Below are 118,304 nucleotides of genomic sequence, written 5' to 3'. Positions count from 1 at the left end.
TTGGTGCACAGCCAGCACATCTTGGCACAGTGTTACACCGTCCGGGTTATCTGGATACTTTCCACTAACACCAGCCTGTCAGAACTCCAGAGATGGGAACTTGCCCTTCAGTATATCCTCTCTTCCCATTACCCACCAGGCCTCAACCTCTGCTAATTTCAAGTTGCCGCCACTCATACCTCACCTATCATTCAACAACATCTTTGCCTCTGTACTTCTGCCTCGACTGACATCTCTGCCCAAACTCTTTGCCTTTACAAATGTCTGCTTGTGTCTGTATATGTGCAGATGGATATGTGTGTGTGTGTGTGCGAGTGTATACCTGTCCCTTTTTCCCCTAAGGTAATTCTTTCCACTCCCGGGATTGGAATGACTCCTTATCCTCTGCCTTAAAACCCACATCCTTTCATCTTTCACTCTCCTTCCCTCTTTCCTGATGAAGCAACCATTGGTTGCAAAAGCTTGAATTTTGTGAATGTGTTTGGGTTTGTTTGTGTGTCTATCAACATGCCAACGCTTTCGTTTGGTAAGTTACATCATCTTTGTTTTTAGATATATTTTTCCCACGTGGAATGTTTCCCTCTATTATATTCTAGATTAGATTAGATTAATACTAGTTCCATGGATCATGAATACGACATTTCGTAATGATGTGGAACGTGTCGAATTTTCTAATACATGACATAATTGGGTTAATTTAACAACATACTTAAGTTAATATAACAACTTTATTTTTTTGTGTTTTTTGTTTTTCTTTATTTTTATTTTTATTTTTTTTCTTAATTTATATCTAAAAATTCCTCTATGGAGTAGAAGGAGTTGTCATTCAGAAATTCTTTTAATTTCTTCTTAAATACTTGTTGTTTATCTGTCAGACTTTTGATACTATTTGGTAAGTGACCAAAGACTTTAGTGCCAGTTTAATTCACCCCTTTCTGTGCCAAAGTTAGATTTAATCTTGAATAGTGAAGATCATCCTTTCTCCTAGTATTGTAGTTATGAACACTGCTATTACTTTTGGATTGGGTTTGGTTGTTAATAACAAATTTCATAAGAGAGTATATATACTGAGAAGCTACTGTGAATATCCCTGGATCCTTAAATAAATGTCTGCAGGATGATCTTGGGTGGACTCCAGCTATTATTCTGTTTACACACTTTTGTGCAATAAATACTTTATTCCTCAGTGATGAATTACCCCAAAGTATGATGCCATATGAAAGCAATGAGTGAAAATAGGCGTAGTAAGCTAATTTGCTAAGATGTTTATCACCAAAATTTGCAATGACCCTTATTGCATAGGTAGTTGAACTCAAACGTTTCAGCAGATCATCAATGTGTTTCTTCCAATTTAATCTCTCATCAATGGACACACCTAAAAATTTGGAATATTCTACCTTAGCTATATGCTTCTGATTAAGGTCTATATTTATTAATGGCGTCATACCATTCCCTGTACGGAACTATATGTGCTGTGTCTTTCTTTATCATATGTTACTAGACTTAGGATTTACCTCAGCATTCTTTCAAAAATGTTGAGCTGCCCTGTACCAGCCATCTTCCTTGACCACATTTTTGCTCAACTGGTTGGAAAATAATGTTATGTACATTGATCTTAGTCCAGAGTGTGAACTACCTGGATCCTAGTGTACATCATAGGCCAAAAAAGCACTTGCATTCTTCTAAATTTTCTTTTATAATAAGGTATATGTCACTGTGTAGGGTAAAACATTTTCATAGGTACTTAAATTTATTCATTTATTTAAATGTCAATCTGACTGCAGATAGTTAGAGTTGCCTTGCGCAGACATTGCTATCGACAAGTATTAGGTGTTGCTTTTTCACTGATCTGTAAACACACTTTTACCACCTATTGCATGATGAGTTTTACCACGTTTCTCATCTCATCCTTGCTGTGGCTCAGCAATGCAGTATCATATCTGTAGGCTCAGTAATTATGATGACCACTGAGGACAACACCAACCCACTTTCATCAATCTGCCTGTCTGATGACCAGTTCTAGATGTCTTTGAACAATACAGAATAGATTTTATAACAGCTGTCTACATTTCTTTGTGAAACTGCTATCATCAAACCTGCTCATTATCCATATTTTCAGATTATCACAATAATATTTCTTCATATTGAAGAGCCAAGATTAATGCGTAGGCTGGTGATAGTGTGTAGCATACAAAAATTTTATGTAATCTTGTGGAAATTTCTCTCTCTTACAGAGGAAAAGCTTCTAAATATTACCCTTTTGATGATGAATTCTGAGACACCACAGAAGATGTACCTGAACAGAAAAAATTCTGCAAAGAAACTACAAAGTGCTACAGATTTATTTTTATGTTATTTTACTGTTAACCTTTCTGTAGCAGGCACCATGTGCCACACAACTGTGATATTTTTGTAAATATACTACTTCAAGCAAGCTGATGATATGTTATCTCATTATAAAAATGGTCAGGTGGCATATTTCACTTTTTAGTGGTATTACAGAAAATTGTAAGTCAACTGGGACAAATGAAGACAACTGTCAATGATGCGGAAAAGGTATAGATTGCCTCTAGACTGGTTTTTATAAGATTATCTACAAATCAGAAATAAAACTAGTTTTTAATGTGATTTAATTCTCTTAAAATCTGATGATGAACTTTCAGTCTATTGCTTATTACTTTTTGACCTGATAATAGAACATCATTGTGTGGGATATGTCACTGGGAAAATCAGCAGCATTATTTGTTTTGCCTCCATGGTTCATGTCTTCAACTGCATTTACATTATAAAAGTCACATTAAATTCAAGATTCAGGGTACTTTTTCTTATACTGAATATTCATCAGATTCCACTGACAGAAGAAGCACATGTTTTAGTAATTTTTTTCATGAAACTTTATGCATTTTTGAAATTTACTTCATTTCTATGAGGGTGATATACACTGTAGGGGCTAGAATAATATTTTATATGTTTTATTGTGTAAACTGGTTCTTGGAATTAGTAGTAGATCATTAATCACATACATGGATTTTTTTGGTTTCATGACATGTACAATTTTACACTTCTCTACATTAAGTGTTTGTTCCTATAGCTTGCATAAATCCCATACGCAATAGAAGTACCATAAAAATTTCTCTGTGGTTAAATAATAATATGGTATTCTTGAGATGTATTATGAATTGTAATTTATTTTAAAAGGACTGTAATGAATCACTAGACACTAGCTACTCAGAAATTGCAGCAGTGTATCCAGAAGGAATGAAATAACAGTCAAATGGCTACAGCATTATCATTTAGATAACGTTTACTTGGTAACTCTCAGCTTAATATGTCAGCAACAGCAACAGTGGTCACAATACAGACTTTCATACTACTGTAGACCTTGGGTGTGAAACTAGCAGTCCACAGGCTGTCTGTGGTATGTGATGAATATTTTTGCAGCCCAGTCCTGCAATTGCCAAAATGCTGTGCAGTGTGTTAACAGCAAAGTGGCTGACTGCCAAAGGAGATTGTGAAGATTGGAGGAAATGAGATAGATGCCCACAAAGGATGCCATGGGGTGAGTAGTAGTACAAAGGATGGCAGGTAGGGGAGGGAGGGGGGAAGGGAGGAGGACAAGCTATACCTGTATCAAAGAATGTAGACTCCTTAACCTGTGCTTCTTCCTTCCACTGAAGTCATGCACAGAGGTAAAAACTGCTTAATTGTTGTTCACAATAGAAACTGAAATCATATTATGTATTGACTTGTGTAATAAAGAGCATACCTGCAACAACTATGAACATTTGTGGTTAGAAAAGGAAACAGTAGAAAACAGAATTAAGTACAACACAGCAGGCAACAGTGATTACCTCATACAGTACATCAGCTAGATAAAATTGACTAAAACAAAAACCAAATGACTAGTCAAAGCTTCTAACTTTAGCAGTTTAAGACTAACAAACTGATAAATCCACTTACAGTGAAGAGCATGTACACACTTTTGATATACACTCAGATTTGCATATATGTAATAGAACTAATACTTTCAAAATTTACCAGCCACATTATGCTATTTATTGAGAATTTATTATGTGTGATACCTTAATCTTCCTTCCTTTCTTTGTCCTCTTACACTGATATTCATTGGTTTTCATCCTCCAAGATCATTAAACATTCCTGAGGCTTCTTCTTCAGCTCTTAGGAAATAAAAATCAGGACACAAACATGACTGCAAGATTTATCCTTTATGGTTGATATGATAAAAATACTTGCATAATTTAAATCTGAAACTGCAAGGAAAAGATCAGATAATTACAAATGTGATGATGTTAAGGCATTGAAAGATAAACTAGTTCTTTGGGAAAAAGTACCTGAAAAATGAATATTTCATCTGCCTTTTGACATGCCATATGAACACATTCAGATCAAGTAAAATATATCATCTCATAACCAAACAGAAACAATTGTACAGTTCTAAGTCTGGAACTAAATTTGAAATAAATTTTGCCAGTTTCACAATATTTGGAAATAAGTGTTGCTTGTCTTCTTACAGTTTTTCAATAGATGATAAAGCAGTGCCTTGTTCATATGCAGATGGTGGTAACTGAGGTACTGTATGATTCAGGTTTGAGGACAAGATTCAGTGAAGTTTGTGAGCCTGGATTTCACCAATATTTCTATACCAATTTTGAATGTACCTCAAAATTAGCATAACCCTATTTACAAGAACAAACTAGTGGGAGCTGTTATTTATAATCAATTAAGTCTCCTATCAGACCAGAATTACTGACATTAATTCTGTGTCAGTTCTGAAAGTAGTCACTACAAACAGAACCTTCCTTGATGCTGAAAAGGTGACACCAGAGTTTTCTTGCAACACAAACTTATACTTGGTTTTTTTTGGCCAATGTTAGCCACAGAGTTTAAGAGTTGCTGTAGAGTAAGCTGTTTCCTTCAAAGTGTCAATAAAATCAAAGTGATGTTCACATTATCCAGATGAAGGTTATATTGGACGAATAATGAAGTTATTGACAGTAGGACTCAGATGAGCAGGGAAGAGGGTGATGTCATTTTCTCATTATGAACAAGTAAAATATTATCGCAACACTAGCAGCTGTGTGGTTCCATGCTGGGTATGTTCACTTGCTTCCCCCTTCAGCATCAAATTCTGAGTTTTATTTGCATTATTGTAATATTATTATTGCTGATCTACACACTTTCACTGCTGACTTAAGACGTTCAGTATGAATGCAAGCTTCCACTGTTGTTAAACGTTCCCAGGAGTGCAACCCCATCATCTTGTTGTTTCCTAATTTAGTATATCAATTGCTGTAAATGTGGCCACTGTAGAGTTATTTTTATGTTCTGTAAATAATTGTTCTTTATGTTAACTTTATTTTTCTTTTCAAAACAAATGAAATTTTGAAAGGCACAGAGTAAGTGATATAGAGGTCAGCAGTTTTGCCTGTGGAGTGTGATAGTGGTTCTCTAACAAAACAGGAAGTTTTCAATTAATAATTTTGAATCTAAGATATCGTGTTTTTGTGAATATCTGTACAACAAGACCAACAGCTAGTGACTCCAGTGTGATCTAAACAAGAAAGAAATTTGATGGCAGATAGAGTGAGCAGTAATATCCAAGACAATGATACAAAAATTGAAGTGGACAATGTTAGTGTGAAATTTCCTCCATTATGAACTGAAAAGCCTGATATATGGTTTTGTCAAGCTGAAGCACAATCTACAATTGTGCGAATACTGACTGAAGCAACCAAATTCAATTGTTTGTTAGCACAGTTAGAGCCCCGATTTGTCGATAATACATGGGATCATGTAAACAGTAATAAAAGTAACAAATATTCATTAGCAGAAGAAGGACTATTAAGGAAAGTAAAGAATGTCAAATTAAGAAATTAATTAGAGAATTAGAAATTGGTGATGTGAAACCCAGTCAACTGCTTCAGAAAATGAGTCATGGAGGAATGAACATTTCAGATAACATTTTAAAGACACTCTGGCTAGACAAACTTCTTGGTAGTGTTAGAAATAATTTAATAATCTCTGAAGAAAATGTGGACAGATGTGTGATTCTTCTGTATCATGAAACATGTTCTGGTAGGGATCGAAAAGCTGGAAATTGAAGTTTGAAAATCCAGATCGAGTTAGCGGCAGTATCAATTGCAGTGAAGTTCTCGTAGCAGAGGCTGCAGCAAACCGTGATACGATAGTTCAGGCAAGTAGTGCTATTATTTTCGTTATGGATCAAAATGCAGACCTAGGAAGTGTGTCCAATCTTGCCAATGGAATACTGAGGGAAATTCAGATCAGCAGACACAATAGTGACTGAGTGTTCTACCACAACAATTATACCATGCCACCAATATCAATTGTTTGTGAGAGGGTTATGTTTTCTGGTTGAGAGTGATGTTGATGTTTGCATTATAGCAGCATGTTTCAAAGATAAGGTTAAAGAAGCAGACTGCAAACTTTATGCTGCCAAAAGATCTGACATTAAAACGTATGGATCAAAGTTATCAAATCTTGATTGAGGTTTAAAATGCAGATTTGAGTGGCCTTTCATAGTAGCTAACACAACAAAAGGTATGATCAGCACAGACTCTCATGATCAGTTTTGCTTACTGATAGACCTGAAAAGAAAATTATTAGTTGACAGCAATACTCCGTTACATGTGGTTGCGCTACAATGTGTAGCTGATTTGTCTGAATCCATCAGTTGACTTCATGCTAACTGTACATCCTCTGAACTACTTAAAAAATTTCCTGACCAGACAAAATCCATTCTTATGCTGGGAGAAGTTAAGCATGATGTTGGACACTATATTGCAACCAGCAGTGGCCTGTCAGTGTACTGAAAAGCCCACAGGTTAAATCCACATAAACTAAAGTTCAGTAAACAAGAATTCCTGTTCATAATGGATCAAGATACAATTCACCCACCTAAATCCCAGTGGATTAGTCCGCTGCACACAGTAGAAAAGTTGGATGGTTAATGGCATGTTTGTGGAGACTACCGACATCTTAATGACTGGACCCTTCCTAATCACTATCCAATTTCTCACATGAATGATGTAAATTCCATCCCTGTAGGCAAGAAAATATTTTCTAAAATCAATCTCCCCAAAGCATATTACCAAATTCCACTGGCTGAAGTGATACAGAAAAGAGTGCTTTGATCATACCTTTTGAACTTCATGAATTCAGTTTCATTCCATTTGCCTCAGGAATGCACCCAGTACCTTTCGGAAATTTATTAATGACCTTATGAGAGATTTCAAGTTCTGTTTTTCACATTTAGATGACACAGGCTACCGATAGCCTCCACCTTTCCAAAATAACATACTCATCGTTTAACTATCCTGTTTGAATGATTGAACAAATTTGGTTTGAGGGTTGATATTGGAAAATCCATGTTTGGAATAAGAAAATAATTTTTTAGATCATGTGATTACTCCAGAGGGTACCAAACCACACCCAGAACGTGTACAAGAGATGACTAATTTCAAACTTCCACGAACTGTGTCAGCATTATGTCATTTCCTTACCATACTGAATTTTTACTGAAGGCATTTGGAACATGCTGCAGAGCATCAAGAAGAAATATGGAAACCAAATGGTTACTAATATGAAAAGTTCTCAACATTCCAGAAGAAATATTCAACATACAATAGGGAACTCCTCAACAAGTACATGGTGATATGTATCTTAAGCACCTCCTTGAAGATGTTCATTTGCAGTATGTACTGACCATGATCCTTTAACACATGCTTTTAAACAATGAAATGATAAAGCAACATCTATGTAAATGCATCACCTTCAATTCTTATCATAATTTGTGACAGATATCATACACATTTCTGGAAAAGAAAGTAGTGTGACTGACAACTTATCCAGACCAGAAGAAGCAGTATTAATTGATTACAAGAAGATAGCCGATACTCAAAAGAGTGATGAAGAACTCAGCATGAAACTAGTGGTGGAAGGTTATTATAGTTGATGAATCAGTAAGTAACATTCATCCTTAAATTCCTGAACAATTTAGATATTCTGTTGTGGCACATCCTGGTATTAAGTCTGCTGTGAAATTAGTCATGTGCAGATTTATTTGACCAACATGAAGCAAAGCAACTTCTATGTAAATGCATCACCTACAATTCATATCATAATCTGTGACAGATATCATAAACATTTCTGGAAAAGAAAGTAGTGTGGCTGGTAACTTATCCAGACCAGAAGAAGCAGTATTAATTGATTACAAGAAGATAGCAGATACTCAAAAGTGTTATGAAGAACTCAGGAAACTTCTCTCTAGCACTCATACCTCATTGAAATTGAAACAACATGAAACTAGTGGTGGAAGGTTATTATAGTGTGATGTATCAGTAAGTAACATTCGTCCTTATATTCCTGAACAATTTAGATATTCTGTTGTGGCACATCCTGGTATTAAGTCTTCTGTGAAATTAGTCATGTGCAGATTTATTTGATCAAACATGAAATGAGGTATCCAAAACTGGGCAAAATCATGCATAGCATGCCAAATAATGAATTGACTAGACATACTAAACCTGCTATTGGCCAGTTTCCAGTCACAGATACGTGATTTAAGATGATACACATCACACTAATTGGCCCCCTGCCTCCCCCAGATGAATTCATATGCTGTTTAATGTGCATCGATCAGTTCAATAACATGACAGAAGTCATTCCAATATGTGATGTTCAAGCAGAAACTGTGGCACAAGAATTTTATAACTTCTGGATCATTAGCTTTGGAGCATCTAACCAAATAATGACTGACCAAGGAACATAGTACCAGTCACAGCTGTTCCATACATTAGCTAAGATTTGTGTTCTAAGGTAACTCAGACTCTGCCATAGCACCCACAATCAAATCGGGAAATAAAAATATTCCATTGAACATTGAAGGTAGCAATCAGAGCACATTGTAAAAATAAATGGAGTGATGTAATTCCAACAATTCTCCTAGGACTGCGTTACTGTGTGAGAGAAGAAAATAACTCAATGGCTGTGGAAATGCTGTATGGCACAACTCTAACAAAGCCTGGTGATTTCATTGTAAGGTCAGAAAAGAAATTAGAAGTAGGTCTACCAGCATTCACTTCTCAGTTACGCTAACATATGTATAAACTACACCCTTTAGAATCTTCCCACTAGGTAAAGGAAACACCATTTCTAAGTAACGACCTGTATAATACAACTCATGTATTAGTGACAAATGAAAAAGTGAAAGCCAAACTAGTGCCTCCCTTTGAATGCCCCTATTAAGTCCTGGAGCGAAAAATTAAGGATGTGCCAACGAACCTCTCACTTGAGAGATTGAAGCTTGTCTATAACCTTGTAACTGAAACACTAGTGGTCTACATGATAATCTATAGAGCACTTCACCGGAGAATGGGTTACCCACGCCTCCAACAGTCTCATGAAAGAAAGTTAGCATATTTGGTTGAGTTGTGAAATTCCTTGAAAAATTCAAGTAACTGACTTACAAACTCAGGGGGGGATGTAGAATTACATTTATGTTCATAACCTACAGTTTTGTAAATAACTGTTTTTTGTGTTAACTTTATTTTTCTTTTCAAAACATATGACATTTTGAAATGCACAGAGTAAGAAAACAGTGCAGTTGTTCTGTTGTTGGAATGTGATATTGGTCCCGTAACAAAAAGGAAGTATCCAAATAATAATTTTGTGATTAATTGTACAAGCAACAGCCACCACATACCATTACGCAAAACAGCGTAATTCTTCCCAGCACATGTTAACCAAGAGGGCATTTGGGTTAGTGCTGCAAAAATTGTGATACATTTTCTGAGCCAATTGCTAAAATAACAGAAAAATGTGTAGAATTATGACATCACAAAATAAAACCAAGTGTTACTACCTGCTTTGGAGCTCTTACTGATTTGAAGACACAAAGAATGAACCCAATGAACACTGTAAAAGCATTTGTGACAAAAGACTGTGATAAAGATATTAGAAGAGAAATAGAGAGAAGGAGGTAAACCAAAAGCACATCATCTTCATGTCACATATGCAATGCATTAGTGGATACGTGGAAAGAGTTCTCTACTGAATGGGCATCAAACTGATCTACTGAAGTGGTAACAAAACCAGGCAAGTGATCGACTCCACTGAGGATGCTGTCAACAAGGCGTACATTCCATGTGCCTGTGAAGTTAGCTGTGAGTTGTACGCTTCCATTCCCTCTCACCTGAATTTCAGTAAATATTAGTGATTACATATTTAATTAAAGGCAATCAGAAGTTATTTAGTTGTGATGACTAACTCAAATAGAGATGAACAAGGGAAGGTTGAGAACTGTTTGTTTGTTGTTGTGGTCTTCAGTCCAGAGACTGGTTTGAGGCAGCTCTCCATGCTACTCTATCCTGTGCAAGCTTCTTCGTCTCCCAGTACCTACTGCAACCTACATCCTTCTGAATCTGTTTACTGTATTCAGCTCTTGGTCTCCCTCTGCGATTTTTACCCTCCATGCTGCCCTCTAATACTAAATTGGTGATCCCTATTTGAAAACACCACTCCTCCAATCATTCTAAAAGCACCTGTGCCCATTGAAACTGTACCATTGGAAGAAATACAGACAGTGTTGTCAAAATACTCCTTCAAACCTAATGGAACAGCTGAAGTGAAGACTTCATATGCAGCAGCACCTGTATGTTAATCAACACAAACAGGTCTTTTATACAAAAGCAAGACAGCACCAGGAGTTACAACTCAAGTGGGGAACATTAGTCCACTGCCACCTTGTGAAGCAGCAGCATTTAAAGAGGAAGAACAGTCATCAGTAGCAGAAACAGCAACACCAACCCCCACAGGATCAAGTGTACAAGCTGACAGTGTAGAAACCTCGCCAACAGGAGATCCACCCTCTATGGCAAAAAGGAGCACAGTAGTGACTGCAGCTGCTCCACATAGGATGTGCCTGAGATCAAGAAAGTCCTCAGCTGCAAATGGGGATTTTTTATGGTACTGGGGCAGAAGGGGGAAGGTTCCAATCGGAATGTAAGTAATGTAGTTAATAACAACAAATGTGGGTGTTACCAGCACAACAGCTCCCTCTTCCCTGCAGAAAACTGTTCCTGTAATACTGGTACGTCAAAAGAAATAAAACTCAGTTCCAACAGTGGCAGCACCACAACCAATCATGTAATTAAAAATAAGCTCAAAATTTTTCACCAAAATATTCAAAGCCTGCTCTGTAAGTTAGACCAATTTATTGTAAACATTGATGAACCAACAGGTGCAAATTGTGCTCATATTCTCTGTCTGACAGAACACCATGTCACTTTTGGCATCGAAATGCTCAATATACCAAACTATGTTTTAGCTACCTCATTTTGTAGAAAGCATATGTGCAAAGGTGGGGCAGTTATTTATGTGAAAAACAGCATGTCCTTTAATACAATAGATGAAGAGAAATATTGTGTAGAGAAAGACTTTGAGGCATGTGTCACATAAATAGTAGAAGCTAACAAGAAACTGGTAATCGTAGCAGTATACAGGGCTCCATCTGGTAATTTTAAAGTATTCATGAAACAATTAGATCTTGTGCTGTTGTATCTCACAAAAAATAGGGACATTATAGTGACTGGAGATTTTATTATAGATTTCCTAGAAAGCTCATCTTCTAAGACAGAGTTTGGAAATTTAATGCATACCTACAACCTTGTCTCCACTGTCAGTTTTCCCACAAGAACTACTGCCACTTCCAGCACTCTAATAGACAATATCTTTGTAGATATGGTAAAACTAATTACATCAAAGTTGAAAAAGTCATAAATGGTCTCTCTGATCATGATGGGCAAATACTCACAATTGACAACTTTAATACAAATCAGAACAAAGCTAGAGCACAATGGAAAACCATTAGAACCATTAATGAGGAAAATATCAAAAGATTCAAATTATGCATTTGGGACACTGATTGGAGGTATGTTTATCTTGCAAATGATGTTAATACAAAATATAATTTATTCACTGATGAATTATCAGGTATATTTGAAAATGTCTTTCCCAAAAAGGTCTGTAGACTACAGAACAGGCAATCAAGCAAAAAACCATGGCTCACCAAGGGCATAAAAATATCATGCCAGAGAAAAAGAGAACTGTATATAATATCCAGACAATCCAATAATTCCCTCCAGATGAAATATTATAGGACATACTGCAAAATCTTAAATAAAGTCATTAAAAAATCTAAAAGTATGTGCATACAATCTGAAATTAACTGTTCAAACAATAAAATCAGAACGATTTGGAATGTAATAAAGAGGGAAACAGGTACTGTGTCATCTGACAATGAAAAAACTGCTGTCCTAAAAATTAACAATTTGGAAATAACTGATGTAAACAGATAGCAACACAATTAACAACCACTTTCTAAGAGTCACCTCTCAAATAGGTTGCAGTGGTGACCTAAAGGAAGCTGCAGATATTCTGAAACTTAACATCCCACAATGTTTTAATAATATAAATGTAACACCCATAACTGTTAATGAAATAAAAAAAATAATTCACCCATTGAAAAGTAAAGGACCTTCAGGTATAGATAACATCTCTAGTAAACTGTTGAAAGCCTGCAGTAATGATGTAAGTGTAGTACTTGCTCACATTTGCAACACGTCTCTTTATGAGGGAGTTGTTCCAGAGAGAATGAAATATGCCATTGCGAGACCTCTTTTCAAGTCTGGCGAAGCTACAGATGTCGAAAAATTATCATCCTGTCTCTATCTTAACAACATTTTCAAAGGTTCTTGAAAAGGCAGTGTATAACAGGATTGTGGCACATCTTGATAAACTTAATATTATTAACCACAGACAGTTTGGTTTTCAAAAAGGGGTTTCCACAGAGTGTGCCATATATTCACTAATAAATGATGTCTTGGAGTCTATTAATAGCAAGAAGTCACCAGTTGGTGTCTTCTGTGATATTTCCAAGGCCTTTGATTGTGTAAACCACAAGATACTCTTGGAGAAGGCCTATCATTACGGAATCAAAGGGCCTATAGGTAACTGGCTAAAATCATATCTTGAAGACAGGAAACAAAAGGTGGTTCTAAATGGCTGCAACAAAGGATCGTCTAATCTAGTGGATTCTGAATGGCGCAAAATTCAGCATGGAGTTCCCCAGGGATCTGTCCTTGGACCCTTGCTGTTTTTAATATATGTTAATGATTTACCCCTGTCCATTAGTAAAAATTGTGAATTCACAACGTTTGCTGATGATACAAGCATTGTCGTAGATGGTAAGTCTACTGCTGATCTGGAGACTGATGTTAATGATATACTCAGAAAAGTTACAGTTTGGTTTTCAATTAATTCTCTTTCAGTTAATATTTAAAAAAAAAAAAACTAATTTTATACAGTTCCACACAAAAAATAAAACTCTAGAAAATATAGTAATTGCTCATGACAACAAGGTGCAATCCACTAAATTCCTGGGGGATCACATTGACAGTAGGTTCAACTGGGAACAGCATGTGTCCCTTACTCTAAAAAGGCTTTCATCACCAACTTTTGCTCTAAGTATCATTTTGGGGACATCAACATTTTAATATCAGCTTACTTTGGGTACTTTCACTCATTAATGAGTTACGGCATAATATTCTGGGGTAATTCACCAGCCTCAATAAAAATCTTAACTGCTCAGAAGAGAGCAGTCAGAATCGTGTGGAGTTCCTCCACGAACCTCATGTAGAAAACTTTTTACACAGTTAGGTATTCTGACCACAACATGTCAGTATATACAGGGTGCTACAAAAAGGTACGGCCAAACTTTCAGGAAACATTCCTCACACACAAAGAAAGAAAATACGTTATGTGGACATGTGTCCGGAAACACTTACTTTCCATGTTAGAGCTCATTTTATTACTTATCTTCAAATCACATTAATCATGGAATGGAAACACACAGCAACAGAACGTGCCAGCGTGACTTCAAACACTTTGTTACAGGAAATGTTCAAAATTTCCTCCGTTAGTGAGGATACATGCATCCACCCTCCGTCGCATGGAATCCCTGATGCGCTGATGCAGCCCTGGAGAATGGCGTATTGTATCACAGCTGTCCACAATACAAGCACGAAGAGTCTCTACATTTAGTACTGGGGTTGCGTAGACAAGAGCTTTCAAATGCCCCCATAAATGAAAGTCAAGAGGGTTGAGGTCAGGAGAGCGTGGAGGCCATGGAATTGATCCACCTTTACCAATCCATCGGTCACCGAATCTGTTGTTGAGAAGCGTACGAACACTTCGTCTGAAATGTGCAGGAGCTCCATCGTGTATGAACCACATGTTGTGTCGTACTTGTAAAGGCACATGTTCTAGCAGCACAGGTAGAGTATACCGTATGAAATCATGGCGGTGAATTGAGGAAGTACAGTACATACTGATGAAACTAAAATGATCTCTAACATGGAAATTAAGCGTTTCCGGACACATGTTCACATAACATCTTTTCTTTATTTGTGTGTGAGGAATATTTCCTGAAAGTTTGGCCGTATCTTTTTGTATCACCCTGTATACTCTCTGATGAATGTAGTTAATAAAGACTATGCTCAGTACGAAACAAATTGTTCATACCATAACTACAATACTAGAGGTAAAGATGATCTACATGTTGAACTAAAAAATTTAACACTTGTACAGAAGGGAGTAAAGTATGCTGCTATAAAGACTTTTAATGCATTGCCTAATTACATTAAATGCACAAGAGAAAATGAAACGCTGTTCAAAGGTATGTTAAAAAAATACCTGCTTGACCATCCACTGTACTCGTTAGATGAATTCTTTTCCAGAAGTAATGCCCTCCCTTAATAATAGATGTATTTAGTCTCTTATTTATTAGATGGACAATACAATATTGTGTTAATGTTATAGTGTTAATGTTATAGTTATAATGTTATATTGAGAATTGCTATACTAGTTAAATGACAGCTTGTAAATGAGAAAAAGTGATACTTATTAATATCTATATCATTGTATTATATTACTATTCTGTAGCATTAATTGTATTTGTACAATTGTATTGACACGTTCCATATCCAGGTGAATCACTCGCACATACGGATCTATGGAATACGCATACCAAACAAACAAACAAACCTCAGAACATGCCCTACCAACCCGATCCCTTCTTCTAGTCAAGTTATGCCACAAGCTCCTCTTCTCCCCAATTCTATTCAATACCTCCTCATTAGTTGTGTGATCTATCTATCTAATCTTCAGCATTCTTCTGTAGCACCACATTTCGAAAGCTTCTATTCTCTTCTTGTCTAAACTATTTATCGTCCATGTTTCACTTACATACATGGCTACACTCAATGCAAATACTTTGAGAAATGCCTTCCTGACGCTTAAATCTATACTCGATGTTAACAAATTTGTCTTCTTCAGAAATGCTTTCCTTGCCATTGCCAGTCTACATTTTATATCATCTCTACTTCGACCATCATTAGTTATTTTGCTCCCCAAATAGCAATACTCATTGACTACTTTAAGCATCTCATTTCCTAATCTAATTCCCGCAGCATCACCCGATTTAATTCGACTACATTCCATTATTCTCGTTTTGCTTTTGTTGATGTTCATCTTATATCCTCCTTTCAAGACACTGTCCATTCCGTTCAGCAGGTCTTCCAGATCCTTTGCTGTCTCTGACAGAATTACAATGTCATTGGCGATCCTCGAAGTTTTTACTTCTTCTCCATGGATTTTAATTCCCACTCCGAATGTTTCTTTTGTTTCCTTTACTGCTTGCTCAATATACAGATTGAGAAACATCGGGGATAGGCTATAACCCTGTCTCACTCCCTTCCCAAACACTGCTTCCCTTTCATGTCCCTCGACTCTTAAAACTGCCATCTGGTTTCTGTTCAAATTGTAAATAGCCTTTCGCTCCCTGTATTTTACGCCTGCCACCTTCAGAATTTGAAAGAGCGTATTCCAGTCAACATGGTCAAAACCTTTCTGTAAGTCTACAAATGCTAGAAAAGTAGGTTTGCCTTTCCTTAGTCTATTTTCTAAGATAAGTCACAGGGTCAGTATTGCCTCACGTGTTCCACCATTTCTATGGAATCCAAACTGATCTTCCGTGAGGTCGACTTCTACCAGTTTTTCCATTCGTCTGTAAAGAATTCGTGTTAGTATTTTGCAGCAGTGGCTTATTAAACTGATACTTCGGTAATTTTCTCATCTGTCAACACCTGCTTTCTTTGGGATTGGAATCGTCTGTTTAATATCAATCCATGTACCTTTCTGGCATTTGCTCGTGTCACTACTTTTGCAATACTGTCTGAACTCTAGTTCAGATGGAGTCCCCCCCCCCCCCCCCCCCCCCCAAATAATTTAAGAAAATTATTAGTTATATTTTGCTTTGTAAAATCACAAAATTATGTTGGAATTTTTTATTTTCCTTGTTTGACGATAGTTACCTTTTAAAATACATTCAGTAATGAGTTAAAGCAAATAATTATGACAGTAGTAACCAGGTTAACTGAAAACGAGTGGTGTGAATCATGACTGTGTTACGGTCCAGCGCTGCGGCCGCTGCAACATCAAAAGGACTGGAGCAGAACAGCCTGGAACCCTCCGCTTCGCGTCGCTTTGGCGCTTCGAGACATTAAGACGCCGTGGCTATATAAGGCCCACCCTGCTGTCCCAGTCATTCAGTGTGGATAGTTTCGTTCAGTGCATGCTGCAGACGTGTTTAGTGTTCCGACTTTAATGTCTAGTGGACTATTTTATATGACTATATGTTATTCGTTTACTTTAGTCTCTTAGTGTATTGCGAATTAAGTTTGCAATGGATAAATCTGTTACCAAAAAGGTGCGCTTGGAAGCTGATGATGCTGCAAGTCAACATCCAACAAGTATTGTGTCGTCAATTGCTTCGTCGTCTTCAGGAGAGAACCATTCACAGCCGAAACCTGGACAATCCGGTAAGGGTAGATCATTTCAGAAGTCTTGGTTGATCAAATATACATGGCTAGAATATGAAGCATCTACCGAAAAAGTTTTTTGCAAAACCTGCAAAGAGGCAGATGCTAAAAATCTATTACAATTTTCTTCAAAAAAAAGAAGTTGCATTTACTTCTGTAGGGTTTTCTAACTAGAAAAAGGCTTTGGAAAAATTTCATCTTCATGAAAATACGTTTACGCATAAAAAAGGTGTTATGAAACTATATTCTATCACTAACTGAAGTGTGGCCTCCCAATTGAATGGACAGTTAGATACTGATATGAAGATAGAGCGTTTAGCTCTTGGGACAGTTTTTACTACCATGCAATTTCTATGCCGGCAAGGATTAGCAATTAGAGGTCACGAAGATGCAAACTCAAATTTTTTCAGTTGTTGGAACTCCGAAAGAAAGACATACCTGAGTTTAAAAATTGGTGAGGGCGTTTGGGGTCTAAGTGGACGTCCCACGATATTCAAAACGTGATCATTGATCTACTAGGAAAGTCTGTGTTGAGAAAGGTATTGGCTTCAATCAAGAAGACTGAACATTTTTCTATTATGGTTGACGAAACAAGTGATTCTTCAATTCACGAACAAGTGTCATTTTGTATTCGTACTGTCGATGGTTCCTTAATCATCAACGATGACTTTATCGGCTTATACGAGACCTCCAACACTGAATCACAAACTCTGTTTAGTATTTTAAAAGACATTTTTGATCGCCTTGATTTGACAATGGATACCTTAAGAGGACAGTGCTATGATGGTGTCTCGAATATGAGAGGTAAGTTCAAAGGACTAAAAAAGCATTTTATGTGCACTGCACTGCTCACAGTTAAGACTTGGCAGTTGTAGACAGTCTCTGCCACCTTATGTCTATGAGGGATATTATGGCTTTAGCCAAGGACTTAATAAACACCGTAAGGGAATCCAACAAAAAGATGGGACTTTTCAGAAGCATACGCTGTGAGAGCGCCAATGACCTATCTGGTCTACGACCCCTTTGCCCAATTCGATGGACTATCTGAGCTTCTAGTATCTTGAGAATATTGAAAAACTTTGAAGACCTTCTAGAGTTTTTTGAAACATTTTCTGCAGAGGACAAAGCAGCGGCAAGCTACAAAAGTGCAGGCTACCTTGAGTCAAGACTTATTTCTTTTTATGTCTTTATTGCCATGCAATGAACCCAGTAGAGGATGTCAATGAAAAAATTCAATGCCCTCTTTTAAGTGTTTCTGATCTGGAAAAATATATGAGGACTTGATTTGTATATTGAATGGAAGGCTTGATAGTTTTGAACACTTTTGGGAATTGTGTTTAAATGAAAAACCTTCACAAGTTGATAATCCTTCGCCTCCTTGGAATCTAAGTATACCAAAGAAATATTAAAACAACGAAGCCAGTTCACCGCACACTTTCAAAACTCCAAAGGAATACTACAAAGCTATTTACATTGAAGTTTGTGAAACGGTGCAATCTTGCATTACTGAGCGGTTTGCTTCAACTGGACTCACACAGGTCATTGTAGTTGAACAAGAGTGCTTGCTTTTAGTAAACAGAGGTGAAACAAATCTGGAAAAATCAACTGCGTTTTTCAAAAATGACCTAGGCATTCAGAGACTGCGCTTACACTTGAATATGTTAGCCGATATCGCTAATAAAAAAAATAGGTCTTAAAAACATACGTGATGTGTGAAAGTACATTACACAAGAGCTTGCAGTTGGAGAAATGTTATGTGAAGTAGTGAAGTGCATTAAACTTGTCCAAGTAGTTCCAACCACGACAGCAACAGCAGAACGGTAATTTAACGCCCTTAGACGCCTGAAGTCATATCTCCGATCAACAATGAGACAGAAGTGATTGAAAAACTTGACTGTTCTTCATGCCCACGAGGATGTTTTGGATGAATTGGATATCTGACCAGTCATCAGTAATCCAGTCAGACGGTCAACATTTGCACCTTTCTAAAGCCCTAATAATGGCATTTAGAGCACTATTGAAAATATTTATAAGACAGAGGATGAAATACATACATAATGTTAAATTTTCAGTTTCGAAATGTTAGTACTAGTTTAGTACTGTATTACTATAGTACTGTATTAGTTATTTTCAAATACTTAAATATTTTTGGGGTGTAAGACTTTTTGACTGAAAGTATTAGGCGTACTGTATTAACTTTAAAACTGTATTAAAGCATTAACTTCACAACTTGACTCGCGACTACAGCCCTTCCATCCGGCAGTGCATGCATGCCACCAGTGGTCCCGGTGTGTTTCGCACTGCACGGACCTGGTTGCTCGTCCGTCCCGAACCGAACTGCTGACTCACACGACCCGGAAGCACTACAATATCACTCCGAAGATAGTACCACCGTTACTAGATATCGATAACCGCCGCTGCTGCCACTAGCGGACAGACAGTGCTTGCAAACGGAGTGGCGCCAATGAACACAAGAAGAAGACGACAATCGTAACTATATCAACTAAACGATGCCAACCTAGCAACGGCACCAACGCGAGTTGCAGCACGGTTCATCAATGGTCCACGTCTGCCCCTTACGCAAGCGGTTCTTTGGCTTCACATTGATTTATGCAGTTGCTGGACGTCGTTTTGAGGAATGTTGTGCCAAATTCTGTCCAATTTGCGTGTTAGATCACAAAATCCGGCGACCTTACTGGCCAAGCACGAGAACAAACAGCAGAAACTCTCACCGTGTGCAGGCGGGCAGTATCTAGAATATCGCCAACTTACCGTTGTTCTGTATGTTCTGTAAGGGTGCCACGGATGACAACCAAAAGGGTACTGCTATGAAAAGAAATGGAAGCCCAGACCACTAATCCTGGTTGTCTGGCCGTATGGCAGGATACCCGTGGGATACTGTCAGGTTGGTATCCCACCGCTGCCTCCAGACACGTCTTCGACCTGGGTTCACATTGATGGGAGTAGAATTGTCTTCAGCTGAGTCCCGCTTCGAACTGATCCCGGATGACCAGCGAAGACATGTTTGAAGGCGCCCAAACAGCAGTGGAATACCAAACTCTCTCTCACCCGCAGTACGGCACGACAACCATTCTTTCATGAAATGTGTTCGCAGTTACGACTGTGGACAACCATCAGCTGTATAATGGAATGACGACAACGAAAATTTGTGCCGAACTGGAACTCAAACCTGGATTTCCCGTTTATCGCGACCGGCTGCCTTACGATCTGGCTATCCGAGTATGACACGCTGCCATACCCAGACTTCGTCAACCATGTGTCTACAGCCTGTACTCGCACATCCATTATGTGTATTCCTGTATAAGGGAGATATTTTACTTGAAAGTCGCTTGCCTGGTGATTGCTGATAAACACGATATTGCAGTGTCTGTTTTATTCCGAATTACGATGCAATGTTACTCAGTTTGTGAGGCTCTTTCTCTTGAACAAACCATGCGGTTTTACTGAAATTATAATCTTTTTTTGTCTGTACATGTACCTCACATCTACCGATTTCTGTCCCATTCGGATAATTTCTTCGCAGTGCGTCTTTTTTTTTCCTGAAGGGTGTATTTGCAACAGCTTTTCTCTCTTTCCGTCAGTTTGAATTTGATTCACCTTCCCGTGAACGGCGAAACCCAAAGAATTGAAGAGACCCAGTCCTATTAAATTATTGTTTTATATATTATTACCACTACGAATTTTTCGTAAATTGTTTATAGTCAACATCTATTGAGGTCTGTCCCGTTACTAGAATCTCCTGATCGCTGTGAGTGATCAGCGAACATTTAAAGCCTGTTAACTTTGACGATTCTACTTTTTGGTACGCCTATAGGTTACGACTGAAATAGACGACTCCTTGAAAAGTGTTCAACATTTTCTTAACACGAAGAGTCACAGACAACGATTTGTTATTGATAAAAAAGGTGGCACTGATGTGAAGTTTTGTCCGTGAAAGTTTTTGAATTTGCACATGTTAGTAATGAACATTACTTGTATGTTAATTAGTAAGCACTACCGTATGCTTTAGTGTCTGACTTTTTTGTCGGTATTGCCTCTTTTTGCACATCTTAGTCCTACGTCCATTCTTTTCACAGTATTTATAACGTGAGTTCCTATAGAAACAATTGCCTCTTTTGTGGTTTACGCTACAGCGTGATCAAGATTGTAATTTCGCATTTTCAAACTTCTTGACTGACTGTTACAGAAAAGTGACGTGCGCGGTTTGAGTTTTTCGATTCTGACCGTTTTGGTCGCTTAGCCGTGTTGTGTGTTGTCGCGCAGTGAATACGTCAACGTTTTCGGAATATAATGCTTCCTTAAAAACATGTGTTGTTAGTTCCTATGCCCAGATCAATGGCAAAGACCCTTGTGAAGACGGGTTTGTCAGACTAAGCAGGTCCTTCTTTAATATATCGTCGGGGGAGTTCATGATAAACTTCTCGCAAATTAGCGAATCTGCAAGAGATTTCTTACATTGGCCATTATCAAAATCAAATTAGCGTTCGCTACTCAAGTCCTGTACTTGAGTAATCCAAGCTCCGATTTCGCTTCTTGAAGCTTGTGAAAAATAAACTAACGCTAAATCACAGTAAGATTCAGTTTTTACGGTTTCTAACGCACAATTCAACAAAACCCGACGTTTTAATTTCACACGGTAGTCATACGGTTAGTGAAACTGAACACTTCAAATTTCTAGGTGTTTAGGTAGATAGTAAACTGTTGTGGAAAGCCCATGTTCAGGATCTTGTTCAAAGACTTAATGTTGCAATTTTTGTTATTAAAACGGTATCTAAAGTAAGTGATACCTCGACATGAAAAGTATTCTACTTTGCTTATTCTCTTGTGATGTATGGTATTATATTTTGGGGTAACTCTTCCGATTCTCAAATCATATTTTTGGCTCCGAAACGGGCCGTTCGGATAATAAGTGATGCAAGTTCACGAACGTCTCGTCGACCCCTGTTCATTAGTATGGTTATTGGCCTCTCAATATATATATATATATATATATATATATATATATATATATATATATATATATACTGACGTTTCTTGTTAACAATATCAGCTTATTCCAAAGAAATAGCAGCTTTCACTTAGTTAATAGTAGGCAGAAATCCAATCTGCATTTGGATCGCATTTGCTTGACTCTTGTGCAGCTAGGCGCTCAGAATAGTGCTGCATTCATTTTTCAATAAGCTACCACAAGAATTAAAAAATCTTTGGCGTAATCTGCGTGCTTTCAAATCAAAACTGAAGAGTTTCCTCATGGGTCACTCCTATTCTGTTGAGGATTTACATGAAAAATTAAGCTGATCCCTATGTTATATTGTTGATTGCGTTTACTCAAACTTATGGCTCGAATTTTTGGGTTCATAAACATTTCATTTTATGTGTTATTACTTTTATGTTGTAATTTCATTTACTGACACGGGATATGACCTTGGAGATTTGCTCCTCAGTTTGGTCCTACGGAACTAGACTTATTAATAAAATAAAATAAGACAGGGCAATTGGTAGTGAATGGGTATGAACGACTTACAGTGTTGGACTAGACTATTAGCTGTGAGTTACAGTTAGGGCAGCTTGTGTAAGTTTGAGGTGAACTGTATATTTAAAAAAGGACGAATATGTCGGCATACCAAATTTTTTGGGAACGTTTTTAAAGGTAGTGAGGAAAGTAGAGTGAGGCAGCTGGTATCCCACTTTTCAGTCAGACAGGAATATAATCGTATTTTTGTGCTCCGGTAGGAGTATTTATCCGCTGAGATTTGTTACTCGATACTACATCAAGTGCAGCATGTAAAGATGACTGAACGATTTCTAATCTAAACTCTCTCCTTGTGCTGAGCGTGTACTGAAGTTGGGTGTGTTATCTGTTCCTATCTTGTTCCCTCCCTGCTCCTTTCACATCTCTCGAATCCGCTACAAGTGGAGGGCATAGTTTCGCAGCTATCAGCTGTTCTTGGTCAGTCACGACTCAGCAGTTCCGCCGCAGCCAGCCATGCCTCCGCTCGCACCCACTGTTAAGCTCAACAACGGGAGGGACATACCGGCCCTCGGTCTCGGCACATGGCAGGTAAACGTATACGGGAAAGTGTTCTGAAAGTATTAGAAAAATCGTAACTGTGTTTGCTGTACAGCTAGGTGTTCCTCTTAAAACTCGTCAAGCACCTTTCTTTATGTGTTTTTCGAGACATTTTCAATTATGTACTGCTATTCTGTACCCCATTAGAGATGTAAAAAAAATTATTTGTTCTGCTTGTAAACAAGTTGTAAAGTTCAAGCTTCAAGGCTGATGTTATACAGGGTGGCGCACGAAATGTGTTACCATTTTGTTTTTGAATATAAACTTTATCGTCAATACAATCTGAAAGGAACATATACTATAATGAAGAGCCGTCCATGGAGATTTGTTCTAACTCAGCACATGCTCAATATGTCCACCATTTCGTTTCCTAACTTCCTTCAAACGAACACTGAAGTTAGTGATTACCCTACGGCACATGTCTTCCGTAATTTCACTGCAAGCTTGAAGAATAAGTCTTCTGAGCTCCATTAAATGACGTGGACGTTTCGGGAAAATATTTTCCTTTAGGTACCCCCAAAGAAAAAGAGTCACATGGATTGAGGTTTGGACTAGGGGGGGGGGGGGGGCGGGAGGGAGGGGCAATTTTGTCCGTCATTGAAGCGACCTGGAAACCTGAGTGAAATGATCCACATGTCGAAATGCTCGTGTAAAAACTCCAACACAGTGTTTGCAGTATGTGGCCTTGCTCCATCTTGCATGTACCACTGCGTGTTGAAGGGCAAGGCAGTAGCAAGAAGCTGTGGAATGAAGCTGTTGCGAAGCATGCTCAAATAACGCTCGCTGTTCACAGTTTCTTCAAAGAAAAAGGGTCCAATAAGTCCGTGACTGGAAATTGCTGCCCACACTGTAATCCTCGGAGCATAATGTTGTCGTTCATGAAGCACTTGTGGGTTTTCAGTGGCCCAAAAGCGTACATTTTGTTTGTTAACCACGCCGTCTAAATGAAAATGCGCCTCGTCTGAAAACCAAACGTTGTTGAGAGTTTCTTCCCTATCCTCCGCCCACTGAGCAAACGGTAGTCTCTGCTGCTTGTGTTCTTCAGTGAGCTTCTGTGCACAGGTCATCTTGTATGGGTACATATGGAGGTCACTTTTAAGAATGCGTTGAACGGAGCGTCTGGATATTCGCAGTTGCACTGCTGCCTTTCTACACGATTTCCCGGGACTTCTCAGTACAGCAACTCGTACCGCTTCAAACAGGCTTAGGCCGATGTCGCTTCCTTTCCAATATTGTTCCCTCCTGTACAAATTTATCGTACAACCTGTGGATGGTCTTCTTGCAAGGGACCCATCGTGTGTTAAACTGTTGTCGAAAACGCCTCTGAGACACAACAAGGCTTTTCGTTGCATGAAAAAGTAACACAATTGCCGATCGTTGATGTGTCGTTAGTCTTCCATTGTCAGCCATTGCTGCTTACTAGTCTCCTAGCGGCAGTATCGTGAATTACACGTCATTTCGTAACTCATTTGTTTTCCCAAGCTCTGCTGGTAATGCTGTAGAGATCCCAGCGGGATATCTAATGTGCGACGTAAATTGTGAAAGAAACAATTGGTAACACATTTCGTGCGCCATCCAGTACTTAACTGAAACGTATATCTTGACTGTGACAGCACAACAGGACGAACAATCATGTTTCCAGCAGTGAGTGACAAAGGCAGATTACAATAACTGGAGGTTGCTCTATCAGCTTGCGTCCGCCAAGCCTCTCTGCAGCGGCCAGCCTCCCGTGTCTCGGTTTGCGGGGCGGGTAGGTTTTGCAGCACAGTTCAGGTTTTATTGAGTAGTTCCTGTGTAAGCTGAGTGTAGTGAGAATGCTAACTATTGCAGAGAGAGCGCTTTTAGTGGAAGAGGTTTTCCGTGTAGGAGGAATCCTTACGGAGCATGAGAGGCAGCAGTTTAAAGTGCGTTTTCCTGCTCGAGGTGTCTACATCGTGACACTATACGTGATTTAAATTGCAAATTCCAGACGACAGGTTTAGTTCATAATGCATCACGAAATGGTAGACCCACAATTTTAACAGAACGGAATCATGACGACTTTTTGGACATCATGTTGTGGAGTCCAACAATGTTAGCGAGGAGATTGTCGCAAGAGGTCAAAGACTCTCGTACGACAGCACTTAAGGCCGTAACCAAAGACCTGGGGGTGTATCGATATAAAAATACATCTGTGCAACAGTTGCATTGTACGTACCGTGCGAAATGAATAGCCTGTTGCGAATGGTTTCAGCGATTTGTTAACCAACACGGAGTTGGTGTTTGAGATCGCACGTTTTTCATTAATGAAGCTTGGTTTCTCTTGTCTGGCTGCATTAATTCCCAAAATTCACGAATTTGTTCATCTGAAAATGCACACGCCTTAAGAGAAATGCCATTGCACTCAGGAAAAATCGGAGTGTGGGTTGCCATAACGCGAGCGCGAATTATAGGGCCGATCTTTTTTCGATACTACTGTCACTTCCGATGTCTATTGCTCCCAGATAATTTATCCATTTATTACCCTGCTGAATGAAAGTGAAGACTGTCATTCATTTTTCCAACAAGACAACCCTACTGCTCATACAGCACACCAGTTCCCGCGGCTGTTAAATGAAATCTTAGAAGACAGAGTAACTGTGAAAAGTCTCTGGCCCCTACGCTACCGAATCTCCGCCCGACTATTTCCTTTGGGGTGCGGCTAAAACATCTGCGTATCAAAGTAATGCAAAGACAGTAGATGAACAATAGACAATTGATTATCAGCATTCATTTACACTTGAAACATTGGTAAAGGGGTTCGCAAATGAATGTAAACGTGTAGAAAGAGGAAAACATTTCCAGCACCTGTTGTAATATTGGTGAGTACAGTCTATTTAATTGCAATTAATATAATTAATGAATTTCATTCTTTTTAACTGTAAGAATGTGGGACCCCATCTCCCAGCATAATTACAGCCACCACCAGTCAGTCCCGGGACATGGTTAACAAAATAGGGTGATACTAACACTGTTGGAGGAACACCATGGACGGATGACTGGATGGAGGCTATAGCACCAAGAAATCCTTATCTGTACAGCGACAGAGACGCCGCTCCAAAACAAATTCTGGCGCCGGGGTGTCGAGTCGTAAGTAGGGCACACACAATCGTCATATTGTCGTACCTCCAGCGGGTGACGAGGCCGAAGCGACGTCGCAGCCCACCTACCCCACTCGCAACACAGAAGGTGATAGCGTGGGGTTTTCAAACTGACACCGAGGCTGGACCACGCGCAGAGGTGGTGTCGATGAAGCAGTGAGATTTACTGATTAGCCTTCTGTCACTACTACGAGACTCCAGCCACCCTGTGAATGCCGGCTGGATACGAAGCTTTTCTCTCCCCACACACAGTCCAACAGACCGTCAACGTAAGCGTGGAAAAAATGCTGGCCACGAAATGAACTGATATAGTAATGTGTGACAGAAATTTCACTTGAAGATACTCACCTCATGGACTGGCCGGCGAGGTCTTGGGATATGAATCCTATCGGCTATTTACTGTAGTATATATCCAGATTTGGATCACAATGCTTTTTTGTAATCACGGTATTAATTTCGATCGGTAATGACCATCTTGAGACCTAGAACATATAAGAACCTGGGGGTAGCCTAATTTACAAAACACTCCAGACTATACAATTGTAAAGCAGTAGACAACTATAAAAGAGTTCACATGATTTCTAAGAAGTACATTTCAAAGAAATATATAAAAACCTAGTTCACATTGGGAAATGTAGAAAATAAAACGGAAATGATTGTTCGTATAATAAATTGAAGGGGAAAGGAGGCTTTAATAAAACAAACACGTATTTTATAAGATTACATAGTCTCTGTACACAATCGAAACAATTTAATTACAGAAAGAGTTGCAGCTCGCTGATGAAAGTATTATCAAAAGTGGACAATGCGCACATGCAACATGCCTGCCAGACGGGAGCTATCAATAAACCACAACAAAAAGAGAACAATGGGATAAAAACGACATTGCATCACTGCCACACGTCATCAACACAACAACCATAATTATAAAGTATCAAATGTTAGAACAGTGATATGCAGGAAGCATATTCTAAAAAGATATAGTACCATAGATGCTACATCAGGAATCCCACGCTACTGTACGGTATAACTCTGTTCATGGCATTACAAATGCTTGGCTCGTAAATAAAACAAATGTTTTAGTGAACAGGCAATGCTCGTGCATTTCACTTGCTAATCAAGAGTGGATAAATGGGTCACAGAAAAGCAGTGGACGACATAAAACACATTACCGCGAAACAGTATTAGCTGTTCTTGTGGGCATGAATAGTTTTTTTTAATATCGAGGAAGTTCAACAAGTTCGTGTGCTATGCACAATATCTTTGTACACAGCAATCAGTTTTAAAATATACACAGAAAAAAAAGAGGCGAAAGAAGGGAAAAAAGAGAAAAACTCTCCAGCTTGATAAATACAACCAAAAAATTCATTTATCGAATGTAGATACTATGCATCCACAAAAAGGGAGTCTCCAAAAGCGATTTTTCAAAAATAAAATAAAATAAAATATTAAAACGTCATTAGACATGACCTACCGCCCATGTCTGAGATTCACTCGCAGATGCACTCTGCGCCGCTCTCCACAGAAATGGGATACGCCAGTATGACACATTTGGAGAACGAACATCTCATCTATGAAAATCAACAAGGATTCTGCTGACTGCAATCTTTCCGAACTTAGTTCGCTCTGTTCGTTCATGACAGGTAAACCACCATAGACGACGACATCCAGGTTGATGCTCTGTTCCTTGACTCTCGAAGGCCATTCGATGCTGTTCCGTGCTTTCGCTTAGTGAACAAAATACGAGCTTCTTCAGTATCGAGAGAGATTTGTGACAGGTTTCAGGGCTTACTTGGAGATCGAAAACACGGCGTTCTTACCAGGTGCAGAAGTGTGAAACCGGAATTTCTCTATAGATGGCGCTAGCCGTCAGTTTATTGTCCGTGAGACCACGTCTGCAGCGACATTTGTTTCCTGTAACGGCTGACGACGAATGTCAGCACACAGCAACCCAAGTTCCATACATCGGTCTTTGTTTAAAACCAGTAAACATGTCGAGTTTTGTGCCTACGAGCTACGATTTGGGAACAGCATTGGTTTTCTGTTATCATTTGAAGGAAACTGTTGCAGAATGGCATTTAATGCTTATCGTACCTTTCGCCGAATATGCTCTTGGGGAAACACAGTGTTTCGAATGGTTCGAGAAATTCAAAATTGATTATTTTGACGTGAGAAACGATGAGCGCGGGAAACCACCGAAAAAGTTCGAAGACAACAAATTGCAGGCCTTGTTGGATGAAGATGATACTCAAACTCAACACGAACTCGCGGAACAACAACTGAATGTGAATGTAACGCAGAAAGCCGTTTCTCTTCGGCTGAAAGCTATGGGAAAGGTGCAGAAAGTGGGAAAATGGGTTCCGCATGCACCGAATGAAACACAGCAAGCATATCGAAAGACTACTTGTGAAATGCTGCTCGCCAGATACAAAAGGAGGTCGTTTCTCCATCAAATAGTAACAGGTGACGAAAAATGGATATATTTTGAGACTCCTAAGCGTCGTAAATCATGGGTGAATCCAGGCAAACCATCGACATCCCCTGCAAGACCAAACCACTGTGGAAAGAAGACCATGTTCTGTGTTTGGTGGGATCAGAAGGGTGTCATCTATTATGAGCTGCTAAAACCTGGTGAAACCGTTAACACTGATCGGTACCAACAGCAAATGATAGATTTAAATCAAACATTACGTGAAAAACGACCGGAATATGGAAAAAGGCAACAGAAAGTCACATTTCTCCATGATAACGTCCCATCACACACAGAAAAACGGGTCAGGGAAACGATCGAGACGTTCAGTTGGGAATACTAGGCTATGCGGCTTATTCTTCAGAGTATCATCTGTTTGCATCACTGGGACACGCTCTCGCTGAACAGCGCTTCGGTTCGAATGAAAATGTACGAAAATGGTTCGCTGACTGGTTCGCTTCAAAAGAAGAACTGCTTTTTTGGCGTGGCATTCATAGCCTGTCGGAGAGGTGGGAGAAATGGGTAAACAGCAATGGAGATTATTTTGAATAAAATATTGTTTATAAGTTTCAAACCACAGACGTGTAATTATTGCAACCAAATTCCGGTTTCATACTTCTACACCTGGTAAAGGTACGAAATAGACAGGCGCAGGGGACCTCAAGAGTCTGTTGCATGGCCACTACTGTTTACAGTACAAGCCTAGTGTAAATGAATTGTTCGTTTTCAGAGTTCTATATTTTCTGAAGTAGTTCATGTATAAATATAATTGATGCATGAATAGAGCTGTAAAATCGCCGAAATTTTATTGAGTCTACCACTTGACGTTACGGGTGTAGTGCCTTGACAAAACGGTGACAAAAAAAGAAAAGAGTTTTTGGGCGTTGGAATATGCGAGATGCTTATCTGTTAGACCAGTGTAGCCTGCATTCAGAGGGAATTACGGAAAAGAACTGTCAAGCAAACAGAGGATTGTGCATTTGTATCGACAGTTTAAGGTCAATGGTTGTCTCTGTAAACAGAAAAGTACCGGTTGACCAAGTGTGCGAATGCAACCGTGGAAAGCCCGAGGACGTACGCAGTCTAAACAAATCAACTGCCAGCGCAAGCCACGAACTTGGAATACCGCAGCGTTCTGTGTGGGAGATTTTGCGACGGCGGCTACATTTCCAACCGTACTGTTTGCAGCTCGTGCAACAATTAAAACCGCAGTATTATGGCCGGCGCATTCAATTTTGCATAACAATGCAGAAGCACTTGAGGATGAACATTTTGCCTCGAAGCTGATAGTAGGTGATGGCGAAATCTTCCATTTATCTGGAAAGGGCAATAGCCACAACATGAAAGTGTGGGGAACCGAAAATCCTCATAAAATTGTGGCGTATGAACGAGATTCGCCGGAGCTTAATGTTTTCAGAGCAGTATCACAGACGAAGCTGTGTGGTTATTTTCACAACTTCATTGCTGATTCCGAAAACTTCATCTTCCAACAACACATGGAACATCCTTGTTGGAGCATCTTTGTCCGTACTGCCTAAAAGACAAACTTCCACATCGCTGGATTGTCCGTAGTGGTGAGGATGTGTGTTCCCATAGTCCTCCAGGTCGGATGACCTAACTCCTTGTGACTTTTCCTTTTAGGGGTACATAAAGGACCATGTTTATGTACCTCCACTATCAAGAACACGAACAGCTCAGAAAACTCGCCAGAGGTACTGTGATGATCACTAACAGAATGTTGCTGCGTAAGACATGGAACGAAGTTGATTACCGTCAAATGACCATTTGGACATTTGCAGAGTGCTGTATACGAGAATGAGATTTTCTCTCTGCAGCGGAGTGTGCTCTGATATGAAACTTCCTGGCAGATTAAAACTGTGTGCCGGACCGAGACTCGAATTCGGGACCTTTGCAGGACCCTGCAAGGTTCGTAGGAGAGCTGCTGTAAAGTTTGGAAGGTAGGAGGCGAGGTACTGGCAGAAGTGAAGCTGAGAGGACGGGGCGTGAGTCGTTCTTGGGTAGCCTGCGAAAGGCAAAGGTCCCGAGTTCGTGTCTCGGTCCGGCACACAGTTTTAATCTGCCAGGAAGTTTCATATCAGGGCACACTACGCTGCAGAGTGAAAATCTCATTCTGGAAACATCTCCCAGGGTGTGGCTAAGCCATGTCTGCGCAATATCCTTTCTTTCAGGAGTACTAGTTCTGCAAGGTTCGCAGGAGAGCTTCTGTAAAGTTTGGAAGGTAGGAAACGAGGTACTGGCAGAAGTAAAGCTGTGAGGACGGGGCGTGAGTCGTACTTCGGTAGCTCAGTTGGTAGAGCACTTGACCGCGAAAGGCAAAGGTCCCGAGTTTGATTCTTGGCCCAGCACACAGTTTTAATCTGCAGTATACAAATTTGGTGAGTTTACGATTCTATTATTCTATCAATCCTATTTGTACAAGAAACACTTTGAAAACCACAGAGCCCTGAAAACGAGTAAATAATTTATACACTAAGGAAAAAAGGCAACACTAAAAAAATGTTAATGTATTAATGTAGAGTAATGAAATTTCGGGAATACACTTGTCTAGGCAACACATTTAGGTGAATAACACTGCAAGGTCACAGGTTAATGTAAATGCGTGATAAGCCATTGCATATGTGAAATTCTGGTACATTAATAACTGGTGTAACAGCCAGAATGTTAATTACAAGCTTGCAGAAGTGCATGCACTGTTTGTACGGGTGTCAGATGTCTGCCTTTTGCACTGGTCGATCAATACAGGGATGGTTATTGCTGTTTGTGGATGACACTGGAATTGCCATCCGTCCCATTGTACTCGCCTGGAAACAGATCTGGTAATCGTGCAGGCCAAAGCAACATGTCAACACTGTGTAGAGCCTGTTGGATTACAACACCGGTAGCGCTATCTTGTTGGAAAATACCCCATGGAATGCTGTTTGTGAATCGCAACACAACAGTTCGAATCATCAGACTGACATGCAAATTTGCAGTCAGGGTGCATGGGATAACCATGAGAAAGCTCCTGCTGTCACACAAAATCTCATCCCAGACGATCACTCCAGATATAGGTACAGTGTGTCTAGCGTACACACAGGTTGGTTGCAGGACCTCAGCTGGCCTCCTTTGAACCAAGACACGGCGATCACTGGCACCGAAGCAGAACCAGCTTTCATCAGAAAACACAACAGATCTCCACCATGCCCTCCAATGAGCTCTCGCTTGACTCTACTGAAGCCGCAAATGGCGGTGGTTTGGAGACAGTGGAACTCACGCTACAGAACTTCTGGCTCGGCTTGGTGCTATTCTTGGAGTAACTGATTTGTAACAGTTCGTTGTGTCACTGTGGCGCCAGCTGCTGCTCAAATTGCTACTGCAGGTGCAGTACGATGCGACAGAGACATACCCCAAAATGGTGGTCTTTCCTTTCAATAGTGCCACGTGGCCGCCTGGAGGGCCATCTTCTTGCGAACGCACATTCTCGTTGCCATCACTGCTAGTAATCATTTACAGTGCCTATATTCCTGACAGGTGTTTATGCACTATCACAGAGGGAACATCCAGCTTCTCGCAACCTTATTACACGACCCCTTTCAGACCGTTGTGTTGTTAATGGCGTCGTGTCACCTTAAAGGCAACTAACGCTCACGACTGTTATAACGTGTATTTGAATCACACCTGATTTAAATCCTCATAGTGGCGCTACCCTTATGCGACATGCGCGAAATTGGAATAAACATCATCTCTCAGATGCAGTAACACTCCTACCAACTTTCTTTTACGCCGCATACTTCCTTCTCGGTGTTGCGATTTTTTTCCTTCAGTCTAGTAGTCCTATTGTATAAATGGTTTAATGGTCAATATGTGACGCAGACAATGTTCTTCTCTGGAGGAACGGTATAACAAGGGAAGACTTGCAGAGAAGCACGACTGGTGCAGGCAATGACAGGTAACCTAGAATGTGAATTAATGTAAGGTATTTCTCATAAATAGGCGAAGAGATCCATAACTGTTCGATTACACTATTACCGATAAATTACTGGAAACAAATGCAACATACCCGGGACTAACCACAAGGAGCGATCTAAAACGAAATGACCACATATAATACGATGTCACGAAAATCACATGAAAGGAATATTACTTTACAAGAATCTTAATCCTCGCGCAGCAGCTCCAATTATTATCACTTCAGAGCAGTGCGTTGCAGATTTGCTACTACTTTGTTTTGCTAGGTACAAACCTAGGCTACAGCTACAAAGCGAAAGTGATCATAAAAACAGTTTAATATAAAGATCGACCTATAACATTTAGTAGTCTCTGAACTGATACAAAAATTATTTTAGGCCTTTAAATAACAGAAATGTACCGTTATTTCGAAATTGGACAACAGTCTTTAAACACACATCAAAAAAAGTTTTGTATCACCCCAGTTCCCAGAACTCCTGAAGATAGATGTTGACTGTGGATATTGTATCACAGGCCTTCAAATAAAAGCTGTTAAGAGATGTCACTAAACCCGCCCAAAGATGTAAACGACTATGCATCAGCAGCTCCTATTAGACGTAAGGGATCCGACAGTCATTCCACCACGAAGAAAGTACACGGCTCGTGCTGTCTGTACTTCAACCATGCCTAGACGGCCAATACCGCGGTTCGATTGCGTCCTCATTGCTATTTTGTGCGAGGAAGAGTTCTCAACAAGGGAAGTGTCCAGGCGTCTCGGAGTGAATCAAAGCGATGTTGTTGGCATATGGGAGAGATACATGTCGATGACATGCCTCGCTCAGGCCGCTCGAGGGCTACTACTGCAGTGGATGACCGCTACCTACGGATTATGGCTCGGAGGAACCCTGACAGCAACGCCACCATGTTGAATAATGCTTTTCGTGCATCCAAAGGACGTCATGTTACGACTCAAACTGTGCGCAATAGGCTGCATGATGCGCAACTTCACTCCCGACTTCCATGGCGAAGTCCAACTTTGCAACAACCACGACACCATGCAGCGCGGTACAGATGGGCCCAACAACACGCCGAATGGGCCGCTCAGGATTGGCATGACGTTCTCTTCACCGATGAGTGTCGCATATACCTTCAAACAGGCAATCGTCGGAGACGTGTTTGGAGGCAGCCCGGTCAGGCTGAACGCCTTACACACACTGTCCAGCGAGTGCAGCAAGTTGGAGGTTCCCTGATGTTTTGGGATGGCATTATGTGGGGCCGACGTACGCCGCTAGTGGTCATGGAAGGCGCCGTAACGGCTGTACAATATGTGAATGCCATCCTCCGGCCGATAGTGCAATCATATCGGCAACATATTGACAAGGCATTCGTCTTCACGAACGACAATTCGCGCCCCCATCATCCAAATCTTGTGAATAACTTCCTTCAGGATATCGACATCGCTCGACTAGAGTGGCTATCATGTTCTCCGGACAAGAACCCTATCTAACATGCCTGGGATAGATTGAAAAGGGCTGTTTATGGACGACGTGATCCACCAACCACACTCTGAGGGATCTACGCCGACTCGCCGTTGAGGAGTGGGACAATCTGGACCAACAGTGCCTTGATGAACTTGTGGATAGTATGCCACGACGAATACAGGCATGCATCAGTGCAAGAGGACGTACTACTGGGTATTAGAGGTACCGGCGAGTACAACAATCTGCACCACCACCTCTGAAGGTCTCGCTGTGTGGTGGTACAAAATGCAATGTGTGGTTTCCATGACCAATGAAAAGAGCGGAATTGATGTTTATATTGATCTCTATTCCAATTTCCTGTATAGGTTCCGGAACTCTCGGAACCGAGGTGATACAAAACTTCTCTTGATATGTGTATATGAGGTATGTAAGCGAATTTAAAAACACAGTAAAACAGAAAATAATTGAAGGTCATACATCTAAATCTACATGGGTACTCTGCAAATCACGCTTAAATGCCTGGCAGAGGGTTCATCGAACCACCTTTACAATAATTCTCTATCATTCACCTCTCGAACAGCCCGCAGAAAGAATGAACACCTTTATCTTTCTGTGCGAGCTCTGATTCCCCTTAGTATATGTGATGGTCGTTTCTCCCTATGTACGTTATCCCAGATCCTGTATCGTGTCTGTGGCACTCTCTCCCCTATTTCTCGATGCTATAAATGATACTGCCCTTTTTTGAACTTTCTCATTGTACACCGTTAACCCTATCTGGTGAGGGTTCCACACTGCACTGAGGACGAACAAGCGTAGTGCAGGAAGTGTCTTTAATAGAGCTAATGGATCTTCTAAGCGTCCTTCTAATAAAACGTAGTCTTTGGTTCGCCTTCCCCACAACATTTTCTGTGTGTGCTTTCCAATAAAAGTTGTTCGTAATTGCAATTCCTAGGTATTTAGTTGAATTTACGTCCTTTCGCTTTGAGTGTTTTATCGTGTAACGGAAATTTAACGGATTTCTTTTAGCACTCATATGGATGATCTCATACTTTTCATTACTTAGGTCAATTCCCAATTTTCACACCATACAGATATCTTTTCTAAATCATTTCTCAATTGCTTTTGATCTTCCGATGACGTTACTAGACGATAAATGACAGCATCATCTGCAGACAGCCTAAGACGGCTGCTCAGGTTATCTCCTAAATCCTTTATAAAGATAAGGGACAGCAGAGGGAATGTAACACTTCCTTGGGGAACGTCGGAAATGAACTTCTGTTTTACTCGACAACTTTCCGTCAGTTACTACGATCTGTGACCTTTCTGACAGGAAATTACGAATCCAGTTGCATAACTGAGACGATATTCAATAAGCATGCAGTTTGATTACAAGGTGCTTGTGAGGAAGGGTGTCAAAAGCCTTCGAAAATCTAGAAATACGAAATTAATTTGAAATCTCTTAACTACAGCACTTAACACTTCGTGCAAATGAGAGCTAGTTGTGTTTCACAAGAACGATGCTTTCTAAAACCGCGTTGACTAGGTGTCAATGGACCGTTCTCTTCGAGGCAATTCATAATGTTCGAACACAATAAATGCTCCAAAATCCTGCTGCTTATCGATTAATGATATGGGCCTGTAGTTTAATGGATTAATCCTATTTTCTTTCTTGAATACTGGTGTGACCTGTGCAACTTTTCCAACCCTTGGGTACGGATCTTCGTCGAGATAGTGGCTGATACGATTGTTAAGTACGGAGCTATTGCACAGCATACTCTGAAAGGAATCTAACTGCTATACAATCTGGACTGAAAGACTTGCTTTTATTAAGCTGCTTAATTTAAGCTGCTTCACTACTCCGAGGATACCTTCTTCTAAGTCACTCATGTTGGCAGCTGTTCTCGATTCGAATTCTGGAACATTTACTTCGCTTTCTTTGGGGAAGGAATTTCGGAAGACTGTGTTTAGTAACTGTGCTTCAGCAGCACTCTCGTCGACAGTATTTCCATTGGTATCGTCCAGAGAAGGCATTGACTGTGCCTTGCCGTTAGCATATTGTACATACGACCAGCATCTCTTTGGATTTTCGCCGGGTTTCGAGATAAAGTTTCGTTTCGGAAACTATTACAAGCATCTCGCGTTGAAGGCTAAACTAAATTTCGTGCTTCTGTAAAAGATGGCCAATATTGGGGATTTTGCGTTCGTTTGAATTTCGCTTTGTTCGTTTTTTCTGCAACAGTGTTCTGACCTGATTTGTGTACCACGGCTCATCAGCTCCGTCGTTCGTTAATTTATTTGATGTAAATATCCCAATTGCTATCGATGCTATATCTCTGAACTCATGTTACATATGGTCTACAATTACACTGTTAATTTGTTAGTAGACTGTCTATCAGGAAGGCATCAGGCGAAATTTTATTTGCTTTTTCGAATAGATGTATTTTTCATTTATTTGTGATGGATTTCTGAGTTATGGTATTTAGTCTCGCTACTACAACCATGTGTTCACTAATAGGTCAAGTTTATTTTCACAATCGTTTACTATTCGAGTAGGCTCATGAACTAACTGTTCGAAATAATTTTCGGAGAATGTGTTTAGCACAATTCTGGATGATGGTATATGCGTACCTCCGGATTTAAAAGCGTATTTTCGCCAACATATCGAGGGTAAATTGAAGTCACCACCAACCACAATCATATGAATCGGGCACGTGTTTGAAATTAGACTAAAGTTTTCTTAGAAAATTTCAGTAATTGTATCATTTGAGTTGGGAGGACGGTAAAAGGATCCAATTATTACTTAATTCCGCTTTCCAAGAATAGCCTCTACCTATACTAACTCACAGGAGCCATGTACTTCAATCTCGCTACAAGTCAAACTACCTCTAATAGCTACAAACATGTTACCGCCAACTACATTTAGCCTATTCTATCTGAACACCGTTAGGTCCTTCGCAAAAATTTCAGCTGAACTTATCTCTGGTTTTAGCCAGCTTTCAGTGCCCACAACGATTTGTGCATCAGTGCTTGAAGCTTGGTACTTTCCCAACACTGCTACGACAGTTTATAACTGTTATACCGATGGTTCCTAGCTCTACGTTCTTCCTGTGTTAGACCTGCACCCTTTGAGACTGCAGCCCTTTTTTGTTTTCCTAAGATTGTCTATACTAAAAAAACTGCCCAGTCCACGCCATAAAGACCTGTGTAGACGCCTCCTGCGAGTAATGGACTCCTGACCTATTTAGCGAAGCACAAATCCCCACCACCCTAAGGCGCAAGTAGAGGAGTCTGCAGCCTACACGGTCGCAGCACGGATCAAGCCTTTGATTCAGACTCTCAACTTGGCTCTGTACCAGGGGTCTGCAGTCGGTCCTGTCGACTACGCTGCAAATGGTGAGCTCTGGTTTCATCTCATAAGCAAGAATAGCAGCCTTTACCACTTCTGATATCCGCTCGAAACCAGTGAGAATCTCTTCTGATCCAAAGTGGCTCACATCATTGGTACTGATGTAAGCCAGCACATGCAGTTGGATGCACCCTGTGCTCTTCATGCCATCCAGAACGACTCATTCCATGCCTGGAATGATTCCACCTGATATGCACACAGAGTGCTCAATGGCATTATGTCCCTCATTGGCAGCCATGTCCCTCAAGGGCTACATAACGCGCCTAACACTGAAACTTCCAACTACCAATAATCCCACCCTCTGTGACTGTCCGGATCTTGCAGGCTGGGAGGTTTCCTCCAAAACTGGACAAGTGACTGCATCTGGCTGATGGATAGACTCAGCCACAGACAGAACTTGGGACCTGTATGACAGACTAAATAGGGAGGCCTTATGTTCGGCGTCCCAGGAAGTCTTTCACTGCTGGCCACACCTTGGAACAGCCTCCCACTCGACCACAGGTGAGGGCTCAACCTCAGTGCAAGCAGTAACTGGACTGACCACCAGTGCTTACTGATCAGCAGACTCGTATGTCATACTGGACATCCGTTGGAGCACCATGGCTGGCCCACAACAGTGATTCCCACCCACTACAGCCTCAAGCTGTGAAAACGAAACCAACACAGCCTGGAGGTGAGAGCAAAGTGTCACTAAGCTCGCATCTGCACACAGAAATTCCAGTCCCATTCAAAGACAATGGAAAACTACAATAATACATAACGATATAACATTTACTAATAAGAAAAACAGAATTATTATAATTTTCATTGGTCTGATATATGGGAGGAAAATCATCTTATCCATTTAAATTGGTTCTTAGCTCTTCCACAGATCGCACATCTTCCTCTCTTCCTTACTGACGAAGCTTCTTGTAGTTCTTCGTCTTGCAGCTTAACTTCGTCGAAAATGCCGTCGCCTCTACCGGCAGTGACACAATAGTTAATCTAATAATCAGGCATGGTTTCAGCATCAGAAGAGCCAAATTCTTCAAAGATGTTCTTCTATTGGTTCAAATGGCTCTGAGCACTATGGGACTCAACTGCTGTGGTCATAAGTCCCCTAGAACTTAGAACTACTTAAACCTAACTAACCTAAGGACAGCACACAACACCCAGCCATCACGAGGCAGAGTTCTTCTATTGACTGGTTCATTTTGGTGATCGGCTCTGTAAATTGTGAAGGCGTTTATTGCTGCTATGATGTGTAATGCATAAAACAAAGCCAATGGCAGCCTACTTGTCACATAACTGGTCTGTTGTGTCTACTCCTCCTTTCGTCATATTGTATTCTAAAATCATCGTCGGCTTCCCCGTCTCTTCATCCACAACACGTTCATCATGCATCGTTGAAAGTATCAACAGAGATTTGTTCTTTTTAGGAACGTGCGAGACAAGAGTTAGGGCTTTTTGAGAAGCGAAATGTTAGACACATCTGCACGTTCTTTGTGTGGTAGAAATTGTATAGATACAAAAATGTTCCAATGTGTGTGAAATCCTATGGGACTTAACTGCTAAGGTCATCAGTCCCTAAGCTTACACACTACTTAACTTAAATTATCCTAAGGACAAACATACACACACATGCCCGAGGGAGGACTCGAACCACCACCGGGACCAGCCGCACAGTCCATGACTGCAGTGCCCTAGACCGCTCGGCTAATCCCGCGCGGCGGTATAGATACTTCGTTCATATTTTTACATGGTGTACCAATAGTAGTGACGTCTCTTTGTAGCAGAGATAATGCTAATGGGTAATCGGTGTACCAGTTATCAAAAGTCAGATTTCTGTTCGACACTGAATTGGGCTCTATCAGTGTGTTTACAACATCAGTAGGCTTATTTGATAGGCGGGAAGGCCCATCTGGTTGTTTCCCCACAGTAAACTTCTAAACTGGAAGTAAAGAAAATTTTAGCATAGAGTACAAATTTTCATGCCATACTTGGAATGTAAGACGCGAAGCAGTGTCTGCCTCGAAACGTATCTAGCTTTTCATCAATTGCACCAACGTATTTGCTAGGGTTGTAGTTGCTTCGACAATTTTGTGTAAATAAATCAAGGATTTTTCTTATGGGTGCTAAATTTTTTTTATCATCGAACCTTACGGAGCTCAAAATTTGTAAAAATCTTCCATAATTCATAATTGCTTGTAAAATCTGTATTCCCATCTCATCTGAGGTCCACAGTTCCCACACATTTGTATGATTTCATTTCTTCGTTGCTGCCAAATAGAGTAAACTAAGGAGAGCTGTCATTTCCTATTTCGTTTCTTCTCTATAGTTCTTAACTCTTCCATGATTTGTATCAGCTTTCTTCTGTGTTGTACCGGGTGAATCGCCTAAAACGTGCTCCGCAAATATTGCGGAAATTGAAAGTGCTAATGATGTGCGTTTTCCACAGAATGGATTGGTAGTCGGGAGCCCGTATTGTTAGCCAATAAACATACTGTAATAATATTTGGAAAGTGTATTTTTTGTGCAGATATACATATTTTTAAATGGAACCGTACTTATTGACATTAACAAACTAGAAGTTGGGTAAATTAGAATATCTGTGGTGTTCGGTGCAGGATTCTAGTGCGAGTCGTTTACGAGATACCGTATTTTGTCTAGGCGCTACAGTCTGGAACCGCGCGACCGCTACGTCGCAGGTTCGAATTCTGCCTCGGGCATGGATGTGTGTGATGTCCTTAGGTTAGTTAGGTTTAAGTAGTTCTAAGTTCTAGGGGACTGATGACCTCAGAAGTTAAGTCCCATAGTGCTCAGAGCGATTTGAACCATACCGTATTTTGAAAAGTTTCCACACCTGCACATGTTTGTGACATTCAACCTGCATAGTTGCAAGGTATGATGTTGTTTTGCTTACTTACATTGGGCTTATGTGTTCCTTGAATGCACTGTGACTTGCTACTCAGTTAGTGTGTGTGATAGTCCAAGCAGTAGCTCGTGAGTGGACGACGGGATTTACCAATGCAGAAAAAGTCACCATGATCACGATGTATAGGAAGTGTAGGAAGAAGGCAGTTCGTTCTCGTATGCTGCAAGATATCACATCTCGGCAATTGTTTATCAACCTCTCAACCCATAGTGCACTAAGTACTACAGCGTGTTTTCACGAATTGTTTCCGAGACTTTGGATTAGTCACAGAGGACCTATACCATGGTCGGCCCATTCCCCGGATTTGACGCCTGTAGACTTTTTTCTGTGGGGAAATCTGATAGACGCTGTCTACAAGGACACATCAAATACACCCAATGATATGCATCGGCGTATTACTGCAGCAGTCGTTCCATAACAGAGTGGAAGCGTGTATTGCCACTGCGAGTGGCCATTTTGAACACAATCTGTGATGGTCAGTTGTCTCGTTACTGGTCAGAATCCACATAAATAGTGTGCGTACTTGTGTTGTTCGTGTGCTACCACAGGTATTTTACAAGTGGGCGTGCTGGAACTTTTCAAAATACGATATTCCGTAAATGACTCACACTGGAATCCTGCAACTAACACCATTGACATTGTAAGTTACGGTACTTTTAGTTTGTTAACTACTGCATTGTTTCATTTGGAGGTTCCTGATCACCAGTCATTGCGTCAATGACCTGTGTTAAACTTTAATCTCTCTGCACTCTCTCGTGAATTTTCACACCAAAATACACTTTATAAGTATTATTGCAGTTTATTTATTGGCTAACAATATGGGCCCCTCACTACCATCCATTCTGTGAAAGCCGCACATCAATAGCACTTTTAATTTCCACAATATTTGGGGTGCAACTTTTAGGTGATTCACCCTATATTTAAGTTAGTACATGTAATTACTTCATCAATCATATTGTCATCTGTCCTTCATAAGAGAGCATGCGTCTCAGACCTCACACCCCTTGCGTTCCATTCTGGACCAAGGAAGATTTTTATGTTACTCTTTTTTAGTGGTTTGGCTTGATGCTCGTGTGGAGTTTTACTCCACAGTAGTGCGATCTTTTCCCCATATAAAGATTGGCATGGTCTTCTACATCAGATTCACTGCCATTGAAATCCTGCTCAGGATCAGAATTATCAATTACGTCACTATGAATTATAATTTCCTCTTCGTCATCTGATGTGGAGCCCAGACATATGCTCATGCAGCATTTGGTGATTTATCGTTTTATAACTTTGTAGTTTTATGTAATTTTCTTTAATGTATGTAGCCCTCTGATCAGACTTTGTATTTGACTTGTAGGTCTAAAGATGACCACAGGCCTGGTCGAAACCGGTTACCAGAATAAATGAATTTGTGATAAGACTGATTTTAATAGTAACTATTAGTAATAACATTGATCACTGTATGCTCCCACGATGTATTCAAAAGTAATAAATTTCACTAAAATCTTCATTAGTTGTCGGAAGCAGTTTTTCAATTTACTCATCTGTTAGACCTGTACCATTAGTTTGAAACCTGAAGATGAAATTTCGCATTGTGTAAGAAACTTAATCGAGAGTTAAACTCATCTTTACGAAATAAAGTTAATTTTTGGAGCATCCTATAATATAATTAAATTTTTGCACGATAGGGAATCACTAAATAGAGCCACAACATCTATTTTCAAGGAAAACTAGACGTGAAATAAAACTGTTTGACTCTACTTACATGAAAGACAGCGTGGTGAAAATCTGCACCAATGACGCACTTTCTAATAAAACTTTATTTAGATAGACATAGATATGCGCTAGAAAGTCAGAAACTTCACTGATAACTTTATTAAAGCTTAACTGAGGAATAGCTACAGTGGAAATACATCTCCATTATTGTGACAACAATTAAGAAACTGGTAGCACATTTGCATATTTGCACCAGCGCTGCCGCTCGAGGGTTAAAAGAAGTGTAATTCCAAATAAGTGGCTTGCAACATAACTCGTTCGAACGATTCTTGTGTACAGCTCATCAGTGTGGAACCCCTATCGCGTTGATCTAATAAATAGAGCGAAAGAGAGAGAGAGAGAGAGAGAGAGAAAGGGAGAGAGAAAAGAGCCAAAGAAGAGCGGCACGTTTCGTTACGGGATCGTTTAGGACGCGTCAGCACGTAACGTCAGCAAAATCCATTAGAAGACCCTACATGAGAGGTATTTTGTACCACAGGGATGCTTAATGTTGAGATTACTAGCGCGTATGTTCCAAGAAGAGTCGGGTAACATACTACTTCCACCCGCATAGGTTTCGCGAAATGATCACGACGTGAATATCAGAGATATTAGAGCTCTCATCCTGGCCTACTGACAGTCGATGCTCACACTCAACATTTGCGACTGTTAATAGAAAGGGGAAAATGATAGTTGTAGCAGAAGCATTCTGCGTCACACGCTGTGAGGTGACTTTCGGATTATAAATGTAGAAGTAGATATGACTTTTGACAGCCACAGGAAGTGGCCGCCTGGTCACAACGAACCATATGGAACTTCAAAGAGTAATCATACACTGTTTGATCAAAAGTATGACCCCTATTAGTGGACATCAATGGTGGTGTATCCACCCTTCACCTTCAGGACTGCTTGAACTTTGCTGGGGACTTATTTAGTGAGGTATTTGAATGTCTGTGAAGAAATGGCAGCCCATACTTCCTCAAGAATCGAACCCAGAGAAGGTTGTGAAGACGGACACTAGGGTCTGGAGTGAAGTAGACGTTCCAATTTATCCCAAATGTGTTCCATTGGGTCTAGGTCGGGGCTCTGGGCAGGTTAGTCCATTTCAGGGCTCTTACTGTCTACAAACCATTGCCTCACCTATACTTATTTATGACAGGGAGCATTGTCATTCACATACAATTAGTTATCGCCTCCGAAATTGGAAGACGGTAGGAAATTAATAAGAGGGGACCTGGAAAGAACCAGAGGTTGCTGAGAGTTTCAGAGAGGGCATTAGGGAACAATTGGGCAACGGTTGACTAGAACAGGGGAAAGGATTACAGTAGAAGATGCATGGGCAGCTTTAAGAGATGAAATACTGAAGGCAGGAGAGGAAAGGATTACAGCAGAAGCCAAATGGGTAGCTTTAAGAGGCAGTAGGGGATCAAATAGATGTAAAGACAAGACCAGGTAGAAGTTCTTAGATAACGCAAGAGATATTGAATTTAATCGATGAAAGGAGAAAATAGAAAAATGCAGCAAATTTCGCAGGCGAAAGGGTATACAGACGTTTAGAAAATGAGATTGACAGGAAATGCAAAATGGCTAAGCAGGAATGGCTAGAGGACAAATGGGAGGATTCAGAAGCGTATTTTACAAGAGAAAAGATGAATACCGCCTACAGGAAAATTAAAGAGGCCTTTGGAGAAAAGAGAAGTAGCTGTTTAAATAGCAAGAGCTCAGATGGAGAACCAGTCCTAAACAAATAAATGAAAGCTTAAAGGTGGAAGGAGTATATAAGGGAGTATATGGTCTATACAATAATCTTGAAGGCAATATTATAGAATACTTTCTTTGAAATTCTGAAGGCAGCAGGGGCAAAATACAGTGAGAGAAAAGCTGTTTACAACTTGTACGGAAACCAGATGGCAGTTACAGGGGTCTAGGGGATGAAAGAGAAACAGTGGTTGAGAAGGGAGTAAGACAGGATTTTAGCCTATCCCCATGTTATTCAACCTGTACATTGAACAAGCAGCAAAGGACACCAAAGAAAAATTTGGAGTAGGAACTTAAGTTCAGGGAAAAGAAACAAAAACTTAAAGGCTTGCCGATGACATTGCAATTCTCACAGAGACAGCAAAGGACATGGAAGAGCAGTTGAATGGAACGGACATCTTCTTGAAAGGAAGATATAAGATGAACATCAGAAAAATCAAAACAAGGATAATGGAAGGTAGTCGAATTAAATCAGGTGATGATAAGGGAATTAGATGAGGAAACGAGACACTTGAAGTAATAGATGAGTTTTGACATTTGGGCAGGAAAATAACTGATAATGGCCGAAGTAGAGTGGATATAAAATGCACAGACAGGCAATGGCAAGAAAAGCTCTTCCGAAGAAGAGAAATTTGTTAACATCGAGTGTAGATTTAAGTGTAAGAAAGTCTGTTCTGAAAGTATTTGTGTGGAGTGTAGCCTTCTATGGGAGTGAAACATGGACGTCAAACAGTTTATACAGAAAGAGAATAGAAACTTTCGAAATGTGGTGCTACAGAGCAATGTTGAAGATTAGATGGGTAGATCACTTAAGTAATGAGGGGGTACTGAACACAACTGAGGGATGAGAAACTTGTGACACAATTTGTCCAATAGAAGGGCCCATTCTAACAAATGAATGGATCACCAGTTGAGTATTATAGGGAAGTGCGGGGGGTAAAAATGGTGGGGGAAGACCAGGAGATGAATAGTGTGAACAGATTCGGAAGGCTGCAGACTGCGGTAGTTATTCGGAGATTAAGAGGCTCGGCCAGGATAGAGTTGCATGGAGAGCAGTCTTCGGACTGAAGACCCCAACAACAACAACAACAACAACAACAACAACAACATAGTCTCCGAACTGCTCCTCTACCGTAATACACAACACTCCAAAAGGTGTTCATATTCTTCCGCATTTAGCGTTTCGTTAAGCGCAATAAAAAGACCGCAGCGTAATCATGAAAAACGTCAACATACCGAAAGATTTCACTCTCTTTTCTACAACCACTCTCTGAAAAAATGGTTCAAATGGCTCCAAGCACTATGGGACTTAACATCTGAGGTCATCTGTCCCCTAGACTTAGAACTTCTTAAACCTAACTAACCTAAGGACATCACGCGTATCAATGCCCGAGGCAGGATTCGAAACTGCGACCGTAGCAGCAGCGTGGTTCATGACTGAAGCTCCTAGAACCGCTGGGCCACAACGGCCGGCCACTCTCTGCAGTTCTCAAAGGTCCACTTCCGTCAGCACATAATGTCTGCCTGGTCTCTGTTTAGTGGTGGTTGTTCCCTCGCGTTTCCATTTCACAGTTATATGAACAGTAGACTTGGGCAGCTTTAGAATGGTTGAAACATCCCTGATGGATTTGTTACTCAGATGACATCTAACGACTAGTCCACGTTCGAAGTCACTCAGCTCTGCCGGCCGCGGTGGCCGAGCGGTTCTAGGCGCTTCAGTCCGAAACCGCGAGACTGCTACGGTCGCAGGTTCGAATTCTGCACTCAGCTCTCCTAAACGCTATTACTGCTTCTCTACTGGCTCTAACTCCGCCATCTTCTATACTGGCGTGTCCGCCTCTCGTGACATCTAGTGATCAATTCCACATTACATGGCAGTGCCCGAGTACTTTTAATCAGTGTATCTCGGAATAACTGTTTCATAGGTGTGTAATTTTCTTCAGTTTTGATAACACGAAAAAACTCTTCTGTTTTATCTGTTTTTTAATTACTCGCTTTGAACACTGTTCAGTGCTACATGTCTTGCGACATAAACTTTACCTTAGTCTTTAGCCTTTCCCAGAAACTTTCTTATGAAATGTGTTTTTATGTTGGTTATGGTATCCCGATTCCTCTGCTTCCTGTTTCGGTGAAAGCAGCTTGCATTATACACTAAAGTGGCAAAAGTCATAGCTGTGCTATGCGCAAACAAGGTATAAAAGGGCAATGCATTGGGGGTGCTGTCATTTGTACTTTAGGTGATTCATGAGAAATGGTTTCCGACACGATTATGGCCGCATGGCGGAAATTAACAGACTTTGAACGCGGAATAGTAGTAGGAGCTAGGCGGATGGAACATTTCATTTCGGAAATCGTTAGGGAATTCAAAATTTCGAGATCCACAATGTCACGATTGCGCCGAGAAAACCAAATTTCCGGCATTAAAAAAAAAAGAAAAAGAAAAAAAAGGCTCTAACCGCTATGGGACTTAACATCTGAGGTCATCAGTCCCCTAGACTTAGAACTACTTAAACCTAACTAACTTGAGGATATCACACACATCCATGCCCGAGGCAGGATTCGAACCTGCGAGCGTAACGGCCGCGCAGTTCCAGACTGAAGCGCCTAGAACCGCAAGGCCACAGCAGCCGGCTCCGTCATTTCCTCTTATCACAGAGAATGCAGTGGCCGATGGTCTTCACTTGACGACTAAGAAAGCAATGTTTGCATAGAGTTTTCAGTGCTAACGCAGAAGCAACACTGCGTTATATAACGGCAGAAATCAATGCGGGACGTATCGGTTAGGACAGAGATTGGGGAATTTGACGTTATCGGGCTTGGCAGCAGACGACCGATGCAAGTGCCTTTGCTAACAGCGCCATATCACTTGCAGCGACTGGGCGATATCTACTGGACCCTAAACGACGTGAAAACCGTGGCCCGGTCAGATGAACCCCGATTTAAAATGGTGGGAGCTGATGGTAGGGTTAGAGTGTGGCGCAGACCTCACAAAGCCTTGGACTCAAGTTGTCCACTGTGCGAGCTGGTGGTGCTTCCATAACAATGTGATCTGTGTTTATATGGAATGGACTGGGTCCTCTGGTCCAACTGGACCGATCGTTGACTGTAAATGGTTATGTTCGGCTACTTGGAGACCATTTGCCGTCATTCATGCACTTCATGTTCCCAAACAACGACGGAATTTTTATGGATGACAATGTGTCATGTCACTAGGCCACAGTTGCTCGCTACTGGTTTGAAGAACATTCTGGAGAACTCGAGAGAACGATATGGTCATCCAGATTGTCCGAGATGAATCTCATCAAACATCTATGGGACATAAACGAGTGGTCAGTTCGTGCACAAAATCCTGCACTTGCAACACTTCACAAGTATTGACAGCAATAGAAGGAGCGTGGCTCAATATTTCTGCAGGGGACTTCCAACAGCTTGTTGAACCCATACCACTTCGAGTTGCTGCACTCGCCGTGCAGAAGGAAGTCTGACATGGTATTAGAAGTTATCTTACGACTTTTGTCACCTTAGCACTGCTTATTTCGAGGATCCGAATTTCGGTATGTCACTGAGCCCATTTCTGTACCGAGCGAGGTGGCGCAGTGGTTAGCACACTGGACTCGCATTCGGGAGGACGACGGTTCAATTCCGTCTCCAGCCATCCTGATTTAGATTTTCCGTGATTTCCCTAAATCGTTTCAGACAAATGCCGGGATGATTCCTTTGACAGGGCACGGCCGATTTCCTTCCCAATCCTTCCCTAACCGGAGCTTGCGCTTCGTCTCTAATGACCTCGTTGTCCACGGGACGTTAAACACTAACCACCACCACCACCACCATTTCTGTAAAAGAAGTGTCAGCGTGTTTCATTGGCATGTGATGCTCCTATTTCAATTCCCGGTACTGTCGCCGATTTTTCCTCGCTGGAAGTACTGGAAAGTGTTGCACTCAGTCTTGAGACCACTTAGGGAACTAAGTGGTTGAAACGGAACCCCTCCGAGGTTCAGAAAGCTGACGTCGGTCGGGAGGGTGGTATTGTGACCATAATCCGTTCTATACTGCATCAGAATGATGCCGTTGCCACAGAATAATATGGTCGGCATCGCCTTGTTTCCAAAGGCCGATCGCAGAGTAAGTCAGTTATCACATGTCACTGAAATGTCACTTTCTGCACCATCTGAGCTTCCTGATATCTTTAATGTCGAATTTGATAGTACTTCTCGTTTTGATAAGATTGCACTCGCTGATGACGTATCTCACTGTCGGGTAATGCTCGTAGGGAGAATGTTATTGCCTGATAAAGATACCGAAGTGTGCCACGAGAAGAAGAGCCTGTAGGAACAGTTAACTGGTAGCGTACAACAATATAACAAAATTCATTCCCAAAAGTAATGATCACAAGAGCAAATGAACAGTATAGTGTCGCCGAGGAGAGGGCCTGTAATGAGCTAGGTACACGACAGTGTTCTGTTAGTACAATGTTGAAACAATATCGTTCGGAAACCTCAACATTCTAGTTACAAAAATAAACAAAGGCGTATTCAGTGACGGGCACCCCTCACCCTCTCCCCCCCCCCCCTCCCACTCCTCCCACACCATCCCAATTAGAAAAGAAAAAATCTTTTGTAACTGAACTTACATTCTGCCCGGTCAGACATTAACACTCTGAAAAAACTGAAAACATGTAATGGACGTTGACAACTAGCAAGCGTACCCGCAGCCATTTGATGTGAAATCTAAAAACCATTTCGTCATCCACCGCGAAACTAACACGATTTCTCTTCTTCCCATCCGCCCACTCCACTACGTCACCAACAGCTCAGAAAGCAAAATACGTCGTAGCGATAAGCCTCCAAGCACCTTGCCTCAATGTTATACATAAAAAAAAATTATGAAATCCTGATCAGAACTGTAATGAACTGGTGAACTGTAAGAAAAGTCCTACATTCAAACTCAACAAAAAGGTGTTTCAAATTCTTAAAGAACATATATACTCAATAGTAAAAGAACACTTAGAATCACAGCAGAGTTTACAAAACATGTCCAAAACATAAAATTCCTGATAGAGGCACAGCTGTTTCATTTGACATACAAAAACTTTATTCTTCCGTATCAACAGATATCACATTGCAGGCAATTAATGCCATCATACAAGAACACAAAAAAATGCGTTCCACTCACGTTATTGAACTAATGAACCTACTGCAATTTACACAGTCACACATCTATTTCAGATTCAACAACAAACTCTTCAAGCAAACAAATGACTTGCCAATGAAATCAAACCTGTCTGGATTGCTAGCTGCAATTTTTATAACCAACTTAAAAGACAAGATTCTGAATTTCAACCACCACAACCTCAAAAACATTAATTACTACTACTGATTTGTACATGGCACCATCATTTTCATCAGTGGCACAGAAGAGGATATCAATGATTTAAACCAATTGTCCAACAGCTTCCATGAAAATATGAAGTTCATAGCTGAGCATCAAGTAGATGATAGAAACTTTTTAGACCTGACCAGTAGAATGAATAATATACATCAATCCGAAATTTATCAGAAACCCGCAACATGACACTTTACCATCCACAACACTTCCTGACACCCAACAACCCAGAAAATGGCGGAATTCTGGCATTTGGTCAACAGAGCAGTTAAACTGTCACTTTGATGTTGAATACAAACCAATTATAAAGGAGCTCCACAGTAGGCACACTGAAACAGTCAATAGTAGCACAACAATCACATCATAAAAAAATACTCAGAAAATAAGGTAATCTACACAATTCTCTCTCTGGGTATTTGTTCCCCAATTTGAAGAAATGACTGGCGGGACAAAGATTTTATTCAAAGGAGGAGGCGACTACAGCAACTAATAGCTATTTTGCAGACTTGGACAATTATTCGGAAGGGATCAACAAATTAGAACAGCGTTGGACGAAGTGTATAAGTCTAAAAGGAGACTATGTCGAAAAATAAAAATGGTTTACCCCAAACACATAAGTAGTTTTTATTTTTGCACGGACTTTTCAAACGCCCCTAGTAGAATATCGTCGACGTACTGCTGCGGTATAAGACTGCCGCGGATGGCTACCAAAGGGGACCTGCTATGAATAGAAATGGGACGCATACGATAAATGCTGGTTGTCGGGCTTTACGGAGGGTGACAGACTGGTTGATATCCCACCACTGCCCACGGTGTCTCCAGAGGCCAGACACGTGTTCTACCTGTAATGTCGTCGACTGGAGTAGAGTTATTTTCAGTTATGTGCTGCTTCCAACTGAGCCCTGATGAACAGCGATGATATCTGGAAACGACTTGGACACTAGCGAGATACCAACCTGAATGACACGTACCACACTGCCCGAAAACCAGGAATGATGGTCTGGGAAGCCATTTTTTTCATAGCAGGACCCATTTGGTTATCATTCGAAGCACCTTATTTCACAGCAATACGTCAACGATATTCTGCGCCACGTTTTGTTGCCCTTGACGGTAAGCCATCCTGGCTTGCACTTCAGCAAGATAATGCCAGTCCGCATAGGATGAAAGTTTCTACAGCTTGTCTTCGTACTTGCCAACCCTAATTTGGTCAGCAAAGTAGCCGGATCTCTCCTCAATTGAGCATTATGAGCAGGACCCCCCAACCAACTGCGGTTTTTGACGATCTAACGCGCCAGTTGGACAGAATCTGGCACGATATTCCTCAGAAGGACATCAAGCAACTGCATCAATTAGTGCCGAACCGAAGAACCGACTGGGAAGGGGCAGAGGTGAGCCATTGCGTTATTGACTAATTCAGTTGGTGATCCTCTTTATCTTGGATATATCATACAATTCTTCTGAAATTATAATCATTTATTTGTCTTTACATATACACATCATGTACATCACATCTACTGATTTCCGTTCCATTCTGATAATTACTTCGTGGTGTGCCGTTTTTTTCGGAGTGTATCTTTTTAGTCCTGTAATTAGTGAACTCGGGGTTTGCGAGAAAATTTCAGCAGTATGAGCCTTTTTCCAACAGAGAATTGGTTCCTCGTCGGCATTGTGTTTATAGGGAGCATTTTGTTCAAAGAAATGTCGGAGTAAAGTAGTTCATTCGAGGGTGAGTCAAATGAAAACCTTAAATTTGTAATAACAAATCGAAATTTCGCGCCTTTATCCTGTAAGTTGGTAAGCGTGCAGAATGGCCTGTAAGCGGCAGCATAGTGCAGATGCACACATACCGTCGCAGTATCAGTATAAAGATGGCCGCCCCACTTCCGACTTGCACCAGGGAAGAACAGCGTTCTGTTATTCGGTTTTTGCGTAGTGAAGGTGTGAAACCTATTGAAATTCATCGACGAATGAAGGTTCAGTACGGTGATGCATGTTTGCCATAGCAGCAAGTCTACGAATGGTGTAGGAAGTTCGCAAATGGTGTGACTTTAGTGGAAGATGCTCCTCGTCCAGGTCAGGCACAACGATTTGTGACTCCACAGAACACTGCAGCAGTTGAAGCCATAGTGAAAGAAAATCGCCGAGTGACACTGAATGACATTGCAGCATGTTTACAGATTAGTCATGGGTCAGTACACCACATTGTGCATGATGTGCTCCAAGTTCATAAAGTGTCTGGGAGATGGGTGCCACGGCAGCTGACTCCTGAAATGAGAGAACGACGTGTTGATGCTTGTGAAGAACTTCTTTGGCGCTTTGAATGAGAAGGTGATGGCTTCCTTGCAAGAATCGTTACCTGGGGACGAAACTCGGTTTCACTTCCACCAGCCGGAAACGAAGAGAGCGAGCATTCCTCAACACCAAAACCAAAGAAGTTTCGAACAGAACCATCAGCAGGGAAGGTTATGCTGACACTCTTTTGGGGCGAAAAAGGGGTCATTTTGGAGCATTATATGTCTAGAGGGACCACTGTCACCAGTGCATCATACACAGATCTCCTAAAAAATCATCTGTGGCCTGCAATCAAATCAAAGCGATGTGGATTTCTGTCAGCAGGTGTCCTTTTGCAACATGACACTGCAAGGCCCCACACTGCCCATACAACAGTTGCAACAATCACAGACCTGCATTCTGAGTCTCTTCCTCATCCACCAGACTCACCAGACCTTGCCCCAAGTGATTTCCAAATGTTTGGACCACTCAAAGACGCAACGGGAGGAAAGAAGTTCCGTTCAGATGAAGAGGTACGCCACGCGGTGCATGAGTGGTTGCGTGGACTACCAAAAGAATTTTTTTCTAAAGGAATTTATGCACTTTGTATGCGCTGGAGGACTTGCATTGAGCGTGGGGGAGATTATGTTGAAAAGTGACACAGCTTTGTACCACTTCTGCTCAATAAATAATATTTAAAAATATATTTAAGGTTTTCATTTGACTCACCCTCGCACAACAAGACAGACGCCAAACTGTATTGAACGTGTCTGCACGTCGAGAAACATAGCTTCTGACCTCTCGTATCTGTCCATCCTACAGAAACATCTAATGAGGAGCAAAGATCCGAAGCTGATACTAAAAAAACCCAAGTTGTGGGGATTTGAGGATGGCCCCAAGTAATATGTGAGAGAGTAGTAAAAAGTGACTCGCATCATAATTAATAGGTGAACGTTACAATTTTTTTATGTTACAGGCAACTCCAGGAGAAGTCAGGGAGGCAGTTAAACACGCAATCGACGCCGGTTATCGCCATATCGACACCGCTGCTGTGTACCGCAACGAGTCAGAAGTGGGCGAAGCACTGCAGGAGAAATTTAAGGAAGGGGCAGTCAAGCGGGAAGAGGTGTTTGTCACCAGCAAGGTAATGAATAAAAACATATAATGTGAGATACAGGCATGCATCTAGAATTCGATATTGGGGTTGCGGGGGTCTAGTAGTCCACAGTTCGTTACAACCCTCCCCCCTCCTCCACTAGGCTCAAAAAGAATCTAGCTGTCAGCAATACAATAAAACATGCAAAATGTTTTCATATAGTAATAATGTGTTTACATAAAAACTTAACAAAAAATGGTTCAAATGGCTCTGAGCACTATGGGACTTAACATCTGTGGTCATCAGTCCCCTAGAACTTAGAACTACTTAAACCTAACTAACCTAAGGACATCACACACATCCATGCCCGAGGCAGGATTCGAACCTGCGACCGTAGCAGTCGCGCGGTTCCGGACTGCGCGCCTAGAAAAAACTTAACAGAGTGCGTACAATATTACTTAGGCTATGACTGCGGTAAGGGTGCAGTAGCGGAGGAGGGGGGGGGGGGGGACAACACTAATGGCGGAAGCTCCCTAACGGAAGGGACAGCTGAAGCCAGGGGTGTCCAATCCTTAGCTCACCTGGGCCACATAAGGAAGAATACTAGTATTTTTGGGCTGCCTACACTGCACTTAACTCTAAAAATAAATGCTGAGAAAAATAAAAGGGAAAAAGGAAAATAAAGGACAGTTGGAGGTGTATTTAATTAACTCACATCATCGTGTAGTGGGAGTTTCAAATTGAAGATATTCAGTTTATCATCGTTGCTGTTGTGGTCTTCAGTCCTGAGACTGTTTTGCTGCAGCTCTCCATGCTACTCTATCCTGTGCAAGCTTCTTCATCTCCCAGTACGTTCTGCAGGCTACATCCTTCTGAATCTGCTTAGTGTATTCGTCTCTTGGTCTCCCTCTACGATTTTACCCTCCACGCTGCCCTCCAGTACTAAATTGGTGACTCCTTGATGCCTCAGAATATGTCCTACCAAGCTATCCCTTCTTCCAGTCAAGTTGTGCCACAAATTTCTCTTCTCTCCAATTCTGTTCAATACCTCCTCATTAGTTATGTGATCTACCCACCTAATCTTCAGCATTCTTCTGTAGCACCACATTTTGAAAGCTTTTATTCTCTTATTGTCCGAACTATTTATCGTCCATGTTTCACTTCCATACATGGCTGGCTACACTCCATACAAATATTTTCAGAAACGACTTCCTGAGACTTACAATCTATACTCGATGTTAACAAATTTCTCTTCTTCAGAAACGCTTTCCTTGCCATTGCCAGTCTACATTTTATATCCAGTCTACTTCGACCATCATCAGTTATTTAGCTCCCCAAATAGCAAAACTCCTTTACTACTTTGTCTCATTCCCTAATCTAATTCCCTCAGCATCACCCGACTTAATTCGACTACATTCCATTATCCTCGTTTTGCTTTTGTTGATGTTCAGTTTATCATAACTTTACATAAATAGAATTTTTTTTCGATTGTGTGACAGACGGCACTGATCCTTGCTTCGGGCTGCATGCGGCCCGCTGGCGGCCGGTTGGATACCCTTCGCTTAAGCCTTCACACAGACGCCATGAAGCACAACTTCTGCTATTGCTAGGGAGTATGAAAACGATGACATTAACAGGTCATGCCAGTACGACAAATTATTTGGCAAGTCAACCGTTTATTATTAAAAACACAGTGGGTACAGTATTACACTGAAATTGGAACACAGGAAACGATTTATTTTCGCCTGTCCTGTACACCTTTCTTCTTTCTCTTGTTGCCATGTTAAAATTATTTTATTTTCCCAAAACACAATGGCGTTTACACTATCTCACCTCACTAACATGCTAATGCAGCTGCAACTGCGACAGAATCTATAAACAGTCTATGATTAATCAAACAACTGACGACTAAGCACGGTCAACAGCTTATGAAAAGATCGTTCTGTGGTAAAAACGAGACTGTGATTCCTTCACTTAGGTTGTTACAAACCTATAATAATGCTAATTTCACCAGCTAGGCGGTACAGTCTGGAGCCGAGCGGCCGCTACGGTCGCAGGTTCGAATCCTGCCTCAGGCATGGATGTGTGTGATGTCCTTAGGTTAGTTAGGTTTAAGTAGTTCTAAGTTCTAGGCGACTGATGACCTCAGAAGTTAAGTCGCATAGTGCTCAGAGACATTTTTTTCACCAGCTGTCGATATCCCAAAACACAGAGGAGTTTCCAATATTTCACCTCACTAACATGCTAATGCAGCTGCAACTGCGACAGAATCTAGAAACAGTCTACTGTTGATCAAACAACTGACGATAAGTACGGTCAACAGCTTATGAAAAGATTTTTCTGTGGTAAATATGAGACTGTAATTCCTTCACTTAGGTTGTTACAAACCTATAATAATGCTAATTTCACCACCTATCGATAGCCCTTAACATAATTACATATTTTCATTGAAAAAAATCTGTAATCACTTGTATATCGCAGTAGATAAGGAAGTTTAGCAGGTTAGCTGTATGGCAAAATATTCTCCATTTTGCACGCTGTCATTTTCCAAAAATTCCTTTCGGTATCTCGGACTGTTTATGAGATGCGAGGGACGTTATGAATATCTCACTTCCACTCGAACGTTTGCCACACGATCGAAAGTGAGTGCACTACATACAGTCAATTTTCTTGAGATTGTAGACAGATAGAGGAGCACTGATGTGACAAAAGTCGTGGGATAGGTAGATGCACATGTACAGACAGCGGTCGTACCGCGTGCACGAGGTATAAAAGGGCAGTGCATTGACAGAACTGTCATTTGTAATTGGGTGATTCTTGTGGAAAGGTTTCCGACGTGATTGTGGCCGTACGACGGGTATTAACAGATTTTGAATGCGGAATGGTAGTTGGAGCTAGACACGTGGGACATTTCAGTTCGAAAGTCGTTAGGAAATCCAATATTCCGAGATCCAGTGTGTCAAGAGTGTGCTGGGAACACCACATTTCCGGCATTACTTCTCACAACGGACAACACAGTGGCCGACGGCCTTCACTTAACGACGGAGAATGGCAGCGTTTGGATAGAATTGTCAGTACTAACAGGCAAGCAAAATTGCGTGAAAAAACAGCAGAAAACGATGTGGGACACATGAGGATTGTATCCGTTAGGACAGTGCGGCGAAATTTGGCGTTCATGGACTACGGCAGCAGACGACCGACGAAAGTGCCTTTGATAAAAGCACGACATCGCCTGCAGCACATCTCCTGAGATCATGACCATATCAGTTGGACCCTAGACAGCTGGCAAACAGTGGCCTGGTCACATGAGTCCCAATTTCAGTTGGTAAGAAGAGCTTAAGGTACGGTTTAAGTGTGGCCCAGACCCCACGAAGCCATTAACCCAAGCAGCCAAAGAGACACTGTGCAAGCTTCCGATAGCTCCATAATGGTGTGGGCTGTGTTTGCATGGAATGGAGTTGTTCTTCTGGATGTTTGGCCTCTTGGAGACCATTTACAGCCGTTTACAGATGTCATCCCCCCAAACAATGATGGAATTTTTGTGGATGATAATACACCATATCACCAAGCCACAGGTGTTCGTGATTTGTTTGAGGGACATTCTGGACAATTTGAGTTAAGGGTTTGGCCACCTAGGTCACCCAACATCGAACATTTCTGGAACATTATCAAGAAGTCAGTTTGTGCGCAAAATCCTGAGCTGAGACTCTTTCGTAATTATGGATAGCTACACAGGCAACATGGCTCAGTATTTCTGCAGGGGCCTTCCAACAACTTGTTGAGTACGTGCTATGTTAAGCTGATCCACTACGCCGGGTGAAAGAACTTTTGTCACTTCAGTGTAGATCTCGTTTTAAGTTTAAAGAAAAATTGAATATCTTAGCGCTTTTTCGTGTACAGAAATATATGATCTAAAATGTATCAAACACTAACTCATAGCGACCACTATTTTTCATTGCAAACTATTCGAATTTCGCACAGTATCTTACTTAATATAAAAATATCATAATAACTAGGCATAACCATTAATGAAGTGGTAAGTAGTTCATCATGAAGCTGACAAACCAAACAAGGCTATGAGATATCTGAGAATCACATTGTTACTGAATATTTTCTTTACAATCGTTTGAGATAGGTTGCAGTGTAGCCGGCATGTGCGCATCTCTGTTCCCGCACTGTAGCCAAGACGGAAGAGAATGTTTCATTCATAAGTGAGAGAAGTCCAGAGTTCAATAGGTGACAGGTAACAGAGACAGGCAAAGGTCCCCCCCCTTCCCCCCTACCCTCCCCCAAACAGAGGGGTGGACTCACACTGCACTGAGGACAAAAATGCATTTCTGTGCTCAGGCCAAGTAATATTGCACGAACTCTACATCACTTTAGTATATTCTCCAAGAAATTGTAATAAAGAGAAATGCAGAATTTGTCTAAAAATTTGAGAGGTGCCACACAGTTCATTTAAGAGCCGTAATAAAAAGAAACTCTCACTACTTTGAAAGCATCAAAATTTACCCAGTATAAAGTCAAAGGATGCATTCACCATCATCAGCATTTCACTTAGTTGTGAACACAGGTCTTCAGACTAATGCTACACAATCGTGCAAATGAGGAAATCCAGTTTCTTGCAGTCACCTCCTTCTACACTACTGGCCATTAAAATTGCTACACCAAGAAGAAGTGCAGATGATAAACGCGTATTCATTGGACAAATATGTTATACTTGAACTGACATGTGATTACATTTTCACGCAATTTGGGTGCATAGACCCTGAGAAATCAGTACCCAGAACAACCAACTCTGGTCGTAATAACGGCCTTGCTATGCCTGGGAATTGAGTCAAACAGAGCTTGGATGGCGTGTACAGGTACAGCTGCCCATGCAGCTTCAACACGATACCACAGTTCATCAAGAGCAGTGTCTGGCGTATTGTGACGAGCCACTTGCTCGGCCACCATTGACCAGACGTTTTCAGTTGGTGAGACATCTGGAGAATGGGCTGGTCAGGGCAGCAATCGAACGTTTTTTGTATCCAGAAAGGCCCGTACAGGACCTGCAACATGCGGTCGTGCATTATCCTGTTGAAATGTAGGGTTTCGCAGGGATCGGATGAAGGGTAGAGCCACGGATCGAAACACGTCTGGAATGTAACGTCCACTGTTCAAAGTGCCGTCAATGCGAACAAGATGTGACCGAGACGTGTAACCAGTGGCACCCCATACCATCACGCCGGGTGATACGCCAGTATGGTGATGACGAATACGCGCTTCCAGTGTGCGTTCACCGCGATGTCGCCAAACACGGATGCGACCATGATTATGCTGTAAACAGAACCTGGATTCATCCGAAAAAATAACGTGTTGCCATTCGCGCACCTAGATTCATCGTTTAGATTAGATTAGATTTACTTTCATTCCAATTGATCCGTAGTGAGGAGGTCCTCCAGGATGTGGAACATGTCAGAAAAACAACAATACATGACAACTGTTTACAACTAAAACAAAGAAGCTAATGTACCATTCCACAGGTCCCAAGTGGAATGATCGTCATTTTTTAATGAACACTAAGAGTCATTTTACAAATACTAATGCACTGAATTTAAAATAAAAAAGTTTTTTATTTATTTATAGGGTAATAAAGATGTAATACAACTACTGAAATACTTATTTACACTGAACACATTACTGCAGAGAAATGGTGCAGAAGTTAGATTATACTTACACACACACACACAGACACCATCGCAGGCGCTCCTGTCTGTGATGCAGCATCAAGGGTAACAGCAGCCGTGGTTGGCTCAAATGGCTCTGAGCACTATGGGACTTAACATCTATGGTCATCAGTCCCCTAGAACTTAGAACTACTTAAACCTAACTAATCTAAGGACATCACACAACACCCAGTCATCACGAGGCAGAGAAAATCCCTGACCCCGCCGGGAATCGAACCCGGGAACCCGGGCGTGGGAAGCGAGAACGCTACCGCGCAGCCATGGTCTCCGAGCTGATAGTCCATGCTGCTGCAAACATTGTCGAACTGTTCGTGCAGATGGTTGTTGTCTTGCAAATGTCCCCATCTGCAGCCTCAGGGATCGAGACGTGGCTGCACGATCCGTTACAGCCATGCGGATAAGATGCCTGTCATCTCGACTGCTAGTGATACGAGGCCATTGGGATCCAGCACGGCGGTCCGTATTACCCTCCTGAACCCACCGATTCCATATTCTGCTAACAGTCATTGGATCTTGACCAACGCAAGCAGCAATGTTGCGATACGATAAACCGAAATCGCGATAGGCTACAATCCGACTTTTATCAAAGTCGGAAACGTGATGGTACGCATTTCTCCTACTTACACGAGGCATCACAACAACATTTCACCAGGCAACGCCGGCCAACTGCTGTTTGTGTACGAGAAATTGGTTGGAAACTTTTCTCATGTCCGCATGTTGCAGGTGTCGCCACCGGCGCCAACCTTGTGTGAATGTTCTGAAAAGATAATCATTTGCATACCACAGCATCTTCTTCCTGTCGGTTAAATTTCGTGTCTGTAGCATATCATCTTCGTGCTGTAACGATTTTAATGGCCAGTAGTGTCTTACCGTTAGTTTCTACTTATTGTGGAGCTCTTTACCTTTCTCTCGTGCCTTACTCAACTTCTTGTTGTTTGCTGATTTTAGTGTGTACACAATATTACTTGTACATATGGAATGGTGGGGGTGGGGAAATAGCAGTGGTGGGAGCTCTGCTATGAACGGCCACTGTGCAGTAAAGGAAGTGGAGTTTGACAGCTAAAGCCTATGCACAGACACGTGTTTTGCATAATTTGTACACTACATCTAGTTAGTTCACAAATGATTGTAACTATAGGTTACATCAGTACGACCAATAATTGAACAAACACATACGCTCAAACTCAAAGGTTTCTCACTAGAGTACCAAAAATGAAATAGTCACATGAACAAAAGTTCAACCAGAGCAAAACAATCTGACCATGCACTGTTAGACGAAAATCTAATAAAACAAAAATGGGCCAGTACAGTGGTCACTGTCACTTCCTGCAATACTGACAATGTAAAATAAACAATATGTATGATCTGTATATTACGCATCAGTCCACTGACAACCCGATCATTGCCTAAATATAAAATTTTCTGCTCCTTCTTCCTGAAGTAGTGAAATCTTGGGAAGTAATCTTTCAATCTTCCATGTGTTTGTCACAGTTTATAAAAATACACCCGATAGGATTTGCCTATTTAGAATCTAACTTTGAAGAAATTACACACAATTATAGCTTTCAGCCATTAAGGCTGCAATAGACACACATACACACACATATACACACACTCACGCAAACACAACTTGCACACACGTCTGCAGTCCCAGACAACGGAAACCATATAATTGTGTGAATCTTATTGTCGTGCCTTTGCAACTCAGCATCTCGACTATATGGTGAGTAGCAACTTTCGTTCTCTAATATTGTTAAATTTCATCCTGGATTTTCCATTGTTTGATTTGTACAATATATGTTAGTTTTATTTAATAATTTACGAGGTATGATTTTAAGTAAGCCGTTTTGAGATTAAAAAAAGACGTGTTAAGATATCCCAATATTTTATTTTTACCTGAAAGCCTGTACCTTAATCTACTTTTCTACATAATTTCCGTCAATATTGAGGCACTTGTCATAACGTTTTACCAGTTTTTGAATACCTTCCTCATAGAAGTCTGCCCCCTGACTTGTTAACCACTGCACATCACGACTGTTTTGGCTTCGTCATCGTCTTGAAGACGCTGACTGCCCAGGTGTTTCTTCAAGTGCGGGAACAGATGCTAGTCACTGGGCGCAAGATCGGGGCTGTGCGGAGGATGATCTAGTTCTAGAGTTTCCCATCTTAAAGATGTGATGAGATCTTTGATTTGATTTGCCACATGCGGACGAGCATTGTCTTGCAGCAAAACGATGCCCTTGCTCAACTTCCATGGACTGTTGCTTTGATTCTGGTGTGAAGTAGGCCACCCATGTTTCATCGCCCGTAACAATTTGGCTTAAGAAATCATCACCGTCGTTGTGGTACCGCTCAAGGAAAGTTAATGCACTGTCTAAACGTTTGGTTTTGTGCACATCTGTCAAGATTTTCGGTACCTAAAGTTCGTTTTGTGCACATCTGTCAAGATTTTCAGTACCCAAAGTGCGCACAATTTTCGGTAATTCTAGTGCTCGGTCACAATGCCATACAAAACACTGCGAGAAACATTAGGAAAGTCATCCCGCAAGGAGGAAATTGTAAAGTGTCTGTTTTCTCTCACCTTGTTGTACACTTCTTGCACCAAACTTTTATTAACGACCGAAGGACGCCCACTCCGTTGTTCATCACGCACATTTGTGCGGCCATCTTTAAATGCTCTCACCCACTTTCTTACAATTCCATCACCTACAATGTTTTCTCCGTAAACTGCACAGATCTCATGATGAATATCGATCGCCTTTAGCACTAAGAAATCTTATAACAGCCCGTACTTCACAGTCGGCGGGCCTCACGATTATCGGAGGCATCTTAAACACTCAGTACACAACGTAAACAAGAATCAGAATGTAATGGCGTCAGTGCGTAGATTAAGGAACAGGCTTTCATGTAGAAATAAAATTATTGAGATATCTTAGCACGTCTTTATTTAATTTCAAAACGGCACTTACTTAAAAAAATACGCATCGCATTTACACTGGCCAATCAGGCTGGACCAAGTCTTACATAGGACGAGACATTTCATGTGTTTTAAATGTAGACTGAAGGGCATTGTCATCCACAAGAGGGAGGAAGTTGGAGGTAGGAATAGGGGGCACTTGCTCCCCCCCCCCCCCCCCCCCCCCCCCCCCCCTCCGGGTGTTTGGATACAGACTTTTTATTCACTACAGACTTCTCATAAACTTCTACAAGTGATTTCCTGTTATTTCACTAAACCTCTCAAAGCTATCATGGCAATTTTAGAGTCATGTTGAAATGTAAAGAAAAGTATTTCATCTGTATCCTTACTGATTTACTGCTGTGCATGAGTTAAAGCACTCAGCTGAATGTTTGTGTGCCAAGTTCTGCCAGTGGTTTCTGAGTGAAGTGGAATCTGGATTTCTGGATCCTCAGTTTTCATTTCTTCAGATGAGGCCTCATTCAGCCTGTCAGGATATACAAATTCACAGAACATGTGCCATTATGCATCAGAAAAATCCTAGCAGTACTTCCAAAATTGGTGTTTGGCACGCACTGTTTTGTGCTCTCATCATAACGCTATTCTTTCATTCGACTGATAATGTTAACTATAGTATATCCAGGAACTCTTTAACCCTATGTTACTCAACTCTCAAAAGATGAGTGACTGTGTAGATATTTTCAGCAAGGCAAAGCAATGGCACACACTACAGCACACACTACAGTCTGTTGTTTCTGATGACAAGATTGTCAAAACCTTATCATGAGTGCATGATGTGTTTGGAGAGGACAGGACAATTAACAGAGGTGGTGCAGTCTCCTGACCACTTTTACCAACTGATCTCTCTCCCTGTGATTTTGGCCTGTGAGGCATATTGAAATGTTAGGTATACTCAAATATTACTTACACATTGGAAAAGCTGCAGCAGAACATTGAAAACCCATCTAGGAGTTTGTGAAATTGAGCACAGCACTGATGTCAGTGATGGCCAGTCAAGCATCTTGTCTGATGTTCATTAACAAAGACCAATCCTGCATCAGTCTTATAGTGAATGTTTTATGGACCAGTTTTCTTTGCATACTCTGTATACTATAATGTCTGTGCTAGAAAGTGAAGACTTAAGAAGAGACTAAAGATAGAAAATAATTAGAGACGAAGGAGGAGAGGAAAGGAGAAAGAAGAACATGAGGCCAGCAATTAAAAACCAGGAAATGCAGATTATGTTGTACAGGAACTCTTATTCAAGAAAAGACTAAGGTATCATTATTTTGAGATATACTAGTAATCCAATAGATTTAATAGTAGTAGTAATTACTGTTTGCGATTATAACAGTTTGTGATGATTCACACAGTGGCAAAATTATAATAGCACCTAAGATGTTTAAAACATTCTCCACTTTTGAGCCATATCAGATCAGAATGAAAACTCCAGTTTTCGACATATACCTCCTAGTGCTTCATCAGAAACAACATACTGTTGTGGTTGTGTTGTGGGGGCATTTTTTAGCTCATAGATGGCTTGTGATTGGTCGGCATGGATCATCACCTATTGTGCTTCTTTGTCTCTGCAGCATTACATCTACCAAAATATGTAGGTTTTTTGGAATACTAGGCATAAGACCTGTTTTCCAGTCACCTAAGAAGTTAAAAGAGCTGCTGGAATTAATGAAAGACTCAGTCTCAGGGTAATTGTGTAGACCACCAATGTCACATTAAAAATAATTAATTTGGGATAATGACAGTTGGCAAGCACAGTATCACAAGTAAACACAGAATAATGTTTGACGAAAATAAAATCTTGTCCCAGCCTATTCATACTGAGATTCTGTTATTAAGAGGCTGCATAAATCAGAATAAGTGAGAATAATTTCAGCCAGCACAGTGGCAATACTCTTAGTTGTGCATGGTAGGGAGCTCTTAACTCTGAAAAGAAACAAAGAAATTCTTCAAATTGCTCCTTTTAGAGCAGTGGCACCACTAGTGCAGGCATTCACAAAATCTTTGGCAGCATGATGTGATGATCATATACATCAACCAATCATGAGCTGTATATGGGCAGTTAAACATCAACATAACAGTACCAATGACAGTCAGTTTGTCCTGAAAAATACAATGGAAATGACTGTCATAAATTCAAGTCTTTATTTGAAGAGGAAGAACACTTTGAATGTTTTATACAAGGTTTTCGCAACTAGAAACTTCATTTTCTTAACACCAAAAGCTGTGAATGGAAATATTATACAGTGTGATTCCATGACAATGGTAAATATATCAATTTGAGGTAAGGGACCCTTGTCTGGAAATGATGGGGTAAAGGTTATAAATAAAAACTGTTGTGACTACCTCTGACAGTGGTTTGGTTCTACTGCAATCTCCTTCCTTTTTACATTTTGAAAGGAGGTAGTATAGACCAAAATAAGAAAACAAATATTCAGGAAACACAGGCTCTAAAGTCCTTAAGAGCTATGAGCACTTTTTTCAGTAGAAGAGATGTGTTTCAGTGTAGTAAAGATAAACAAGTGCTCACTTTAGAGCCCATGTTTACTTAACATATTTTTCTTGTTTTCATCTATGCTACGCCTTCCCAAAATCTGGAATGCAAGGAGCCTGCAGTAGAAGAGGTTCACAGTGAGAGGTATACGAACAATTTTCACTTGCACCTTTCAGCTCATTTGCTTTAGGACTAGGATCCAATACCTCAAATTGATGCATTTACTCTTCTCTGTTACTCTCAATGTTTGTAACATCATTACAGAATCATCCTGGGCATCAGTGTACCTTTCTCATTGAAGCCATCAACTGTCATATTTTTCCAGCTTAAAAAGTGAACTGCAGCCTTGTGGATAAAATCAGAATTTAGCTCTTCCTGGCAGTAAAAACAATTTTTTTGTTCTTAATACAGAATTGAAGATACATCATTGGGTGTCAAAGTTTGGTTTTCCATGCTTATTCCAACTTTCAACCTGTTATTAACATAACAGTATTTTTATCTTTGCACATGTATATTGAGTATTAGTAGGATGGAGACATTAAGTTCCATGGAGAACTATCACTTTAACTTCCTTTTCATCTGTGAGATTATTTTAATATTACAGTTACAACACTCCACTTCACAAACACTCATTGCAGTCTTATACATGCTACATGCAGCCTCTATGAAGCTGTATCAAAAAGAAACCAAACTTATATTTTTAAACCTTTTTATTTACGTTTCAGGTACAGCCCTTCAATCTCCACTTGCACTAATACACTTGCACCTCTAATATTTTATTTCATTTTTCAAAAGATTATTTAAATTCACCTTTTGTGATGCTTGACAGAGCCTCCATTATTTTTTTCTTCATCTCAGCAGGATCAGCAAAACATACTCCTTTCACATCTCTTTCCATTCTATGAAACAAAAATGTCACACGGAGCAAGGCCAGAGGAGTATGGGTCTGTGAGGAACAGGCGTCATACCGTTTTTGGTAAAGAATGATTGTACAGATAGGGCTGTATGAGCAGTGATATTGTCATGGTGGAAAAATCACTCACCCGACTGCCACAAATCAGGCTCCTTCTGCCACACATTGTTGCCTATCTTTTCAAAACTTCCAAGTAGAAAGCCTGGTTAACTGTCTGAGTCTGTGGAACAAACTCTGAATATACAATTCCTCTCACATCTAAAAAATGAATCAGCACTGTCTTAATGTTTGATTCACCTGACAAGCTTTCATGGGGTGAGGTGAACTTGAAGTCTTCCATTGGCTTTGCTGTTGCTTAGGTTCTGGGTTGTAAGCATAGCACCTAGTTTTGTGGCCAACGATAATTTCTGAAAAAAAGTTTGGATCATTTTGGGATTCTTTTTTCAAAGCACAGTATGCTTCCATGAGACCTTTTTTTGTTCAGCATTCAGCAGTCGTGGCATGAATTTGGCAACCACCCATTTCATTCCCAAATAGTCTGTCACCGTTTGCTGCAGTGAGCTCAAAATCACTCCTGACAGCTCTAAAATTTCTTCAATGTCTGTTGTTGATCTTCACAGATGACTGCATGAATGTTTTCAACATTTTCATGTGTTTGGGCCATGGAAGGATGACTAGTACGAGGTTTGCCATCAATTCACATTCCACAATTTTTGGAATGGGAATACAATTCAGACAGTTGAATTTTCCCAACAGTCTCATCCTTGCACTTCAGTTTTTACATTTCAAGAGTTTCTGTTCCACTTTTTCTGATCAAAAATCAGAATTTTACCATCTCATGCTGTTCGTACAAATTAGCCATTGCAAAAACAACAATCACATGAAATAGTTGTCACTATAATCCCTGTTAAACTAGTTCTGACCTTCTTCAGTAAAGACACTTAGCCAACTGATTCTGGAATGTTCATTTTATGTGCTCCTAGTGGCAGAATGCACTACTAAAAAAACTCTGCCCATCAAAAAATTAGTTTAGTTTCCTTGGGTATCCCCTTGTAGAGTTTACATGCTAGGCTGAAATCAATCTCAGCATTGAGGTCTACCCACCAAGTATGCATCATCATTTCCACTAGCAGAAACTTGAAATTGAGTGTTTGGTTTCCTGCACAGTAGTCTTATGTGGATTCTAGTGAGTTATTACCTGGCGATGGCCTTATAAGTTAAATACTGGGTTGTGTCAGTAGTAAGCAAATGTTAGCGCAATAAATATTAATGCAATTTGTTTGCTTTTCATACATAAATATGAAATTGTTCTTCCTAGATGTGATGAGAGTATTCATCACTGTTATATAAAATTCTGTTATGATTGCTACAACATAAGGCTCACAATTACCAAATACCCGATATAACCAAAAGTCATCAGAAACCACAGTTGATTGGGTACCATCTCGTTTTTTGAGTACACAGTCATATTGAATTTTTGAAATGTTGTCAGCTATGACTGTACTGTTTGATTTATTCACAACTGCAATTTTTGCTTTCCAGTCTTTGTCAAGTGGTAATGAAGTGTCTCAGCTAATATCAAAATGGCCACTTATTTTGACATGTACCAAAACATTTCATTACCTCTTGAGAATGGCTCAAAGGGAAAATTGCAGTTATTAAGAAATAAAGTAGAACAGTGAAATGCAACAAGATCATGTAATTAAAAAAATGAATGTTAGTGAGTGACTGACTGTACATCCTAGAGTATGAAACTGCAAGCACAGTGCATCAACACTATAATATTGTCCATCAGAATGAATCAAAGGAGAGGACAGAGAGAGTTTGACTGAAGTGGTGGCACAGTGGTTAGCATACTAGACTTGCATTCAGGAGGATGATACTTCAAACCCATGTCCAGCCATTCAGATTTAGGTTTTCCATGATTTCTCTAAATAGCGTGAGGCAAATACTGGTATGGTGTCTCTGAAAGCATGTGCCCAACTTCCTTGCCTAATCCAATGGGACCAATGATCTCGCTGTTTGGTTCCCTCCCTAAATCAACCAACCAACCAACTGAAGGGATCCACAAGTCTTAAGTCTGAACATCCAGTCAGGGATTTCACAGAAATAAATGTGTCCATGTACACTATTAACATTGTTAATGTGAACTGGAAGCATCAAGAAGGTACATATGCCAAATGTAACTCCAATACGCCTAAAGAAACTACTGAACTTTACAACAGAATGTTCAAATTAATTGACTGATACACTTGTCTTGCGAAGATTTCTGTTGCAGCACACATACATCAAGAGAAGTCTGTGGCAAAGCTAGTCAACAATATATAACAAGACTTTTAGATTGGTTGTTATACTGTTTAGAGATCATTGAGCACAAGAATGAAAGCTTACAGAATGAGATTTTCACTCTACAATGGGGTGTGTGCTGATATGAAACTTCCTGGCAGATTGAAACTATGTGCCAGACCAAGACTCAAACTTGGACCTTTGCCTTTCACGGGCAAGTGTTCTGCCATCTGAGCTACCCAATCTGCCAGGAAGTTTCATATCAGCCCCCACTCCATTGCTGAATGAAAATCTCATACTGGAAACATCTCCCAGGCTGTGGCAAAGCCATGTCTCTGCAATATCCTTTCTTCCAGGAGTGCTAGTTCTGCAAGGTTTGTAGGAGAGCTTCTGTGAAGTTAGGAAGGTAGGAGAGGAGGTACTGACAGAAGTAAATCCATGAGGACAGAGTGTGAGCCATGCTGGGGTAGCTCAGATGGTGGAACACATGCCCATGAAAGGTGAAGGTACCAAGTTCAAGTTTCAGTGTGGCACACAGTTTTAATCTGCCAGGAAGTTTCAATGAAAGCTTGACTTAACCAAACATCTTTGAGATTAATTGGAGTATCTGTGCTAGTACTTTGATCATAGATTGAGCTACATCCAGTGATCATACCTCAGGAAGAATGAAGACAAGTTACATTTTTAACATATCAGAGATGAGTGGAAATATATGTGTGAACGTTTAAAGTGTCAAAAAGAGGCCCAACCCACTGTTAGCTGTATGTATACAACCTTTGAAAAGGGCAACAGTAGGTGTGCTGTTACAGAAGGGCTCAAAGAGAATTTCCTGTATTGTGAATTTTGTCTGGCACAAAGTGTAGTGCCACTGGACAGTTCTAGGGTGCTTCCTGTGAAATCATAGCTAATGAGAGTCAAAACAATGGGTAAGAAAACTCATTTTGCATATATCTGTGCAAGATATTTATATGACAGATTAGTAAGATAACTTCTGGAATTCCTAAAGTCAGATATTTGCCAATAGAGCAATGCCTGTGCAAACCTTTCTGCCCTCGATTCTGTGCAGTCTAATGAAATAGCTTTTGTCTTTCCTGTGAATGTGTTTTTTCTTTTAGTTTTTCAAGGGCTACACTTTATTTTTTGAATGTTCTGTTTTTAACTGTAGAGATAAATATTCTTTTATCTGTATATGACTTTAATGATATTGACTCTTCATTCACCATGTTCTGTAGATCCCATAAAGATGAAGAGTCTTCAGGGATATAGAACGAGTCAAAGTCTGCAGCAACAGAAGACAAGGAAATTAATGAAAATTATCTTTTTACTGGATTAATGATAAACTATCACTATACTGGTTAATGGTATTCATTCTTATGTGATTTAAATTTAACTGAGTAACTCTTTATCTGGCAACTTTATAACAAACACTGCAACTTTTCAATACTTGGATCCAGCTATCTAGATAACTTTTAGAAAGAGTTGCTAATGAGGCATATTTTTGACTATCTTTTGAATTCATAGGTATTCTGTGATTCCTGCTTTATATAAGATGACGCTTGAATGTCACCTCACCCAAGTACAAAACTTCAATAGGAACCCTGTACAAAGAAACAAAGCCCCCGGAAAATTATTTTTGTATCTTGTTTTGTGACTGTGTAAATCATATTCTAACTGAAAATGATTTTTATCAGCAATAAAAACCAATTAGGAGTAAATGTAATGAATGTGAGTGTAAGAATTCCAAGATCCTTAAAGAGGCTCCTGGAAGATGTCCCCAGTACCTCAGTTCCTACCTTCCAAACTTCACAGAAGTTCTCCTGCGTACCTTACGGGACAAACACTCCTGTAAGAAACATATCCAGTAGAACATCTGTGAGGTTTGGGAGGTAGGAGAGGGGCTACTATCATACATAAAGGTGTGAGGCTGGGTCGTGGGTTATGCTTAGGTAGCTCAGTTGGTAGACGACTTGCCTGTGAAAGGTGAAGTCCCCACGTTAAAGACCCAGGATGGCAAGCAATTTTAATCTGTCAGGAAGTTCCAGTATTTGTGTATTTGAAATACATTTCAGTCATTAATATTACATTGTTGATACTCATACCTGGAGTTTCCATTGTCTGATTAATATTACATGAGTTTTTATATTGTTTTCAATATAGTAATATTATTTTATTTATGAAACATGATATTTACTTCCAGGTTTTAAGTTTAGTGCTTTTTAAAATTATTGTGGATTTGTTTTCTGATGAAAGCCTTGACTACTGCAATTCACCTGACGTAGTCATAATGCACAAAGTGAATGTTCAGAAAATTTATTGGTTAGTTTCCCAAACAATTGAAAAATGCCATGTAGATGACTGATTTCTGCGACAGAAATACATAGAAACTAAAATTATTATTCCAGTTGTGGAACACTTGTCATAGACCAGAACTGGTTGTGCCAACATGTAAGAAGACACTAGCAGATCTTAAACTGGATTATATTGACCTCTATCTTGTTCATTGGCCATTTGCATATAAGGTGAGTCAACTATTGATGCAATACCTAACCAAATATTATAATTAAGAACACTGACTAATATATATATATATATATATATATATAGTCTGTAGTCAGTTGTAAGCAGATGCATGCTATATGTCATGACAACTTCGTCAAAGTATGAAATTAAAATTTCTTTTAGGTAAATGAGCAAATTTTTTTGACATTACTTCTTATATGTGAGAGTGACTAAAATTGGTAATTGTTGCTACATAGTGATTAAAAAAATAGGGCTACCTCTGTTCAAATTGTATCCTTTGGCTCATTCATAATGTACTGTAGATTCCGTCAAGGAGGAGAAACTTTAGGGATGGAGAAGTTACACACTAATACACTGGACAGTTATCATAAACTGTAGTAACATTTTGAAACTGCTGGAAACTATTTGTGACTGACCAATATAAATTAAACACAGGAGTGATATTACTCTGAACAAAGTAGATGTCTTCTTAGTCTTCAAATAGTTGCTGTTTACCTCACATTGTTAGCTCAACTTTCCTATTTCTCAATGACTTAGCATGATGCTCACTGAATCCAGCACAGAAACATTACATTCAACAGCAGAAAGTTCTATGAAAATAGTTTCACAGGGCTTAACCAAAAACAAACTCATTGTAAAAGGCATGTGTCAACTTCCATTTAGTTCTATCTTCTAGAAAAATGTCTGTTCAGGGGTGATTAAAAAAAGATCCTCTAGAAAATATAAGTGTGGCAATTTTTCAGTCTATGGATTGAGCAGGACATGAAATAGGATATGCACTTATGTAACTTGTCAAAGAAACTCTTACCCATTTGCTATGGTCTAAGAATATTAAATTCTGTAACAAGCAAAACAACAGTACTGCAGGCATACTATGCACAATTACACTCACTTCTCTGCTATAGATTGTTACCTGCAGACACCCAGCTCTTAGCATAAATGTTTTTAGAATACAAAAAAGAGGTTTAAGAATTTAATTTGTGGTCTTAAAGAAAATTAATAGTGTAAACTTAACTTTATTAAATTTGGTGTTCTGAGTATTTCATGCAATTTTCTTGGGTTTATCAAAGATGCTTGACACAGTTGGCCATATAATTTCACTTTGTAAATTAGAGTTAATATCAAGCAATAAAAGGTGTGGTTTTTCCTAACTTCAAATGTCATAAGCAGTATTTTAAAAGCAAAGGGTTTTTCTGTGCATTCTCTATGTCCCACAGACAGCAGATGTTGCTTCAATTAAAGTGGGGTTAATAATATTGTTAGTCGACAGTGCCAGTTCCACTATGTTGGACAAACTTGGAGGTCAGTCTGCTCTAGGCTTAGAGAAAACCATATAATTTGGAGATTAAAGAAGCCTGATCAATCCAATGCTGAACATTGCCCAATGAAAACCACAAATACATAATAGATGTAGAAGTCCTACACATAGAGGGAGAAGGTGCAAAGCTCACTCAGTTAGAAATTTTAGAAATTAAGGAACGGATGTGTGTATGCCCACATTTATTACTAAAAGAACACACATTCACCCCTTTTAGACAAATTCAACCCTTACTTAGAACAAGAACCTTAGTGACTTCATACACATAACAAAAATTCCATTCTTGTGCATAGCTCTACTCCAATCATATGTTTAGACATAGTAACTGTAAATGTTACTGTAATGAGTTTTGTATTTGTCAAAATGGTTAACGGATGTAACTTTTACAGTTTAAATCAAGAATTGATAGACTAAAAAGTTGAAATGCTCATCTTTAATATTGGACAGGAAGTTCTGGTTGAGAATTATGAATTATTTAGGAATAAAGAAGATGGCTTAATGAAAGGCAGAAGTGTTGCATTGTCATTATGTATGCAAACAAAAGGTACAGAGCTTGGATAGCTTTTGGAATGCACTTCCTCATTCAAGCTTGTAGAAAAAACACGCACACAAACACACACAAACTCACTCACATGTACAGGTCTGTCTCCCTACATTGTGCTCAGTCGACAGCTAAAAAAATTTTTCGAGCTTTTGGGAAAAACATGAACACACTCACTCACATGCACATGCTTGTTTCCTTATGTTGTGCTTAGTCAACTGACAGCTCTTTCCTGGCTTACAGTGAGTGTACTGGGATGAAGTGGGGGTGTGGGGTGGGGTGGGGTGAGAGATGAAAAGAGGCAAGAGCCAGTGAGGGGTTGGGAGGAAGTGTCTAGTGGCTCATGGGGAGCAATGTAGCTGCGAGTGCAGTTAGGGGCGGCAGGTGGCAAACAGATGGGAATGTGAGTTCATAGACTAGGACATGAGATAACAGCACACAACTAGCTGATGTGGGCACACAAATTGGATGGGCATACTGGAGCAGGGAATTTGTGCACACACGTGCACACACACACACACACACACACACACACACACACACACACACACACACACTATTGTGTGGGGAATGGGGAGGCAGTAAGTTACCTTAGGTTTAGGTAGTTGACTGAGTACAGTATAGGGAGGTAAGCATGTGCATGTGAGTGAGTGTGTGTGTGTTTGTATGCTTGTTTTTCTGATAAGCTTGAGAAAGGAAGTCCATTCCAAAAGATAGCCAAGCTCTGTACCTTTTGTTTAGATACCTATTGATGACACTGCACTTCTGCCTTTGGGTGAGTTGTCTCCTGAATAACAAGCTCATCTTTGTTAGACACTTGTCTCTGTGATCAGTTATTTAGTAGAAAATTGCCTGAAACTTAGATCATACAGTAATAATGAAGTTTGTGAAAAAAGGCGAAAAAAGTGTTTAATTCAGTTTATACAATGTACAACATTTCACCAAGAAACCACAGTTGAATCAACTAAAATAACTGTATATACTTCTGGTTGAATAAAAACACAGATCCTATATTAAAAATTAAAGATAATGTATCAGAATGAGCAATATCAAATTCTTGGGGTTAAGTGTAGAATGCAAGTAGAAATGGACAGATCATGTGAGGGTTTTGGCAAACATTATCCATAGTATGTTATGCTCTGCAGATCATTGCACCAGTGTGCAATATTTCATGCCTCAAAGTGAGCTATTTTTCATATATGCATTCAGTCCTCAGTTTTGGGATGACATATTGGGAACAAATGCTGGTAACATACAAACTGTCTTAAAGGGACAGAAAACACATGTATGAAGAATAACAAATGGTAGCAATAGGGCCTGTTTGTACTAATTTATTCAAGAGGCTAGAAATTCTGACTGTCTCAAGTGAATACACCCTCCTCACTACAATGTACATAAGAAGAAATCTTCATTTGTATACTAAAAACAATTAAATACATAATATGAAACTAGATCCAGCCACTACTTATGCCTAAACAGGAAAAACAAGTCAGAAACACTAGAATAGTATGCTATGCGAAGACCTAAAACTGTACAAAAGGCTGCCACAGGAAATTAAAGGTGTAAATGAACCCAATATGCTTCAGAGAAAAGGGCTAATTAGGAATGAAATTAAGTAGGAAAGTCACCCAGGACCAGGACTAACATGGACATAACTGCATGACAGCACAGAAAAAGGGAGATCAGCAGTTAAATGCCAGCATAACATTTCAGAAAACTTGAGATATCAGGGTTGCCACATGTTTTCCTAAGTGTAATTCTCTGGTATTTCCATGATTTCCAGACAAGTTTTAGCATTTTTCCCTGACATATTTTGAGATTTCAAGGGTAAGTTAAGATGTAAGTTGACAATGTATCTGTCTTTGCACCTATGATACAAGAAACAATAGTGTAAACAAGGAAATATCTAAAAATAACTTGCAAGCATATGGCATTTCCTGATGTGAGTAATGACCTTAATACTAACATCAACATCTTTTGTAATGAACTGTTTTTAGATGGAGAAAGCAAGCCTGATGGGATTTGTGACAATATTATGAAAGGGAAGTTGCTACTCACTATATAGCAGAGATGCTGAGTCACAGATATGTACAACAAAAAGATTGTCACAGATAAAGCTTTTGGCCAGTAAGGCCTGCATCAACAGTGGACAAAACACACACACACACACACACACACACACACACACACGCACACGCACACAAACACACACACATGTATATGCAAACACAATTCACACACACAACTGCAGTCTCAGGCAACACTCTGCAGTGTGGAAAGCTTTGTGACAATCTTTTTGTTGTGCCTATCTGCGACTCAGCATCTCCACTATATGGTGAGCAGCAACTTTACTTTTCACAATATTGTTACATTCAATTCTGGATTTTCCCTTGTCTGATGGGATATGCATTTCATTAAGACGACATATTTTATTTCAATAAACAAAACACATATGCTGACAAAAATATTCATTTCCTTGGAATTGCAAGACAGATTTAAAATCCCTTCACTGATTTAAGAAATAACCTCAGAAAAAAGTAGGCCTCTTGAAAGAAGTGTGTAAGACAGGGAAGAATTGTGTACACCAACACTGTAGATGACAGCCAATAAGATGTTGGTTCTACTATGTTTGCTGCTGTTGGTTATTACCCACTGTGTTATATCTAATATTTTACAAGTGTTGTGTGGTTTCTCTTTTAAGAGATATGTGATACATAGCGTACAAACTGCCAGCAACTGACAAAATTTTCTTCTTCTTATTGTCCATACTTTCTAACATAGAAATGAGTTTTAAAGTGCAAAAATTTAATAGAGCAAATAAAATGCCTATAAAACACCACACTGTACAATGTACTTATGGTGAGACAGTCGCAATTCCTGAAATCCATTGCTGGTGGTCTCTGGACTGCTGAGGAGCACTGCGTGGATAAACCATGAAAATCCAGTGCATTATGCCACACACAAACAGACCCGGCCTGTGGGCAGATTGGTGAGACTAGATCCAACGGGCATGGCCTGCTCGTAGTGGGAGCCGAATGGCTTCAGATTGGCAGGCCTGACTCAATACATATACATTCAGAAATGGCCTCTGGTTTTGACCTGTTGGGGAAATCCACTCATGTGGCCAGCTATTCATGAGCATAGACAGCGTGTTGATGAAATGAGAGCGTGGTGATCAGTCCATGCAACAGAAAACTTGATACTCTGAGAATCAATAATAATGAGGGTAGGTAGCAACTCACCATAAAGATGATTGCTGAACCACATACAAGCATGTAGAAAAGTCAATCACACTCTCACAACTAAATTCTCAGCTACAGCTTTTGTCAGAAAATGAAAGCACACACATAATCACTCAGACACAACTCATGCAAGTATGACCCCCGTCTCCAGCCACTGTGTCTACAGTCTCTGAGAATCAGATCCAAACAAATGACCCCTCATGCCTTCCTGCCTCTTGTCGGCAGCTGTTAGGCTAGCTGCAAGAATTGGTGGCAGCACTGACTGCAAGCTGGAGGGGAGTGGTATGAAGGGGAGAAGCAACACGAATGAGGGAGTAGGAAGCAGTGCATGTATTCAGCTGCAACCAGCCAGTGACGATGCATGGCACCTTGATAAACAAACCATTTCATTTACTGAGACAAAATGAGATTTTTCCATTGTTTTTCCCAAATTTCCCTGATTTCCCTGATATGTTTGAAATTTCCTGAAAATTACCTGATTTCCAGAACCTGTGGCAACCCTGGATATTAAAGATTTAGAAAGAGTAATTAACAAATCAATGATAAGGAAAGGGACTCTCCATTCCAGGAAATACATTTGTTTTCTTTCCTGTGATTAAACATGGAAAAAATTTCATCAATGTACTTATTGTCAGAACTGGGTTCAACAATGACTTATTTACATGACAGCCTGCTCTAACAAAGCATAACACAAAAATTATAATAAAGGAAAAAGCCACATGGATTCCCCATGGGTGTAGTTTTCATCTGTATGTATTTAATATACAAGCCACTTTTGTGATTAATTGAGTTGTTTCGAAAATTTCTTAGTTCATAAGTTTTGAATCAATTTCCTACATAACAAATGATATATACTCATTGTATATTGTGGCACTGTTTCTTTCTTTTATCTTTTTGTTTTGTCGGTGTGTGGTGTATGGCAGACAGGCATATGTTAAACACTGAGTTATTCAAACCAAATATAATACGCCTTGCCATTTAACTTTCTTAACCAAATGGTACTGATTTAACAGGAAGGGGATGAATTTTACCCTGCAGAGAATGGCATTGCAATTACTACTGATATTGATTATTTGGATACGTGGAAACAAATGGAAGAATGTGTAAACTTAGGCCTGGCAAAAAGCATTGGTGTATCCAACTTCAATAGCAAGCAACTCAGCAGATTACTTGAAGCAGCTGCTATCAAGCCTGTTATAAATCAGGTAATAGTATCATAGCATCTCTTGCATCTTCTGCACAGTTCCATACAGAAAAAAGATATATTACTTGTTTACAGAAATTGTCCTCTTAGACAATAATTCTTCATGATGGTCAGCAGTCCATCACTGCAAATAATACTTTTGATAACATTGGAGGAATGGATAAAGCTGTGAAAAAATATAATAAATGATTATTTATTCTATTTACACATTTTTTTTACTTTAGGTCACTGTGAAGAATGTGTTACTACTCAACACAATATAGAATTTTCTGAAAAGTAAATAAGATTTGGCTTCCAGGCTTATGCATTGAATTCATTCATGTGTTAATAGAATGCATACTCTGCTTCTGTGTATCTTGTGCTCTGATACATGTTTAAGGAACAAATGAAATAGCATTTGCTTGATAATACTTAGGTTGATTGTTTCTTAGCTTTCAAAATACTTCAGCTTCAGCTTTGATTTTGTTGCTGATACTACAGCAATGCAATAATTAAAACTATCCCCCAGAGCTAATTAAAACTATCCCCCAGAGCTAGATATAATATATGTATGTGTAAAGTTTCTTTTGTTATTTATAACAGATAAGGAATACCACTAGTCAAATTTTCTGTCATGGGAAAAGAGATTATAATAATGGCAGAAGTTTCCCAAATTCAACTACAAGTAATATCAGTAATAGTAACCAAGAAGTTATCAGTTTGGATATGACACATATTGGGACTGAACATATCATCATATTCTGTGAGAAGTTTTCGATTAATTATTATGATTTGTTTGAGAGTTATAAAACAAAGTTACAGAATATTTCTCAGAAACTGGCCAGACTGTAAATAAATTTAATACCTTACATAAACATAGCACATTTGGCCTGAATGTAATACAGATATTTGCCTTTGGATTCCACATGTAACATAATAATTTCTGTCATTTTGTAACCACACTCTCCCCAATAATTCATAAATACAAAAATGTTGTAAATTTGTTTTTAATTTTTGTTGCACAGATTGCTAATCTAGTGCAACTAATATGCATGGGTGAGAATGATAGATCAACGTATTTAAAAATCACTCATCTGTTTGTATATCGATTGTGAAATCTCACTTGTTGCCTAGAGGGTACATCAAGCTGATTTTTTAGAAAAGAACACAGTTAAGATGAAATGTATAGGTACATCCTTTCATGTATTGTCTCCATGCCACATTCACCATTAGTTGTATATTTTCACATTAACTAGGTTACCTTCAAAGTGACTACATATTTTTCCATCCTACAGGATCTAACCAACAAACCATGATATAACCAGATTGACTCAACACAAGGTGTTACAAGAGAATAGTAACTAACATGCATTTTTTAGAAAAACCAAGAACATATAACCTGCTTGTGAATATAAAGAAATATAAAAACTTATCTGCACAACATAGCACTGTATGAGAGCTGAACTGTGTGACTAGCTCCATAGGACTATCCCATGTGGGTTTCTGGGACTTCCTTAACCAAAGACACACATACAAAACAACTGATTTACAAACTGCTTACAAAGACCAAAATGTAAAATGCGATCTGTATTTTGCACAGTTGAAATAGAAACCCATGTGTCTCTGTGGAATGTAAATTAGGAACCAGATTTCTGCCTTGCATGTGATTTTGTTATGTGGGACTGTTGGCATTGCAGTTTTATCTCCGATGATTGAAGGTACCAGTTCAGTCTGCTCTGTGACTCGAGTGTGTTATGTCATGTATCCTTGTATGTATCAAGTTGCTGTAAAATAAAGAGTGTTGTGTACTCTGTACTACTGTATCTTCTATCATTTACTATCACTAAATACTGGAGTTCCACACTGGTGACCCCGAACTTTGAGTGAATGCTAAACTAGTGCAAATTTGTGTCACGACAATGTGTCCATCACACCTTGATTGTGTTATGCCGACAATGAATTTCATTGATCTCTTGCTCTCACTATTAAAAGACACGAACAGTGCTCTGTATGTTACCCAAGTGATTAAAAGGGACAGTGACACTTCTTCACATTGCAGCCTCATTGCAAATTGCAGGTGCACAACAACGCAATGCAACTGACAATCTGCCTCTTGACTTTGTTACAGACTCTACTAGTGTAATATGCCTAGAGGGTAAATCAAGCTGATTTTTTAGAAAATTTTTACCCCTGCAGTCTCTCAAAACTTTCATGACCTGGACTATTGAGCCATACTGACCACGTCACAGCTGTTATTGCATGTACCAGACATGTGTCTGCCCGATACACATTCTGTCTCATCCCTGCCCCCAACATTCTGTCCGTCCTCTAATCCATGCAGCTGCCTGCATTACCAGCCACCATCCACTTGCAGTTCTACCTGTGATGTGTGGCCATATTCCAACCACAATATCAAACCAAACAATTGACTGCTTCATAGCTCAATCTACCATCATTTGATAGATAACCAACACCTGTGGTTTGCGTTCATTGAAAGCATATTCACCACCAACACTAGACAACATGAACTACTTCACTGTGTATGGATAAGTATGGGACCACCAAAACAACGCTGTAGTGAGGCCTCTGCTGTATTCCTGATGAGCAGCTACATCACATACTTTACAACAAACATTTACAGGATGGGACCTTCTCAAATTGTGGCAGTGTTCTTCACAGTAAATTAGACCTGTGCATCAAGCTTCATAAGGCACTGTGGATGATGTGGATCGTCATGCTCCCATCCCAGGTGCAGATGACTTTACTTGCCACTAGTAACCAGTCTCCCAATGACTACCTTTCCCTGGCTAACCGTACTTTCACCATTTATTGATATAGGTACAGCATCAACAAAGCTCCTAACAGTGGTATAGATATGCATGCTCCACTGCCATGTGTGTGACCTCTTGCAGCCACCAACAGTCACCGAGCACTCCCAGCCCCACCAACTCTGACATCACAGCAGCCATCACCTCCCGTGTTTACAAAACAAATTTAGCTCCAGATGTCACTCTTGATACATCAGCAGCCACGCACATGCTGTCTTGCCACTGTTGGTACCATGGTCACTTTGGCGCATCTCAGTCATCAACCTTGTGATTATCCAATCTGGCCTCATAGCCTGCGGGAGTCTCCCCAAGCTGTGGATGATGTGTATGCTGCCTTGACACACACAAAGTCACCACCTGCGCACCAGCTTCTTATGCCACTCTGAACAACAGTCTGTAGATCCTTGACCACATCAGAGGATTATATTTCCTGGTTGGCACCAGATTGCAGGTCAGCACAGCACCTCACATGGCTATGTTGGCAGCTTTGCACCTTTTCTTGATAGCTGCTAATGGTTCTACTATCACTGTTAGGGATGTACAGATATAGACTCTAGACATTGGCTTTGCTTTGCACCTTTTCTTGATAGCTGCTAATGGTTCTACTATCACTGTTAGGGATGTACAGATATAGACTCTAGACATTGGCTTTGCTACGCCCTTCATGTGGTCATTCATCATCACAGATGTTATGGGAGTGGTCCTGGGGCCTTTCACCCTGTTCCCTTACAGCATGCAAACAAACTCACCTACATGCCTCCTGACTGGACTGCTGACAGTACATGTATCCTGGCTGCCTCACTGCCCTAACGTGCCAATGCTGATGGCAATGCCCCGTCACCCTCAGCTGTGCTGTGCCCGTGCAATGGTACATACAACAGTGTGTGGATTGTGCTGATTGCTTCCTGCATGTCTATCCCCAGTATATGGACACGCAAAAGACGCTCACTCACATCTGACAGGACAATGCATTTCTAAGTGTCTACATCCAAACAGCACAGGTAGAACTCACATAGGCTCGCTACACCCTTGAGCACCTCTGTTCCTGATCTATCATCTAAACTTGTGGACCTGCACCTATCACGTGATACCTCAAGTTGTCTGACACAGTGGTTCCCACCTCACTGTTTACCCAGGTCAGTTTATTGCCTGCCATTTATTCCATCCCCACCCCTTCGCTATTTGCTGTCATCCACAGTGTGCTCACACTACCACTACTCACCTTCCCCACCCCCATGCATGTACAAGAGGATGCCTGCTGCGCTGAATCCATGCCTATGCACTATCTACCCACCTCTCTGCACCTGGCAGAAGAATCTCACCCACACTGAGTCCATGCCTGCGCAATACGCCACTGCCCAGCTGCATCCAGCACTGCCTGCCATGCTGTGACAGAACCTGCTCAGCTCACTGACTGTGCTGCACATGCACTGCACTGGCCTTGCTTGGGCAGTCCAGCTTCAGTCTGCAGCTACCATCTGATGCCGCCCCCTTTTGGGCTGAGCCAGTACTTGCATGTGATGCTGTCTGACACACAATGCCTGAACCTCTGCAGCTCACTGATCACATCATGCATGCGCAAGTCTTGCTTGGGCAACCTGATTCCAGCTGACAGCTGATGTCTGAGATCATTTCTGCTGCTTGGGACTCCCACCTCCATGCAGTCCATGCTGACAAATTCTCAACCAATGGCTCTACCCTGTATGATCTTTTTATCTTGTCAGCCATCAACAATGGCATGGTGCACCACATTAACATTACACTCAGCCCAATGGTTAGTCAGATGGTGAAGGCAGTCGTGGATGAGTTGTTACAAGCAGCCATTGTTTGTCCATCAGACAGCAACTGGGCCTCACCCATCTGCCTCCTCCCTAAGAAGAATGGCTCAGCCAGACTTTGTGGGGCTATTGTGCCTTGAATGCTTGCACCATCATGGACAACTAACTGGTCTGTAATATCCAAGACTCCACACACTATCTTGCCAGTCCTAAAGTGTTCAGTCCTATACAAAGATGACATTCACAAGACTGCCATAACCACATCTTAAATTGTTTGAGTTCCGTCTTGTGCCTTACAGACTAAAAAATGCTGCACAATCCTGGCAATGCTTTATAAATAGCCTGATTTTAAAATTTTCTTTTTATTATGCATATTTGGATGATATCCTCATTTTTTCATCAAACATGGCCTCACACTCTGCCCACCTTGAACAAGTTCTCAGCTCTCTCAAAACTAATGGTGTAGTGATCAACACTGACTAATGTCAACTCCATCAGGTGCAAGTCATCTTCATGATCCACATCGTTAATGCTTCTGGCATCCACCCAACTCCAGAGTGCACAGAGCTGATTCATAACCTACCACCAACATCTGACTACCACGAAATGTTCCCTCAGGACTGTTTGTTTCTATCGCCGTCACTTTTCCATGTCACCACCATGCATGTAACCTTAACACAGGCCCTCAAGGCAAAGATACAGTCACAGGAAGCTCACATGGATCAAGGACATGCAATGTGCCTTTCAAGTGATCATGGACAATCTGGTTCAGTCAATTCCAGAATCTCCCATGTCCACCACTATTGACACTAGAGATTTAGCAATAGGAGCCATTCTTCAGCAAGAGGTCAATGGCTCCAATCAACCCTTGTGGTTCTTCTGCCATAAGCTGACCAAGGCACAGTGCACGTGGTTGGCTTACAACCAAGAGCTACTGCCCCTTTATGAGGCAGTATTTCATAGAAGATATTGAAGAAGACCTCCTTGTCATTTAAATGGACCAAAGGCCCTACCTGATGCCTTTCATAGCCCACCTAAGGATGAGTGCCACCGCCATTACTATCAGCTCAAATACATTGTGCAATTCATAATGGAAGTCCATCATGTGAGAGGTGCAGATGATGTGCTCACTGACTACTAGTTGCACATCGGCACCATCTTGGTCATGATTGATTCTGACAAGCCCACACAGGCTCAGCAGGATGACCCTCAGCTTCAGGACTTCCTGAATGATGCCTCCTTCACCCTTATCATAGAGCCAAAGTTTATCCCCAGTTCAACAAGCCTTGTCCTCTGCAACACATCCCATGGATCCACATGCCAATTTGCCCCACATGAATTGCACAGAATTATTTTCAATCTGTTTCACAACCTTGCCAATCCTGGTTTGAGACCTACTACTCACCTTATAACTCTGAAATATGTTTAGCTCCATATTAAGTGAGACTATTAGTTATGGACAGGGGCTTGTGTACTGTGTCAGTGATGTAAAACCAACCGGCACACTCACCCCCCACTAGGTACCTTACAGGATTGTTTTCAACACATTCATGTGGATCTGGTTGGTTCCTTTGGAGCATCTGACAACTACTGCTACCTCTTCTCCATTGTTGACAGGGTAACACACTGTGGAGAAGCTACCCCCATCCAAGACATACTGCTGAAACAGTTTCCAAAGCTCTTGTGTATACCTGAATCATGCATTTTGGCTGCCCTGTCTCAATAACCAGGGGCAAGGTAGGCAAACAGACTCCTTGAAGTTTGCTGAACTCTGTAAACTATGTGACATTACTTGTTACTGAACCACCACCTACCACCCTCAAGCTAATGGGCTTGTCGACAGGTGCCGTCTCAATCTAAGGGTCGTTCTTATGTGCCATGGGGGTGGCTGGTCTGACCCACTGTCATGGTTGCTGCTCAGTATCTGCACAGTGCATAAACAAGACGTCAGTGCCTCACTAGCTGTGATTTTACATGGTGAGTCACTATCTCCCCCATGCACTTTTGTCTCTTCTGACCACCCACCTACACCAACCTTGCTTCCTGCCTTGGTTAACAGCATCTGGCATCACTCTGCCAACCTTAATGTTCCCCCAGCCTCCACCCTCCCCTGATATCCCTTGATAACATTGTGCTGTGTGACAATGCTGTCCACACTGTACTCAGCCCACATTCTCAGACCCATGTACAGTTCTCCAACATGGCCCCAACACTTCTTATAGTCTCCTTAATGACAAGCCAGTCACAGTCTCCATCAACTGACCAATATCTCATTGACGAGCCACCTGATACAGACTCTACCATCATGGTGGCTCCCCTCCCCCCCACCCCCCTCACTACCCCTATCCTTCTTCCCCTTGCGACTCTGTCTTTTCAGGCTCTACTCAGTGTCTGCTGCTTCTGCCTGGAGAAGCTTAGCCTCGTGGTTACAGACAACGAGCTGGTAGTTACAGGGATCCCCGCTGATAGCATGGACTCACCTGAGATCACAGTACATCATTTCCGGGAAGTTCTCATGTACCTGACAATGTCAGCCCTACAACTCTGCAGCTCATTTCACCAATAACGGCCACCGGGCCATCACCACTGTTTGCCTGCCCTCTCCGAGTAGTGAGTTCCTCAAGGACTAACCTGACACACATACACACAGCAGCAGATATGTCTTCCCCACCTCCCCTTTCCAAGCTCACCTGTGTGGTCTGCACCATTCAAGCACCTGCCAATTTCTGTAACTATCATATCTACACCCTGCACCAACCTTTCCAACATTTTGCCCTCCCACCTGGTCATCACCTAGACACCATGCTTTTCACTACTGGGGAGGGGAAGAGTGGGGCTCTGTGGAAATGTTAGCATTGCCAGAGAAAATGACTTGGAATCTTATTTGTGACACTTGGCAGTAGCAGCTCAGTTTGCTCTGTAACTCGAGTGTGTTATGTCATGTATCCCTGTATGTATCGAGTTTCTATTAAATAAAGTGTGATGTGAACTCCACATCACAGTGTCATCTACCATTCACTATCACTACATGGCCAAGTTCCACACTTAGTTATTATTTGAGTGACTTACAAGATGGCAAATTATGGTGCTTTTGAAAATCATATCTGTTCTGGTTTATTTTTTCTATAGCAGATTGTCAGGATTACTATTTTCCTGGGATTTCATGTTTTCAAATTTTAATGTAAAAAACATTCTTCTTAAAAAGATAAAAAACAAGAACTGATAGAAATTGCAGTGGCCTTAAAGTACTTTATTGTATTTAGTTCTTCTCCAAAAACCATGTATCACATATTTTCAAACTAATTCTTCACAAGAAAAAATTGTCTCAAAGAAGTCATGTTGTTTAAAGAGCTCAAATCTTGGTTCATTAAAATTTGACATTGAAATATTGAGTACTTGAAATGTCTATAATCATTCTACTTTCATTGTTACAGATTGAATGCCATCCTTATCTGAACCAGAAGAAGTTGATAGAGTTTTGCAAGCAGAGGGATATAGTAGTAACAGCCTACAGCCCTCTTGCCAATCCATCTATGACAATGCCAGGAGGGGGGTTACCTCTTTTGCAAAATCCAAAGCTGAAACTTCTTGCAGCCAAATACAAGAAGACAGTAGCCCAAGTTGTTCTTAGATATGTGGTAAGAAATAATGTCTCCAGAAGGAATTAAATATAATAATAAGAATTTACAAACATCATCTATATTTTGTTGCTGCCATTTACACTCAAAATCAAATAAGTGAAATGCCAACATCATCTATTCAGTATTCATTTTGTCTGTGGAAAGAGAGGTTCCCCTTATCTTATACTTGTTTGTTATTAGCATATCAATAATTTGATTGTTTATTCCCAACAAGCTGTCAGTTCTATATACGAGTATCAACTTATTCCTCACATTTCATTGATCACCATTTTGCTTAAATTTTGGACTGAAATACGTGGAAAAGTATTATTAACTGTAGTAAGAACACACAGATGAGATAATTCTCATGGCTACAAGCACAGTTTATAGTTATGCAAAAATAGGAAAATGATACAAATGCAACAGAGACATTGTAACGGTATGTTAACCATTTACATACATAAATAATAAGAAACAAACATTCAAGAGGTGGGATAGTCTTTCCAAAACAGTAATTAAAGTGCATAAATATAGTGGTCCAATGATGACATATCACATCAACTGTTCTGTTTCTTAGGGCAGTGACAAGGATCTAGTGAGGCTAGTACATAAAATAAAATCAAGGAGGAACTATGAAACTAGAGAGAAAAATCACTTATTTCCACATTTACTATGATCTTTGTCAGTGGTGCTGGCCCAGTGTAGTGCCTTCTTGACAAGAAACAATCTTGTAGAATAACACAACATTTACTTCAAAAATATTGCAACAACACAACTGTTATAGAATTCTTACACAAAGTCTATTTCTGTGTAGATGAAGGGTGGAACAGAGTGGGCATATTTTAATACCTCACATAAGCATTTGACCTGGCCAATCGTGCACTGCTCTCAGACAAACTGAAAGCATGCAATATCGGACACACATTGCTTGAGTTCCTGTCCTACCTTTTCTTTTTTTTCTTTTTCTTTCTTTTTTTTCAAGGAAATTATATATATATATATATATATATATATATATATATATATATATATATATATATATATATATATATATAATGCAAGACTCAATAATGAGATTTTCTTTTAACCTTATGTATAACATTGTAATGCCTATGTAATTACTTATACAAATTACACATCCCGGTTGTTTTATGGTGACAATGAGGAGGTAACACATGTTTCAGTACATGGGGCTAAGCTGTGACTAAAATATTTTAAAACCATTCAAAGCAAGAAAGTCATAGTTGAGGTGTATAAATAATGTATGTAGAATTTTTTATACAGATAAAAAAACTAATTGATGTAAACCTTTGATGGGAAAATGTTATGTGTAGAAAAATAAGCAGTAAATTATTCTTGCTTAGGCAGCTGTCCAGAATCATGTCTAATGCATCACTGAAACCAATATGCTATGTAATAATTTTCCCATTTACAAATTACTGGGTAGAACAGTAGGTTTGGACAGAATACAGGTGCTACATAATAGAGTTGTTCTGTGCATGCCAAAGTGATATTCCACCATTCATTCAGTCTATGCATGGCCTAGTCCATCATTATGCCACACCTACTCTTAACCCCATACTACATGGGTCATATCATGGTGGAAGACCTAGGTCTGATAAACCCACCTAGCACATTTTTCTCCTGTCCAGCCATAGGTAAATCTCAAACATGGCATATTTTATTAATTTATTTATTGGTCTGTTTCATCATTTTTGTACATACTTACAAACTGATATTGGACAAATCAATTTTTGTGAAATCATTAGATGAGACAACGTGAATTTATGTGAACATTATGAATTCTATATCAACTAAAACATCAAGAAGTTTACATACATAAAACTGCGAGCAAATGTATTCACACAGGTTAATGTCTTCATGCTCTTCACAAGAACTTATATCAGTTTTCTAGTTAAAAAAAGCAACAGGATTTTTACATCATTGTGTTGATTATAGCTTACAATTTTTTTTTTGTAAAAGGGAACAAATTTACATTAAATCATGACACTTTTCTTATGAGTTAACAACAATTACTCTAAATAATTGTAAAAGCAGAGTAATACTTTCAGTTTTTGTGGGGTCTTCATGATTTGTTTACAGCTTTTGAATTTGTACAAATGGAACAAATTTAAAGATTAGAAAATATTTACAATTTATATGACATTCACTAACACTGATTATGTTACTGAAGTATGCTACAGGAACTGGTCCAGATTTTAGAAAGCAGTTAGCTGCTATATAGTATAAGACTGTACATATTCATCAACACTATAATATGGTTATTTAAAAGATACAATTTTAGAACCATTTTAAAATTCCTTAAATTTTTGTGTATCTTAATGTGGTGTGGTAACTTATTGTAAACTTTTTTCTCTGCTAATAGGGACTCATTCTGTCTAAGTTTTGTTTTTGGATATTCACTATGCAGTTCTATTTTCTGTCATGTAGGTATTGTACTTATGAACTGTTTCATTTTTTGTACTATTTGGTCTTTTGTGACCATTATTTTTTTTAACAAAACATGTAACTTCCAATGTATATAGAAGGTAGTGGAAGAATTTGTAGGTTCTTAAATAGTGGCCTGCATGATCTTCTAGTAGTTGCATTTCCTATGGTCCTTATAATTCTTTTTTGGGCAATAAAGCAACTTCTGCTGGCAGGTGAGTTGCCCCAAAAAATTATGCCATATCTCAACACCTGTGTGTAATGTATATTTTTTATCATTTGTTGTGTCATGCAGCCAGTAAGAATTTTCATGGTACTTAATTTCTTATTGATGAAGCTTACATGTTTGCCCAACTTTAGGTTTTCTTGGATCCATATTCCAAGAAATTTAGTGTTGCTTACAGTTCCTAATTTTTTACCAGATAACATTATGACAGGGCTTGTGGGGTGTATTCTTTGTGTTTTATGTAGACGCATAGTCACTGCCTTTTCTGCGTTTATGGTAAGACTGTTTCTGGAGAACCTATCAGTTATGTGTAACATGGATACTTTGATTTCATTCTCTAGTTCATCTACAGTCTTCCCTTTTTCAGATGTTGATGTCATTTGCAAATTTTATATGTGTCTGGGAAGAGTTTGTTGACTCTACATCATTTATAAACAGAAGGAACAAGATTGGACCTAGAGTGGAACCTTTGGGACACCAATTTGATGTTTTGTTTTCCTGACTGATACATATGTATGTTGTTTCCTTCTTGATATTTCCATTGCACTATTTGCTGTCTGTTGTTCAGGTATGATTGCATCAATATGTGTCCCAGGTCACTGACACCTACATGTTCCAATTTTGAGAATAGTAGTTTATGGTTAATGACATCAAAAGCATTGATGACATCAAGAAATACAGCAGATAAGTGTTGATCATGGTCTGCTGAGGTCAGGATCAAAGATGGCAGTTTCTGTGAACCTACATTTATGGAAACCGTGCTGTGATTTTGAGAAGTTATTTTCTTCTATAAAATGAATCAGCCCCCTATAAAATATTTTTTCTAGTAAAGGGTGTCCCAAAAAGAATGATCCAATTTTAAATAGAATTATTTATTAGGAAGAAGGGCTTAACACCAACAAATTGCATACTAAATTACTCTGATAAGACAGAAGTTTATAAAAATCCATCATAAATGTTCAATATATGAAGATGGTATCTGTTCCCAAAAGAACAGATACCATTGATGAGCATGCAGCTTCTATAGAATGAAATGATAATTAAATCAAAACCCTTTCCTGCTGACAGGTGTTGTTGATATACATCAATGGGGACAGCTGAAAATTTGTGCCCCAACCGGGACTCGAACCCGGGATCTCCTACTTACCTTGCATACGCTCTGTCTATCTGAGCCACCGAGGGCACAGAGGATAGTGCGACTGCAGGGACTTATCCCTTGCACACCTCCCGTGAGACCCACATTTGCAACTGTCCACAACCTACATTTGTAGTGTTCCTAAGAGATATTTGCCCATTCACTCATTACTCACACCAGACTAAGCTGATGAGTCCCTTAAGATTTCAGGCAAAGTGTGCGCATTCGCATGCCTTTAACTATATGATGAATGGTATCTGTTCCCAAAAGAACAGATACCATTGATGACCATACAGCTTCTCTAGAATGAAATGATAATTAAGTATAAACCCTTAACTGCTGACAGATGTTTTTGATGTACATCAATGGGGACAGCTGAAAATGTGTATCCTGACCGGGACTTGAACCCGGGATCTCCTGCTTACATGGCAGACACTCTATCCATCTGAACCACCGAGGGCACAGAGGATAGTGCGACTGCAGGGACACATATTTTCAACTGTCCCCATTGATGTATATCAACAACATCTGTTAGCAGCTAAGGGTTTCGATTTAATTATCATTTCATTCTAGAGAAGCTGCATGGACATCAATGGAATCTGTTCTTTCGGGAACAGATACCATCTTCATATAGTTAAAGGCTATGTGGTCATTGACCTTCTTCTTTGTGAATGCACACACTTAGCCTGAACTCTTACGGGACTCGTCAGCTTAGTCTGGCACAAGTATTTAGTGAATGGGCAAATATCTATTAGGAACACTACAAATGTAGGTTGTGGACAGTTGGGAATGTGGGTCTCATGGTAGGTGTGCAAGGGATAAGTCCCTGCAGTTGCACTAACCTCTGTGCCATCGGTGGCTCAGATGGAGAGAGCGTCTACCATGTAAGCAGCAGATCCCGGGTTCAAGTGCCAGTTGAGGCACAAATTTTCAGCTGTCCCCATTGATGTATATCAACAACATCTTTTGGCAGGTAAGAGTTTCGATTTAATTATCAATGTTCAATATGTCCGCCATTGGCTGCACGGACGACATCTAACCAATAGCTGAATTCATCCCAAACTGAACTTAAGGTGTCTTCTGTCACTGTAGCTACAGCAGCTGGTATTCTGATTTTTAGTTCATCAATGCCACAAGGTAAGGGAGGAACGTAAACACATTGTTTAAAATATCCCCACTGGAAGAAATCACGTGGTGTTAAGTCTGGGGGCCTAGGAGGCCAAGAGTTGTCTCGCAGTCCTGTATGCCCTATCTAACATTGTGACACGTTAGTATTCAGGGAACTGCGCATGTTGTTGTGCCAGTGTGGTGATGCTCCATCTTGCTGATAGGTGAAATTGTCAGAGTCACGATAGGTAGACTTGCAGGGGCTCCGCTCAAACGCTTGTTGGATTTGTTCCACTGTTTGTTCAGGAACGCTGGCCAGCCAGGACTTTTGCCTTTACAGAGGCACCCTGTTTCTTCAAACTGTTTACACCACCATCAAATGTTCTTTGGTGATAGTGGTTTAGTTCAAAACCGAATATGAAATGCCCACTGAACTGCGATCACTAACTGAGTATGACTAAATTCAATAACACAATATGCCTTCTATACATGGACGCCATATTACATGAGACTGGCCACACGCTCCAGGTCAGTGCTCATAGTGACATCTAGCAGACTTTTCCTGAAACTCTAGACCATGCCAATTACATCTAATGCTGTTTCAGTTACCTAATGACATTTGTCTCAATATTATTACAAGTTAAAATCAGGTTATTCTTTTTGGGACACACTGTATTTAAGAATAGCCAGATGCTACAGAGATTGGTCTGTAATTTTTTGCCTCTGTTCTGTGGCCCTTTCTAAACAGATGCCTCACTTTCGCTATTTTTAACTTTTCAGAAACCTAGAAGCCAGTGAGGATTTACAAACACCTGCAAAGCGGTTTGCTATTACTGCTGAACATTTCTTTAAAATACAATCATTGATGTTATCAATGCCAGATGAGAATTTTGATTTTAGGCCTCTAATTACATTTGATACTTCTTTTTCATCTGATGGATATAAAAAAAGACTGTCCTACCATTTGGTGGGTGCATTTTGATAACATTTTCTTCTACTTGTGTAAAGTAAGAGTTAAATTTTGTTTGCATTTTTTTGGGTCTGATATTTTGGTTGAGTTTTCCAGTAGGTCAATATTGTGGTGTTCATCACATTTTTTTCCTGTTTCATTTCTTACTATGTCCCACACAGTCTTCATTTTGTTTGTGGTATTGGCACTGGATTCTCATTTGTCAGTTCCTTAATGTCTTTATCTAGGATATGCTTATATCTCCTAAAATAAGCATCAAAATCTGGTGTTTTTTATTTGTTTTGATACTTCATATAGAAATCTCTTTTTCTTAAGTGATATCAGTATGCCTGGTAAGAGCCCATAACTTTTATTGTTTTCTGTAGTATCTTCTTTCTTTTTTTTTTTTTTTGGGGGGGGGGGGGGGGGGCATAGTTCAAAGTAATAGCAGAATATGTTTCTGAAAGCATCAAACTTTTCATTTGTGCATGCAATGTTGTAAACTTCTTCCCATTCTTCCCTGGTTAGGAAATACAGAAAGGAGTTTACATTTTGTTCACTGTAGCTCTTAACAACAGCTGAAACAGACTGTTTTGAAAGTTGACAATGATTTTTTAGTTCTACAGAAATTATTTGAGTGTTTTGATCCCCCACGCCTGCATTGAAAGTTGGTGAGTTGTATTTACATGGTGGATTTGTAAATATTGCATCGATTGTTGACACCGTTGTTGCTATTAATGGTGTTGCTGCTTCTATTTTAGGTTTTAGATTAAAAGTTAAAAAAAGGTTCAAAAGATCAATTTTGTGTTTTGATTCTTTCAGAAAGTAAATATTACAATCTCCACATATAATGGGCTTTTTGCACCTTTTTGTTAAGATGTGCAGGTATGATTCCAAACTTGCTATAAGGGTAATATGTTGCCCATTGGAGCCCTATACCAGCAAATAATAGCTACATTTTCAGCTACTAATTCAACTCCAGATTTCTCTAAAACTCTTTCTTTAGGTATATCTTTCAGGAAATGAATAGGTGCAAATTTTATACAACTTTTTATTTACATACAGCTTCCACCACAGATATGTATAGTTCTACAGAAATGGCTACCTAAAACAAGATTTTGCAGGCTTAACATTTTCAGTTTTTCCTCTTCAAGTCAATGTTCTGTTATGCAAAGAACAGTAACAAATTTTAGTTCAGTCTCTAGAAGAACTAAAAGTTCAGCCACTTTATTTGTCAGTGACTGCACATTTTGTTGAAGCATCAAGAAATTTGCAAATAATTTTAGGATTTGAGACTTACTTGTTACATAGTGTGGTGATTTTGCTTCTCCATTGTTCCTTTTCAGATCACAGGATGTGCCATGACCATTTATCTTGTTTGCTTTCCCTTCTGTCTGCCTCTGACTAAAAAATAATTTGAATGGGTAGGCGGTACTGTTTTCCACCTGTGCACAGTATTTGGCACTGTTTCGTCTGTTCTGTGCACCTTCTCTCCTTTTGCTGGTGTTGCTTTAGATGTTATTGAAACTGTAGCTTTTGTAGTTATTGTTGGTGTCTGCTCTGATGTTCCTGATTTTGATGGCAGCTCAGCTGTTTCTGTTGAGACTGAGGCAGATGTTTCTTCTGTTATTACAGTTTGTGTAGGCTTCACCGTTTCATTTGGAATTACTGCTTCTGCTGTTTTTGTTTCTGTGGTCACTTCATCTGAGGCTGCTTTTTCTATACCATTGCTTTTTGGTTACTTCACTGGGATGGCAGGTTTGCACAGACTGTTTTCTTGCCAGCTGTATTTTTCTAATGGTTGGGTGATTTTTCCGCTGAGTAATTTTTTGCCACTTCTGTTCACATGCAATCCATGTTCAGTATAATTCCACCTTCGCAGAAAGTCCACACTAAGAAAATGGGCATTTGTGCACATGTTACAGATCTTGTGAAACAGCCTGTTTGCCTTTTTAATTTCAGAATTAACACAGGAATTAGGCATGAGATCATGTCTGTGTGGTATTCCTGCTACAATAATGATTTTCTTACTTGCATAGTGAGTAAACTGCTTTAGATTGTGGATTTCAATCAACAGTTCATTTCTGTAAATATCATTTGCACCCCTAAACAACACAATATTTCTGTTTTTGCTGTCTGAACTGCCCTGCTTGATGTTTTTGGTAACTTCATGCATGTGGACATAAGGTTTAACATATTCACATGCTTTCACATTGAAATCAATTTGTAAGATTTCTGCAAGATTGCATGCATAACTGTCCAGATGAACAGCCATTTCTGTAGGTTTACCATATTGTTGTGATATCTTATCTGTGTCTACAATTTTCCACTGAGCAGAATTCTTCACTTCACACTTTGCAATTGTTTTAGTGTTTGCACCTGGTTCACTTGAATTGGTCACAACACTATCACACTCTGACTTTGAAGGAGCCTTAAAGTAATATTTATCCACTACACTTATCTTCCTCTCACAGTTTTCTAGTTTTTCCATTTTCTGTTTGCATCTTTTTAACTTTATTTCCATCCACTTCTCTGTCAGAGTCGAACTGTTGTGGTCTTCAGTCCTGAGACTGGTTTGATGCAGCTCTCCATGCTACTCTATCCTGTGCAAGCTTTTTCATCTCCCAGTACCTACTGCAACCTACATCCTTCTGAATCTGCTTAGTGTATTCATCTCTTGGTCTCCCTCTACGATTTTTACCCTCCACGCTGCCCTCCAATACTAAATTGGTGATCCCTTGATGCCTCAGAACATGTCCTACCAACCAATCCCTTCTTCTGGTCAAGTTGTGCCACAAACTTCTCTTCTCCCCAATCCTATTCAATACTTCCTCATTAGTTATGTGATCTACCCATCTAATCTTCAGCATTCTTCTGTAGCACCACATTTCGAAAGCTTCTATTCTCTTCTTGTCCAAACTATTTATCGTCCATGTTTCACTTCCATACATGGCTACACTCCATACGAATACTTTCAGAAATGACTTCCTGACACTTAAATCAATACTGGATGTTAACAAATTTCTCTTCTTCAGAAACGCTTTCCTTGCCATTGCCAGCCTACATTTTATATCCTCTCTACTTCGACCATCATCAGTTATTTTGCTCCCCAAATAGCAAAACTCCTTTACTACTTTAAGTGGCTCATTTCCTAATCTAATTCCCTCAGCATCACCCGACTTAATTAGACTACATTCCATTCGAATTATCATGACACAATTTTGAAGAGTTGAGTTCACTATTTTCTTTTTGCAGTTTTGTGATATCCATCTTTAGTACACTGATAATAAACTGTAAACTGGACATATGATCATTCAGATTTGCAATTGTGTGTTTACGATTAGCACACTGTATCTTTCAATGCTAAAATTTACATTTCTTTGTGGAGCCACATGCCAAATTTTCATGCTATCTGCCATCTTGCTTCTGTCATATATCAGTCTTAGTCCACAGCATTTAACATGGCAATGATTACCAAGTAGCAGACTACCCAAATGAGTGTCCAGGGTCAAACTGTGGCCAAGAGGAAAGTGGATCATCTAGTGGTAGAACACATTGCTGAGTAGAACATATTCGAGTTCAATAGTTGCTTCATGACTTGAGAGTCTTCTGAATCTCTCCCTGCCACACCAACTTCTTTGAATTACATAGATAGGAACTGTCTCTGCAAAACATCCATCTGTCCCAATAATGCTCCTGGCCTCAATCTCTGCTAACTCCTGCCCCTCACATGCTTCCACTCTTGCCCCATGACCTTAATTACCCTCACCCTGCACTCACACTGGCGGCTCTACAGTCCCCATCTTCCTCTGTTTTATTTCTTCCTAGCAATCCACTCTTTCATGTCATCATCTCCTGCACCTGAATTCCACTGCTGGCAGTCAGAATGAGCTTACCAGTGCACCAATCCTATTCACTGCACCTGCCATCTCTCCCTTCCAGCTATTAACCACCCTTCACCAAAGCCCCCTCCCAGGGCCCACCTTCTCTCTCCCCTCACCCATACCACTCTAACTATCCCATTACCCCATTTGAGCTGCAATGCAACCACAACATAGCCAGATGGGACACTGGAGTCATACAAATGTTTGTCAAAGTTATCTGTTTTGTTTACCTGCCTTTCAGTGACTCTACAACTCAAGTATTTGGCGAAATGTGTGAGGAGAGTTTTGTCAAGTAAAGGTAGAGTAGGAAGATGGAGTAAAAGAATATAAGAAAGTCAAGAAAATTTTAAAAATATGTAACACTATCGATGAGTCCTGTGTGGCAGTTACATGTATTATTATTTTACAGAGTGGACTGGTAATATTCCCTTTATGTCCAAGCACTATGATAGGGAACCATTTGGGGAATCTGATAATGAGACATCAAAGATTGTTTATAAAGTATGTCTCATTCTTATCTTTATGTGCCATTCACAGAGATAATATGAAAGTTAAAAACTGAGATACATAGTATTTTTTTCCCAAAATAATATTTATTTTATTGTTTGTTGTGAACTGGTTTTCGTCTTTCTGGTCCATCATCAGATAACAGAAGACTAAAAAAAGGCATTCCACACAATAGTGAAATTTTGAAGCTGTACAAAGGTTGTTTCTACAAAGCTATGTTACATTTTATGACTATATGTTTATAAAAAAACACATGTGTAATGAAATTTACAAAGAAATCCTGCACAAATAAATATTAAATTACTTTACACTTGAAGATTCAAAGTACAAGAATCTACAAGCCAAAAATAGTACTCAAGTAAGTACTGACACAGACTAGTATGTTATATGGACAAAAAAATGGTGATCATGGTGAACAGGCAACAAAGGGAGGGTGGGGGTTTTGGGGAGAGAGAAATCACTCAACAAAATGTGGTTGGAGGACAGTTACAATATTTCCATCAAGCATATTATTGTATGGTGAGAAAAACATTAACTGGCTGCTGCTGTGATCTGTGCCGTGAGTGTGAATGATGGAAGTGTATTTGATTATTAAGGATTTAGTCAGGATTCTGTGACTGGTGTTCACTGATAGCCAGATGTCAATATTCTGCCTTTAGCTCCTCCATGGAAACATTACATTTAATATCAGAAGAATGCTGTTCACTCAGAGCATGTTCAGCAAACATGGAATCTTTCTTTTTCAGTCTCCAACTCTTTGCATGTTCAGTTAGCCTCATAGTTACAGAATGATTGAAAAGAAAGAACAAATTTCAGTTGTTTATTACAGACAAACTATGAAAAATAGAAACACATAACATATGTCACTGGAAAGAGGGAGGTTCAAAGTTTTACATTCACACAGATTCTGCTCCATATACCTAGCATGAACACCATTCATTGCTTGAGAAACATTGAAATGGAATTTCATGTGTGGAATTTCATTCCACACAAGAATCAACAAATTCCTGTTAACTAATCAACAGCTTCAACAGTTCAATTTCTCAGCTCTTGAAGAGTAGCTGCCATAGCTGGGATAGAGAAAAATCACAATGTTTGAGGTCTGGTGATCTGGGAGGCCAAAAGCAATGAACAAGATCTTGTTGTCCACCTCTTCCAATCCATGTTGCTACAAACAAACAACAACAACAACACAGCTGCGTCAAAACTTTGAACCTTCATCTAACCAGTGACATGTGCAATGTGTTTCTATCTTTTATAGCTTGTAAGTAAGAAACAATTGAAATCTGTTCTTTCTTTTTGAATCACCCTGTATAGCACTCTCTTGTTGAGCAACATATAGTTTGCCACAAAAATTATAACAAATTTTATATATTCCACTCCACTCTGAAGGTGTAATCTTGCTTTTACTGTTGAATGTTGGCAACAGTATTACTAATATAAAAAACTGGTTATATTTCCTGGATTTTAGTTTGCTGGCAAGTATGTGTGAAGTCTTATCTACATTTAGCATGGGGGCCTATTTGTTGTCAGGATGATTTAGTGCCTTCTGGAGAGTGCACAGAAGTACTATTATCTTCTCTCTCTTCCCTCTAACAAGTATGTTATCAACTGGTATAGGACTATAACCATTACTTTACACAATTTATTTGGTTATTTCTTTTAATTTAATCCTTAATGGTCAAATACAGTCCCATTATTCATCCTTGCTAAAGTAGCAGCAGCCAGTTAATGTGTTTCTCATTCTAAGACAATATCCTTATCATAAATAGTATGAATGTTCTCCACTCACATTCCACTGACCCCCCCCCCCCCCCCCCTGTCTTTCCCAATCTACCCACCCATTTTTGTCTGTTCATACATTCACCATTTATTTTGTACATATAACATACCAGTCTGTGCCAGTACTCATAAGTGTACTATTTTTGGCCTGTACATTATTATATTTTTAATATTTGAGTATAAGATAATCTGAGACTTACTTTTTATAATTTCTCTGTGAATTTATCTGATTGCAATTCATTTACCAATATAAAGTCACTGAAGGTCACATATTTTTGGAAAAAACAATCTTTGAACAGTTATAAGTGTTCACTGATAATTTATGGTTTACCCATTTAGTCTTGTCTTATGATGGCCTAGGAAGCTGGATGCTAGTTCACAACAAATTATAAAACAAATATTATTGTGGAACATTAGTGCTGTGTATTTCAGCTTCTAACATGTTTATGTTCCTCCAAGTACTGATAGACCATTCCGTAAAACAAATATTAAAGCCTAAACAGCTAGTGCAGTTAAAATCTTCTGGGTTATTAGGCCGCATCATGTTTCTTCTTCAGAAGAAGATTTTAACTTTTGTGACAACGGCCACAAAAGCCTGCAGACTTACATAAAGAGCTAGTGTCATTTTACAGCTACATCATACATATTGCTTTATAAGTGGACTGTGCCTAAATGTCTTCTAATTTTCTTCTGTTGTTTCCTGACAAGAGGAGGCCATGACGTTTGGAATGCGGATTTACTGCAAACTTCGTACACTCTTAGTACTCCATGAGGACAACAAAATGTGTAAGCAGTAGCGCGTACTTTTCAAGCATTATTGAGAAAATCGTAAGATAACTTTGGTCGTCAAATATACACTGCTGGCCACCGTAAATGCAACACCCTGAAGGAAGCATCCGAATCAAGTGAAATTTACACCATGGGTTTGCAGCGATGAGATATGCAACTGATTAGAATTTTAGCGCAGATGCACATCACGCGTGCCTGTGGCACCACCTCATAGTGCCATTTAAGGTTTGGCGATTTCGACGAGTGTACGTTCGGCACGTGTGTTTACCTTGTGGTTGTTTCACAAGACGATCAGTTATGCCTCGTAGACAACAGTGAGCATCGTTTGATCAAGTATCCGAGTTCGACAGAGGAAGGATAGTGGCTTACCGAGATTGTGGATTATCATACATAGAAATCGCTAGTCGTGTTGGACGAAACCAAACAACTGTAATGCAGATATGTGACCGTTGGATCCATGAGGGTACGACGGGCCGACGTGGTCGATCGCATTCACCTCGGTGCACCACTGCACGTGCTGATAGGCAAATCGTGTGCATGGCAGTGACAGATCGCTCAGTGACATCCCGAACCATAGCACAGCACATTGCGTCTGTAACGCATCATCCAGTGTCTGCGTGTACCATTCGACGCCGTTTACAGCAGAGTGGTCTGTCCGCAAGACGTCCATTGCTTCGTCGACCATTGACGCAGAACCACAGACGTCTCCGTCGCCAATGGTGTGATGACAGATGGATGTGGACGGCAGAATGGAATGGCGTTGTCTTTGCTGACGAGGCACGCTTCTGTCTGCAGCATCACGATGGTCGGATTCGAGTGTGGAGACACCGTGGAGAGAGGATGCTGGACAGCTGCATTATGCACCACCACACTGGTCTTGCACCGGGTATTATGGTATGGGGCGGTATTGGGTATTACTCTCGCACGCCTCTAGTACGCATTGCCGGTACTTTAAATAGCCGGCGCTACATATCCGAGGTGCTGGAGCCAGTTGTCCTTCCTTACCTTCAGGGCTCGGCCACAGCCATATTTCAACAGGATAATGCGCGACCACACGTGGCACGCATTGTCCAAAGGTTCTTCGTCAATAACCAGATTGAAGTGCTTCCCTGGCCAGCTCGCTCTCCGGATCTTTCGCCGACAGGAAACATGTGGTCCATGGTTGCTCAACGAGTGGCCCAGATTACATCCCCAGCCGCCACACCAGATGATCTTTGGCAACGTGTGGAAGCTGCTTGGGCTGCTGTACCCCAGGAGCACATCCAACGTCTCTTTGACTCAATGCCGAGAGGTGTGGCAGCAGTGATCTACAACAATGGCGGCTACTCTGGCTACTGATTCTGGCAGGAACCACATGTCACAGACGTCTGTAAACGTAATCATTTGATACTTGGTCAACATGTTATCTACAAAATAAATTTTGTTGTGCTACCTCTTGTCTTTCTTGGTGTTGCATATACGGTGACCAGCAGTGTATATCTGTGCGTGGCCATTTTTACCATGAAGCGGCTGCAGCGGAGTTGCTGGCAAGGTAACTCAGCATGTTCGGTCAGAGCGTTAGCTACCCTTTCAAATAAAAAAAGTGAGTGAACCGATCAACGAACAAACTGAGCGGGTGTCATCAGACATCCACCCTGAACAAATTCAACAAACAATATAGAACAAAATGTTTCTTTTTTTTTTTAAAAAAAAAGGTTGGCGTTCAAGCTGTTGGATCGCTGGATCGAGTTTTGTTCATCAGTTTTTTTTTTTAATTTTCAACACAGTCATTTTCTTTACTATTAATATTACAATTTATATAATGGGGAAAATACGTGTAATTGGGTGAACTTTTATTAAATTTACAATGTTATTTGGCAGTCTACCAATTTTTATTGTCACAAATAATGTAATATTCATAACTATCGACTAGTAAACGACCAAACACTTAAAGTGATCCTGAAAATGTATGCTTGTCTGTGATTTGAGAAATACCTTATACCTGGAAGGACCCCAAAATGACTTGTTACCTCCAAGTTTTGACCGGCACAGACGGTTTTCGAAAGTTGTACAATTAATTGTCACTTTCGACATTACGAGTGCAAGTTACAGGATGGTATTTCTCATAAAAACTTGGAAAACAAAGTTAAATGACACCAGCTACATTGAATAAATGCTATGGTTCTGTATATGCAAGGTCTTTTGACGTTTTCCGGCGGAGGTTCGAGTCCTCCCTTGGGCATGTGTGTGTGTGTGTGTGTGTGTGTGTGTGTGTGTGTGTGAGACTGATGACCTTACCAGTTATGTCCCACAAGATTTCACACACATTTGAACATTTTTGACGTTTTCCGTGGAAAAACAAACCTCGTTAATATTTTCAAAAACCTCTCTTTCAGACGATTGGAAGCAAACCATGCATAACGCAATATTTCCTTAAAAATCGGCGCTGATAATTGGTTATGCAGTATCGAATGTATTTTAATAGCATCTTCCAAGAAGCAATTTCTTGTTCTCTTTTGATTAAATACGATCAGTTTTGAAGACATGAACAGGCATACATTTTCAGTATCATTTTATGCGTTTGGTCATTTACTAGTCGACAGGTCATCCAATTACACATATTTTTCCAATTAAATCAATTGTAATATAAATAGTAAAGAAAATGACTGTGTTGAAAATAAAAAAAAAAACTGACGAATGGAACTTGATCCAGCGGCTTAAACGCCAACATTTTTTTTTTTTTTTTTTTTTACAAAAAAAACACACACACATTTTGTTCTATACTGTTCACTGAATTTGTTCAGGGCAGATGTCAATGACACCCGTTAATAGTGTTTGTTGATCTGTTCACTCAGTTATTTTATTACAAAGGATAGTCAATACTCTGACTGAACATGCTGAGCTACTGTGCCGGCAGCTGCCTCATGGTAAAAATCACCACGCATAGATTTATGTTTGATGACCGAAATCGTTTTGCGATTTTCTCAGTTACACTTGAGAAGTACGCGCTACTGCTTACACATTTTGTTGTCCTCATGGTGTACTATGAGTGTACGAAGTTTACAGTAAATCCGCATTCCAAACATTGTGGCCTCCCTTTGTCGGTGTCAAACACGGAATTCTCTTCAGTTATTTTCTCATTTCTGTTTCTTTTAATACCATCAACTAATGTCTATGATTGGCATTTACATATTTATGTTAACGAAATCCGTAATGATATTATCAATATTTTACAAACAAGCCAATGGAGATGAAAATATAAAAGATGAACAGAAGAAGAGTAAGGATAAAGTGAGCTTATCTAATGTGCTCTTTGTTTGAGCTGTTATGGAATAAAAGTAGAAGGAAATTAGTTGATAATAGTGTGAGAAACAGTATACTGTGATCTTTTTTGATCTCTGGTGCATGAGAGCTTCCAATCAATATTTCTTGGTCTCTGCAGTAGGAGTAACGTAACACTAATTGAATTTAATACTAGTTCATAGTACCATAAAATAGGAAGGTAAATATTTATTTCTGTATTTTGTTCCAGTTTCAGCTAGGAACTGTACCAATTCCAAAGTCCTTCACCAAGAAGAGGATTGAGGAAAATATCAATATCTTTGACTTTGAGCTCAGTGATGATGATGTATCAGACATCAATAAACTGAACAAAAACTACAGGGTTTTCCCACATGCTCAGTAAGTCTGCCTCATGAATTCATGTTAATTAGAAGTGAACTACACATCTATAATTACTTCATTCTGCACTTTGTGCAGACATTTTATTTCAAACAAAAAAAATGATTTTTCTTAAGTGAAATTCAAGGGATTATATCTAGACTAAAATATGGCAAACATTTGCATGTGTATAAGCCATTAATGGCTTTCAACAGGTTCAACTTGTTATAACATCAAGTTGAACACATATATTTCAAAACGACAACACATATAAGTCACTGAGCAAGTTGACAAAGCAAGACATGTGAACACGGTAACATTCAAATGAGCACTGAGTCCAAGTCTAGCGGCCACTGGCTGGCTGGCCGCTTAGGTGGCGTGGCTGCTGCATGGCTGACAGACAGCGCCGCATGTAGACGACATGCATAACTGCGCGACGGCACTTTCAATGATTGGCGAGTCACAACACTTTTCCCCCCTTTGAAATTTTTGCACTGGTTTTGATGGAGGTGGCCCATAGATTGCTAACCTCCATAGGCGTTGTTTGACTGGCTGTAAAGTCTCGAGGAGGAGGCTTGCTGTACGGACGGAAGTGTCCCCGATGATAACGAGTCAAGATGACAGGAGACGTAGGGGTCGAATCTGCTGGGGCCCCATGCACCAATCTGCCCATTGCGGCAAGTCCAGTTGATATAACAGGAGACATGGGCGATGTGTCGGCGCCCGTAGGAGAAGGAGGCGAGTAGCTTGGCTCCGACAGATGATGGTCATCCGGTTCCTGCATGGGCATGTCTCCTGGTGGCGTCTGTTCTTGTACTGGCACCGAGATGACAGTGAGAGGACTGTGTTGTGAGTAATGAGAGATGCCAAGATCCCGAGCATCAGGTAGAGCCGAAGGTGGTGTAGCGGCATTCGGAACAGGCATTGCCAGCACACGAGGCCGAAGCTGGTCCGAATGACGCACTGCAACACCCATGTCTGTCTGGATTTCATACAGGCATCGGCCACGGTGTCTTAAGATGTGGCCCAGACTCCATTTTGGCCGCCTGCCATATCCCCGTACTCAGACGAGGTCATCGGCGGTGAACCGGCCAAGCGAAGGCACCCACGGCTGTGAGGTGGAAGGCCGCAGATGATGAAGTAGCGTGCGGGGCTGTCGGCCATGTAAGAGCTCAGCCAGGCTGTGGTCGCCCATGGGGGTGAAACGGTAAGAAGCCAGAAACTGGAGAAGCGCATCATCAGCAACAGATGAAGTCAGGAGCTTCCATATCTGAGCCTTAAATGTGCGGACCAGTCATTCAGGCTCACCGTTTGACTGTGGATGGAAGGGAGGGGCCATGACATGCATGACGCTGTGACGGGCACAAAAATTCTCAAATTCGGAAGAGGCAAATTGCGGACCATTATCAGTAACAAGAGTAGAGGGAAGGCTTTCCAAAGAAAAAATGCGGCTGAGAGCACTTGTGGTTGCCGTGGTGGTAGGCGATGTGCAACAGACAATGAAAGGAAAGTTAGAGTAGCTGTCAGTTACAAGGAGCCAATAAGTACCTAAAAAAGGTCCCGCGAAGTCAGCATGAGTGTGCTCCCAGGGCATCTCAGGCAATGGCCACAGTGACAAAGATGACTTGGGGGCAGTGACCTGTGGTGCACAAGGGCCGCAGGCAGCGACCATGTGTGCTATTTCAGAGTTGATGCCAGGCCAGTACACATGACGGCGTGCCAGAGATTTTGTGTGAGAGACACCCCAGTGCCCTTGGTGAAGGAGGCGCAAGACCGAAGCACGCAAAGACGCAGGTACCACAACACGCGGCGAAGCATTGTCGGTGGAAAGGAGAATAACACCATCCCAAGCCGTGAGGCGGTAGCGCAAAGCGTAGTAGTTCCGCAACGGGTCAGAAGTCTTAGTGGATGGACAATCTGGCCAACCCTTCTGAATACAGCATAAAACCTGGGAGAGGGTAGGACCAGAACCTGTAGCAGCCGCCAGCCGGTCCCCGGTGATGGGAAATCCGTCCACAACCCACTGCTCGGCAACAGCCAGGTGGAAACACAAAAGTTCGTCCCTATCAAATGTCAGATCAGGACCCATGGGAAGGCAAGACAGTGCATCAGCATTCGCATGTTGAGCTGTCAGCCAGAAATGAAGCTCATAATTGAAACGAGACAAGTAAAGAGCCCAACGCTGGAGGCGGTGTGCAGCCTTGTCGGGAAGTGACGATGATGGATGAAACAAGGAAACAAGTGGTTTGTGATCCGTAACAAGATGAATTTTGGATCCATAGAGAAAAACACCAAACTTATGAAGAGCATAAGTAATGGCTTCTTTTTCAATTTGAGAATACTTTTGTTGGACATACGTGAGCGTTTTGGGGGCATACGCAATGGGTTGTTGAGAGCCGTCAGAAAAACAGTGGGCAAGGACTGCACCAACCCCATATTGAGAGGCGTCTGTGACAAGAACAAGATGTTGGCCAAGTTGATAAGTAGCCAGGCACAGGGCCCATTTCAGCATAGTCTTCAATTTCTGGAAAGCCGCATCACATGACACGGACCAGTGAAAAGGCACGTTTTTATGCAACAGGCGATGCAACAGCTGAGCCACCGATGCAGCAGACAGTAAAAACTTGTGATAGTATGCTATTTTCCCCAAGAAGGCCTGCAGCTCCTTAACAGATGTAGGGCGAGGGAGGGCATCGATCGCAGCGACAGTTTGCAGAAGCGGACGAATACCATCCCGAGATAGTTGAAACCCCAAGTACGTGATAGATACCTGAAAAAATTGTGATTTCTGAAGATTACACTTAAGACCGGCAGTCTGTAAGACATGAAAAAGTGTGCGGAGGTTCTGAAGATGTTCTTCAGTGGTGGAGCCAGTGACAACAATGTCGACCATGTAATTGATACACCCAGGGACAGGGAGCAATAATTGTTCCAAGAATCGCTGAAAGAGAGCAGGGGCACTGGCAACCCCAAATGGCAATTGTTGGTACTGATAGAGGCTGAAAGGCGTGTTAAGGATCAGAAACTGCCGGGAAGCAGCATCGAGAGGAAGTTGATGATAAGCTTCTGACAGGTCAATTTTAGAAAAATACTGGCCTCCCGCAAGTTTAGTGAACAATTCTTCAGGTCGGGGCATAGGGTAAGTGTCGATGAGGCATTGCGCATTTACAGTGGCTTTAAAATCACCACAGAGATGAATATCACCATTGGGCTTAGCAACAATGACAGGAGAGGACCACTCACTGGAAGTGACAGGAAGCAAGACCCCTGAAGTAGTGAGACAATCCAGCTCCCGTTTTACCCTATCACGAAGGGCCACAGGAATGGGCCGAGCCCGAAAAAACTTAGTCCGAGCAGTGGGTTTGAGCGTGATATGAGCTTCAAACTTGTTTGCACGGCCTAACCCAGGAGAAAAAAGGGACGAAAATGTCGTCGACAAGGAATCCAATTGAGTATAATGAATAGCATCAGAGACGATATTGACAGAGTTCTCTATGGAGAACCCAAAAACGCGAAAGGCATCGAAACCAAAAAGATTTTCCACGTTACTCTGGTCGACCACAAATATGGGAACAGTGTGAACGATGGATTTGTAAGATATCTCAGCATTAAATTGTCCCAAGAGAGAAATCTTCTGTTTATTGTACGTGTAATCGCTGAGTGACAGGTGATAGGAGTGGAGAACCCAACTGAAGATATGTCTGAGAATTAATTATAGTGGCAGCAGAACCAGTATCCACCTGCATGCAAACATCCTGACCAAGGATTTGGACAGAGGAATAACTTCCCTGAAAGGGAAGAAGTGCAATTGACAGACAACATGGAAGCAGAATCAGCGTCACGGTCATTAACATCATGTATGCGGTCAGATTTGCAAACGGCAGACACATGACCCCTCTTTTTGCAATTGTGACACATGGCCATACGTTGGGGACAGTCATTCTGTGAATGTTTCGTAAAACACCGTGGACGTGAAGGAAGTTGCCGGGGGTTTTGCTGCAGTTTCTTAGAGTGTTGTTTACGGTTAGGCCGAGGCTGTGCGTGGGAGCACACTGCGGCCACATCGGCCGGTGGGGATGCACCGCACGCGTCGTCAACAGCGCACAGAGGTTGTATTTCCCTGACGTAACCCCCCCATGCCTCTATTTGCGCCCCAGTGGCGCGAGAAATTTCAAAAGACTGTGCAATGGATACGACTTCATCTAGAGTCGGATTTGCCAACTGAAGGGCACGTTGCCAAACTTCTTTGTCGGAGCCGACCAGGTAATAGCATCCTGTACCATGGAATCGGCATAGGATTCTTTGTGAATGTCAGTAACAAATTGACACTTTCAACTGAGGCTGTGAAGTTCAGCAGCCCAAGCACGATAGGAGTGATGTGGTTGTTTTTGACAACGATAAAAGGCAACACGAGAGGCTACCACATGCGTTTGCTTTTGAAAATAGAAGTGAACACATTTCAGCAAAGGACATAGACGCAGGATCTTTCAAAGGAGCCAATTGCAACAACAACCGATACATTTGAGATGAAATCCATGAAAGGAACAGAGACTTATATGTTTGTTTGTCCGTGACATGAAATGCCAAGAAGTGCTGTCGAAGACGTTTTTTGTAATCAGACCAGTCTTCCGCCATCTCATCATAAGGAGGAAAAGGAGGTATAGACAACCAGGAGAAACGCCCCGCATTTGATGCCGCGACAAAATTGCGAATCGCCGATGTTAGAAGCATTTGCTGTTCAATGAGACCTTGCAATAGTTGCTCAACAGTAGCCATGGAAACCTGTGGGTCAACCATGAAAAGGAAAAATCCACTACCTCATCGCCAATTATTATAACGTCAAGTTGAACACATATATTTCAAAACGACACAACACATATAAGTCACTGAGCAAGTTGACAAAGTAAGACATGTGAACACGGTAACATTCGAATGAGCACTAAGTCCCAGTCTAGCGGCCGCTGCGTGGCTGGCCGCTTAGGTGGCGTGGCTGCTGCATGGCTGGCAGACAGCGCCGCACGTAGACGATGCACGTAACTGCGCGGCGGCGCTTTGAATGATCGCGAGTCACAACACAACTAACTGTTGATAACCCATCACAAAAATTCCAGATAAGAAGAGATATTGACATTTGAGAAATTGGAACAGAATGTATAACATTTTATTTTAAAGATTAGGCATTGAGTCATCAAGCTTCTGATTGAATTATTCCTCACAACTCACATTCTATTTCCTTGCAGTCTTATACTTTCATCTTCTTTGTCATTGATCACTGCAGCAGCATACCACTCACAGTTGCATATTACACTCCTCAGGATTTCGATTTTGAGCTGTTCTTGCATGCCCAGTTACTTTGCTTGGGGATGCTGTTCTGAATTAAGTAAATGCTGGGCATAAATCTATTTGAGACATGCTGGTGGTGACTTCAACTCTACCGAGGTTTTTCCAAGTGCTTAATATGTGACATCCTGTAGATATTCAGGAAAACTGGAAATCAGACTTAGCCAAATAAGCAGTTGTGGACCAACTGAGGCAAAGTGGAAAGAGTCCAGTTGTCATGTAAACGGCGGAGAAAACACTGGCTTTACTTGGTTACCAATGGCAAGGCCCTGTCAGATGAACTGGATATGAAGGAATAATTAAAGTATTCTCAAGTCTATGGCAGTCAATTGCTGTTTTGGCACTGGATACTGCCTATACCATGCTACTTGGGGTGCAGTAAATGGTTCCAGTATCACAGTGTGTGTGTGTCACTTCCTGAGAGTTGTGATCACCTTAAAAAAAGAGTCAACCCTATGTCACTTTCTTCTGCTGTTTCTTTCTGTCTTCCTTTGCTTCATTTTTCTTCTTTTTCTTGACATTCAATGGAAATGGTACAAGGATGACAGAGATGTGTGCTGAGTGAAACAGAAAGTTTCAGTTCTTGACCTGGGGTTTTCGTGGCATATATGTAATTGTTGTCTCCTTTAGACCTATGGCTATTAAACTTTAAGTGAGTGTGCTGCAGTATTTGGGATCCCATTGCAGAATTTTGTAGTGCCGTAGCGCAACGCAGAGCTCTACGGTATGGCAGCTCTAGGTGTTCGTTTAGTGGACCTTAATTTTCCCTCCCCTTTCATTTACAATTTTGAATGAGTGTGCCATTTTCACTTTCACTTTATCTACTAACTCTGAAAGGGAAGATGAAAGTGGGAGTGAGGACGCAAGAAATTCAGAAACTGAGATTTTCTTAGGAAAAGAGAATCTGTGTAAAAAACCAGCCTGTGTGTGTGTGTGTGTGTGTGTGTGTGTGTGTGTGTGTGTGTGTGTGTATATATATATATCCTGAGGGAAACAATTAGCCATAAAAGATTTCTATCTTTAATGAATCATATAAACATAAATATGTAACTAATTCCTAAAGAAATTATAAATTATTGTAGAAGATGAGGTGCTAATACCCCACATGCCTGGTTGTGCAAAAACAAATCAGTGCGTCCTCTTGGAGGTCAAGGGTTTCAGTCCTGCATTTGGATACTGGCTAGCCTCGTTAGGAGCACTGCTGCCCACCCCACAAGGAAAACAACTTAGAAAATGTAGACTAATCATCAGAAGTCAAATTTAAGTCCAGCCTAACAAGTTAAATCATCATCTTTCTGATATGCCACACACTCAGTTCCTCATCTGCCCCCATGTTAAATTGTGGTGGACATTCGAAAAATTGTATGTACAGCTACTTGTTTTCAACAAGATGCTCTTTGCAGATAAATTTTTATTACTTTGTGATTTTAATATTGGAATGGGGAAAGATGATCAGATGTGAGAGAATATCATAGCCAAATAGGAAGTGGGAAACTGTTATGACAACAGATAGCTATTTCTGAGTGTGTGTAGGGTTTGAGCTGCTCAACACTAACAGTGATTCCATTTACCAGAATACTTCAAGAGTACATGGATGCTACCATGCTGCAGACACTGTCATTTTATTGGTTGTGGTATCATGTAAATGAGACAGTAAGCTATGTCCTCATCACAAATACAGTAACAAACTTTGATGATTGTTGGACAGATTGCAAACTTCCTTTCAGTTGACTTAGGTTTACATTGACCAAATACCTTTTGATCATTTAATAAACATCTCTAGAAAGAAATATGACACATAACAGTTTTGAAATGCAGTCACTGTAACAGAAAATCAGACCAATATTTGAGACAGGTTGACTCATCACCCAGTCATCACAAGAGAATTAAAGCTAAGTGGGTCACAATGCAGAACATCATTGAATAGCCACCAGAAAGAAATCATTCACTCCACAAAAAGAAAGTGTGTGTGTGTGTGAAGTCATATCACTGCCTATAAGGGACGTCTATCTGTACCACACCCAAAATCCATCCTCTGAAGTTAAGAGGGAACATTTCCAAGACCTGAAGAGCAAATGTCAGACTGTAATAAGGGAAATTAAGGACAAGTGGTATCAGCAATGAGCCATGGAACTGATAACCCATGTAACTCCTTCATTACTGAGTAAGGGCTCCACACAGCTTGAACATGTGACAGTGTCAGGAGTTAACAGGGAACCTGCAAACCTGAGACAATGCAATCCTACTCACTGACAGCCAACTCATCTTGAGATAACTAAACTCTACTGAAATGTAGTGAAATGTAGCTCCTCCACTGTGGAGGCTTTCTTTGCAGCATACTATTCAAGTATAACATCCTTCACAACCTGAATCCAGGAAAGGCTTCAGGAACAGACATTCTTCTAGACTGTGTACTGGATGTTCCCCTTGAGGGAAAGATTTTTCTCCCTTATTCTTTTCAGTGGAATCTTTGAAAGTAGGAGCTGATATGACACATGAGGTGTTTTCTACATCTGGGGAAAACTATTGCGGAATAGTCTTGCTGTTCAGATATTTTGAGAATATCTGGTATGCAGGAGATATAAATTTTGTGAGTGACCTAATATCTTCATATTTTGACTATAATATCAAAAATTACGTGCCCAGCACCATATGCACATGACTAGTTACTCCTTTTGATATATGAGGGAATAACACAACTCATACAGAATTGCTTTTATTTACTACCATTACAACCACTTATGTTTCTTGGATGGACAACATTTTGGATGACTTGCTTCATGATCAACAGTGTAAACAAGTAACTTTAACACTTTCAGACCTATAAAATTTTGACTGTCATTCCTTTCAGAATGAATATTATTTTTCATAAGTAAACTCACATTCCTGAGCAACCAACAATACAAGTGTTGTCACTCATTTTACATCATATGATGTTGTTATGGTCTTCAGTCCTGAGACTGGTTTGATGTAGCTCTCCATGCTACTCTATCCTGTGCAAGCTTCTTCATCTCCCAGTACCTACTGCAACCTACATCTTTCTGTATCTGTTTAGTGTATTCATCTCTTGGTCTCCCTCTATCATTTTTACCCTCCACGCTGCCCTCCAATACTAAATTGGTGATCCCTTGAAGCCTCAGAACATGTCCTACCAACCTATCCCTTCTTCTAGTCAAGTTGTACCATAAACTTCTCTTCTCCCCAATCCTATTCAATACCTCCTCATTAGTTGTATGATCTACCCATCTAATCTTCAGCATTCTTCTGCAGCACCACATTTTGAAAGCTTCTATTCTCTTCTTGTCCAAACTAGTTATCGTCCATGTTTCACTTCCATACATGGCTACACTCCGTACAAATACTTTCAGAAACGATTTCCTGACACTTAAATCTATATTCAATGTTAACAAATTTATCTTCTTCAGAAACGCTTTCCTTGCCATTGCCAGTCTACATTTTGTATCCTCTTTACTTTGACCATCATCAGTTATTTTGCTCCCCAAATAGCAAACCTCCTTTACTACTTTAAGTGTCTCAATTCCCTCAGCATTACCTGACTTAATTCGACTACATTCCATTATCCTTGTTTTGCTTTTGTTGATGACATCATATGATAGCACTGTTCTAATCTATGACTGGCACCAGCACTTCCTCTTCCTACCAATACACAATTTTCATTAAGGAAAAAAGAAAACACTCTGCTACATGTTGTGGCTATTTCTTGTTTTTTGCTTTTTCTAATAGCCATACCAACAGAAAACTAGGTTATCTTTCTATGTTATGAACAACCTGAAAGAATTTGACACATGTCCTCATACTTACATAAAAATCATGTTGCACTGGTATATGAGGGGCATTCAATAAGTAATGCAACACATTTTTCTGAATTCAAGTTGGCTTTATTCAGGGTTCTAATACACCATATTATTCTTCACTCCTTTGTATACAAAACCCAATTTTACAACATAATCGCTGTTCAAAGCAGCATTATTTTGTTGCCTAACTGTGAAGGCCTGCATGCCCCCACAGTACCACTCTATTGGTTGACATTGGAGTCAACATCTTGCAGCATCAATAAGCTCTCCATCATCCATGTACTGCTTCCTATGGAATGCATCCTTTAGTGAGCATGGAAGTCAGAAGGTGTGAAATGCAGGCTGTAGAGTTGATGAGGGAGAACAGTCCTTGGGGCACAGACTTGGGTGCACAGACTTGTATGAGGACTTGTGTTGTCATAGAAAAGAAGAAGTTCGTTTTGTGGTGATGAACACTCTGAAGTTGTTTCTTCAGTTTCCTGAGGGTAGCACAGTATGCTTCAGAGGTGAACATTGCACTATGAAGGAGGACATCAAACAGAATAATCCCTTCAGGTTTTCAGAAGACTATCAACATGAGTTTACCAGCTGAAGGTGTGGTTTAAAACTTTTTCTTCAGGGGAGAGGTGGTGTGTCACCACTTCATGGATTGCCATTTTATCTCTAGTTGAGACTGATGAATCCATGTCTCATTGCCTATGATGATATTTACAACAAATTGTCATGATCAGCCTTGTAATGCAAAAGCAATTTGGTGCAGATGGTCCTTTGTTGCTCTTTATGGTCTTCTGGTAGACAGTGAGGAATCCAAAGAGTACTTCAGCTGGTGGATGAAAGTGTCAGCACTACCAACAGAGATGTCCACTTATGCACTGAGATGTTTCATTGTGATCTGTCAATCAAATGAAAATGTCTGCACATTCTAACATGCAGGACTCACAGCTGAGCGCCCTCAACTGGGACATGGGAGATCGGACAGGTTTGCAAGACATTTCTGCAATAATGAAAGACACCTTGCTAAATGACTCACCATGCTTTTTCTCAGTGTCAGGTTTCCATAAATGTTCTACAAGCACCTATAAATATCTTTGATGCTCTGGTTTTCTGCCAAAAGAAATTCAATGACAGCTATCTGCTTGGAATGCCGAATGCTTCATGAAGTTCTGCCACTGATCAGGGGCTGAAGGAGGAATATTCTGTGATGTACAACAACATTTTCTGCATTTTTTCAACCAAAATCAGCTGCTGAAAAAAGTGATGAATTGATTATTGAATGTCCCTCAAGTTTGACTGATTGGTGTGTGGCAGCATGGTTTGGAGTGGGTGAAAGATTTGATGCCAAATATGGATGTGGGAGCAGGAGAAAAAGGCAGCCCATGAATAAAATACCATTTATTGTTTATTATTTATGACCATTCAGTCTTTTTGGCCATGGATCTTGATCCCTGGAACCCTGGTGAGTGTGGCAAATATACTGTTGCATCATATTCTGGCTGTGTGTCCTCACAGTGCATACTAAGCATCTGCTGATGCTGTGTCAGCTCCCATTGTCATGTAACTCAGCCTGTTGCAGACCTGGTTGAGGGGTTTGCCATGGTCCTGGGGCATGTGATGAAGTGACTGTAGTGTCAGCCAGTGCCCCAACCTACACACCAGTGGATGGACAGCTAAAGTTGTCTGTGTCAAACCCCAGGGGCAGATGACACTATGGAGGTGCCTAGTTCAAGCCCTTGAATATGGGAAGGCAGCTGGATCCCAGCTGAGTAGACTCATGATGGCAGCAGAGTGCAGGGCTACCAAGAGCCTGAACAATCAGGCAGCAGTCAAGGGTTCATGGCCTAGTAACATTGTTGGTGACTGTGTCACAGGTACATCTTTGTCTTCATGGCAAGCTGGGCATCATAACAAAGCCTAGTTGTGCAATGACTATTAACTGGCCTTCCTGGTATAAATACTACTGTCAGGAGGCTGATTATGAGGAAGAGGCAGCACTACCACACTCTTGCATCATATGGAAACTTCTTGAAGGGTGATCAGTGTCCAAGGATTGGGTCATTACCTAGTGGAAGTAGGCCAGAGCATGAAAGTGGCTTGCTGCTGAGGATGCTCTGCTGGCAGTCAGTGCCTGGGATGTGGTGCACTGGCTACAGACATTGTCTGATTCATTACAGGTGTGCAAAATGCAATCTTTCCAGCTGATCATGTGGAACTGGCTTTAGAATCTGCCTAACACAAAGTCATCTATCCTCTTGTATTAGTAAAAAGTTTACCATAATTCAGGAACCAACAAGTAGAAACTGAAGCCTACTAGTGTTTTATTTATCCATAGATAAGTAGATAAAAAAACTGATTATGTGTTCGACTATGCATATCTCTTTAGATCATTATTATGTACACTATAGTTCATATTCAACAGCCAAGAACTGTTAAAAAGCTGAACAACTGCTCTTCTGTAATAACATATTAGTCGCTTTTATTGAGAATTTAGAAATATCCCACATACAGATATACATTTGAATAGCAATCCTGTGTCTCAAGAAGCCATTAGAGTAAATCCTCTTACTATTTCTAAAGTTGCAGTCCTTTACTCTCTCATAAAGAGCTACATTAATTCTCCAATCATTTTTCCAGAATATTATTCTCTATGATAGCGAAGAATAAAAGCATGCCAAGTATAAGAATTATTTTATTAGCCTATTAATATACTGAAAAATATTTTTATATTACTGCTAACTGGTTATATATATACATACACTCCAATTATTTATCAGTAACGCAGAAAATTCTGTGTATATTTTTTAAAATAGATAACTATCTGCACAAACAAAAGAAATGCCCTACATATTGTAGTCTACAGAACACCACACACAACTTGGCATTTCCCTTTCATACTCTCTTGTATATCTACTGTTACAACCATATTGTCTCTCTTCTTTTCTAGGAGGCGTATCTTATAACATTATTTATTGCTCCAGTGTATAACAACTTTTAGATGCTAATCTTCCTTCAATTTGTTAATTATCTGCTGTTATTATGTCAACTTTTTACATTAATATACTATCAGCAAGGCATTACTGTAAAAATTTATTTTTACTATATGATTCCATGCTGACCCCTCTACATTAGTGCAATTGGATTATGATGATGTGCAGTAAGTGGTTATTAACTCATGACAATTTCTTTCTCCTGCAGGGCAAAACATTCAAAATATTATCCTTTCCATGATGAATTCTGATGGAGAAGAAAGAGCTAATAAAATAATGAAGAAAGTCTCGACTCTTCATTTCAAACAAATTGTACAGCATTACAGATTTATTTTTTTTGTCTTCGTTTACCAGGCCCCTTATGCTGCCTAACTGTAATATTTCTATAAATACTTTTTTCATATGTTATGTGAACATTTGTTAATGTGTCAATGATCAATTCCACATATGTAAGGACTCTTCTATGGTATTTTATAATAAAGATTATAATGTGGTTATATTTACCTCTTTAGTGAAACAATGAAAAACTTCTGGTTACACAGGATGGAATGAGCAAAGACAACCAATCATCACACTGAGCAGATGTTGAGTGGTGGCTAGGAAGACACATATGGGCATATGCCTGCCTGCCCCCCCCCCCCCCCACCACCACCACCACCACCACATCTACACCACACACATACTCTCACTCCCTCACACAGAATGAAACTAATTCATTGTCATTTTGTAAGTATGACACTGAGAAATTTTCAGCACTATGGAAGAACCAAATGCAATGAACTAAGTGACAATCATATGAAAGCTAAACTAATAAAAAGGAATGGATGAATTTACAGAGCAGTAAACCAATTATATACTATAAATAAATATTTAATGAAATCACCTTATGGTTTAGTAAGTCTAGGGCGTATCTGCAAGTCATTTCACCAAATCAAAAATAAGAATGTGCTTCTAAGGAATGATAATTCTCATGTGACATATTTTGAGTCTAAAATTTAGCTGTGTGTGCTGTTGGGTGAGAATTAAAGTTAGCCACTAAAGTAAAGTTGTCATCAATCCAGAGACTGGTTTGAACATCATGTACAGTACTTTACTAGACATGGTCCAGTTGTAAATGATATGTTGTTGCCTTCCTCTGAGCTTTGAACAGACATACCTAGACAAGTATAGTTACTTACAGTTCAATGTTGACTCTGTACGACAGTACAACTTGTCATGTTTCACATCAATAAATATTGACAGAGGTGAAAGAAGGGATAAGTGAGAGACAAAACTTAAGTCTGACCTAGGATCAAACCTGATATCTTTGGATCCACTGTCTGACATTTTACCACTCAGCCACTAAGCTACTGCAACTAAAAAAAAAAATTCCAGACATGTTCAATGGGTGGCATGCCAGACTTTTGTTTGGCAATGGAAGAACAGTGTGCAATGATTTTCAGTTTGGATGCATTAGTTATGGATATTCTCATATAAAATGAATGAATCACAACACAAAGGGCTCAGTGTGCAGTTCTGTTTACACAGCAGCTAAACGTTCAGAAAATTACACCAGATGTGGATATTGCCTTGCCTATATAACTGCTAGTATTCATAAAATCAAAGTTTTGAAAATGTCCGTATCTATTAGCAGTTCAAAGTTATTCCAATTACATGATCATTGTGGAATAAGAATGTTACAGTTTTGTCAGTCCATATTCATTCAATTTTGATCAAAAGTGAAGGAAGATTATTCACTACCAACCTTTTTTCATAAGTACTAAATTAAATGTGCGGTAAAGTTGAGCAATTTTACCAACAGAGCTTTCTCTCATGGGAGAGCTATAACTTCTCCTTATACAATGTATATTTTTAACACCAAGCATTTGACTCCATTGTCTAGGATTTAGGCAGAACAATGCATAATACCAAGACTGTCGTTTAAATGGTCTCAGGTATCATACACTCTCTTATGAAACATTTTGCCGTATGTCTAAGATCAAGGATTTACTTTTTGTAGTTTGCAATACGTTTTTCATGAAGGAATGACTGTGCAAAAAGCTAAATGAGCTAATTTTATCAATTTCTGACAAACAGGGAAATAATTCAAAAAATCTGATTTTACAACTCAAAGTAGCCTTTAAACAGTGGTTTGCCTTTACTTGTTCTTCTTCATGTTACTGAAAATCATATTGTGGTAATGCTGGTTGCACTTTAAGTGTTTCACTACACAATGCATATGACAAATGAAAGAATATCCAGAACTGTCTGAAAACTGAATGGGATAGTCCATGTGGATGACTGGCACTGGCACAAAGCAGTGCAATGTACATGGTGTTTATGTGCACTGCTGCATGTGGAACTAATAGCCTTCAGAAATTGGAAGACAAATCTTCAGAGTGAGTCAGGAAAGTTACAGAGCCTGCACTGCATGAGCCTAAATCACTGGACTGTCAGTGGTCTTACTCAGGAAGCTACAATGCTTGCAAGCTATCTGCCCTATGCACGAAGCTGACTCAGCAGAAAGCACTGGTTCAAAAACAAAAGATCTGCCTCACAAATGAGAAGAGGAGCACTTGTGCACATGCTGCAGTGCCTATTCTCACTGAAGAATGCTTCCCTCACACATGGACAGCACTTCTGGATGAAAGACATGGAGGGAAGATTGCGGTAGTGGGGGGAAAGACATTCCTTTAAGCAGAGCCTACTATGACATGGGTGCTTTGAGAAACATCTAAGTGCAACTGTGAGGGGAGCATTATCTGGTAGGACAGACTGTGGGATTCATGAAATTTTAGAATGTAGGTAGGCGCCACATAGTTGCCATTGCTGCAACAGTAGGATGTTGAGATAACAATGTTGAGTGCTGCTGCACGGCATCAAAAATTAGTGTGAATGCTGTGGCAGTGAGCATTGTTAACAGTGTGAGCATTCAGAGACATTGTCTGAATGGTAGGAGATAGGCAATGGTCAAGGTCCATGGCACCCGATAGCCACCATGTCGAAAGCATGGCGTGGCAACATGGAATGCAGTGGGGGAAAGCAGCTGGCCGCTAATGACAGGCAGGGTGGTGTGCAATGGAGCATACGACAATGGATGGCAGCTAATGTGGCCCCCAGATTGGCGGTGTGTGGTGGAGGGTGGTTTGGGCAGCATGCTGTGAGTGCTGGTAAGTGGCAGCAATGGGTGGCCTGCTGGATGGTGCACTGGACTGCATGACTGAGGACATGCCTGGTGAGGTGTGATGTGGCTGGGGTGGTAACTTGGGAAAGCAGTTTCTGCTTGGCACAGTGATGGCGCGGAGGAGGTGTCAGGTAGCACTAGGAGCTGTGACCTAGCACAGTCTCACTGAGCATGAGGTGGGGATGGGCACTTGGGCAGGTGGGACATGGATAACTACACAATGTACAGCCAGATAGCATAGGATGGAGCATTCAGAGTTTGCAGGTGCCAGAGAGTGGTGCTGCTGTTGTTGCTGCTGTCTATCAGATGCCCTAGAGAGATGCTGGTGTGGCATGTTCTTCTGGGTGCTGAAAGCTGTGTTTGGCATTGTAGCAGAGGCTGCTAGAGGAGCAAAGCCTTTGACTCCAAGGCTTGGCACTGTGTAATGCATGCTTGGTGTCAGGCTGCACATCCTGAGAAGGTGTAGTGAAAGGGAAAGCAAAGGGCTGCACCTGTGTCTCAGGTGCTGTCTAGTGGTTTACTGATGCTGGTGGGATTGGCATCAGGTGTGGCACCAGTTGTGTTGGGGCAACAATGGCAGCAGGGTCATTGGTAGTATCAGTGGAATTAACATTGTGCAGGGAAACCTCAACTGTTTGTGGATTACAGGCATTGTCAAGGGTGAGCAAATACACTGGCTTTACCCTATTGATGGACATGACATAATGTGTGCTGTTGAAATGCACAAAATGTTTTGTCCTTTCATTGTAAAGCAGTCTGCGGACTGAGTATTGTGGGTGCAGTGGGGGCTGGCAAATATGATGTGCAACATCACATGAGTGCATGGTGCAAGATCACGGTGTTCAAAAGTCTTGCATTTGTCATGGTATCATGGAGGCATCGGTTGTAGCTGGACCATACAATCTGGATGCTTCTGCCTTTAATCTGGGACACAGGTAGTAGTGGGGAAAGGCTACAGCTTGACAATGTTGCCTGGTGGGAATAGGTCTTGCCCATATACCTGGTCAGTGGTAGATGCCACCAAATCAACATTTTCAGCCACCTGCAAAGCTAACAGGGCCAATAACATGAGACAAACCATTTTGTGTCAAGGCAGGTAAGAGCAGATTTTAATGTGCTGTGGAAATTACCCATCATGCCATTGGCTGTATGGTGCTAGCTAGTAGTAAAATGAATGAGGGTGCCACAAGTCTCAGACAGGATTCTGAATAAACAGAAAGGAAAGTGAACTGGCACCTACGGTCTGGTATGTACCAGGGTATCAAAACGTGAAACACAGGTGTTGACAAACTGTTTTGACTCAAATATCTGGCTTCTGGACAGTGCAGATGCCAGGTTGTCATTGTGAGAAGATAGTGGCAGCCATCTGACGATGGAAGGAAGCCCATGGTGTCAATGTGAACATTGGAGAACAGGTGCTCAACAGGAGAAATGAGGCAGCTGGCATCTGAAAATGGCAGCACGCTTTAGTGTGCAGTTAAAGAATGCAGGTGTGGGCTGAAGTGTGACAGTCCCATTGGCTGCCAAACCAGAATAAACCTTCCTGGATGAAAGCAGTCACCAGATGTATCAGGCTGTGCAGGCAGTAAAAACCAGTTTGGAGAAAGTGGGCAGAAGGTAGGGGTGGACACAGTCTTAGGAGCCATCTGATGTCAGTGAGGTCAGCAAAGATATCACACCAAAAGTACAGGTTTGTGCCACAGCCCTGGTGGAGCTGGAGGACAGGGCTGTAATGGATCCTAAAATAACTGAGCGTATGGGTTCAGTGGGCTGAGCTTTTGTAAGAGCCTCATAACCTAGCAGAGGGCTGATGGTGCAGGAATGGCTGAGGCAGGTAGCAACTATGTTATTGACACCAGCTATGTGACATACATTGGTAGAAAATTAAGCTACATACTCCTTCTGATAGGGCTATCAGGGTGATATTTGTGCAGTGTCTTTCAGATAAAACCATGTCAGAAGAGGCACTGGTCAGTAAAGATGGTGATAGGGCATACCTGGGATAGGACACAAAACTGCACTGAAGAATCTCTTTATGAGCTTGAGACAAACAAAATGGGTGTGAGGACTGTAGGTAGTGATGACAGAGCCATTTGAGCAGTGAGGAGGAGGGGGATGGGGGTCACAGATGAGTACAGATGTTTGCACAGGAGTATGGAAAGTTTTGAGTCGGTGTCAATGAGATAAGAAATTGGTAATGTGGGGTTATGGTTGTCAAGTGTAAACAGGTGGTAGGAAATTTCTGAACAACAGGGGACATCTAATGCCACTTACCAACTGCATCTGGGTGCTATGAGCATGTCAACCTGCTGTTGGTGGTCTCACTGCTGAAGCGCTCATGATACCAGCACACGGGCTGGCATCACAAGGATTCTCCAGCTCACTGGCCAGGTATGGGGTTAAGTGCCTGTGCAGGTATGTACACCGCTATTAACCTAGGGGTGGGGGG

At 40.5% G+C, this 118,304-nt stretch overlaps 1 protein-coding gene across 1 annotated transcript; it reads left to right on the top strand.

Annotated features, from left to right (window-relative positions):
* Nucleotides 1-22,986: 22,986 nt before the first annotated feature.
* Nucleotides 22,987-112,958, top strand: LOC124711796 (aldo-keto reductase family 1 member B1-like). The gene is made up of 7 exons (XM_047242018.1): nt 22,987-23,061; nt 52,542-52,709; nt 69,460-69,576; nt 75,692-75,883; nt 83,902-84,105; nt 100,426-100,574; nt 112,901-112,958. Exons 1-7 carry the CDS (start codon nt 22,987-22,989, stop codon nt 112,941-112,943), a joined length of 948 nt encoding a protein of 315 aa, XP_047097974.1. The 3' UTR covers nt 112,944-112,958.
* The last annotated feature ends 5,346 nt before the right edge of the window (nt 112,959-118,304 follow it).

Source organism: Schistocerca piceifrons, chromosome 8 (assembly GCF_021461385.2).
Source record: "Schistocerca piceifrons isolate TAMUIC-IGC-003096 chromosome 8, iqSchPice1.1, whole genome shotgun sequence".
Taxonomy (NCBI): Eukaryota; Metazoa; Arthropoda; class Insecta; order Orthoptera; family Acrididae; genus Schistocerca; species Schistocerca piceifrons.
This window is presented reverse-complemented; position numbering and strand designations above follow the sequence as displayed.

Bases quoted from the DNA above. Each gene is read 5' to 3' on its own strand.
- LOC124711796 (XM_047242018.1), top strand. From the start codon at position 22,987: ATGCCTCCGCTCGCACCCACTGTTAAGCTCAACAACGGGAGGGACATA. The intron at 69,577-75,691 runs GTGAGTCAACTA...CTGATTTAACAG, and splicing joins ATTGGCCATTTGCATATAAG to GAAGGGGATGAATTTTACCC. The intron at 100,575-112,900 runs GTAAGTCTGCCT...TTTCTCCTGCAG, and splicing joins AGGGTTTTCCCACATGCTCA to GGCAAAACATTCAAAATATT.